At 41.3% G+C, this 144179-nt stretch overlaps 2 protein-coding genes across 2 annotated transcripts; one reads left to right on the top strand and one right to left on the bottom strand.

Moving 5' to 3' along the window:
• Positions 1–22631: 22631 nt before the first annotated feature.
• On the top strand, positions 22632–44390 carry GPR26 (G protein-coupled receptor 26). The gene is made up of 3 exons (XM_081863775.1): positions 22632–23734; positions 35617–35730; positions 41551–44390. The coding sequence occupies exons 1-3, from the start codon at positions 23016–23018 to the stop codon at positions 41780–41782; spliced, it is 1065 nt and encodes a 354-aa protein (XP_081719901.1). The 5' UTR covers positions 22632–23015; the 3' UTR covers positions 41783–44390.
• A 29475-nt stretch (positions 44391–73865) lies between these two features.
• Positions 73866–140861, bottom strand: CPXM2 (carboxypeptidase X, M14 family member 2). Its single transcript, XM_081863675.1, has 14 exons — positions 140216–140861; positions 131177–131278; positions 116016–116125; positions 111613–111752; positions 99117–99201; positions 97956–98106; positions 96113–96201; positions 91762–91885; positions 89259–89455; positions 87892–88071; positions 87267–87564; positions 82661–82800; positions 80554–80653; positions 73866–75965 (listed from the first exon to the last, which is right to left on the bottom strand). The coding sequence occupies exons 1-14, from the start codon at positions 140538–140540 to the stop codon at positions 75694–75696; spliced, it is 2313 nt and encodes a 770-aa protein (XP_081719801.1). The 5' UTR covers positions 140541–140861; the 3' UTR covers positions 73866–75693.
• Between the last annotated feature and the right edge of the window lie 3318 nt (positions 140862–144179).

Raw genomic sequence — 144179 nt, 5'->3', positions numbered from 1 at the left:
TTTTAAAATTGAGTTGAGTTTTTTTAAATCACCCCAGTCACCCAAGAAGTGGAATACCACACACAGTCTCTTCCAACAACCCTGTTAAGTAGATTAGGCTGAGAAGCCCAAGGTCACCCAGTGAGATTTATAGCCAAATTAACATTTGAACCCAGGTCTTGTCCAGTATCAATGCACCATGCTGTTGAGAAAGATCGTGAAGCTGAGGCTCCAATACTTTGGCCACCTCATGAGAAGAGAAGACTCCCTGGAAAAGGCCCTGATGTTGGGAAAGATTGAGGGCACAAGGAGAAGGGGACGACAGAGGATGAGATGGTTGGACAGTGTTCTCGAAGCTACGAACATGAGTTTGACCAAACAGTGGGAGGCAGTGGAAAACAGAAGTGCCTGGCGTGCTCTGGTCCACGGGGTCACGAAGAGTTGGACACGACTAAATGACTAAACAACAACAAATTGAGAAATATAGCAATCTGGAAATATACCAAGTCTTTTGAGGAACAGTTGAAAATCCTGCGGGAAGATAACAGGGAAAGCAGCCTCGAAATAATATCAGAAGAGCTGTCATGTGGAAGATGGTGCAGGCTTGTTTCTGTAGAAGGGAGATGTAAAGAGTAGACATTTCAAGGAAGCAGATTGCAGCTAAACATTAGCAGAACTTTCCTGGACAGCCATCTGCCAGAACTTGCTTTACTTGCAATATTCCTGCGTTGAGAAGCTAGTTGGACTAGGGTGACCTTCAAGATTCTTCCCAGCTCTAAGATTCTATGATTTTACCTATATGTAAAATATGATATCCAATGCAAAGACATAAAGGATGCCAGAAGTACCAGTATGATGTGTGTGTTTAGGGAGAGGGTGTTGTCCTTTAAAAGGTGGTTCCTATTACAAAGTACAAGCAACCTCAGACATTGCCTTGCTAAGGAATTCTAAGAAACCCAAAAAGTCAGAGCAGTTTTGAAAGCTTTGGTCTTGATTCAAAATGGTGTCCAGTTGAATCCAAACATAGATGAAAATCTGATCTTTGATCTCAGGACCCATCATGCAAAATTTGGTTATGATATCTGAAGCATAGGGGGCAGACAGTCCAAATGCATAGAGAACAGGCAAATGAACAACTTTCCAAAAAATATAGTGGAATATATCCTTACTTAACATTCTCTTTGGAATAGAGTTCCTATGAAAGATTAATAAACAGCATACACCTACACAACACACACACACACACGTTACCTTGAGTCCATGACATCCTAACACTGGCAGAAACAAAATAATCTGGATAATAAAATGTTAATGTATTATTATTAGGTTATTTAGCTCTGAACTCAGAACTTGCTGCAGATAGTAAACAAGCCTTTTTATTCAATTAGTAAGTATAAAGCACACAAAACAGATGTGATAATTCAGATAAATAAAACACTTTTGATTAACCCACCCACATACATAATTACACTTTAGGAAGTTAGTTCATGTTAATGAATAGCAAAGCCCTTTGTTTCTTCAATGACTGCAGTTCAGACGCTTTGTTTTTTATTTATATTATTGTATCCTGCCCTGGGAATACTCTGCAACGAAGGTTGAGTTAAAAATATATCAAAGAAATGAAATGCACAAATAAAATAAATTCTTTACAAAAGGATATACACAAAGAACAATGCAAATGCTAACCATAATCTCAAATAGAACCAGTCATTGACATGGAAAATGCATAAAAGGTGACCTTTACCATTAGATTATGTGAAGGTGTGAAATACATTCCAGAGATACGTTGATTATGAATATGCTAATAGTATTCAGAAGTAAATGCTCTGACTAGTTTTTTTCAGCCCTGGGTAATGACTTAAGCATAGGACAGCAAAAGACAAGCATGCACAAGTCGTACCCAAAAATTGCTGCATTGAGGATTGCTGGTGTTTATGGTTTCAGCAGCTGTTTCGCGTGGTGGGACAAGAGATGAAGAACCTCCCTTCCAGCACTGACATCACTGCTGTTTACCCGGACAGGGCTGGAATGGGGAAACAGCCGGGTCAGATGGACTGGTTGGACTGCCATCACTAATAAACCACCTCCACCAGTGCACCCACGCAGTCCTAACCTCTTATCCTGTTTGGGTAAGCAGCACCAGTGCTGGTGTCAGGTGCAGGGGTTCCATAGCTCCATACCACTATTGACCACTGAGAACATACAAGGTCCTTCCCTCCTTCCTTCCTTCCTTCCTTCCTTCCTTCCTGGTTTCCAGAACCACATGTATCTCAGCGCCTGGCACCACCAGTGTAGAAGAGTGAGCCATGGGTGGGAGGCAGGGAGCAGAACTCTAGCTGCCCTGTCCAATATGTCTGTGGTTTTTCTGCTTGTGGTCTATTACTGTGCAGACACTAAGAAATTACTGAGGGGCCCAGGGTGTGTGTGCTCAGCTTCTAGTGTTCACTATGGGTAAAAGAGAAAGGTACCCTTTATTGGGAGATGGGGAAAGCGCACATTCCACCCAAAGGAATATGTCATTCTACAAGGCATTCTACAGGAGCTCAGAGATGTTCGGTCCGGTGTGGCAGAAGCTTCAAAACAAAAACACGTCCTCTAAATACAGCATCTCATTGAAATGGAAGCATGGCAGTGAACCATGCCATCCGAGCATTGCAGCAAAAATGAAGAAATGGCATTTATGTGACAGAATAAATGGATGATTTCCCAAATGCCAGCTGCACAATGGGGACAGCGACAGCTCCTTCTGTATGACACACAATTCGAAAGCACAAGTGGTAATACTCAGTTTGTCTCCAATTCCTTCCTAAGCTCCTAGAGCAATATTTTCTTAAGGATTAACTGTTCCTGAAAGAGTTGCTCTGGTACACTCTTAATCAGCATCAAGCTGTCATGCTTATTTTTCACCTCTGTGCTTTCTCCTGAAATGGGCATTGTTGCAGCCCCCCCCCCAATAAATAGCATATACCATGTTCACCATCTCTTCCCATGATGAAGATTCACAGATAAGGAGGGATGAAATGCTAGTGCAAATTAACATTGAAAAAGGAACCTGCTTTGCTCAGCTCAGTGGAGTGCCATGCAGACAGAGTGTGATACAGCACACTATAGGTGGAAATTGTTTTCAGAGTGGGAAGAAAATGAATTTGGAGCCTGAAATTCTGCATACCAAATGACAGGAGAAACACCATCTGCGAGGGAGGCTGGTACTAGTGCCTTTCAAATGAGAAGTGATATCCCTGAACCCTGAGTCTATAAACAGAGAAGACACTTCTTTTTTAAGTCTGTGTGTGTGTGTGTGTGTGTGTGTGTGTGCCCACACAGATCCTTCTGGCTCTCTTCCTTTTGAATCAATGCAAATCTTAAGCAAACAACCTTACAGTTTAACTTCTAACACACCTCCTCACAACTGTGGCAAAGGAGGAATATAAAATAAGGCATGTATTTCAGGGTGAGGAGTATGGGGCAATGGGGATAGGGAAAGGGATTGCAGGGAAACTGTGCTGTTAATGATGGTAATTAGTCTTAATCACTTTCTAGGTAAAAAATTAAGTGGGCTTATCACCATCAGACTCAAGCCAAGGTGTCTGTCCATATATCTGAGTAAGAATCCTCTTGCCTCTCTGTGCACACAGGTATATTATGTCCTGAATAAGATGTAATAGCAAGCCATTGTTTGTTGTTAAATGCATGAACTGGCCCAAGTCTTAGGCTTGCACCTAGCTGAGAAGGAGTGGATAATAATAATAATAATAATAATAATAATAATAATAATTTTTGTGCTTTGTAGTTGGGTCCAAATATGGAAAATGGTGGTTTGGACAAGTCATTAGCCAGGCTTAGACACAGCAACAAACCCTAGTATGTTAACAAGCCAGATTATCAATCAGGATCTGATATCCTGGTATGTTAAGAAACTTTTATTGTAAAGCAAGGGTGAGGAACCTTGTTGCCGGGGGCCAGTGTGGACCTCCAGACCTGTCTATCTGCTCCTTGGGACTTTCCCCAGGTTGCAGCCCATTGCCAGGCCTATACCAGTCTTGCTACTGTATATGACTTCCTTGAGTGCTTTTGTCTGGCTGAAGTGCATCTTTGTGCTGTGTTAATGCCTCTTGCTGGTCTGGATGCAGAGTTGGGGATTGTGTGTCAAGCCCCCCCCCCCCATTTGATGAATAAGACACGTGGCCACCAGTATTTTAGGTTAATGGGCTAATAAAGACCACAACTTTATTGGTTACAGACTGTGAGTGGTATTGGCTTAGGCATTGGACCCGAACTGACTATATTTGACTCCTGCCTGCCATGCAGGGAGTCTCATAAGGGTTAATCACCAGTAGGGGGAGCCCTGTTGATGTACATCAACTTGGCTCTCCCCTCAGGGTCACAGGTGAGGTCGTGCCATGGCCCTAGCTTCTACCTGGGCTTCAGACAGGAACCATGACTCCTGGATTCCTTTAACGGAACACCCTTAAAGGGGAGGGGCAGGTGATGGCCACAACCTCCCCTTCCATCAACCAAGCTTTTCCAATGCCTAACCGCCACATGAGCCAAATGGCTCACCACCAACTACCCTCACAACTGCAAGCAACACCTAATGCCCTCAATAACATCGGCCAGCCAAACATCATCTCCATGATCGGAAAGATGAACACCATAACCATGGTACAAATTCTCTGTACAAAATGTGATGTCAGGGTGTGCAATCACATGGCCATTTAGCATTAGCACTTTCTGTGCCACCGCTCGATTCATAAGCTTCCTGGCCTTGTTAATGGCAGCTGGGCGGAGACTGCCATACACGCCTCTCCAGCAGAGACGACCAAATCAAAGTCATGTTAGGGTATGAGGTCACCAACTTATCCAAGTCCTTATTTATATTCCATGTCAAGTCCAAGCCTTTCCCAAAGGCCAAGTCATTCTCCCCCAGCTGCATGATCAGAGGGTTGGGAGGGCTAAGCAAAGCTGCTCTAACTCTCACTGCTGGCAAAAATTCTTCCCATCGCATTCCACGCCTAGAGATCCAGGAAACTCTGATGTCTTCAGGCAATCCTAGCCTACCTCCCAAACCGCTGATAATGGCGTGTGCACAAGCCCAGTGGACAATGCTGTGACCACAGATCCAAAGGCAAACCTCAAAAGTGCCTAAAAGTAAATAAGTAACGAGTGGTTAGAAGGCAACAATGGCCAATTACATATTCTTGCGTAAAATAGAGACACTTGGAGGTTCTGGAATCACAGAATTGTTGAGTTGGAAGGGACCTTGAGTCCATCTACTCCAGCCCCCTACAATGCATGGATATGCAGCTGTCCCAAACGGGGATTGAACCTGCAGCCTTGGCGTTATCAGCACCATGGCAGAGTGCAAGGCTGGCCCGCAATCCTTCCCTCCTGTGAAGGAGACCAGCTTTGCAGAAACTTCTGGCTCCAACCTGTCTTCCACTACTGTGACCCACATTGGGGAAATTTTGTTTCTTTATGCAACTCATATTTTGCTGGTTAAGTTCCAAACATATTTCAAGAATTCATTCATTACAGAAGGGCAAAAGTCATTGGATCCTTTACAGAAATTTCAAACCATGTTGGCTGTAGCAACTGTTTGCAAAGCAGTTCTGTTGGCCTTCAAAGCACCTCCTGTGGCAGCTGGTCTCTTTCTGTCCCTTGAGTGATTGTTTAGGATAGTAAATGCCAACTGTATTAAAAGCCGAAGTTGTGATATATCACTTTTCTCCACTTCATGTTTTCATTTGCCTTCAGTATTTCTGTCAATTAATACAATACAATCCTGGGGGAAAGTTATTTTCTAGAGTTTCTGTTCCTTATCTCTATCTTCAAAGCACAATTCTGTCAGGAGAAGAAGAAAATAACAATGAGTGAATTTAAAAAAAAAACAGAGAGCACTGACATTTGTCAAGATAGCTAGGGAAAGTTTTCTTAGACCACTGTAAAGTTTGGGCACGCTAAAGGAACAGGCTGTCTGCTGTGAATAATGGTACTAGCAGACCATAGTTAATCATTCTTTCAGAGAAGTAGATGTTTTAGAATATGTGCAGAAACTAATGTCTGTCTTTTTGAAACTGTGAAATACAGATTCCTAGTCCCAGTCCTAAGCAAACTGACTGAAATTCAGACCTAAAACAAGCCCTCAAGGTGGTAGCTTGGTTCTTTGAATTGAAACTTGATGGACTGAAAGTGTCTTCACACTCTGAAAGTCAAGTAATGTTTTCCCTGTACAGCCCATCTTTATAGCTACATTTCCATATGTTCTCAACATTTGGTATCCATCTTGCAACTCCAGCATAATTTTTGCCAATTGTCAATTTTGTCACCTAACTAGAGAAACAATATGGTATGTGTCATATGGCTAATCATTTTTGTGGTAAGAGTCAATGAACTAGTTCAGATGTAACAAGCCATGGTTTGCTCGACCAGAAGTAAGCTATTTTTCTGCATGCTTCTTCCTTCCCCATCTTTGGAATGATTTTCCCTCCCCCCCCCTTTTCTAATTCATTTTCTCATATGCCTTAATACAATACTTCCAGGTTTGTTAAACCACCGTGTTCTGGCACATCAGGCAGCTGTGATTTGAACAATTCCTACAAATCAAGGTATCAAATCATGGTTTGATCCTGGTTTGATATCCTAGTTAGTAGGGTGCTCTCTAAACATAGGGTGGGATTCAACTCATCAGCCCCATCAGCAAAAACTCTGCACAAGGATTTCTGCTTGTGCAACAGGACCTTCCTCTCTCTTAACCCTCTTCCCTCGAACTCCCAAAAAATGACTGGGAGGGGTGTCAGGATAACCCCTAGAACAGTGCACAGGGGAAGGAGAGGAGAGCTCTTCCATTTGGCAAGCTGAATTGAACTAGGCTGCTATTTGGTGAATTGTCCTCACAATATTCAAGTGGCAAAATGTTATTCTTGTAAAAGAAATCCAGAGTATTGCCACAGTCTAAAAAACCCTTCCAATTTAGTTCCAGTCTCCTACCAATTTCCTCGGGACCGTAGCTTAGTGGGAGAAGAATGGGTATTGAAAGGCTGTTGTGCAGTGACAGAGCATCTGTTTTGCCTGCAGAAGGCTCCAAGTTCAACATTTCCAGGTAGGGCTGGAAGAGACCCTGGAGATTTGTTGCCAGTGCCAATAATACTAGCTAGATGCACCTTTGGTATAAGGCAGCTACTCATGTTCCAGTGCAGTATACCACTGTGATTCTCTAATTTAATCCCACTCCAGTCCAACTCCTGACTCTTCCTAATTGTGCATATCTAAGAGGAGAATCTTCTTGAAGGAGCATCTCCACCCCCATCATTCAGCCCGGACACTAAGGTTCAGCTCTGAGGGCCTTCTGGAGGTTCCCTCATTGCAAGAAGCGAAGTTACAGGGAACCAGGCAGAGGGCCTTCTCGGTAGTGGCGCCCGCCCTGTGGAACGCCCACCCATCAGGTGTCAAAGCGATAAACAACTATCTGACTTTTTGAAGACATCTGAAGGCAGCCCTGTTTAGGGAAGTTTTTAATGTTTGATGTTTTATTGTATTCTTAGTATCTTGTTGGAAGCTGCCCAGAGTGGCTGGGGAGACCCAGCCAGATGGGTGGGGTATAAATAATAAATTATTATTATTATCATTATTATTATTATTATTATTATTATTATTATTATTATTATTATTATTAATTATAATTTCATTTTAACAACTCTCTGAGGACTCAGCTATACAGCTGCAAATAAAACATTTTAAGTGTGTTTTATGTGCCACATACAATTTGACACTAGGGGGCGATGGTGAGCCTTATGGAAAATTCAATATATTTTTAAAAATGCTTTAAAAAAAGCAGTTTCAGAATTTTTTTGATATGGGTGTAGATTCCACCTGAGAAGACATGACAATTGTAGTAAATGTTCTTAAGAAGGTATTAAAAGCTCAATTTAGCTAATTTCAAGATATGCACTCTTCTGTTCATCTAAACAATATCCAACACAGCTTCCAGCAGTGAAAGCCATTGACATGACACTCAGGAAAGTCTCACAGCAAGTAATCTTATTCATTAATGGATAAAATGATAAAGGTATGATCCATAGAATTGTCAAGTAGACAAAAGAGAAGGCTTTGCTGAGAAGGACTATATATATATTTTTTTATTATTTTTATTTTTATAAATATTTATTAAGATTTTAAAATATAAATGCACACATAATAAACAATCTTATTTCTGTCATAACAATTTCATCACTTCTTTGGACTCCCTCACGTGTCCCGCTCCCATTTGCATTGTTAAAAATTTTTCCACACAAATTATCAACTTGTTTTCAATCTCATGTCCATTCATTCAAATATAATCTAGCACTTCTTCCCAAAAAATTTTATATTTTCTTTAGTCTCACTTATCATCAAATTTAGATCTAATTTAGTGGTGAGCAGTTTTTTATAATCCAGCATCCTTCTTAAGATTCAACCAAATTACAATGTTTTTGTAAATACATTTTGAATTTCTCCCAGTCTTCCTCCATCTTCTCTTCTCCCAGATCACGGATTCTGCCGGTCATCTCGGCCAGTTGCATATAGTCCATCAGCTGCATCTGCCACTCTTCCAGTGTGGGTAGATCTTGAGTTTTCCAGTTTTTTGCGATAAGAATCCTTGCTGCCGTTGTTGCATACATGAAAAATGTTCGATCCTTCTTTAACACCTTCTGGCCGACAATACCCAGGAGGAAGGCCTCTGGTTTCTTTGTGAAGGTATACCTAAATACCTTTTTCAGTTCATTATATATCATTTCCCAGAAGACCTTCACCTTAGGGCATGTCCACCAGAGGTGAAAGAATGTTCCTTCATTTTCTTTACATTTCCAACATTTATTATCAGACGAATGGTATATTTTAGCAAGTTTAACTGGGGTCATGTACCATCTATATATCATTTTCATAACATTTTCCTTCAGAGCATTACATGCGGTGAAATTCAGCCCAGTGGTCCACAACCTTTCCCAGTCCTCAAACATAATGTTATGCCCAATGTCCTGTGCCCATTTTATCATAGCCGATTTAACCATTTCGTCTTGTGTATTCCATTTTAACAGCAAGTTATACATTCTAGATAGAACCTTAATCTTTGGTTCTAACAATTCAGTTTCTAACTTCGATTTCTCCACCTGGAACCCTAACTTTTTATCATTTTTAAAAACTTCTTTAATCTGAGAGAAGGACTATATAAGGAAGGGATACATCATTATGTTCCAGAGGCAGGTACATGTTTGTATCAAAATAAAAATGTGTGAGAAACATATAGGAGCTTCTGTTGTTCTGCTCATCCTTTCAGTTGATGCCTAGGCGATACCCATGTTTGTCTACAGAGAACCCACATCTGTAGGTCATTGGTACATAGTCTCTGCATTTGGTGGTCTTTTGACAATATTTATCACAATACAGTCTTCCTAATGATTCCTGTCACATCTGCCCATCAAGTAAGGTAAAGGTAAAGGTAAAGGTAAAGGTAAAGGTAAAGGTAAAGGTAAAGGTAAAGGTAAAGGTAAAGGTAAAGGTAAAGGTAAAGGTAAAGGTAAAGGTAAAGGGACCCCTGACCATTAGGTCCAGTCACGGACGACTCTGGGTTTGCGTGCTCATCTTGCTCTATAGGCCGAGGGAGCTGACGTACAGCTTCCGGGTCATGTGGCCAGCATGACGAAGCTGCTTCTGGCGAACCAGAGCAGCACACAGAAACGCCATTTACCTTCCCGCTGGAGTGGTACCTATTTATCTACTTGCACTTTGATTTGCTTTCGAACTGCTAGGTTGGCAGGAGCAGGGACCTAGCAATGGGAGCTCACCCCATCATGGGGATTTGAACCGCCGACCTTCTGATCGGCAAGCCCTAGGCTCTGTGGTTTAGACCACAGTGCCACCCGTGTCCCTCAAGTAAGGTAGAAGGTCGGGAGGGGGAAGGTCACTGAAAAGCAGTTACCCCAGTGCAATTATTTGGTTATACCAGAACAATAGTAAGCCCAAGTGAAAGCTTCATCAAGAACATCATGGTAACTGGTGGTCCAGGTGGCCTTGGTGGCTAGCAGTGTCTATTTCCAGCTTCAGCTGGTTTGCCAGCTCTAGTCCCTTTTGGACAGAGGTGACTGAACCACTGTATTCCATGCTCTACTAAACTCCAGATTGGATTATTGCAATGCACTTGGAAACTTCCAACAGATACAAAATGCAGCAGCCAGATTTCTGGCTGGAGTTCCATTTAGAACCCACATAACTCTGATTGAAAACAGCTGTCTTGGTCGCCAGTTTGTTTCAAGGTGCTCACATTAGCTTCTAAAGTCCTAAAAGACATAGGTGCTGAATATCTGAAAGACTGTATCCTTCCCCACAGACACTCCGGGGAGTTAATATCAGCAGAGGGGAGACCTCTTCTTAGTTCTTAGTTCAATCACCCTCATACGTCTGGTGGGGGTGGGGAGGGGTGGAGCAGCTCTGGAGAGGGTATTTTCTGTGGCAGCCCCTAATTTGTGCAATTCCCTCTCCACAGAGGTGATTCTGCCACCTTCATTATGTAGTTTTCATCCCTGGCATCCAACACCTGAGATAAATATATTTAGGACTCGCCCTATTCTCTTGATTGTAATATATTTTAATTGATTTTAATACTGTGTTTTAAAACTGTTGTAATCTGTCCTGATGAATGGCAGATGAGAAATTTAAATCATCACCATCACTCTTGGGGGGTGATTCCCCCTCCTTTTTAATAGGCTGACATTCAAGCCATGTTACAACGTGAAGGAATTCATCAAGAACCTAGTGGGATTTAAAATATAGCATGGGACACTATATGTTCCCTCCTAATTACAGGGGTCTGTATGTTATGCAGATCTGCTCTAAAGTAAATAACGCAGAATCCGCTTTGTTTCAGTGATCTTCTCTCCTGTATTTTTCAATCAGACGGTGCTTACAGAATTATCGGGCTATAAAACTGGATGGGCACCTCTTTTTGATGATGCATGCCTTGTTTAAAAACATTATTTTTTCAGGCTGAAACGTGGGACATTGCTTTTTTCAGTCCGTGGAGCGTTTGTGCTCTGTAAAATGTCATTCAAATCAAAACACTGGTTTCAGATGCCTCATAACTCAGTGGAAAAATGTGAACGCAGCCAGGATTCTGAGTTTCTGAAAAATGTTTGCCTTGGATCTGCTTACTGCTAATGGAAGGAGGCTACTTCTAGAATTACACGCTCTATAAGTCGCTACAGACAGATTCTAGTTTAAATACGGGCAAACTACAGACTCATTTAATCACCACATTTAATCATAATAACATTCTGACGGGCTGATCTGTCCCTCCTCTTTGGATATGGCTTCTGTAACATTTGCAAGGCTAAGTAAACAGATTTCTAAATTCTGTTCTAATGTTCCACGGTCCAACGCCTAGCTACTGCATACACACACACACACACACACACACACACACACACACACACCAGTTCAAGAATTTAAACTTTGCTACTTGCCTAAAAAAGCAGCAAAACCACAAATATTTTTTTTTCCTCCTGGAACAAAGGGTTCTTGAGCTTCCACACAGGACTTTAAAATCATGTCAGCTGTAATTCTCAAGGCCACAGAAACAATATAGGATTTTTAGCATTAATTGCTTGGACAGCCATAGATCAAGCCTGGCAGTAAAGGAATGGATAGATTGGTGGTAGTATCTGGAAGTAGCAATGCAATCCAAAGGCATGGCAAAAAAAGGAAAATTGATTGGCAGGAAGGAGGAAAGAATCAATTACAGATAATAGTTCTTTGTTACAAACTTCTTAAAACGACCAGCTAGAATGGAAAGCAGTCATGAAGAGGAGAAGCCAAAAGTTGTTGGTCTTCCTGGTGGGTCTGTAATGAGCCTCCTTTCCTTCTGTTCCTGATCTATGGCTTTTGCTAGAGAACAGCTGATCAAGAGAGGTCCCTGATGCAACTGAGGGGGGTAGTGGTCTTCCTTAGCTCTTCTCCCAATGGAATGACTGATCCTTCAGGTTTAAGTTAAAAGTTGTGTACATCGCTCCCAAGAATTTTGGCAAATGCTCTAGAGTTTGGTGACGACTCTATAACAGGTGGGTCCTTTTCCATTTCCTTTAAAGTCTGTGGAACCACCCACTACAAAATGTGCTCTCACAAAACCATGCAATTTACCTCTCCTGCCTCGGTCAACTCTGTCCCTGTGCCACACACAAACTGATAGGCTACTGATGGGAACTGTAGTCTGAAAACATCTGGAAAGCTCCAGGTTGGCTATCTCTATATTTCATCGTACTAAAGCTCTGGAGTGAACTATAGAATCTGGAACGGATTCCTCAACGCTCTCTGGGAATGCACAGGCCTCATTTAGGACAGTGAGCATATTAACTAATAGTGCCTCATCTCCCATGGACATTGTTGATGGAATGATAGAACAGAGCATGGCTTTTGCCAGCACACTCTTGTGTAACACTGATAGGAAACTACTAGGGAAAGACCTTCTCAGTGGTAGAACCCCAGCTATGGAATGTCCACTCCACTGAGGCTCACCTGACACCTTCCCTGTGGTCTGTTTGATGCTAAGGAATGAACAGGGTGTTTCTCCAGACCTTGGATAGTGCTAAAGGAGAATTAAACAAATTCATGGAGGACAAGGCTACCAATGGCTACTAACCAGGATCACTATGTTCTTCCTCCACTGTCTGAATACCAGTTGCTGGGGAATACAAGTAGGGAGCCTGGAATGTCATAATGGAAGATATGACAAATTTCTCATGCAAAAGCAAAAGGCAAAATTAGTACATGAGACTGGTATGGCAGAAATGACACTTATGGGACCAAACGTAAAGGCGTATTAATTGATCTAAAACTCTGCTGGTCATTTCAGAGGTGAAGCTGAGTCAATGATCTCCCCTCCTGCAATGTTCAGACTGTGGGTTCCTATGTTTATATGGAGCTAGAAGAGGGAGGTTTATCAGCATCCCAAGAATTTCAGAAGTACAACAAATACTTACAAATATATAGAAAGGGGGAGACCCCCACCCCACCCCAAAAAATAGGGCAACAAAATTTAACGTACTCAGTGGAAACTGAATGCTGACTAACTGGAGGAAGAGGAGAAAAACAGGTAATGGGTTGTAGGTGGAATGAAGTGGCTGGAACCCTGAGCAGGCAGACTCTATGCTGCAACATTTTGTTGCAGGTGCCCCTTGTAGTGGTCTAAACTGAATCACTGCAAGATACATTTAATATTACACGTGTCTTATGCAATGTGTATGTGCTGTTTATTACTGCCACTGCTTTTATCCTCCTCCCTCTCTCTTTCCCTCTTAGTCACAAAGGAAGTCACCGTGTAATGCAAATGATAAATATAGCAACACATAGAAAAGAAGGAGCACAACACAGATTAGTCATTTCCCCCCATTGTGGCTATTTTAAGAATGACTGCGTGGATTGCCTCCCCCATTTTTGTTTTGTTTTGAAATGTATTGCTCTAATCCTGCCCACATTTGTGCCTGCATCAGCTCCATTTCTTTTTGTGGGCTTTATCCATCCATAGCTCTGGGGTGGGAACTGTAGCCTTGGCATGGTCATTTGTGGAGATTTTCAGGCACAATTAAAGTGTTTAGAAGAGCAAAGTTCTCCCTTAGGAGCCCAACAGTTCCACATTTCTACTGTGAACTGTGACTCTTTGAAGTGCTCTAAGGCTGACCTATTTGTCCAATTGGCATTTCCTCTTGATCTTTCTATTGCTTTGAAGTAACACACACACACACACACACACACACACACACACACACACACACACCCCACCTCAGTTGTCATTTGGTCTTAATAGAAAAGGACCTAGAGCCAAACCCATTTCTGTCTCACTGCGTATTCTGTAATATATGTACAGGCACCAAGCGTTTTAACCATATTCATGTAGAGCATTCCTCTCCTCCTTTCACTCGTTAATGGGTTTTTTTAAAAAAAGAAAATAATTATTTTAAATGATCTCTATACTTTGGGAAAACAAAAAAATACAGAAAACAACAATGGCACAGAATTCCAAAATAAATGTGATGGATAGAATATCTCTTCGGTGGCTTTCTGACATCTTGGCTCATAGCCAAGCTCACATGACAGTTTTCATTTCCCATCTAGGCATGTGAAATGGAAAAGATTTAAATTGTTTTCCAGGTGGTGGCTGCAGCTAAGAGTCCAGAATAAATAAAACATGGATGTTAAAATAGGCTGTTTCCAATATAACACTGGATTCACTATTTTACCTGAATTTAAACAAGGTATAATGGTGGTTGTGTCGCAGGTCGGAACAGCCAAAGGCTGTACATAACACTCAAATGCAGGGGTAGGGAATCTTCAGCCCACAGGCCAAATTTGGCTTGAAATGGGTTCCAATTCAGCCCATGAAATCATTACCTGCAAACTATGGCTACCTGTCCCACAGCTGATGTCAGGTGCAGGGCAGAGAGATATGCCTGGATCGGCTGCATGACAGAGTTTCCTGTGGGGAACCAATCCCATCCTTCCATCCCTGATGGGCATGACTTCAAGCCTGCTGGATTGGCTGCGCGACTGAGTGGGGAAACTTGATTGTGCAGCCGATGCCTGCAAAAAAGAACTTCGTCAGCCCCCATGGTTAGAAGGCAAAGCTCTTCTGCTGCAGTTCTCAAGCACCTGGCAACCAGCTGGCTTTGTGGCATTTTGGAAGTGCTGCACAAGGGACTTTGACCTGTTTAGGTAGGGTTAAGGGTGGGTGAAGACATATAGGGACCTGGTCCACAGAGCCAAAACATTTCCCCACCCTTGCTTTAATTGTAGATATTCATTTCTGGAATAGTGGGAAGAGTAAAATGAAACACTGTAGCTTCTAGGAAGGAGAGCTGATATATCCTAGTGCAGGGTGGTGAGGAGGCAAAGATCAAGTATGTGGGGGCATATAGTATTTTTCACAGACACCCCCCCCCAAGGCCTCATCTCAACTAAATACAGGTACAACATAATTCTCAGGCAGGTCATTGTGAAGTAGGCCTAAGGAACAGAGAACTCATCCCAGACATTTGTTTTCAGTGCCAGAATGGACCTTGCAGCCAGCAGTGCCCCATAAGGTGTCATGAATGGGGCACCACTGCTCACAGCTTCCCAACAACGTAGGTGGCTGGCACTTACTGAGCGGTAGAAGGGAGAGTCATGGCACACAGAGCTTGGTGTGATGCAAGCTCCCTTTACCACACCAAGCTCACCATTTCTGGCCCCCGCTCCTTTCCCCTGGAATAAATCCCATTGAACACAGTGGGATTTACTTCTGAGTCAACATACATAGGATTGCATTACACATGACTCTATGGGGATAATAATTCTGGCCTAACTCACAGAGCTGTTAGCTAAGGATTACTGTGATAATCTTTTGGAAGCTCCGTGAAGACTCAAGAAGGGCTAAATCTTATTATTGCTGTATGATCCTGTCCATTGCAAGCTCTTTTGTGGATTGCAGTGTGCTTAGAATGCTGCATCTTAAAAGTCATCCATGTCCTACCTGCTCGCATATCCACAGAGTGTGCCACCTTGAAGAGTCGGTTGGATCCTGCGGTGGTGTGTAAATGCACTTGAAGAAATGGTGCTGCTCACCCTTCCTATATCACTATCCTGACCTCTTGGCTCTTGGATCATGCATTTGCATAGTGGCTGTTAAACTCCACTCTATTCATTTGCACAGCTGCTTTATCTGCACTGCTTCTTTGTGACCTTCTTCGCATGCAACATTAACCAAAGCTTAGTGCAACCATGCAGGCTTGCAGAAAGGAAACCATGACCCTTTGCTCTTCCTGTGGTTATTCTGTTGCTGTATTATCCTGAGCCAAGCCATGGTTTGGCTTAACATGTCATCTGACCTCAGGCTAGTGGTTCAGCTCTCCCAGACATACCATGAGCTGTGAACCATAGGGCTAATTTTTGCTGATGACAGATTTTAAACCCTGGGCCTATGTTTTGGGTATTCCCATTTGGAGATGACCAAAATGTTGAGGAAATCCAACAACATTTGTGACTCACAAATTATTATTTTTTATTTTGACCCCAGTGTTTGAAATGTGGACTTAGAAACTGGACGTCTCCTTTAAACTGTGAAGGCTATGTGTTTGTCATTGCTGAGGGTGGGTGGGTTTCCTAATAAGCTGAATGAATAACTGAAATAAGTACATACACAAAAAGGATTTACTGAATAATGAATAAGTTGAATGAATAACTGAAATAAGTACCGTACATACACAAAAAGGATTTACTGAAAGTCGTTGCAAGGCAGTTGGCAGGTACTCTGAAATACTGAGTCATGTTGCATGCCAACTCTGTCCACACAAATGCAAATATCTACAATATCTACAATCACTCATATTGTCAGAAAATTCCCATCTTCTGCCCTACCCTTTCCACCTCCATTTTCTTCCCTAAGATTAGAGAGAGCATGCCTTGTGGTTGCCTTTGTGTAGAGGGCGCATGATTTGCTCCTACACCTGGGAAGAGGGGAACTGACATCCTGCTGTCTCTGTGACATTCTTGTCTCTTAGTTCCTGTCCCTTTCCTTATAAGGAGAGTTGGGTTTTACAAGTGCTATCTCCCTGTGGGCTCAAAATTCCTCTCTTGGGAACTGACTGTATCCAGACAATCATACTGACATTTATTTAGCACAAAAGCAAGAACTTTTTATCATAACCTTGCGCTGCAATTTAAATTCACTTATCTCTATAGTTATAAGGAATATACAGTGTCAGATAACAACTACCCCCATGATCGTCTGGAATGGGAGGGGGATGAGTAAAGGTTAGAAGAGGTAAAATTATAGCACTTTCCAGATACAATGTGTTCAAAAACTCAGATAATTTAGGTGTCAATTTTAAAGGCTCCTTGTCAAAAGCTTCTCTTGTACTTTTCTCTGATTAGAATCATGATTGGTGAGTTTCCCTTGGTTCAGTCTGGAATATGAGCTTCATTTGGATCAGACCTAAATTGTTTCATTTTAAGCTCCCTCCCACTCCAATCTCCATGTCATGTAGACTTCCTGATCAACGCTATTTTTCTAGAAAAAGAGGTGCTGGAACCATGAATGCCTCCCTTGTTGTCTTATAATGGCAATGGTGCCCAGCTGAGAAGTGCTGGATATGAGTTCTGGCAGAAAACCCCCCCTGCTCTGGATATTATCAGAATTAAGAGGAAAGACAGAGGCTTATCCTGCCTAATCCCCTCATTTGCCCTGGCTGAGTGGGAGCACTCAGGGTCTTTGCAAAAGTGCAGTTGATTAATTAGTAAGAGCAATCAATCAAAGAAACCATTTCATTGACTAAAATCTCAAGGTACGTTGACTAAAAACTTGTGGCATGTTACAAATTTAGTCATAGACTAAAATTTCAAGTTACAAGAAAGGAGATTCCAACTAAGCATCGTGACAAACTTTCTGATGGTAAGAGGTGGAATGAACTCATTCGAAAAGTGGTGGACTCTCCTTGATTGGAGGTTTTTAAGCACCTGTCATGAATGCTTTAGTTAAGATTCCTGCATTGCAGGGGTTGGAATATATGACCCCCAGGGTCCTTTCCAACTCTACAATTCCATAAAACAATGCTCCCAATTGATCTGGTATCCATATATTTTTTGGGGGGTGTAATCAATTATTTCTAATGTGTTGACATAAAGGGTTAATTCCAGTTTTGTTGGCAGGCTGCTGACAGAGATAATTACATGGTGATTGATGATAGCTAGATGATAGCTAGTCTGGGTTCAAGTCACTCTGGAAAAAAGAGCAAACACAGGATTAACCTCTGGTGGTCTGAAAAGGCTGTTTTCTGTGTCAAGAGACCAAGAAGCTCTCAGCTCCTAGGAATTCTGATGGGGTTAAGGGACTTGTGAATTGAGGAATTAACATCACTCCCAAATACCACATAAGAGCCCTGATGGGCATGGTATCTCCAAAAGCCCGCTTTTTAAAATTATTTCTGAGACAGTTATAATTTATAACTGGGAGAGATTTATCTGTCAGCCGGTGGAAATTTACATTCAGGGCAGGAGCTGATTTCTGGCTTCAAGAAGAAGGGAGTGGAAGTTGATCATTAAAGGGTTGAAGGCAGAACAAGAAGCATCCTTTAATGGTTTCAGTCAAGAAAGTTTTATATCAACATGGGAGTTCTGTGTATTAAGAAAATTTATTTTATTTTTGTTTTGTTTGCTTGATGAAAGTGTTGTTTAAAAATCAAAAGTAACTCTGCCACTTACAATGAGAACGGAATGTGTTTATTTTTAAAAGATATAATGCTGTGACAATCTAAAGGCGGTGATGGGAGATGTAATGAGACTGAATTGTTAATAAGATCGAAAACATTCTATAGGGCAAGTATATCTTTGGACATTCCACTCTCTGTTGGCATCCTTCAGCAAATGTTTGATGAGCAAATAAAATGGATTGAATCAAAGTTAGATCTAATGGAGAATGAAAGTAAACCAGAGACAAATGAACTGAAAAGTGGAATCAAAGATTATACAGAGGCTCTGGAGAATAATATGGATAAAGGACGGGCAGAACCAGAAAGTGAAAAGTGCAGAGTTGGAAGGAACAGATGGTGAAATGGAAAAGTCATTCACACAGATGTTTGGAAAAATGAAACAGCCAAATGGTGGGGTTGTGATTCTGGAGGAGTGGATTGAATTGGGGAGATGACACCGATAGCACTGAGAGAGAAAGGGCGCTGTATGCAACTTGGAGTGAATTCAGAGGAAAAAGCTATTAAATCTCTGGCTCTTTTCTTGGAAAAAGAATGGAAGAAGTGTAAATGGAAGAGATAATTTATTAGAGAAGGAGAGAAAACCATGGCAAGCACAACAGCAAATAGGAATGGAAGATACAGAACTGGGTGAGAAGTAATGGATACATAATAAGAGAATAACCAAAGAATACTATCTCAATATAAGATCACAGTGGAGAGACTCTTATATGGATGAAAATGGAAGAATTGATTATTTTTTAATATGGAGGAATGGCTGCTGGAGTTATGGGAGGCAAAGTTGATATGTTTGATTAGAGGAAAAACCATTGCTGACATTTATGAATAACAATCATTAGAGAACACCTTTTGGACTTTTTTTTGTGAAGAGGGAAATGAACAAATTTGAGACTTCTGGATCTGAAGATTGGGAAAATGTTCTACGTTCTGTTAAGCAATATTTGGATGTCACCCTAGAGTGATTTTTTTTGAATAATTATTTAAATGTAACAGAGATGGAAAACCGGCAGTCCATATCCCCTCCTCTTATCTTCTCCCCTCTTCTCTTCTCCCCTCTTCTCTTCTCTTCTCTTCTCTTCTCTTTCCTTCTTCTTTTTTCTTCTCTTTCTTTTTTCTTTGGTGTCCTCTGCTCTGGGCCTTTATTTGGGTCCAAGGATTACATGCACAAGAAGGTGGTGGGTGGAAGGACCCTGAGTGAGAGGCAGGGAAGGGAAGGGAAGATCTCCCGGGTGAGACTGGAAGGGTCCACCACTTTCTGTGTGTGACAGGGGTTAAGCTTTAATAAAATCTTATGGGGGAAAACATACAGATGATTGAGATTTTGCACGTGCACACACACACAACTAATGACAGTCTGCAGCTATGTAATTCACATTCAGAAAAAATAGACTTATTTCTACATTGTGGAAATCCCTATATTTCCATTACTAACTCTATAAATATTGGGCACTTAAGAGAAATCTTGATAGCTGCATTGTGTGGAGAGAAATTGTGTGCGTGTGTATACCATTGAAAGAATGTGCCTGAAGTGGCTGTGTATGCACATAATGCAACTGAAAATGAACACAGTTCAACACCTAATTGGTCATATGGAATAAAGCTCAGAAAGTGTTCAGAAAAACTGTCCAAAGGAAAGAGCAGTGCCTTCCGCCCCCACAGATCCACCCACAGACAATTTCCTAGTCAAAGATTTGTGTGGGCTGCTGCTGCTGGATGGATTTGATTTTCAAGTCTACTCTAAAAGCTATATTAAAAAAGGGGGGGGACCCAGAAAGGGCAGAGCATCTAGAGACAGCAACTGTATATACTGAAAAAGCTGGAGTTCCTATAATTCATGAAACAAAGCAAGACTTACTTAACTTAACCTGGGTATTAGTATACTTATTTGGGAGAATGAATAATAAGGTCAATACTAGCTATTGCATTACTGTCCTTTCTGCCTTGGGGGCAGGTGGGCTGAGGGTTTTTTGGCTCTTTGTGTGAGGAGAGCCATCACTGCTCTCATTCTTAAGACAAGGACAGAAGCTTCAAGAGAGTCGTGCATTTTATTATTTTTGAAACAATGGTTGCATCCAGCCTTCGGCTAAAGCTTTCCGTGGTCATCTAGAAACGTGTGTTTCATATAGCCCACCTTCCACCAGCTCCTTTTTTCTGCTACTCTGCTCAAACGTACAAAAACCTTCACCCAATCCACAGATTTCACTATCCAGGCTTGCTACTTCTCTTTTTTCACTAGTCTGTAATCAAATGCATGGAAGCCAGAGCAGGTTTGTGCATACTGTTGCTACCCACAACCTTGCCCCTCCATCAGCTCTGTGTGCCCAAAAGTTCTATATGTGTGTATATAAATGATGCTTATAAGCCGAGTATGTTTTCACTCATTCGCTGCATATGGTTTCAGAATGTGTGAAGGGGATTTCTCACACCTACATACAACTTCCTGCTCCCTCACCACAGAAACCCCTCTCCCCACTCTCTCACACAAAATACAATATTTCACACAAGGGCTATTATACTCCCATTTACTCTGCATCCAGTGCATGCCCACCACTGGTTCGGAAAGTGGTGTGCACACAACATTAGGCAAAATCTGCATCCTCCACACAGCATTGCTTCCTATTAAATACTGCATTATGATGCATTATCCACCCCCCCCAAAAAACGAGCTTTAATCTGAATTGAAAAAAGAATGACCTTGCTGCATTTTAACCCAGTGCACAGCCATATAATGACAACAAGCACTCCCATGGCACCACCATGGCTTTCTTTGTGGTAATTGAGGATAGTTATTACATATTGATGGTTCAGCTGATAGAGCATGAGGTGCTCAGGGTCATAGTTTGGAGTCCCACACTGGGCAAAAAGATTCCTGTATTGCGAGGGGTTGGACTAGATGAACCTTGTGGTCCCTTACAACTCTATAGTTTGGTGATTCTGTGAAGATTCCATTCTCTGTCAGCTTCTGCCCTTTCCCCCATCTCACAGACATTTTTGCCTGGATGTGCTCTCATTAGCCTATCAATATATCAAAAGCAGAATTCCCTATTATTTCTCCTAAACATTCCTGATATTGCTGGCCTATCTCTCCACACCTGTCTCTGCACAACCGTGGAAAACAGGGAGGATATTTAGATTCAGGTGGATCTGGAGAATTTACTGCTCTGATTTGCTCAAAAACAAAGCTCTGCTGCACAATGCGATATGAGACAAACCTGAATACGATTCAGGGATAGTTAATTGGCAGGCACCTGTTTGAAGTAGAGAGCTCCAACTTTCAGAGTAAATGTAGGCTGGTGATTTTGGGAGAAGAAACTAGACAATGTACACATAATTTACTCCTTTGAAATTCTGAATGTTTAAAACCATTATGAACTGGAGGAGGCATCCAGCATTTTCACCCCCAAACCAGTTCATTAATAGGAGCTGAAGTCTTGCCCAATAGCACAGATACCTGAAGAAGCTGTGAAAGTTGCAAAATCTGGAGTCTACAAGTTTTTAAAAATCAAGATGATAGTTCCTTGTGGCTGCAAAAAATGTTATGGACCACAAAGTATTTACTAGAGTGTGAGTCAACAGGAGGCTTTCAACAGGACTTCCAGAAGTGTGGATGGTGGAGGCTAGAAAGCAACCCTATATCCTCTTTCCTTCCCCAGTGTTTTTGATGTTCCCCTCACCTTATGCACTTGTATCTCCCTTTTCTTCTCTTCCCTCGAACATGATGTTCTTTTATCTCCTCCATAACCACAGTCCTTCACAAAAGATGCTGATTTCTGTGAAACCATTCATACGTGCAAATAAAGCAAATACATATTAATCTGCATGTATATAAGAGGACTGTAAATGGATTCTCTTTATTTCAGACTTTGGGCTGGGCTGGGGAGTTACAAAGAAAGTATATTTATTCTCTGAATATTTGTGTTTTCTTTCTTTCATTCTCTAAAGGAGTCTGAGAAAACTTTCAAATTCACATAATAGAAATCCTGTAAACATAAATGAATAAGATAAAATAACACCATCCTCCGGAGCCAAGCTAGTCAACATAAATAAAAGAAGAATCATTCCTGTTAAGGATGCACTGAAATATATTTTTAAAAATATAAAAAAGGCTGAAAGATGGGGCTTTAGCATCTGTTGTTTGAAAAGTAACTGCTAAAGATATCAAATGGATGGGTGGGATTTTTTTCAGACTTCCAAGATCCCCAGATATCAGGGGGATATCATCTGAGGGATGCAAAGGGGGAAAGGGAAAGGAAGCTGGTATGTCAATCACACCAGCAAATCACCAGCAGTGTGCATGCTTTAATCCATTAATGGGGGATTTATCTGTGATCATAAAAGCAGGTTAGTCAGCCTGGAAGTGTGTAGGTGGGAGGGGGAGAGGGAGAGCGTGGAGAGAGCAAGATAGAGACAGAGGAAAAGAGGTAAAGAGAATAAATACACTGGTTGAATTGCTGGGAAGCTTTAGGACCAATAATCAGGGATCTCGGATGAAACTGCTCCTGTGAACATCCTGCTTTCTTTAGAAGGAGACCGTGGCTTGGTGCTGCTGAGATACATATTTTTTAAAACCCTCCTCATAGTTTGATAGGCATTCCCAATGCTTTTTGTGCATGTCTCTAAAAAGCGTTGACGTGGAAAGAAGCAGCAGCAGTAGCAGCAGCAGCAGCAGAGAGGAAAAAACTGCAGCTCTTCTAAAAATACTGAGGGCATGCAGGAGTGTGAGCAGGCTGAGGAGGAGGAGGGTGTGAGAGTGCCTCACACCATGTTTTCTGGATGCCAGCTGGGTGCAGTTTTGGAAATGTTCCTCCTGTGAATGGAGGCACCATGAACATTTGGGAAGTGATCCTGGCTTTCTTGATTGTGGTACTCATCCTTGTCTCACTGCTGTCCAACGTGCTGGTGCTGATCTGCTTTCTGTACAGCGCAGATATCCGCAAGCAAGTCCCAGGATTGTTTATCCTCAACCTGACCTTCTGCAACTTGTTGATGACTGTTTTGAACATGCCCCTGACCCTGGCTGGGATCATTTACAAGAAGCCGCCTGGAGGAGACCAGCTCTGCCACATCGTGGGTTTTTTAGAGACTTTCTTGACCACCAGCTCCATGCTGAGCATGGCAGCTCTAAGCATAGACAGGTGGATAGCAGTGGTGTTTCCTCTCAACTACCATTCCAAGATGCGTTACAAAGATGCTGCTCTTATACTGAGCTATACATGGTTGCATTCAGTGTCTTTTCCTATAGTGGCAACTTCTCTTTCTTGGGTGGGTTTCCATCACCTTTATGCCTCCTGCACCCTCTACAACAAGAAACTGGAGGACAGGACAGAGTTTGTGGTTTTCACAGGGGTCTTTCATTCTCTCAGCTTCCTCCTCTCCCTCGTAGTCTTGTGTTTCACATATCTAAAAGTGCTGAAGGTGGCACGCTTTCACTGTAAAAGGATTGACGTGATCACTATGCAGACCCTCGTGCTGCTGGTGGACATCCATCCCAGGTAAGGAGATACCTGTGTCCTTGACTGCCAAGGGCACACACTTCTGAGGATACCTGCAGAGAGGCAAGATTATGTTTATTATCAGACTCAATTGCCATCCATCTGTAATTTTTTTTTTAATGTAGCACTTGCCTAATTCTAATCTGCATGCTTATATTCTCAGGTCTCCTTGTAGCTACAAAATTAATTGCCAATTATATCCTGCAAAGAGCAAAATATGTCATCTAGGAATCCTTGGCTGGGTTTGAGGGCTATAGTGGAATCAAAAGGTTTGCATGTGCATACATGTCCTTTCAGGTAGTGTTCTTGAATCTTTGCTGTTTTCACTTACCATGAACAGATTCATCATGCCTGTTCATTAAAGTTAATCAGTAACGTCCATGGGTGTTTGATGAACTGGTTCAGGCTGAAATTCCTTGTGTTCCTTAAAACTGCAGTGGGGAGATAGCACACTGAATACCATTCTGCTTTCTGTGACTTTGTGAATGTCACTTTGGAGTCAATAACTTTATTTTCCTTGAAGGAAGGATGCCCAGAGAAATAATATTTCCAAAAGAAGCATGAGCAACCAACTAGGTACAAATACATCCAAAATAGCATTGAGATTCAAATTAGTACTGACAAGCAAAGGAGACTTGAGACTTGTTCGAGAGACCTTAAATCAACCCATATTTTCTAGGTATGGGAGTCTCAAGACAAGGGAGGGGAGAGGAAGCAAGCAATGGCTAGGATGGGGAGGGATAACTAGGGGGAGGTACAAAAGGGAATGTCACAGAGAATGAAGAAGAAATATAACCAGGGGATCTTTGTAGTGGAGGTTTAGATATCAGATGTGAGAAGATTTGACAGGTGGAATGTCATCTGACTGACTTTGCTAGAGTAGATTTTGCTTGTGGGAGATGAAGGTACAATGAGTTTGTTGAGATTTTCAGTTGGGGGAGAAAAAAGAAGGGAGAAGTGTAACCAAGTATGTGACAGGGAGAAAAAAGGATTCTGGTGTGAGTGGGAATGCATGGATGTGGGGGGTTCTGGTGTGAGTGGGAATGCATGGATGTGGGGGGTGGGGGGGGAAACCTCACTGGAAGAATATAGGAAAGAGAGATGGGTTTAATGAAGGTCCCAGCTATGCAGCTACTCATAATTTTTCTCTCTGTCTCCCCCACCCCTCCTCTCTGTATCTATACATTGATGAGGCAATAGCAATGCAGTGTGGTGGCTTCCTAAAAAGGATGAGTTAAATTTCGATCATTTAGAACCTGTGGAAGACAGGAACAAAGTAATGTAGCTGCCTATCTTTTCCCTTCACTGTGAGTAATAGCAGCTGGTCAAGGGAGAGGAGGCGGGGAGGCAAAGACTTGATGGGAATATATATAATTTTGCATGCTATTTTCTTTTCTTTTTATTTCATAAAATTTACATACCACTTGATTGTACAAAAAAAACCCCTCAAAGCAGTGCGCAATAAGTTGAAACAATAAAACTATCACCAAAAAAGAATACAGCCATAATTTGAAGCATACAGAAAGTTGAAACCAGAATACAGTAGTCTATTTTTTTAAAATAAGCTCATACAAACTTTTGAAACATCTGAATAAGCTTGCCTAAATAAGAATTTCTTCAGCAGGCATTGAAAAGTATACAGTGAAGGTATAGAAAAAGTGAATAGAGATAAGTATTTATCCTTATTTCATAATACTAGAACCCAGAGTCATCCACTGAACAAGAATTATGGGAGATTTGGCATGGACAGATGGAAGTACTTCTTCAACTAGCACATGGTTAAACTATCACATGAAGTAGGCAAGTCCACTAACTTAGATTTGCTTTAAAGGGAGATTCAGCAAATTGTTGGAGGATAAAGCTACCAAGGGCTACTAGTCGTAATGGCTATATTATCATGTCTCTGGATACCAGGAGCTGGTAATCAGGAGTGCGCAGAGAGCAACTGTGCTCATTTTCAACTTTGGGCTACTGAAGGGCATCTGGTTGGCATCTGTAAGAAACAGAATGCTGAACCAGAGAGGCTTTTGATCTGATCTAGCAGGATTCTTCATGTTCATATATAAAAATAATATTAATAATGGAATCAGTGTGGTCTCAAGAAAGGGAAAAAAAGGAAAAAAGTGCACAGTCAGATGAAAGAAATAGAAGGTAATTGTATTCACATAACACTTTAGAGCTCAAAAGTCTTCAAAACATTACTTCATAACCTTAATATCAGCCTAGTAAGGCAGACCAGCATAATCACCCCTATATCCCCTGGTTGCGTGGCAGTGGTTTACCTAAGTCTGTGTACAGTGGTACCTCTGTTAAGAACTTAATTTGTTCTGGAGGTCTGTTCTTAACCTGAAACCATTCTTAAACTGAGGTACCACTTTAGCTAATGGGGCCTCCCGCTGCCGTTGCGCCACCGCCGCACGATTTCTGTTCTCATCCTGAGGTAAAGTTCTCAACCCGAGGTACTACTTCCGGGTTAGCATAGTCTGTAACCTGAAGCGTCTGTAACCCGAGCTGTCTGTAACCCGAGGTACCACTGTAGTGAGTTTGTGACAGAGATGAGATGCAAACTGGGAGTTGCTTTATCCATATCCCAATATCTTATGGCCCATCTATGCATGGCATTGCAGACCAGTGAATGGATTCAAATTTACTTGGAAATAGCTGTGGGGGCTTAAAAGGGCAGAGGTGAGATACAAACGCTGTAGCACAGCAGGGGGTAGTTGTATCCATCCCTTCAGGGTCATTTCTCCAGTTTAAATCACTATTAGCCTCACTGAGGGAGAGGGAATGAAAGCTACAAATTAATATGAGCACCTGTCTTCACTGTGGCTAAAAGCAGTTGCCAATTTAAATCAGGACAATAGCATGTTTCAACTAACCATAGGACAAACTCCAATTTGCCTGGATTCAGAAATAGCACATAGGTGCAGCTAGTCTAAAGTAGAAGTGTAAGCTTCTAAATCCGCCCCTCTGGCTGCACTAGAGGGAGAGAGGAGCTTATTTTTTAGTAAATGCATATCCGATTGTACTTTTTAAAGAGCTGATATCGAATATTTATCAAATACATTCACTGATATTTGACATATATTTCATTTAGCTTGAAAATAAAACTGGGTGTTCTGTGACCAGTCAGTATCAAAACAGCAAATGGATAGAGCAAAGTGATAAATAATCAAGTCTCTGAAAAACCAGATCATTCCTTATGCTAATTTCCTAGTGGATCTTATTTTTACATGGATAATGGGAGTTTATTTTTGAAGTGTAGCATTCAGCTCAAAGTGTGATTTCTGGTAACCATGGTTAATTCCAGGTGTTATAAATTTTATATTCCTTCTCTTGTTAATATGGGAGGCTAATATGCACTATATCACCGTAAAAGTCCTTAATTATAGTCTTTCTGTAATACCAGACTCCCTGCATACCACCTAAGGTAAGTTGTAAATCCTTCCCAAAAGTTGTTTTTATAAAGGAAACATTGACCAAATTTGTGCAGCCAGAATGAATGATGTTATGCCAGATGTCAGGATATGTCTCCCCCTGCCCCGCCTCCAGAATTGGTTGTACATCATGGTGCAAAGTCATTTACAAGCCTTTTGTTTAGGGCTATGCAGCAACCGGCAGTTGAGCAATGTTAAGTAGGAAGATGCCTTATGGTGCCTTAAATTGGAATGGTCAAAGGAGTTCCGCTCAGTATCACTGGGAGGCATATGGAAGGACTCAGGCAGATCTAGGTTCACTCAACACTTCTGTCTCCCACTCTTTGGTTTATGATCAGAGGGAAATGGAAGAAAACTGATCCTTCTGACTTTCCAAACTCAGATCTCTCTCACTTGTAGCTTTGCAGCTAAGCTCGATGGCATCACCTTATCAAAAACTCCTATATCAACCCTTTCCAGCCTAGTGCCCATCAGACATTAGGGACTACAACTCCCATCATCCCTGCCCAGTGGCCATGCTGGTTGGGGCTGATGGGTGTTGGAGCCCAAAACATATAGAAGGCACCAGATGAGTGAAGCCTTATTTATGGTCTTCCTCAGCCATAGCATGGGGTCTTTAGTGATCACATTAAGGATAAGCAGGTTAGTTGTCCTCTGAATGCATGACTCCATAGCCCACGCTGCATAAAAGTCAACAAAGCCACACTGCTCATCAGTGTGTATGGGCCCACGTACACAAGTCTTAGATGATTATGCCCTTATTTTTGCTTTCCAATACTCACTTCATCAAGCTAGCAAGTTTGGACAGGTGGGGTTTAAATGGACTTGGGTTGTCTCCAGTGCTTTCTTTTTTCTTTTTTTAAAAAAGTTTAGGGTTACTCTCATTTTCCTACTCATATTGAAATACTGCTCCTCAATGAGGCCAAACTTAGATTCACAAAATGTTTAGGGGTATGTGTACCCCCAGAAAAAAGCACTAGTTGTCTCCACCTTCTGTACCCCCTCCACATTATGAAGCTTAAATCAAAGCTGATCAGTAGGACTAACCTTCTTTGTTATGTGGTGGCATAAATGCCACTGAAATCCATGTTTTTCATAACCAATCATATTTCACAGCATTTCTGTGCCTCTTAGGCACATTTTCAGTCCACACCTAGAAGGGAAGTGAGAACAAAGTATATAAATGAGATAACTGAGAAATTTAAAAAAACCCTTATGGATTTAGGTTTTGCAAAGGTTGGATTGGATCATTGACATTTTGCAGTATAATGCAGACTTCCTTCTCCATATGATTTGGGAGGCGTTCAATAACACTATCTAAAGTTTGTTCAAACGGGAGCTTTGATTTCACAGGAACATGCAGACACAGAACTGTATAGACAGCTAATTATAAGGGTTATACATAAGGAACACCATGAATTCAGATAAACATGGTTTTGAACAGTAGAAGTTCTGCGGTATTTAAATAAAGCAATAGTTTGAATCTATTAGATTTGCATCTGAGCAAAATCTGACGGTGTGGGGAAGACCACTTGTGAGGGTCCTCCATGAGTGGTGGGCATCTACTTCCCCTGGAATTTGTTTCCATCTGGTCTTTTACACACACACACACACACACACACACACACAATATCTTATGGAGTAACTCAATTTGGCTAATCTGTTAGATTTTGCATTTTCTTTCTTCTTTTTTCAAAGAAATCTAAGCGGGAGAACCTGTTTGAGCTAGACTTTACCTACCCTCTTATTTTGCCCCTGTAGATGCTTTGTACCCCAACGCTAAGGGGTACAAACTTAGGGGTGGGTAGAAAGAATGGAAGAAAGCAGGAGATAGCCTTTCCAAGCCTTCAGAATGGTTCAAGGATAAAAGATCCTGGGCTCTTCCAATTTGTCTGGAAAAGAACTTGGGTAATGTTGAAAAGCAGCAAGCTTCAGAGAAGGGCTGTGGCTCAATAGTAGAGGACATGTTTTGCTTATGAATAGATCCTAGGTTCAATTTCGTGATGTGTCTGTATAGGGTTGGGAAAGTCTGTTACCTGAAAGCTTCTTCCGATGGTTGGGGAAACTTCTTCCCATCTTGGTTGGCCACTGTAAGAAGAGAGTGCTGGACTAAATGGGTCTTTGGACTCATGCAGCAGGTTCTTGTTATGTTCCTATGTTCTTATTTATCTATTTATCTATTTATTTTATTTCTTACCACCCTTATTTTATTTCTTACCTCCCAGAGCAGGTTACAAAAATAAAATATATCATTATAAAAGAAATAAGGAAATAAAACTGTTACAAAACAAGAAAAGTATAGAAACAATTAAAAACAGTTCCATACAAAAATAAATAAAAAAATAATCTATATGTAAGAATAATAATAAATAATAAGCAAACACACAAACAAACAAACAAAATAACCCATATGTATAAACAAGCAAAAATAGTTCCAATGTAGCTGTAAAGATTACTTTATAAAACTTCATTAGGTGCCCAGAGAATTTATGCTGGAGATGTAATGCTAGAGCTGCGTATGAAACTCAGAATTTTCTTGATAGAAGTAGTTCATGAAACAGAAGCAATTACTCGTTATCTCCTGCGAATGAACTTTCTAGCTGGCCAAATGAGAAGTTGAGGATTTAGTTTTACCAGAAGACAGAGAACTAAATTCATTCATGATATGAAACAGAGAACTAACAGTTGATCTGAACGCTGTGAAAATGCTTTTTTAAAAAAAGTTTTGAAAAATACATTGAATTTTCCATAGCTCACTTTCACCATCTAGTGTCACATTTGTACACTGCACTTTACAACACATCTAAGACGTTGTATTTGCTGCTGTGTAGCTGAGTCTTGGGTCTGAGGCACTTGCCCAGAGGCACCAATGAAAGCCTTCATGGGTGTGGTTCCTGTGTTAAACAATCTCTCATACATAAAAGCTAGCTGAAGACACCGCAGCCACATGCAGACTTTACCATGTATACACTCACTTTTGTTCAACGAGGCACTTTCATTACACCTGATGAAATTCTTTGTGCTACGCAACTATGAAAGGCACAGGAGCCTTGTCTTGCTTTCCACCAGCAGTTTATAAGCTGTCTTAAAGGGCAGGCCCACAGAGAGCACATTACAGTAGTTCTAACTGGGTGTTGAAGCCAATTGCACAATATTTAAACATGTTATGCCCGGCCACTAAGAGTTCTTGCGAGGAAAACACCTGCAAAGACTTGGCTATCCAATTAACACTTGTGTGGTTTTCTTTTTCTTTTTCTAGTTATGTTTACAGCACTGCCAAAATACAGGCATTTTGTGCAGCTTGAGCAGAGCAAAAGGAAAGAAATGTCACATATTAACAAGATTATGTTCTCTAGCCAGTCTAAGGAGCAAAACATGGATGCTAATTGCCATGATCTTGTAACCTCCTTCTTGAACTAACTTCATTTATCGGAGTTTTCAGTGTGCTCCGGCTAGCCAAGTGACCTCAGCTGCCACAACAGCTCTTCTGCATTTTGTACTTCCTATTTTAGACAGAAAAAAAGAAATCTGTGGCCATCTCAAAGGTTCGTTTTATTTTTGTTACACAAACCTATTGGTCCAAGAGATGATAGCATCTTAAACTATTCCAGGCCTAAAAAGAAAAGTCTATGAACCTTACCCCCCTTTGCACATTTACGCAGCATAGATTTCAAGGAGATGCAGGAAAAAATGAAAATGGTTGCATTGCTCTTTAGAGAGGTGCAGAACAACCCTAACCCCTGATCTGTGCGGCTGCTTGGAGTTAGTTGAGGGCACCTTCACAGCGTTCTACTGGTGTAGGGATGGGAGCTGCTGCACTCACTAAAAGTGCATTGGATATCATGCAATCTCTGATCTTTCTCATAAGAAGTCATAAGCCTGCTGGATCAGGCATAGGTTGGCATGGCATTGAGGCCAGGATTGGTTCATCATTCCACAAAACCCACATTGATGGGTCTGCTAGGCTTGCACCACCCCAAACCCGTTCCATTGGAGTTGGCCAGTGCTGAACCTTGCCAAAGGTAAAGGTAAAGGGACCCCCGACCATTAGGTCCAGTCGTGACCGACTCTGGGGTTGTGGTGCTCATCTCGCTTTATTGGCCGAGGGAGCCGGTGTACTGCTTTAGGGTCATGTGGCCAGCATGACTAAGCCGCTTCTGGAGAACCAGAGCAGTGCACGGAAACGCCATTTACCTTCCCGCCAGAGACCAATTTATTTACTTGTACTTTGACGTGCTTTTGAACTGCTGGGTTGGCAGAAGCAGGGACCGAGCAATGGGAGCTCACCCCGTCGTGGGGATTCGAACCGCCGACCTTCTGATCGGCAAGTCCTAGACTCTGTGGTTTAACCCACAGCGCCACCCACGTTCCATTGGAGTTGGCCAGTGCTGAACCTTGCCAAAACGTACGCCAAAAAAGCAAGGTCTCACTGGGTGACCAAGGTGCAGATTCCAACCAGGTAGATACCCCAAACCAAGCATGGAGGTGCAAATCAGGTTGAGAGGGAAAACAAATCCTTTCTGGCGCTGACAACCGGCAACCCAAAATTGTTCTGGGAAGGCTCTAGCTCGAGGGGAGGTGGGCGGGAAGCTCTCAAGGCAACATGGCCCTGAGCACCAGAGGAAGCAGGCTTATATAGTCTTTCCCTTCCTTTTGCAAGGGCTCATGGGACAGCTATTTTTCCCATGAGTCCATTGCACGGGCAAGATACGCGCAAATAAGGCAGCTTGGCAAGATCTATGCTTAGATTCCTCAGAATATGAACCACTATATCCTATATGAACCGCCCAGTCAATATTGCAGGCTCACATTTGCTTTGAACAAATATTTTTGCTATGGACAAAATAGTAAATAGCAAACCAAATCATCTATGCAGGCATGTCCCTTTCAGGAGCAATATATACATGTTTACAGGAGTCATATTCTGAAACAGGTAACACCTGGGTCATCTGCTCTTAAACCTGGCCCAAGCATTCATAATTTACCCAAAATTAACAAGTCTGTTCCAGCTCATTCCAAGAAAAGCTACGTCAATCAGGCAAAATGTGATCTGTTAAATTATCTATTGCGTGGAGACTGGCTTGGGAATAATAAGCATAGCATATATATTTTTCTACCTCTTTCCATCAATGTGCATCATCAATGTGCATCATCAGTCATGTAGACATTTCTTGATTTAATCAGCGGAGTAAGATTTTGGCCCTACACATTGCCCGGACATATGTTGCAAGTGTCCACAGTCTTCCTACAAACCTACTCAAAATGTACTGAGATCCAATTCTGAAAGGAGCAGCTCGGGGGCAGCAATCTATTATGACATCACACCTAAAGAAATGACTAATGTAATACGTGTGACTGATTTAAAGAGTTGCATTTAACCCTATTTAAATGTCAAAGGCAACCTGAACTAAGAGGCTTGTTTCTCTTCAGCTACCTTTCTACTCTGCGTACAGAAATAGCACTGATTTCAGCCAAGTGTTTTTATCAGGACATCGTGGCTATTTTAAGACCCTAATAGCTTTTCACATGGCTGAAAACAGCCCAGAATTGGCTCAACTCTGGACCACCTCAGGCCAATTGCATGCCATGTATATTCAATATTCCTGCACCAAATGTAGCAACATAGAAATCATATACACTATTCAATCTCCAAGCTGTTTTTGCCCCTCATGGCTCTTCAAATAACATCCCAAAGAAAGAAGTCAGACATGGTAGTGTTCATTTAGCAATTATTAACAGAAATATTAAATGAAAGCATTAAAAAACCCAGTTCATTTGGACAGCACAATAATATATGATCATTTATTATTTAAGTATTCAAAATCCACAGCTCACAGCCAAGTCTCTTCTTTTGTCAGGCCTGTGTAATTTCTAACCTATCAACCTGGCCACGGCCTTCAAGCTATGTATGACAGCCTGAGGAGAGCTGGATAAATGTTCAGATTTTGCAGACTGCAAAGCAAGCATGTAGGCAAGAACAGCACAAAATACAGCTGGTTGGGGTTATGGTCTCCACATCTTTAACCCCTAAACCTCATTCAATACTTTGCGTTAACGTCAAAATTCATGTGACGTTAAATGTGTGTGAGTTTTTAAAGTGCATGTTTTTATTCTTTAAATAGCAGTCATGAGATGAGGGGAGGAGAACCACAGTATGTAGGCCAGGTCGATTTATCCCTTTCCCTCGATGCAAAGGTACCGTCATTGCATACCCTCCAACATTCCTCAGATGAAAATAGGGACATTTCTCCCTCATTCCTGCAACTGACCCTCCTCAACCCCCCATTTTTTCTCTCCCCCACCTTACAGAGCATTTCCACCACCACCACACCAATGGGAAACAACACACCACCCCGAAAAAAACCCCTTAATCCCGTTTTATTATTATTATTTTATCCTATGGTAGATTTACAAAAAGAAAAACACATACCAATAAATAAATTTTAGAAAGGGGAAAGTTTACAAAGGATTTTTTTAAAAATAAATAGATGAATAAATAAAGACTCCTTGTGCTACACTTCCCTTTCTTCCTGCCCAGGGCAACCCTGCTCTCTGCCTGTACCTCAGAACTGGCCAGCGGCGGAGCAAGATGATCGGGCGCCTGAGGCGGCATGCGTGCCCTGCACCCAGGGGTGGGGCCAGCTGGGACAGGACACCCTGCAGGGCCTCCGAGGAGTCTGCCTGCCTCCTCCTGGCTACCCTACAGCTGACGAGGAGGCAGCAGGCGGACCGTTTGGGGCAGCATGGAGCCTGCAGGTGCCCAAGCCACTGCATCACTCCCAGGAGAGACGTGTGGCTTGGGTGCGCTGCAGGCCCCATGGTGAGTGCTGCCTGGCATTTTGTCACCCCCCTCAGTGGTGACACCTGGGGTGACCCGCCCCCACTGCACCCCATTCCTATGGTCCTATGAGCTGTCCAAGAGAGAAGGTGGGCAGCTTGTAGCCGCCACTTCTGCTGCCACTGGCTCATCCTTCTCTTTGAGCTTGGAGGTGGCACTGGGAGGGGGAATAGGGACATTCCATGGTCAAATCAGAAGCCAGGATGCCTTTCATGCTTCCGGGATTGTCCCTGGAAAATAAGGACACATGGAAGGTATGCCAATTCCCCCTCATACCAATTAAAGAAGTTACTAGCCCTGGGAAGGAAGCATCTCTTGTCACCAGTACCGAATTTAGCTACATTTTCTGTTGGATTAAGCCAAGTTAATTTTGAAAGTCCACTATGCAATGCCCAGTGCCAAACTTCTTGTGGCATCCTTCTATCTGGATCTTGAGCTCCCTGGCTGAAATTCTTTGAGTTACATCAGATTCAGATTTCAAAACTCTTTCACCTATGTTGTTAATTGAATTACAAGTATAAGAATGTATTAATAATTTTCCAAAATATGATCTTTTCCTTAGTATGTCAAATGTTCAGTTTACTTACCAGAAGCCTGCTTATTGAAAAGGTATAGTTTGACAGCATTGCTTTATATTAAGAGATGAATATGTTACTGCTCAAAAGATTCTCCTATCTGAGTTAGGTGAAAATTTACCCCAAACTACCGAAATCTACAGAAGGGCTTGTATCAATGCATTTTCTATGTCCCAGCTGAGTGTCACATTTTAAAAGAGCATTGAATTCCTCTAATCTAAAGCAAATAATCATTTCACTACAAATCCATGAGGCTACTTGCCATAGTAGTTGGCAAAATTAGGCCCCAATCCATCACAAAGGCAGATTGCCTAGGCAGGCACAATCTGTGGCCCAGTGAAATAAATAAGGTGGGATGCAGGGTTGGGTAAAAATCAGGCCAAATCTTTATGACTATGGTAGAAACCAGAGTTGGCATGGCAGTAGGGCGAGGATCCTGTTCCTCATTCCACCAGCCATTGCTAATGGAATGACACTCTGTCAGGGAGGTACCTAGCCCCCCTCCATGTGAATAACCCAGCACTGACCCCCGGCGTGGTGCAAGGCAAGCATCCAGGGTCTCACTGGGCAACCAGGGTGGGGCATGCTATAGCTAATCCTCCCCCTGGGCTGCTTGTGGAGGAGCCCTCTACTATGCTTACAGGCATGTCTTCTACACACACCTGCACACCCCAACCTTTCCCCCATGCAGGCCAGCAAGAGGCATTATCAGAGTTCAAGGACACATTCCAGAAAGGCAAACACATTTGGGGCACCAAACAGGGCCAATGAATGGTGTAGCTTGGGAAGAATTCCAAGGATGAGACAGAGAATTCTGGAGGGTCATAGTCAGCTTTCAGGTTTGGTTTTCCCCACCCCTGACTCAGCAAGGCCATGCGAGCTACTTTGCTCCCCCTCAGCCCCTTTTACTGTGTCAGCGCTCTTTGTTTTTGTGCATCTTCAGGCAAACGCCTGAGCATGGCTTCTAAGTCAAGGTGATGAAATGCTGTTTGAAATGATAATTTGCATTCATGTTTTTATGTCAAAAAACAGTGTGAGAGAGCGATGCCTAGAAGAACAGAAGAGGCGGAGACAACGAGCAACCAAGAAGATCAGTACATTTATTGGCACTTTTATACTCTGTTTTGCACCATATGTAATCACAAGGTAGGTTTAAGCTAGTCTTTTCTCATTTCCATCTGCAGCGCACTCCTGTTATTTGTATCAGCAGACAATTAAACTTCTGCTTGTCAAAATTATGCTAAGCATTTTTCACTGTGCTGAGAAGCGTTGCCATCTTAGGTGCCTGCATTTTATGGTCCCAACTGTGGCCAAAGATTTGTTAGTGGAAGGGATCAAATCCAGCATCCCAATGGGAAAGTCTTTGATATGGATTAAGGAGAATACAGTTAGACTCTCATCAAAGAAGATCACATAGAATTCAGAATGTTGTCCGCACATTTCAGTGGGTATGTTGTGCTGTGTGATGCAGAGCAGATGTTCTGGGACACATGGTGGCTACTTTAAATTAATGTACACAGATGTGCCAAGTTTACAGCAAGCATTTGAATGAAGGGACTGCCAGCATTTTCTGAGTCCTGGTCCTTATTATCAAAATGGCATCCTCCATGCATAAGGGGGAGATATCATCAGTTTTAAAGAAACTCCAAGTTTTGCCAAAGTACAAAAACAGCCCAAAATGCACTTAATAGTGACAGAATACTAATGACTTGTTCCACGGTGTATGATGGATGGATGGACAGAAAGCTCAATGGGAGTGGTAACGCAAGAGAATATACTGAACAGGAGAAGAGCTTACTGCATGGGTTTTCATTCAGGATCCACGGTATCTGATTACTATGAGGTAGAAAAATGTAATCCCAACACATTTTTCTTTAAAAAAACACCCATGAACAGAAAAGACTGTTTGGGCAATTTAATTCTGATAATATCCAAGAGCCCTTTGAATTTTGTCATTTACTGTATCTACTCTCTTCCACAATGTTTGTTGTCCCCCTTCAGCTATAACTGGTGATACCCCTTTTTTTGCACACCACCCCAACATTTAGAAGCCATTGTGGAATAACATTTGAGGTTGCCTCTCCATATTCTTAAGATGCATCAGTCATGAGAAAGGTTCATCACAAACAGGTCATATCACAGTTTTTCAGACCTGGAGCTACAAAACCAGTATTGCTGTTCACAGCTTATTCCTGATTAATAAGTGCTAGAAGATGCACAACAATGTTAATTTTGAATGACAATTGTAAAATAAATAAATAATAGATATTATGACATTCCTTGTTGAATTATGAACATTTTTGCATCCAGTATCAGAGAGGTTCACAGAAACCCCTGCTTTGTTGCTATGTTGCAGGCAAGAAGCAAAAAGAAAAAGAAAAAAAAACAACCTCTGCATTTATAAACCTCACTCAAAACTGGCCTGGTGGAAATGAATTATTGAAATCTGGATTACTGTGCTTCAGAAGCAACATAAGAGGGAATGAGCTAAAAGGCTATGTTAGCTTCTCTGAACATTTGGAATGTGTTGATTTATTTTTGACCAAGCGCTTCCTGGAAAAAATGATAATATCTTGGCACCCATTAAACTTGGAGTGGGATTAACAGCAATGTTCAGTGCCCTGATAAAAGTCAAGACTGTAGGAAGCTTGTAACTCACCTTTCTTCCACTTCCTTTTTTTATTTTATTTTTTTTAGTAGATGGATACTCAGAAGTGCTTATTAAATAAAAACCAAATACTTGGAGGGGGGATGTAGTTCAGCAATACAGCATGTGCTTGTCTGGTTGAAAGCGCTTTGGGTTGCCTTGGGCAAGATAAGGCAGCTAACATTTTTAATAAACAATTTAATAAATAATAATGCTTTGTACCCAAGAGGACCTAGATTCAGTCCTTGGTATCTTCAGGTTGGGCTAAGAAAGAAACCTGTCTGAGACCCTAAACAGCCACTGACAGTCAGTGTAGGCAGTATAGACAATGCTGAGTTAGATGAACTCACAGTCTGACTCAATATATGTTTAATATGTCCACATTCAAGGTCCATTGATTCTAGCATGAAAGACTTCCCGCCCGCCCCCGTGCAATCCATTGTTAAATGTCAGTGTTAGAAGTGCTTATTAAATAAGTGTTTATTAAATGTCAGCTACCTTTAAGTTTACGTGTAAGTTGCTACTGATTTTACAAACTAGGTAGTGTTACTGTTAGTGAAATCCAATACATATATGCAGTGCCATTTTTCTAGAAAAAGAGGTACCGGAACTCACCAACAATGCTTCCCTTGTTCTCTTATAATGGAAATGGTGGTCACCTGAGAGGTGCCAGAACTGAGGACTCAGCTATACAGCTGCAAATAAAACGTTTTAAGTGTGTTGTAAACTGCAGCATACAAATGTGACACTAGATGGCGATGGTGAGTTATGGCAATTTCAATGTATTTTTCCAAATATTTTTTTTAAAAAGCATTTTTAAAAGCCCTACCTGGAGATGCCAGGGACTAAACTTTAAACCTTCTGCATGCTAGGCAAATTCTCTGCCATTGAGCAATGAACCTTCCCCAAAACTACTATTAGCTGAAAAACTGCTTTAAAAACTGTTTGTATGGATGTATGGGGAAAATAGGGATATTTCACAATTCAACTGGAGTCATTCAGCTGGAGTCATACAGGATCAACTGCATCAGAATATGGATGGAAATGTGCATTTTGATGTGCATCTGAACATACACCCGACTGAAAACAATGTAGGATGAATAAAGCCTGCTTACCAATTCCAACGTGTGTGTGTGGCAGTTGTGGCCCAGTGTGGCCGCAGGTATGTCAGAGCGGCATCTGCTTGCCCTCACAAGACCTGACAGCCCACGAAACTCCTCCACTGGTTGCATGGGAGGGCAGGCCCCACCGTGAAACTTTAAAATTTTAATTGCCCAACTGCACGCAAGTTTAGGGGTGGGAAGGTCAGGGCGGACCTGGGAGAAGCCTCCCCAAACCTGGCTTCATTCAGCCCCATTTCATTAACCCCCGTTTCATTGGTCAAAGTTTCAGGATACCCGGTTAAAAGAGTCCAGGGGGATGGATTCTGTCCAAATGCCCAGACAAGGGCTAATGGGCCATAGAACTCCCCAAATTTGCATTCCAGAGGGATTACCCAGAATTGATTAGCACCATAGGGATTGACCCTGAAGGAAAATCACCCAATGTGGGTTAGCTGGTTCAGGATATACACCCAATGCTTATGCCAAAACCTACTGGTATCTGTAATCAACAATGTTGGGGCCATTTTGATCCCATGCTTGTGATCCCTTGTCATTATTTCTCCTTATTTCTCATTCCCTCTCCCCATCCTGATGGCCTGGGCACATTGTGCCTGGTTCCGTAAATGACACCTCCATTTGGATAAGCATCTAATAAAAGTCCATGAGCATGTGCTTTTGCACGTAGAACTAATTATCTCAATTAGAGTGCAATTATATAAATTATATCCAGTGGGATATAAGACACAGACACAATTTAAAAATAAAAACATTATCAGTTGTTTTTCCAAGTGTTGTATGGTATGAAAATTTGAGGGGAAAGGAAGGGCACTCAAGGAAATGTAGTAATAAGTGTCTAAACTCCCCCTCGCCTTTGAAGGCCATTTCTTCTCGATGTTCTTTTATAAAAGGTTAGTTGGAATTCATAACGTTGATTGATAGCAAGTAAGATATAAACCACTTTGCATCTTAGTGTTTCAGGGTATTCACAGAGCTTTCATCAGCTTCCATCAGAATATCAATAACTCTACCTTTCGAGCGGGGAAAGTATTCAGATAGCAATGAGAGTATGAATTATGCTTTTTCCTATATTGTGACTTCCTTAACCTATTCAGTGAAAGCCTTTCTAGATAAAAACCACAGAATGGCCTGCATAAATTGAAATGCTTCTTAATGGAGATCTTACACACAAGAGTGGCACTCATAGCATGTGACAGAAAAATCACATCTGGAATCTGACAGAAAGTAATTATAAGAAAGTGGAACTAATTGTTCACTTTAAAATCAATAGTATACCATTACCTTCAAATGTTCCCCTTGGGTAACAGTGCCTATAAATAAGCTCAGCTCCTGCATCCATTCTGATTTACCTCTGCACTAGCAGTAATGGTGTGCAAGGGGACTAGTGTTCACCTAGGGCATGACTCTTCCCTACACAGGTGCAACATCTATGTGGGGGAAGGATCCACAAGGGTTCAAAAGTGTCCTGTTTTCATCTCTCCTCCCCACTCTCAGTTTATATTAAGATGACAAGATAGGGGGGAAAGCATCAGGCTCCCACCCCTTAAATGCTTGTGAAGAAGAAAGAATTTAACAGGCGTACCTTGCCATACAAACTATAAAAACAGCAGAACCCTGTCCTTGTTTGTATCTGGCCACTGTAGTTTATGTAGGCAAGTGCACACTCCAGCAATTCACTAGGTTAGCCCAGGATAGAGAACATTGTCCAGTTCAGAGGGTCCTCAGAATTATTCCTGACATATATATGTTCACAGAGACAACATTGCTATGGGGACTTTTCAGGAACTATTAGGAGGTGGGGGGTTTCAAATACCTGCTTCCCCACAGGTCCTGAAGCCAATCCTGAAAATTGCATATGAATAACCAGTTTCAAAATGCCATTTCTGAAATTCACTGCTCTTCGTGCTAGCTTGCCTTTTCAGAGACAAGCAAAACCACACCCCCCCACCTCCAGCAAAAATTGTTTTGTTTTAGTCTCATTTTTCTTATATGTCTTTGGTATCTTGTATAGTGTTTTAATTAACTGAAGCTGTCTTGGTTTTACAAAGATAAGCAGCATATTTTAAATGAATAATAAATGTGCTCCTTCACGTGGGAATTATTTCAAATGCAATTGAGTCAGCTATACCCATTTCTCTGGATAATCTTTTTTTCTTGAAATAAGGAAAGGTACATTTATAGAGATGGCTGCAACTATCTCCCTTAAAATGGCCAGGCCCCAGTATGGTTTTCCTCTGCAATTGTGTACTTGAGTAGATACAGAGACAATAAGCACAATTTGTTTGTATGTGCTAACTATATCATGTTGGTGATATAGGTATTCAGATATAAAAGTATGGGTGGTTTTTTTGTTTTTTGTATCTGTACATATACAGTCAAGTTAACTAAATGGAAACCTCTATGTCAGCTTTCCACAACCTCATGTCCTCCAGTTGTTGAGTCCCATCAAAACCTAGACAGTATGGCAAATAGTCAGCGATTAAGGGAATTGTAGTCCAAAGCATCCAGAGGGCACCATGTTGGGGGTGTCTCCTGTATTTTCAGAAGCAATTTAGCTAGACTGGTGACTGGGAGTGGCCGCCGAGACCATATAACACCAGTCCTGAAAGACCTACATTGGCTCCCAGTACGTTTCCAAGCACAATTCAAAGTGTTGGTGCTGACCCTTAAACCCTAAAATAACCTTGGCCCAGTATACCTGAAGGAGCATCTCCACCCCATCATTCAACCCGGACATCGAGGTCCAGCTCCGAGGGCCTTCTGGTGGTTCCCTCCCTGAAGGAAGTGAGGTTACAGGGAACCAGGCAAAGGGCTTTCTTGGTATCGGCACCCTCCCTGTGGAACACCCTGCCATCAGATGTCAAGGAAATAAACCACTATCTGACTTATAGAAGACATATGAAGGCAGCCTTGTTTAGGGAAATTTTTAATGTTTGATTTTTTATTGTGCTTTTCATATAGTTTTGGAAGCCGCCCAGAGTGGCTGGAGAGGCCCAGCCAGACGAGCGGGGTATAAGTAGTATATTATTATTATTATTATTAACCAGATGCTGTGGACAAGCAATAACTATGGACAATTGTAGTATTCTCAGAGGCTTTAATGCTAGTGGGAATAGAATGTTTCAATTTTGGTCTAATTAGGAGGTTCTAGTCCTTGATATGTTTATCTGACAATCATATTTACTCTTTTCTTGACAGACTGGTAGAATTATCATCCATAGTCCCCATCAACGCACACTGGGGAGTTATTTCCAAGTGTCTGGCTTATAGCAAAGCTGTTTCAGATCCCTTTGTGTACTCTTTGTTACGACACCAGTACAAGAAGACATGGAAGGACATAATAAACAAGATGCTGAAAAGGAGCTCAATAAATTCATCAGCCCTCACAAGTGAATCACAGAGTCGAAACATTTTGCAAGCAACTGATTGAAGAGCTGAGGTTAAACTATTTATTCAATGTAGCCTAATACTGGAACAGTCGAGGAACAATAGCTGGTGCCATTAGGATGATCAGCTGACAATATTTTGGAAAGCCTGCCTTTTAAGTCTTCAGCAACTTAGGTAACGAATTTCATAGCAAAGTTGGCTGCCTTTTAGTACTGATATCTTTAGTACTGATAGTATCCTGTTTGCAAAGATCCTCACCAATTTCACAAAATGTGTGGGAAAAGCAACATTCTAACCTCAAGGGGGTTTAGATATGGATAATGATAAGAGATTGTGTTTACATATTTCCCCACCACCACCCAAACAAACAAAAAACTGGATAATATTTGTGCCAGTTTTGATGTGTGGCAGCAAATTGACATCTGTGAGCATGCCAACTATATGATCAGGTGAAGACAATCACTCCTAGTTTTTCCTGAGATTGCCCCTACTTAATCACACATACCTAATTACACATAAACCTGTTAAGATAAAACTCTTAGGCTGCAATCCTATACACACTTACCTGGGAGTAAGTCCCACTGAACATAATAGGATTGATTTCCGAGTAGTGATACATAGGATTGCAATGTTGGTGTTTCATCCACACCCTCTAGGTTTGCACTGGTTTTCTATGTGCAGAAGGAAACTACTATTGAGCCATGGCTGCGTTTACATTTGTCAAATGACGCTCTTGCCTGTGGTAGGCTGCAGAACAATTGCTTTCATACATCAAAAGAGACACAGCTTTGTGACTCTTAATTTCAGCTACTGATTGCACTGCTTCCAGTCTGCAGACTTATGGGTCTTGGTGACCCACCATTCAAATGGTTGACCACCAATAGATTAGACGATATAGTCCATAGTCTGCATCTGTTTGGGGAGAAATGGGATATACTTGCAGAAGGAGTACAAGTCTTTTCACAAGACACTTCTGATGCTCCTCAGTTATGTGTTAACAAAACTATAACAAAACAGTAGGAAGCTGTGTCTCATTTTGCCCAAAATGTTTCCATGTTGTAATGGTTTTCTGACTGTGAAAATACCTAAAGTGTTGTTGCATTTAAAGTGTCAGTGTCTAATGTCCGCAGTGCTCTGGCTTGTGTAGGCTGCTGGCAGTCTAGAATGTAATGCTCTTCACAATGCAATAGCTAACTTTTTTTCCTGTCGGATCGTGACGCCCTGGTTGGTTGCTTCAAGAACGTGTACAGAAATGTTGCATAGGTTTCCTTAATCAATGCTCAGAACTAGATATAAGTGTTTGCACAGATGCCATAAGGATAGGATTAGCTAAATCTATTTTTTTTAAAGGAAGAAAGACTTACGTAAGAAGTTTGTTTGTTTGTTTTTTTAAAAAAAATGCTTGTTATAAAAATAATAAGTATGACACTTATAGCCAAATTTATTTTTTTGAAACATCTCTGGAAATATTTTGTTTCCAGTGAATGCAGTACTCCAAAACTAAAGAATGCTGGGAATTACTTTTCTAAAAGTTAGTTTCTAAAATAGAAACTCAGTTTCGAGAAATGCAGAAGGAAAAGGGATAATTCAGGCATCAGCCCCATCTTCTCTTTCCTCTTGTGCATAGTTTGCTTTTAGTGTGAGAATCCCCTTAATTCCTGATCCCACTCCTGTACACATATTGCTGTGTGTACCCAGTGGTGTGTATAAAGAAGGGACTGGGTCAGGCCTCAGATGAAATAAAAACACTACGCCTAAAAAAAGCCTCTGTTTACCTTCTATGCCTTCTGTAACCATGATGGGCAATTTAATTTAAAGCAAGCAAATAACACCCACCCTACAAAAATGCTATAGGATTTGTAAGAGAGTTTCCCTTCCATTTTCTAGTTCTGTTGTTTTTGTTTAGTACCCATATTTCCTACTGATTTTTTCAAGCATTAGAGTACAAGGGACATCTCTGTCAAAGATGCATAGGCTATTTGCCTTTATGCTTTGTGCTGAGTTGGAAGAAAGAAAATCATTTTCTCTTTGAATTAGACAAACGGCAATTGTGTGGGCTATTTTTTCTTAATCCATAATTGATTTCAAGGGAGATGCTAAGTATATTCTTCAGTGGCATTGTGGGTGTGGGTGCGCGCGCACACACACACACACAAACTGTACATATGAATGTCCTGATCTGAACTGATGCACCTACATAATTTCCATGAACGTTTATGAATTTCTTTTCTCCAAAATGCATCGGTCAACTGCTGAAGTCTGATCTGAAAAATGTTGCCTCAATCCACAACTCCTACAAACTGCAGTGCTCAAAGAAGCGTTTGCAAACATGAATTGCCCCGTTTAATGGCATAATGATCTTCTTCTTCCTTTGAAATGAATTGTGAGAACAATGGCAGTGCTGTGGATGGAAGTGTTTTCTTGTGGTCACTTTCAAAGCTGTTCAATTAATTACCAACTGTAAGCTGAATTCATATCTCTGAGCCTGTCATGGGAATATCTCCAGCTTCAATGAAAGTAAGTAAGAGGATGGTTGTAAATGAATAATTGATTTCATTGGTGTTATAAGTTGCTTCTAATGCTAAACTGCTAAAGATACTAGTAACAAGATTTCTTAAATTTTCTCTTGCAACCAACTTAGTATTTAATCAAAACAAGTACTGCCTACTGTTCATTTAATATTCCACCATGTAAATCCCGTTTTTCTTTCAGTATTTGTTTGGCATACTTACCACTTCATAATTAAATGGTTTTATATATTTGACCTACAAGGCCATCTTCCAGTGATTCATACAAAAGTAGCTTCACTGATTATTTTGACGCTGTAGCTTATTAATAGCACTCAGTACAAGCCAAAAAGTCATATAGAAGTAGGGGAAAGCCCAAGGATAGTACTTTTGAGCAAATCATTTTTGCTGTGGTCAGTTCCAGATAATAATCGAAGAATCCAGTCCTGTATTTACTTCTCTGTAGACATACATAGGATTACACTGCAAAACCTATTTGGTTCCAACAATCTGCCACACTACAATTTCTTGAGAGACATACTTCCTCCTCCTCTTCCTCCTTCTTCGTCTCCTCCTCCTCGAATTTACCCTTTGTGCCACTCACCCAAATTGTCTGCTACCAAGATCAAAGGATAATAACATTAAATAGGCCAATCATTTCCCCAGGCTTTGCCTGTTATAACATTAGGATCTGGTTTACAAATCTTCAAATCTGGCATAGTGAAAAACTTAAAAGTGAATAAAGATATGAGATTCAAGAAATAATATTGGGAATTTTTGATCCAGCTAAAGTGAAGCCCTTTCAGGGCCCATTTAATGATATCCCAGAGAAATCAAAATGACATTAGAAGTGTATCACTTAGGCTGGATCCTGGTTTGTGTACTTTCTGTATTCCAGAAAACTAACATTTTGCTTTGGTTTTAGTATTTTTGATGAATTGCATGTATACCTAAGAAAAGATAGCATGTGGCAAACAAAACACTGCTGAAACACTGCCCCTAAACTATTTTTCAAGCTCACAACACTGAAAATGTTTATTCTGGTTGGGGTCTACAGATAAATATAAAGGAAGAATAGGGTTTTGTCAGCCAGACCCTCAGCACTGAAAAAATGAGACCTACACTGGAAGGAGATGTATGATTTGTTAAGCTTATTGGGATAGAATTGTTGCTTATTAATGCCTCAGTTCAGAATCCTGTATGTATACCACTGTACATATAAAGCTGTTAAATGTGCCCCTTTAATTTCGTGGGGTGGGGACTAAATTCATGGGTTCAAAGAAGGGCCTATTCAGAGCCGTTTCTTCTACTGAAACAGAAAGTCAGCCTTTGGAGTAAAACGAAAAGCATCTTAGCACATAAGAAAACACTTGATTTTAGCACATGGTTTTGGTCCATGTGTAAAGCTTGGTAGCAGGACCTAGAAGGAGTGGCTTTTATGTTTACCCATGAACAAATGCCAATGAGTTAAAATAGCTTATGGAGAGAAAGTCCCACATACGATTGTTTTCTGAGCTGTGGCATTCACAGCTAAGTACAGGATCTCAAGCCAAGCCAAAACTAACTTTGGCTGAACTGTAAGACGTTGATTTAGAAATCAAGAGGACTAGACAGTCCTTAAACCCTAATTTTGAACTAGGCGGTATAAAAATGCTTCCTCAATTGTGCAAAGTCAAATGGTTGTTTCCAACTAAGTTCTACTCTGAGTACATGCACGGAAATTAATGGGCGTAAGTTACTTATATCAATTAACTTCTATGGGTATACTCTGAGCCTAGCTTAGTTGAATACAATCCCCAAACATTCCCTTAATGTTTTAACCATGTTATTTGTTTGTGATCAGCTGAGTATTCCAAAATGTTTGTTGCTACTGCTAACACTGACCTCAGAGAAACCGGATCCAAAAATTGATTGCAGTTAATTTAATCAATGATTTTTGAATCATATCCAGAATATATATATATTAGCTGGGTTTCATTTTTGTTAAAGTCCTGGTGGCCAAAGAAAACAAGGGGAAGAATCACAAAAACTGGGCCTTCATGGATAATGGCATGCCGATGGAACTCCTGGTTCATGTACAGCATTATAGCCATGTAAGGGAGTGGTGAACTTCATCCTCTGCTATGGGATGACATCACCCTCTTCAATTGCATTGCCCAGGATCTGTCATTTGGAGTTCTGCATTCTGGCGAACCATCATGCTCTGATTCTTTACTGGAGGACCTTCTATCTGAGGTGAGATGATTTACAAATAATTGAAAGACTTATCAGAGAATGGAAAAGAACCTATGGGTGTGTTTACACTCAGACTTAATAACACGATGTCATACCCTCCATAATGATAATTTTACTATTTATACCCCACACACCTTACTGGGTTGACTCAGCCACTCTAGGCAACTTCCAACATATATATAAAAAAAATTAATCTTTTTTTTAAAAAAACTTTCCTATACAGGACTGCTTGGGGTTCAGATAACTTCATACCCTCCAATATTTCTTCAATGAAAATAGGGACATCCTAATAAAAAGTGGGGCATTCCTCGATCAAACCAAAAACCGGGATGGCTTCTCTCAATCAAGGACATTCCTGGAAAACAGGGACACTTGGAGGGCCTGTGATGTTTTCTTGCATCTGTGTGGCCACTTTGAAGTCGCACAAATGTGCTCTAGTGTCCTGCCAGTGGCTCGTGCTTGTAGGAGTTCAACATGCACTTATATCTGCCTGTCCTCATAGGAGGTGACTATGTCTATAAGACAAATCCAAGCATGCCATTGGCATGGCAAAAGCTATTCTCTGAGCCCACAATACTCATATGTATATATAGGAGAGAGGGGGGGGGAGAGAGAGAGAGAGAGAGATATTAAAATATATATATAAGACACATAAGCAAACTCTCAAAAACAAAAAACAGAAAATTAAAGAGCCCTATCTCAAGGAACTTTGAAACTAAGCATAAATTAAATTTTTACTGTAGTGGACACGCACCAGGCATAGGATGCAGGAAGTTCCTAACAGAGTGATCCTTTGGCATGGATTCACCTTAAGAGTGATAAAAGGTAGAAGGAATAGAAACATTTTTCTATTCAATCATATGTTGGTTGAATGTGTTATTTTGAGCAGTATATCTCCCTTGTAGCTTGGGAGCTCTTTCAGGGTACATGTCTCTGTCAATTACCCCTGTAGGTAATGTCCCCCCATTTCTCCTCCCAAAATGTATTGGTCGAAATGCACATCCCTGGCTTCTGCTTACAGTCTGTATTTCCACATTGTGGAAGACCATTATGATTTTGAGGAGATAGTGCCCAGCAATAGCCCCTCTCATGAGCAGCTAATGCCTCAAGATCTTGTGGGACTGGGATCTTTAAGAAGCTAATTCTGTTTGTTTCCTGTTATTCTATATAATAGTAGTTTCTTACAGCTGGCTATGTTGAGATGGCACCATGAGGATATTTTAGTCTTTCAGATAGGTTTCATACAGTATTAGATGTTGTTTACGTTATCTGTCTCCCAAGAACGAAGTAGCTTTTATCTTGGGTGAGAACAGAGGTGTCACCCAAACCCCACATGTGAATGTTAGCTGTGGCTTACATAACCCCAATAATATATAAGTCCCAAGAGAACACCAGTTGGTTGATTTCCTATGCGAGGCTATCTGGATACTGGCCACCAGCTCAGCCTCAAGAGTCGTGTCCATTGCTGACTGACATCCCAAACCACCAGAGGGCCTTAAGATAATGGCAACTCTTTGTAGATTTATTTGGGCTGTTTAATAAAATATTTAACCTTCACCCCATTTGTGTGTTGATTCTGTTCTGAATCCCCAAAGAGCCTCTGCCTCTTTGGCCGAATATAGTCAAACAGAGAAAACATTGGAGACAAGTATACTAAGGTCCATTAAATGAGTAAATTAGCCATTAGGGCATCAGACATACCAGCCTCTATGTGGTTTGTCTTCATGACACATAATACTGCATGCATGCGGTTGACACTGTGGTCTAAATCACCGAGCCTCTTGGACTTGCTGATCAGAAGGTTGGTGGTTTGAATCCGCACAATGGGGTGAGCTCCTGTTGCTCTGTCCCAGCTCCTGCCTAGCAGTTCAAAAGCACGCCAGTGCAAGTAGATAAATAGGTACCGCTGTGATGGGAAAGTAAACAGCGTTTCTGTGCGCTCTGGTTTCCGTCACTGTGTTCCATTGCACCAGAAGCAGTTTAGTCATGCTGGCCACATGACCCGGAAAGCTGTCTGTGGACAAATGCCGGCTCCCTCAGCCTGAAAGCAAGATGAGCGCTGCAAGCCCATAGTCGCCTTTGACTGGACTTAACTGTCCAGGGGTCCTTTACCTTTACCTTACCTTAGACTTCCCTGCACCATGTGAACTAAATGCCAGGACCTGTAAGTTCATGAACTGATACATAAAGATATGTGCACATTTTATGAAAATTTTGTACATTGTATGTAAATTGATTTATTGTTATATTAATGCCAGTTACATCGATTAGTTAGACTGAACTATTTTAATAATGCACAACACATGACACAAAGTAGATAACAGCCTGTAATATGTAATCTTGTTATCTGTTACCACATTGTGGAGTTAACACATTTTGGGCATCCATTGCTGCATCTTGCATGCAATGTGTAAATAGATCTGGATATTAGCCCCTAGCAACCTTGCAGCTTTAAGAAAAACACACTGATGAGATATTTGAATATTCATGTCTTAATTCTATAGTCAAACTCAATTAGGTGTGTACTTTCCTAGTTGGGTTTTTCAAATTAAGCTGTGGGTGAATATTGTGCATTAATATGTTAAAAAAACAGAATCAGATATATCTTCTAACTCCAGTAGATTTCTAGCTGAGCTATGTAAGCATACCATTTCAGGCTGGGGTGGGTGGTTAAGTATTTAAATGCTCCCCTTTTAAAACAACAGGACCCATTTCCTGTGAATGGATAGGAATTTTCTTAATGAGTTCGCACATGCGAGTAGGTGCTTGCAGCCAAGGTTTTGACTCATAACACCTTTGTACACAACATTTCCCAAATTCATCAGCAACTCATGGGAGAATAGCCTTCTTCTATCTGCTGGTCTCATTTTTAAGAATTCACTTTCCTCCAGTACTGACTCCCCAATCAACACCCTTCATATTTCCCCTCAACCATAGAGCCCACTTTCCACCCAAAGATTTTAATCACAAATCCCACTCTTTTATTTCCTCTTCTATCCCAGCTCTCTCCATCTCTTCCATCTTACCTTTCCACATGGTATCTCTTTGTCTTTCTGTTTGTTTCTCCCTCCTTCCTTCCATGTCCTATCTGATGTGTACACCACTGATGGCAAAGCTTTTCAGGAGCAATGTGTTATAAGATGTCTCTGTCCATGTTTCTTGTAGCGTGGCCCATTGGCTTATTAACACAAGTTAAAGTTACTTAAGAAAATATATGGTTTTATTATTTATACCTATATCCAGAGCTTGAATCATATAAGTTTGGTGTGTTGTCTTGGCTTTTCTATTCAAGTGGTCACTGGGTAATTTCTAGTGAGCACATCATGAGCTCTGCAAGTACATTGGAATTTCCAACCAACACAAAATACCCTGGATAAAGTAATCATGCTGCTGTTCCATGCCTACAATGTTTTGTAGGGTCTAAAAATTCTTCTAGTGATACAGGACCAAGGTGTTTTTGCTCTTGCTTCCTGGATGGTGCAGATCACAAATGGTGATTAAGCATTTAAGTTTTCATTTTTTGAAAATACTTTGGCTTTCCCTGATAGTTACTAGAAAAATAGGAGGACAATAACCTCGGCCAAATATTCAGAAACTAGTGGGATTTTAGTCAACTTTGCTTATGCAATATTTAGTATTGTATTGACAGTCAAACAGAAGACATAGAAGATGAAATATAAAAAAATCTCTTTTCAGTGCTGTAAGTCAGTGACACTGATTCTCTGATCAACTGTAGCTGAGCTTTAATAAGATTACCCATAATATTTAGAGTACTTGTAAGCAATGTGTTTGGAGGATCAGGAGATAATTCCTTTGGGATAACTGAATATTTAAGCCCATATGAGTGGGCTAAACAGAATAATAATTCAGCCTTAACTGTCCCTTGTTCAATATATGATTAATATAATTTGTGTTAGTCTCAATATTTTTTATGTTATATGTTCATTGATGGACGGGTGTGTGGAAGGAAAGAGCAGGGTGAAGGTTTTTTAGCCGCTCTAGACTTTTTAAAAGATATATATAAGTGTGATTTTCTGTTCACCATAATAATTGTTGAGTACATGTAAATTCTTGTTTATGGATTTTGTATGTTATAAAATTATTTTTAAAGACAGAGAGAAAGGCTAATGAGCTATAATATTTGTGACCATTTGTCATGAGTGTGTCTATATTTATGCAGCAGGTTGTCATCCTAACGGGCCATGGTTGTATTGTATTGAAAAGCAGATACACAGGTGATATTATAACATGAGTCTGATGCCATGCATGCCAGTGCAAGTAACTCTGTGTAGTAAAACAGACATGTTATTGCACATAGCTACTGTATACCCAAAGGCTCGAGTCAATATGTTGACGTACTGACAAAAAAATTATGTGAAAAAGTTTGTTTTGTCAATGTTCTTGTTGGGGTGCTAGAAAAATATTGTCTTTCTTCATAGAGTTTAAAGCTATCTGTGTTTGAAGGGAAGGGGATTCATCCCCCAAATGTGCAAACATTAAAAGCATAAAAACCTTTCTGGTTTCACTGGAACATTTCAGTAATGAAAAAAACTAAAAAAAGAGAATGACCAATTAAGTGGAATTACTATATTCACTTTGCTAAATGTACTAGCATCTATTATATTTTCTGCCGTTGATAGATTTATTGATTCTGGTTCACAGCTTCCTGAAATCAGCAGAAAGCCTCCTGTTAATATGTTTGCCAAGCACATTTATTTGGAGCATTTGCAGCCAAAATCTTGGCATTGTACCTTGGTAAATATAAACGCTAGGACCTAGTTTTGGAGAAAACATAGAAAGGCAAAAGCAATTTCTTAGAGCAGGCATGGGGAACCTGGGTCCCTCCAGATGTTGCTGGACTCCCTGTCCCATCATCCCTGACCATTAGACACGCTGGCTGAGGCTGATGAGAGTTGGAGTCCAACAGCACCTGTAGGGCCACAGGCTTGCTAAGCTTGTACTAGAACTTCAGTCATGCCAGGTAGGTAGTATTCCTCCATGTAGTGCCCTCTAAATGTTTTGGACTCTCTCATTGGCACCAGCTAGCAGGGCAAATGGCTAGGAATGATATGAGTTGTGGTCGAAAACATCTGGAGGGCTCCAGGTTAAGTAAGAGCTGTAATAATAATAATAATAATAAATTTTATTTATATCCCGCCCTCCCCAGCCGAAGCCGGGCTCAGGGCGGCTAACAACACTAAAACAATACAACATTATAAAACATTATAAAAATGAGTTAAAAACAAAATTAATGGCAACCATAAGCTAAAGTCTTGAAAAGATTGCCAAAGGAGGGAGTCAGGCTGCGCCCTAACAAAAGGCCAGGTGGAACAGCTCTGTCTTGCAGGCCCTGCGGAAAGATGTCAAGTCCTGCAGGGCCCTTGTCTCTTGTGACAGAGCGTTCCACCAGGTTGGAGCCGCAGCCGAAAAAGCCCTGGCTCTGGTTGAGGCCAGCCTAACCTCTCTGTGGCTTGGGACCTTCAAGGTGTTTTTATTTGAAGACCGTAAGTTCCTCTGTGGGGCATACCAGGAGAGGCGGTCCCGTAGGTACGAGGGCCCTAGGCCGTATAGGGCTTTGAAGGTTAAAACCAGCACCTTAAACCTGATCCTGTACTCCACCGGGAGCCAGTGCAGCTTGTATAGCACCGGATGAATGTGATCTCTAAGCGAAGACCCCGTAAGGAGTCTCGCTGCGGCATTCTGCACCCGTTGGAGTTTCTGGGTCAGTCTCAAGGGCAGCCCCACGTAGAGCGAGTTACAATAATCCAGTCTGGAGGTGACCGTCGCGTGGATCACAGTGGCTAGGTCAGGGCGAGAGAGGTAAGGAGCCAACTGCTTAGCTTGGCGGAGATGAAAAAATGCCGCCTTTGTTATAGCTGCAATCTGCGCCTCCATAGAGAGGGAGGTATCGAAGATTACACCCAAACTCTTAACGGACGGTGCTGGCACTAATTGCACCCCCGCAAGAGATGGGAGTTGCCCCCTCAGTCCCAAGTCGTCCCGTCCCAGCCAGAGGACCTCTGTCTTCGAAGGATTTAACTTCAACCGGCTCCCACGAAACCATCCAGCCACAGCCTCCAAGCATCTGATCAGTGTGTCTGGGGCCGAGTCCGGGTGGCCGTCCATCAACAGATAGAGTTGGGTGTCATCAGCATACTGATGGCAGCCCAGCCCAAAACTCCGGACAAGCTGGGCGAGGGGGCGCATAAAGATGTTAAAAAGCATCGGGGAGAGTATTGCACCCTGGGGCACACCACACACCAAGGAGTGGCGGGATGACAATTCCCCCTCAAGCGCCACCCTCTGTCCCCGACCAGAGAGAAACGAGCGCAGCCATTGAAGGACTGTGCCCTGGATCCCCACGTCGGCAAGGCGGTGGTCTAGGAGTTCGTGATCGACCATGTCGAAGGCTGCTGACAGGTCTAGAAGAATCAGCAGCCCCGACCCGCCTCGATCCAGCTGCCTGTGGAGATCATCTGTTAGGGCGACCAGAGCCGTCTCGGTCCCATGACCAGCGCGGAAGCCGGACTGGAATGGATCCAGAGCTGATGTTTCATCCAGAAACCTACCAAGCTGTTCAGCAACCGCTCTCTCAATCACCTTACCCAGGAATGGAAGATTCGAAACCGGGCGGTAATTGGATAGATCTAAAGGATCTAATGATGTTTTCTTTAAGAGCGGCTGTGTGAGCCATTTCTGGGGTAGTAGTGGATCTCTCGATTCCCAGACCACACTCCCTGCTCCATAAGCTGTTGGATGCTCCAGTTTGGGAATGACAGGTAAAAATTAAAGATGCAAGCCCTCATCAGACTACTGCCTGCCTCACAGGTCCAGTGAGCACACCTGCTGACCCCCACAGGGCTTCTACTTGCCTAGAAGAGCCCTTTTCAGAGACTCTTTGCACCTAGACCCCCCTTTCACACTCCCGTCAGACACACAGCTCCTGGGGGCATGGATAGTGCACATGAGTAGCAAGCCCAAACCCAGCTAGGGAAGGGTGATAGCTCCGTGAAGAGCATCTGCTTTGCATGCAGAAGGGAATGTCTCTGGTCTAAAACCCTGGAGAGCCACTGCCAGTCAGCATACCTAACACTAATCTAGTTGAACTAACAGGCTGGCTGAGTATAAGGCTGTTTCCTATGTTCCATTCCCCCGTCTTGTGTTAAGTGAATGCATGGAAGAGATTTTATGGAAAGGGCTATAGTGAATTGGCTCTTGTGGTTCTGGCATATGCTACACATCATCATGATAGCATAATGTCACGTAGATGGCATGACTGTGGACTCAAAAAATTGAATAAAACCCAAGCCTATCCCTCTTTAAGTGGACTTCATTGTGTAAGCTCTGGGGTACAAATATTGCAAGGATTGGAATTTGGATTCCAACTCACGTCCAACCCCAGCATGGCAAATGGGTACTGAAAGGGAGATGGAATCCAAAAACATCTATAGGGCCTGCTCTATAAGCTTCAATGGCTAGGAAAGACTATAGGAGTTTGATTCTGTTTAGGAGGTAACTGGCTTCAGAATGGCACATTTTTCTGTATCACGTCAGTGGTAGACATAAAGAGATCTTAAGTGGTCAGACCTTAATGAAATCATTGTACTGTTATGAAGTTGTCCTTCATAATAACCACAAAGTAAATTGGTGCACAACTGCTAGAGCAGAACAAAGTGAGCTTCCCTGTAGGAAAACGTTAATTGATCACAAATTGCCTTGAAAGTAAAGGGGGTGGGGATAATGGATCGGTGCCTTGATTTGCAAACTGTATTTATAAACCTAAGGCATTTTCTTCTATGGCTATTTTTGTAAAGACCATTTCAGGGTGAAATACTCATATCCTTGTGAGTTACATATCACTCTTAGAATTCTCAAAGGAATGTACATTTAATATTTATTCTAGTGATATTTGATATATATTGTCCCAGACAAATATAATTCTATTTCACTGAAGGCTTTCATGCCTAGGATTTAAGATCCCACTTTATGTGTTACTAATACCCTGGTACTCATTCATTTATTCATTCATTCATTCATTCAGCCTTTATTGGCATAATTAATACTCTAGTACAGGCATGGCCAAACTTGGCCCTCCAGCTGTTTTGGGACTACAATTCCCATCATCCCTGACCACTGGTCCTTTTAGATAGGGATGAAGGGAGTTGTAGTCCCAAAACAGCTGGAGGGCCAAGTTTGGCCATGCCTGCTCTAGTATTTTCTTCTTTTTCTGCAAGTGTGAGTGTCAATGGTATAAATGGTATAAGGAATCTTGAAGCTAATTTACATGCCATTTTCATGGGGTGAGGTGTTGGCTCCTAGGCAAGTGGTGAGCAGCAGCATATCCTCCAGGAAGTTGTTGCAGAGCAAAAGGCAGGACAAGGCTCTGAAAGAAGTGTCCAAACATTAGAGATCCATCAGTGGAATGTGGCCTTTATTTGGACTTCCTCTGTCAATCACTCAACTAGACCAATAATACCTTTTATGACAACCTAGCATTTATCACAGCTTGTCAATAATGAAATTAAGTGATCAATTTCTCAGTGGTTTGGAAATGAAAATGAGTTCAGAAACTATTGGGAACCAAGGGGAGGATGCAACTTTGAGGTCCACTCCCCCCCCCCCGCCCACTTCACTGCTGTATCTTTCAAATCCCATGAGATTACATTTCTCAGTTCCATTCTTACATTTAAACCTATAAACCTATAAAGTTTGAGAAACCATAACTATTTGGCATAGTTCTGCATATCAAGGGAACAGCATTTATGGGAGCCTACCTCACATGATAAAAAAATTCCGGTTGCAAAACTAAAGTTATGGGTTGGAATCAGACTTCACCTTCTTCAGGCAGAAAGATTCCTTCCATCAATGAAACAGTTTATGAGCCAGCAGGACCAATGGTCTGGAACTGTGCGGGAGGTAGCAGTGTGGACTGTAGTAGAGTTTCTCTCACCACCCTGCACCAGTTGAAGAGTCTGTCTGAGTTGAATTCTGCTCTGGAGATGCTGCTCTTGGAGGAAGAAAAGTCTAGATGCAACTCATTTTCAGGTATTGGCCAAACAGCTTATGCCAACATTATTTCTCCTATTCTTCTGTATTTCAGATATATAGAATCTTCTGCATAAATAGATTTCCATTATCATCCTTATTTTGATTTCCAGTCATTCTTGGATTCCACAATGATAAGAAGTGATTGTTTTGTACATTTACCTGATTATGTATTTTTTAAAAAATAAATCAATAAGGGGCCTGTGTTGCCTGTTTTGTTTACAATAGCTTGTGTTGTGTGAAGGCATATCAACTGTTGTATGATATTTTTCTTATGTAAAATTCATGCTGAAAAGACCATATAAATGTATGTGTGTGTATGTGTGTGTATTGGGATTTTGTTAAACTCTACTGGTATAAAAATGTGGTTCTAACTACATGAACTTCTGTGATAAATTTTTATCATAAAAGTTTACATTAAAAATCAACAACCATGCTGGCTCAGTTTATATCATTATTAATTAACCATTAGAACACAATTGCAAATATGAAATGATTGATAGATCAGACCTGTCTGATGACTGACAATCATCACCGATGTCATATTAAGGGCCAGACTCAATGTGAGATCAAGCACATAATTACCCCTTGGCATTTGTTTTTATGCAGCCACTATGCTTAAAACTGGCCTCTTTTGTTTTGAATAAATAAATACAGACTCGGGGGGGGGGGCAATGTGGCACTGTTTACTACAGACAAAACCTTCATGAGCAAAGAACAGCTCAGCGGGAGGCTGGGGTTGATTCTGGGCTGGAAACTAGTGGTAGACCAAAATCCCACCTTCATTTTCATGTGAACATTTGCTCTCCTGTAATCCCACTATCTAAGGTGCCTTCAGTGGTTTTCAAAGTGGTGGAGGAATACATTTATAATCATTTTTCATGGGTGAATTTTTCTGGGGGTGGATGGAGTAAAATACTGAAAAAGGGGGAAAGTTAATTTCTCACTCAAAACGAGAGGGATAGTGCCTGTTCATTTTAGCTCTTATCTCAGGTTCTACTAACACCGCTTGTGTTGAAACTGTGAACTATGATTTATTTCTCCACCCTATAGAGAACCACATCTTCCTGAGTATCTCTTGCTGTGTGAGATCTGGCACAGGAAGTGGAACTATTTTATTTTTTTACTCCCCCTTTGGTATAAAAAATGCAATACTAAACTGGGGGAACCTAATTCAAATTGGGATGACAGCAGAAGGGAGGGCATGGTTAATATTTTCTCCAGCTACTATTTGAGGTAGATGAAATGACTAATTGCAAAATGACTAATTGGTAGCTGGCACCTTGGGAACCATCAGCATCTATGGGAGAAGATCGTTAACAAGCATCTTTCCACACTTTGTTTATTTTCTCATTTCACTGTAGTAAGCAAACAAAACAGCTTCCAATTACTGTGGGCAGAACACTAAACAGCTGGCTTTCACCAAATATCTCCCAAATGTCACAACTCTAAAAGCAAAGTGGCTGGCATATGAAGCTCTCTGATACTGTGTAAACTGAAGAAGGTTTTTTCCCCACCAGAGTTCACTACCAGCAGCTGGGAGAGAGTGGTTGAATTCACATCAGATTGCTCACCATGGGGACCAGTGTCTCCTTCTCCTGCTTCTGCTTGCCATGTCATTTAGATAAGGGATGGTGTCAGAGCTTGGCATCACTGGGCACCTCTTAAGTTCCACCTCTCTGCATGGGGCCCACAACAGATCACACACACCCCACATACACACCTAGGCCCCTAATGCTCCTCCTGTTTGTTATTGCTACCTGTTTATATGTCTACATCTCTTGCCAAAGCTTTCAATTTATGCATCCAGTATGTCTATCAAGGAATCCATTCATCATGATGTTTCTCCCATCCCTATCCAGGTAGCCCAGGCAGCTGCTCATTCTCGAAAGCAGCCAACTTTCCCCCAAATTTTGCTTAGCAGCATCTAAACCACTGTTCTCCAAACTTGGGTCTCCAGATGTTATTGGACTATAAATCTCATACACTCTAGCCATTTTAGCCAATGCTTGGGGGTGATGGGAGTTATAGTCCAACAACATCTTGAGCAAGCAAGGTTGAAGAACACTGATATAGCTGTCCTATGAATATTTCAGAGTCTTTAAAAATCCAAAGCTCGCAATGTCAAGAATAGTGCAATAAGTTAAGAAAGAAACTCAGGCACGACAATCAGATTTATGCGCAACTTGAGTGGAAATCAGTCTGAAGGGAAGGAGAGATTAACCACCACCCCAAACACACACTCTCTCACACAGTTCTGCATCCCCCCACCCCAGTTCAAAACCATTTGTATTTCTTTTCATTTATTCATATTTTCTTGGCAGCCAAGCTGTAACGACAGAGAATATTAGAGGAAGGAAATCAAAATTAATTATGTGGCAGTAAACAAAAGCTTATTCATGTTTAGCACTTTGTCAGCAGACAGAAATGATGCTTGAGAGGAAAATGGGATTAAAATATATTAACCATTCTGCTTGTCACAAAATATAAGTGCCTTTGACAAGTGAGAGACATTCAGGAGGTGTTTCCTAACGAAATATGATAAAAGAATGGCCGCACTGGAAGACAGAGGAGGCCTTTGAAGAGGCAAATAAATCCTCACATGGCCCACAACCATGCTGATTCAGTGTTAATAGGTGAAGGGAGCTACCCTATGCTCCTTGGAAGGGTGGTTGCCAAAATATACATTTTTTGTTTATTTCATAAAAAAATTATATACGCCTTGATTGTGAGAAAACCTCAAAGAAGTGTACAAAAGGTAAAACAATAAAAATTTCAATAAGAAGAATTAACACCAATAAGACTTCAAAAAGTTAAAATAATGATAAATTCAATATAGATTGAAACTTTCCTAAACTTTCTAAATATCTGGATAGGCTTGTCTGAACAAAGGCAGGGAAGTTCAGGGAAGTTTTTAATGTATGACATATTAGTGTATTTTTGGTTTTGTGGAAGCCGCCCAGAGTGGCTGGGGAAACCCAGCCAGATGGGTGGGGTACAAATAATAAATTATTATTATTATTATTATTATTATTATTATTATTATTATTATTTCTAGCAGGTGCCCAAAAGAGTACAGCGAATGTGCCAGCCCAATATCAATGAGCAAGTATTTCCATTGTTTCTGTTCTTGAACTACCACTCTCATCATCCCTGATGGGAGATGTGGTCCAACAAAGCCTCTCCTCCTACAAGAGGGGAGGTGTTGTGGGCAGGACACGATTTCTGTGTCGCACAGGGGGCGTCACCTGGCTGGCGCACGACGCCCACAGGTAAGCGCCCAACTGGGCGGCTTGGAGAGGGCATGGTTTGCAGTTTAACTTACTGCTGCGCCAGCCATTCCGCCTCATTTTCCGCCTTCTCATCGTGAGTCAATACCTTCTCACTTGCTGTAATCAATAAAGTTGTGGCCTTTTCTTGCCCATTAACTTTATACTCTGTGTCTGTGTGTCTTCATTCCACAAAGCGGGGATCGGGTCCTCGAACCACAACATCTGGGGACCCAGCATTGAAAAACTGTGCTCGAGAGTGGCTGTTACTGGAGTGCTGGTTCTGGATGTGGGGAGGAAAGGTCCAAATTCCAGCTTTGTTATGAAGTCTGACATCCGATTTGACCAATCTTGAACAATTTAATTGGAAGACTTCCAAGCTGTTCATTTTCAATATATTTTACCTAATTGAATCTTCTTTAATTCTCAGTCTGTCACTTGATAGAGATAACATCTCCCCTTTTCATTTCATTTTGCCTTTTGTATCTTCCTGGTAAAACATTACTGTCACTGAACCTGCCATCGCTTATGTAAATTTCAATACTGACAAAGGATTTCCTGGTGAATATTCATATAGATGCCATCATTAAAGCGTACTTAAGCTTTTGCAAATTAATTCTGCAGAGGGTTTTGGTTTTTCCCCCATTTGCATTTGCATGTAATGCATTTAGTTATGATGGATCCCATTCCTTCCTAATTAAAGCTGCTATTCCAAAGTATTCTTCAGTTTCTGCCTTGGGGTGATATTTTTCTTTTCTGTATTATATCTAATTTCTATTCAGTACTAAAGATTACATCTTCTGGCTTTCATAGCAGATCACACTATCATCTGGCTGTAATCCAATCTCTAATGAAAGCAATGGCAAATCTGCAGGGACTTTAGCTAAGCTTTGATTTTACTCTACAGAGAGCCATGTTTAATAAGGCTCTTTAAATTTTTCTCTTTGCCAGTGAGAGCTAGATCTTTTAAACTTTTCACTTTTCCCAGACTGGAAAGGAAAGGAGATGTAGCCAATCAAGTTAGGTAAACAGGCTCGCAGCCATGAACATCTGCAATCATTAACAGTGCGAACATTTTCATTGCCATGCTTGGGGATGTGTATTAACCACATCCATGGCTTTGAATAAAACCAACTTTGAATGGAAGCAAGCCACTTCATGTATGGCCATGATCATGATCAAACAGCAAAGCCTTGAAATTTCAGATGGTGCGACTTTCAAGGGACCTAAAGAATGTACTCTCAAAACTGCAGGCCTTTTATTTAAACATTATGTTGAACCCTAGTATGGTGGGGCACAAGATCTTATCCACATGTGACCACCTCCATCCTCTTTGTGCAGTCATCAGGATGCTTGGAATACTGTGCACATGTAAGGACAGTGCATACACTCCTGAAGTTCTGCTAGGCATATGACTGTGCTGAGCAAGGGCTTATGTGAGCATGGCAGAGGAAGTGAACAGCATCATAACTTGAACAACAACAAAAATGACATCTTTGGCATCAAAAAGATAAGAAAGATGGTGTGAGGACAATAATATCTGAAGCATCATGGCAGAGCAAGCCCTGTCTCTAGGTACTACCCATCTCTCACATAGGCAGTTGGAGGGAGAAGGCTTTCACCCTATCTTAATTTTCAATATTCATTAATAAAATTTGTAGGTTGTCCTGGACTTCCATTAAAAGAGCAGCATCCAAATGTGATTGATAAATTGTGAGAATTATGATAACCTGAGATCTAAGGAAGGAAAAATACATTTATTGAAGCTCTTTGGTTTCCCATTTCATTCTGAAATGTTGTGAATGTTAATTAAAGTATTTATGTGGTTAACCTGGAAATTACGCCACATGCTGCACATGCATTCAGCAGGCACTCTGAACAGTCCTTGTGTGTATTTCTGGGACATTATATTGCTTTGTTTTATTTTTAAAAGGTGCAATTATGCTCTTTAGGGCATCATTTGTCATTTTGCTATGGCTACTGGTGAGTCACTTTCTCTTTAGACACCTGCCTCCTAGGTGTGTGATTATAATAATCTGAAGCTCGAAAACTTGTTGAGCATAATCACTTTGTTAGGTTCTATTCAGTCAAAATCACAGTCTTGCTTTTGTGTCATGTAGCTTTTGCATAACCATTTTCTGCCACTGAAAATGTTAACACCAATCACAACCTGGACTTTCCAGACAAACACAATCTTTGCCTTCTTTTTTTTACTGTTCCTTTCAAAAATAATGGGGGGCACCTTACTGAGGCAGGCACGTTGTGCATGGAAATATCCTCTAAGACTCAATAGAGCCTTGTTTCTTTTTCTTCCTAACTCAGCATCTGCACATGGGTACTTCAAATCATCCTGGTACATTTCTGATCTCATCAGTGGTCCGTGATAAGACCTGGCTTTCTTTCAGGTGACGGTAATGTTACACAGTTGCAATGCGTTGTTGGTTTTGTAATGTTGGGGCTACAAAAATCACAAGCTGTTAATATTTCTCATCAATGTATCCTTATAGGAAGTGGTCTCTTTGGGATATGTAGGGGTTGACATATCAGGAGAATAAAGGTATCACAGGAATGAGTTGGTACCAATAACAGAATACTGCTGAAAATGCAGCACACAGTCCAAAATAACACCGATTTGGGTAAGACAACCTCTGGTAAGTCATTTTTCTGTTTTGTTGTATCCTAAATTTTGAACTGCACACTGTTTTGGATAGAATACACTAGCAAGAACCTCGAGTTTTTTATTCTGCAGTTTTCACATCTTTGTAAAGCAGTGAATTCCACCCACCACAGATAAAAGCCCTGTTCACATCTACATGATTACTTACTTCAGTAAAGCTAAGTCAAGAGCCCTTGATCTGCCAGCAGTTGTTGATGGTCTTTCAACATATTTAATTTCAACCTCTGATTCACCTCTTGAAAGTTTAAACAAATCAGAAGGTAATTGAAAGTGTAGCCCTCAGCATCCCAAGTGTTTTAAAAAGTTTCCCAATTGGGGGGGACGGGGTTTGCTGTCAACATGGCTCAGCATGCAATGTTTCTTTAAAAAAATAAAAAATCCCAGGCAAGGTCACAATCTAAATATCCATCTACATAGGCATATACTCTTTAGAGATAAGGCTTCCATTAGGGCTGAGCAGACTGAAGACAGGATGCTTTCTGAAACATTTGCACCACCTTTGAAAGCCACCCCTTTCTACAATTCATTTGGGAGGCCTTTTTCTACTAGGGTTGGGAAAGCAGAGCTCTGACTGACTCCAGCTGCAAAAACTGAGGCTTTGGGACTAGGGTTTTGTTTAGAGGGTTTTGTATGCGGGGGGGGGGGACTGTTGTTATAATTTTTAATATATTTTAGATTTTATAATGAAATATGTGGAAATTGTTTGATTTGGTTGTGTACTTTTTGATGTTTTATTGTTTATTACTATTGGTTATGCAGTTCGAAAGCACGTCAAAGTGCAAGTAGATAAATAGGTACCACTCCGGCAGGAAGGTAAACGGCATTTCCGTGTGAAATGAGCGCCGCAACCCCAGAGTTGGTCACGACTGGTCCCTTTACCTTTACCTTTAAATATGTATTTTGTCATATGGTAAGCTGCCTTGAGCAAGGCTGTATAACGATGGAAAGGCAGTGTACAGATAAAATTATGTAGGCACGTTAAAAGGAAGGGTAAAAGTCTTCGTAACATGGTTCCCTTCAAATAGCTTCTGAGAGTGAGAAGAACAACACCTTCTATTTCTGAACTGGCTTTGTGATATAATGTAGCAAAAAATGACTGGTAATATAGTGTTACCACAAAGCCAGTTCAGAATGAGAGCTGGAAGCCTTGCTCCCACTTTGAACTGACTTTGTGTTTTTGTCATATACCCATATCTGATTGGCTTTTTGATGATAGTGATATCATCTCCTGTAGTGGTGTGTGTGGTGAGGTGGAGTCTCCATTCCAGCAGAGGTGTCACTGTTGCTCGCCTGGATGGGCCAAGGCTAGGCAGTGATAAGGTTGGGGCAGCACAGGTACACTCTTGGCACCAATCCAGCACTCACTCCAACTGTGCAGCTGCAACCTGTCATCACCCCACTGCATCCAGGTAGGAAGTATGCTGTGAGTTTCCTGTTTGACTATTGTGCATGGCTCTGACACTATAATTTGTCATGAAAGTGCAAAAGAAGAGGCCAGGCATAGGGTAGAGGCAGCTTATAAAGTTGACGGTGTGCCCCAATGCCAATGTAGGCCTCTTGTGAAAGAGCAAAGGGGGTTGTAATGTTCATCCATGAAGGCTTATACAGAAGAACGATCCCTGCCAAAATGCAGCACCAAAATTGCCACCAAGAGAGATGGAGAGCTTCATAAACAATGGCAATCAAGAAAAAAAAAGGGAGTCTGGAATGCACATTTCAGTTCCTTCAAACCCATCTTTCATGCCACAGATATTGGATGCTTAAACGTTTGTCATGGCCCCAACTTTTGCTTTTTCAATGGACTGAAAATCTGTGTCCTGAGCAGCTGCGTAATAGACAAAAATTCACAATTGAAGCTTTTCGTAACTTACATATATAAAGACTGCCTGTTGCTTTATGCTGGTGTCAAAAACTGCCAAACTCTTGACATTATATGGTGTGGTGCAAGTGGTCCTAATTGGCAAAGGCAGTTTTAGAAATATATTCCAAAGGGATTCCCAGAAATAAATGCACTTTTCAGATTTCCAGGTCATCCTACAATACCATATTACAGAAAGCAGAAAAGTCACTGGATTGCACTGCACAATCTGCAGAAAGCCACCCCCTTGCTTGTGACCTTCTAAAAATAGAGCTGTATGTTTCAATTAGAAGCTAGTGATAAAACACGACAGCATTCTGCACCTCATCGTGTGGTGTGAGCTTGCTTTGAATGTAGGGCAGGGAAGCAGAAAACCAACACTGAAATCACCTGTAATCACCACTTGAAAATCGACACAGGATCTTTAACAATTAAAGTTTGAAAGCGACAAATAAAAATAGCCTGTTTAAACCCCTTGGAAGGAGTAGACTGCATAATAATTGATTGCATGTTCATTTTTAGAAGATTGACCTTTCCTTCCAGTTGTGTGATGTGGAGATTTGCTTTCAGTACTTTAGCTATCATTTGCCTTTGTTTATTCCATTAAAGAAAAAAAGGGGGGGAAGGGCGGGGGGGGGGAGCCTCTTCTCTGCCCAGCATGGAATATCAGTGCTGATCTCATTTGGTGTCTTCTAATAATTGCAGGTTTTAAGCAAGCTGTAGACATCAACTTTCGCAAGAATTAAGCATGCAGTGAAAAGGAACAAGGGGGGGAAATGAGTGGGAGTATGGTAATTGCTTCTCTCTAAAGGCAGGCAAAGTGAAACAGAGCAGCAGATGGTGTCGACATCTAAAAGAAAATACAACATGGACAAATGTAGACAATAGAAAAGGAAATTACGAGATTTTTTAAAAAACAAAAAAATCCCCACAAGCCATGGCTCTACAGGGCAACAAAGGCTTTCTAAAGGGCACTAAGAGGTGGAAATGATTACATACACAAGATCATTGCACTGGCATCGTTGTAGAAGTTAGGGTAGTGAATGGAGGGGAGGAGTCTGCTCTGACTCCACAAACATTTTTGCAGGTTTGTAAGAAGCGCTCCTGCAAACTGCGGGAGGCAGTGGAAGACAAGAGTTCCTGGCATGCTCTGCTCCATGGGGTCACGAAGAGTCGGACACGACTAAATGACTAAACAACAACAAGAAGAAGCACTGTGACAGAGGATTTTTTTAAAAATCCAGTAAATTCCCTTTGCTCTGTCTTCTCTATTTAATAGGTTACAAACCTGCTCTTGCTTCCAGTCCTATTCAGCAGAGGATAAACGTCTGAACCTGAACTAGGCAGACAGTGGATAATTGGGTAAATTGTGTACCTGGACTTTGCCAATTCATGCTGCAAGAGGAGAACTGTATCATCTGAACAGTTTCCCGGTATAGCTAGCTAGGTAGATGCTATATCTATATAAAGCCTCTGCTGTCGTCAGGCAAAAACCTTGGAAGAGAGTGTAGGAAATGGCAGTGGTCTGGGCAGTGTCCAGAGAGGGGCAGAGAGAGCTCTATGGAAGCCACATTCAGTTGGCAGGCCAGAGATTCTCCTCCGACCTCCCCAGAATTAGCAGATTCAAGGAGTGGGACCTTCTGATTTCCAGTGCTGCAGTTAAGGAATTCCCTGCTTTTGGTCAGGTTTTGAAACTTTTTATTGCCATAGGTATTTGGCGTTGGAGATTTCTCTCGTGGTTAAAATAGTTTGGCACTAGTTTTAATGCCTCTCTCTGGGCTTATCCATACTTTCTTTTGTTTCATGTTTCTATATTGCAGCTTAAAGCAACTGGAGGCATAAAAGCTGACTCCTTCTGGAATAAAGCATTGTTCAGACCCATAGATTGTTATTCAAAACTTTACTTGCAGAACTTCCTTCAAAACAGAACAAAAACATCAACGATACATCCAAATAATTCCATGCAATATATTGTGCATGTCCAGCACAAGCTCAGCATCTTATAAGAAATAAAATATAATTTTGAACAGACCTAGAAGCAAAGGTCTGTCTCTCTTTACAGCCTCCATTTTGCCTGGAGCTGTATTCACTCTCTGGACAGGGTCTTACTCTCACAGTGTAAAGACAGCTCCCTTTCGAAATGGAGATTTGCAACCAAATACCCACATCACATGTTCAAAGGTAAACATTCAGTTTTAGAGCAGATAACATTTACAGTTCATTATCAACCAATTAAAGCTCAGAACCCTTTAGTATGCTGCCATGGAAACCCCCCCCCCCATGTTAGCAATACGCGTTTAGCCATTCTCCATTTCAGTGTCAATTAAACAATTATACTTAATATTCTAGGCACAGGTCAGCACTTTAAAGCTCTGTATCTGAGCCCATCACCTTTTTTGGGTGCTTTTCCTATGAAAACCCGCTATCACAGAATTGGAGTAAACGGCAAACCACATAAAACTTGAATTGCTGTTTCTTCCGATTCAGTGTTAAAGAGTGGGTTTTCTTGGGGGAAAGTGGTGTGGCCAAAAGGGGGGGGGGGGCTCAGACACAGAGCTGACTTGTACCTAGGCAAAGCATAGGCAAAAGGAAAGTGTGAAAGAGCCTCCTCCCGCTATATATATTTCTAGTTTGATTTGTACTGTTCTTGTATATTAATATATTAGTGTTGTTTATATTGCATTCTGGTTTGGTTAGATTTGTAGAAAATGGGGTAGAAATTAATGAATAAATAAAGTTCCTTAATGGGGCAATTCTATAACATTCCACTGAAGATGGTTTATTCCTGACACAGGTGCACATCTCTGAGGGTTTTTTCTTCACTGCTCTGCTTAAGCACCCCAGCACAACATACCCCAGCTTCTCTGTAAAGGAATGGCTTTCAAGGGAGCTGATCAAATTTACAGCCCAGATTTAAAATATTTCATGTTAGACTTCATCTAGAACATAGCATAGGGCACCAACTGTATTTTCAATGAACTTTTCAGGTATCATCAATAATAAAGACTACATTTCTTCAGGCTGAAAGTGTACTTCTGAATACAACATTAAATATGAAGAAGCAGATGCTGTACTTGAGATTTGCCAACAGTTACACCACACATTTCCTGTTGCTGTTGCTGCTGTTGTCATCATTATTAATTTCATGTATGAATTACTTTCCATGAAGTATCCCACAATATACAAAGGACTGTTATTTACCAATGGCAATCATTTCACAATGCTGTAATGATTAGTTGCGTTCTGATCATCCTGGCCAATGCAATTTCATTTAAGCCCAATATAGGCTTGAGTTTATTTTCAGTAATCATGATTTAGAGACAGCTATGCAAACAGGTCATTCCAGGGTGTTTTGGTTATAACCTCTTAGCAGTTATCTGCTGTGTTTCTCAATCAACAATAGTCCACAAATCAGAGATAGCAACGCTGCTGTCGAAGCCATACTTTTCACCTCCCAATGATGGCAGAGGTGAGGGAAGAGCCTTGCTTTTGCCAAGTCGCTAATATCCGCAACATCTTCTGTTTCCCCTCTTTGAATGGAGAGTTGTTATCTGCGAATTACTAGCAGAGTACATTAGCCTTGCATGTTGCTTCACTGCGCACAGTGCGCATGGAGGGGAAGGAAGACTGCACCTTCTGGCCACACCTCCAACTTTGCCTACCAGCTTCACCCACATCTGAAAAGGAGAGACTATGCATGGGCACATATTATTATCACACTAGAGGCTGCTGCCCCTGTTCACTTGCCAACCCCATCTACCCACCAACCCCTTGCCTGCCTACCTCCCTTTATGCCTGACCAAACCTCCCTCCCTTGATACCTCACCCAAAAGAACCTGTCTTATCACCTCACCCAAAACATTTACCACCTTGCTGAAAATCCTCTCTTCTTCCTTTGCACCTCACTCCCCAAAACCCAGCCCGTCACATGATCTCATCCCTGCCCCATTTTCTTAGCTGATGCAGATTCCCCAGCCTTGCAGTAAAGTGAGGTTGCCATGATGAAATCCAAGAAGCAATACATCAAGGTTTATTGAGAAAATAATGTTTAAAGTTATATTTCTCCAGTGTAACTGTTGTCTGTTTTATATATATATAAAATACAGCCCTGACATTTGTTTGCAACATCTTTATTCCACATGCCACTGAAAAAAAAATCCTTGTTTAATATATGGAATAAGCAATATCTACTCTAGTTGTGCAGTCATTTTGACTTCCCAGATAATAGCTCTCCTCATACAATCAACAGTTTTGTCCCTGATTACATTTTTATTCTGTGGAAAAGTAAGTGTTGGGAGTTTATATTTAGGCATGGATGAAGAAGGATTTTTTTCATAATCTATTTCATATTTCACACAGCACATTAATTATTTTAGCTACTGACTTAATTAACAGTGGCAATTTCCACCCGTATCTCATAGTTGGATAGTTTCTTTACCACATCTAACAGGAAGTTTCAGATAACCAGGTGTCAAGTAAGATGTAAGTCACCATCAGACTGCCTAGATGTTCTGCAACATTCAGCATAAGTAATAACTGAGAGAAAAAAATACCCATTACCCACTTGTCATTTTTGAGAAACAAAGATTCAGGTTATTATCATCCCATTGTCCTTTACAGCACTGAACATGAAATATCACTGTTGCTTTATGAATATACTGCTTGTTGGCCAAACCACAAACACTATTTGCTTTTAATTAAATTTCATCTGCTTGTGATAATTTAATGGGCCCAAGAGCACTGCCCCTATTCCACTTACTCTGCACTCGGCTCCCACCTGTGGCTCCTAGAAGCTGTTACCATGCAACAGCGGCCACACCCAGAAACTGCTTCGATTGAACGACTAAACCAGGTGAGGAGAGCTGATGGGTGTCAAGCCCTCGTTGAGTTAAGGACCTACCCTGCATGCAAAGATATGCTCTGGCAGATTGAGCAGACGAAACCAATAGTAGGTCCAATGGTCAAGAAGGTGGTTTCTGCATGTGCTGTAGAGGTAAGTGACTGGCAGATGGGGCTTAGCGACCAGGGAAGGTAGCCCATCTAGGCCATGCCTCTAAACTTCAATGGGCCTACTCTGAGTAAAACCATCATTGGCCACAAGTCAATGTATCTCACCGTGAACAAAGGGTGAGGGGTCATGAAAGCCAGCCCTACCCCAAATATCCCCAGGGGCTCTATCACTGCCTGTTCCACCCCCAACTAGAAAGCTCTGAAGGGGTGCATTTGAGTGAACGTACTTTCAGGACTCCCACAAGTAAACCTGATAATGCAGGATTTCCAATTGTGGGGAGGCTTGTATATGTGTTCCCACAAACTGTTAGAATCTTCCTTCATATCTTTCCACACAATATGAAATCATAGAATTGTAGAGTTGGAAGGGACCTCCAGGGCTACCTCAACTGCCTGCAATGCAGGAATCACAGCGAAGGGGAAGGCTGGATAAAGATAAGGAAATGGGGGGGGGGCAGAGCTTAAATTTTCTGTTCCATAAACACTTGGTATGCTCTCTTCAGGATCAGTCCTTCCTAGTGCAAAACATGTTTACTAGGAAGTAAGTGTCACTGTTTCCAAATGCCTAGGGTTCAGGTGGGTTCAAATATGCAAATTTCTCCACAAAAGACTTACTGTGCTTCTCATTAAATCTGAGTTGATTAGTTCTGATCCTGATGCAATTATATAAAAAATGTTTTCCCAGGACTGTATTAGAAGTACAAATATTGTTTATTCTCAGCAAAAAAATTCAATTAAGAGAAGAACACAGCACATTCCAATTATATAATACCTCAGGCTTCCTATGACTCACTCAAACCTATTGGCTCCAAGTATACTGATGGGTTTAATGAAGCATAACAACGTAAGCAAGAGTAGACGAGATGCCACAGCGGTCACATCTAAATGCTTTGTGGATTCCCTATAGTCTTTACACTGGCAGTTCACATTAACTGATTCTCAAACCATAGTCTAGAATCTAGATTACCTGCAAATATAGCAGATCTGTTTTGAATCAGAGCTTAATGTATGCAGTCAAAGTGCAGGAATAAAATGCAGGCAATTCATCCACAGAAAAAGATTCTGGAAATTACTGGCAATTTGAAAGGAATATTCCACTTTAAAAATTGGAATGTTAAGTACTTTACAGATAATTTGACTTTAATGCCTGGGGTTTAAGCATATTCACAAACTGAACTTCTTGACTTACATCAAACCATTGGTCCTGGCTTTCCATGGGTTCCTTATTGTGTTCACCATGGGAGGCAGTTGAGGAAAAGAGCGAGGAGATAATCCTGTCCCTGGTGCTGCTGGTGATGAACTAGGGTAACTGTTGCCAAGGGTATGTGTTGCCCCGCTGCTGCTCCTTGTTCGCCGGCTCCTCCCCCGCCGCCTTCGCTGCACTCGCTGCCGTCGGGGGGATGTGTGTGAAGAGAGTGGGCGAGCAGGCGGGAGACTCGGGGCCAGGCGCAGGTGGATCCGCCCGTGGCTGCCGAGGGATGGAGCGGGCCGGTCTCGTCGAGCCCCGCCGCTGAGCTCGACTTTCTCCTCCAGAGTAAATTGGCTGTGCCGGAAGGCCTCTAGGGGTAAGACATTGGAGTGGATGCAACTTCTTCCTTAAGATTCACTCCCAGGCTATCACCGAGGCCTTACCTAGTAGCAGATGGTGTGATGGGGCTGCCCTCACCTGACCTTCAGGGCACAGAATTGCTGCCGCTTACTGAGAAGAAGCAGAGGACCAAGTTGGTAGGGAGGTCAGTGCAGTGCACCAACACAAGTGGAGCCCAACCAGTGTTTCTGCTGCTATGTTTGCACTGTGCTAACCTTGCCAATGCCCACCCCCTTGCCTCTCTTTCCTGATAAGCAGCAGAAATTCAGCCACCTGGAGGTCAGGTAAGTCCCACCTCCCCACCATGCTGTCCACTACTGGCCTTATCTAGAATTCTAGCATTGGAGTAATTGACTTCTCCGCCCAACCATGTTTGTCATTTCTATGGACAAAGGTTAGCACCACTGGTTGGTGGGACTTTGGTTGCCATTCATCAGTTTTGGGAGACAATGGCAAAGTGCTACTTCAGGGCTGAAGTCAAACTGTTGAAGAGCTACAGTACCTGCTGTGGCTGTAGAGACCGATATGTGAGAGACATGTTTTGCTGCAGTTGTGGTAGATGAAGGCATCCAGTTGTGCTCTCTGCACCCCTCCCAGCACTCAGTGATCCTCTAGACACTGCTGTGGCTGCACGACTTGGCTGATGGGGCTAGAAAGGAATTTTATGTGCACTCATGAGCCAGCTTCTAAAGATTTTTTTTACCATAGATCACTTGAAAATTGTTGTAGAAATTGTTGTGCATTGGGCTGGATGGTTTTTAATTGTATTTGCATTGCTTCTTATAATAGAATCATAGAATTGTATGGTTGGAAAGGGACCAAAGGGTCATCTAGTCCAACCCCCTGCAATTCAGGAATCACAGCTAAATAATCCCTGACAGGTGGTCATTCAACCTCTGTTTAAAAAGCTCCAGTGAATGAAAGTCCCACTACCTTCCAAAGTAGTCTGTTCCACTGTCAAACAACTCTTACCATCAGAAAGTTGTTCCTAAAGTACTCCACAAAGTGGTACTAGGCAGAGAGAGCAAATATAGACTTATTTTGTATATAGGAGTAAGGAAAGGAGGAAAAGGCCCCTTTTGTGAGGTGAAAAATTGAAAGAGCGTCTGAGGTTTGGCCTACGTAGCAAAAGGGATGCCACTTTCCGTAAAAATAATAATTGAAAGTTCACCCATTAGTGTAAATAGGGTGTCATCCTCTAGAGTCCCAGTTTTCAATTCCCCCTGCTTATCTTGAGTCAGCAGATGAGGTAAAACTGAAAACAGTCTTAGATTTACAGAACGCAAACATACCTTTCCTTCAGCAAGAGCCGTCAACAGATTCACAGTAGATCTAGCCATTCTAGCAGATCAGAGCAACAAGCAGAAGTGGATTAAGCAGCCGCTTGTAGATAAATCAAAATTCGCACACCACACTATTCTATAAATATCTAATTCAAAACCTAGAGTGACGTCAAGCAATAATACATCCTGACAAATGCTAGTCAATTCAGGTGACGAAGTATATGCCTGAATGAGAGCAAGTCTTTGGACATTTTGAATTTTTGACTCATAGCTGAACCGCCACAAGATTGCATTAAACGTGATGGATTCACTGCCTCTGGGCACAGTTTTATTGCTCAGAAACTCTCTTGCTGTGTCAAAGCAAAGTGGAACAATCCTATTCCAGATTCCAGCCTTTTCATGAAATATCAATACAATAATTTACATTATGTACAGAACAAAACTGTGCCTTAAGTCCCTAATCCTGAGAACTGAGATCCAGTTAACAAAAGCATTGTCTTATTCTGCCAGGGCTTCAGAATGATTCATATATGACAAAAACTACACAAAAAGCACCTACCCACATGGGTACTTCATGAGACAGTATTGTACTTAAAAGATTTAAACTCCATGCTTTGGTCTACATTAGGGTTGCCATATCCCAAGAAACAAAAATCCAGACACTGATGTTGTTGAGCTTTCTTGGCAAAATTACAAAAAAAATATGTTTTTCAGCTATTGGGGGTGGGGGACAGCCAAAGTGACATTACCGACATGGGTTGCCATATATCTGGATTTTCCAAAACATTTTGCCGATTTCCAACAGGACACTGCTTCCAACTGCAGTATTCTGGGTATGTCTAGGAAATTCTGGAAATTCTGGCACCTTCATTACATATCTTTAGGTGCCAGGAGAAAATGTTTCTCTATAACCAGGCCTTTGGCTGATTATCATTCCATGTCCTTTTAAATATGCTTGTGGGAATGGGTTTATCGGTTTGTTTTTATTTTATTATGTATTTTGTATTCCCATTTTGTTTGTTTTTTCAGTTGTGAACTGTGCTGTGATCTTCGGATGAAGGGCAATATACAAATTTAATAAATAATAATGGTGATGCAGGAGAGATCCAAGACCCAAACAAATTTGAGGGATTTGCACAGTCATGCAGTCAAATTGGGCGGCGGGGGGGGGGGGGAGATGTACTTCCCACTTCTGACCACATGTTTAATTACCACAACAACAGTGCCAAATCTCTTCTGGTTCACAGGACATGCCACTTGCTACTTGGTTGTTAGAGGAGAGATTAAAATTAAACCATCATGAACAGTCTTCTGGGAGAGCATGCTGGCTGTTCCTTAGCAACCCACCATTTTTTCTGTCCTGCTGCCTCCTTAGAAGGTGGCAGTTCTGCTCTGTGTCAGTCATGTGAGCATGCTTTCTCGGACAAGCAGAGAGAGATATGGGGTGTTGGGAACATTTTCACTATATGCACTACTGGAAGTTAGGATTGACAACTGACCAGGAGGTAGGAGCAGTGCTTGATAGTACCCTGATGTGGCCAGGGGATTATGTTACACTCTCATTAAAGGCACAGCTATGGATGCCAGTTGAAAAGCCGGCAACCCCAGTGAGAAGTCAGTGGGACTAGGGGAAGTTTCATGCATATAATGAGTTGTTGAGAAGGCTGGGGGAGAAGATCTCCCCAGGTGGACCTGCTGTGATCCAAGGCTGTCTCAACCTGCTCCAGCCAACCCATGGATTGACCCAAACCTGTCTGATTTCATTTGGGATCTGGGATCCCAATTCACAGCCCTAATAGTTGCCATCCATTATGGAGAGCACAGTTATTTTGTATAAAGATAACCCTTTTGGGATGGCATCGTCACTCAGTGGTCCAGCACATACACAAGGTCCCAGCAGGGGTGTAGTTTGGTAACCTTTGGTAATATGGTGCCCTGAGCAAAGCTAAAATTTGGCAACCCAAATGGATTTTCTCCATTATGGATCTTCTCAATTTTGTACCCCCTTCCCCACACAACCCTATATCCAGCACTGGTTCTAGATTCAATCCCTGGTATCTTCAGTTAAAAGGAGTAGGTAGCTGGTGATGTGAAGTCCTGCAAAGCCACAACTAGTCAGCAGCAGACAACATTGGTGTTGATTGACAAAAATACTCACCTGGTATAAGGTATGTTCACCATGCAGTAATATATGAAAGGGAAGACAATCCTTTTTTAAGCTTCCCGTTTCCTTGTAATCTAAAGGGAAAGAAATGGAATTTGTATATATGTGCCCTTCATAATCAATGCTTTGTGCTGGTATCATGATGCACACATACACACAGCAGAGGTTGGATGCTCATCTGTCATAGATGCTTTCGTTGAGATTCCTGCACGGTGAGGGGTTGGAATAGATGCCCCTTAGGATCCCTTCCACCTCTACAATTTTGTGATCCTATGACATACATGCACACATTCTTCAGCCTCATTACCTGTAAGCAAGCACTATCATCAGTTGGTTGCAGCGTGAAGATTTGCAGTGGTTGGAATGTACGTGCTGCTTGCTTTTAATGAGACTTAGTCACTCTGCACATTTTGTGGCTTCTGTTCATCACAGAGGATATGTTGGTTAGTGTTAATAAATTGAATATAACAAGTATGTTGCACATCCACTGTCAATTTCCTACTTGCAGCAGTTTTATTTTCTTTAGTTCTGAATGTGACTGAGACAATCATTATTATTTTTTTACACGTCTCACAAGTATATACTGAGTAAGACAACCACTGCAATTAAAAATCATAACGGTTAACAAACAGTGTACAGTAGTACCTCGGGTTACAGACGCTTCAGGTTACAGACGCTTCAGGTTACAGATTCCGCTAACCCAGAAATAGTACCTCGGGTTAAGAACTTGGCTTCAGGATGAGAACAGAAATCACACGGAGGGGGTGCAGCGGCAGCGGGAGGCCCCATTAGCTAAAGTGGTACCTCAGGTTAAGAACAGTTTCAGGTTAAGAATGAACCTCCAGAATGAATTAAGTTCTTAACCCGAGGTACCACTGTACTTAGGAGGGCTCAGTAAATTCTTGTTGCCATGCATGATTCTTATATGTGACACAACTGGCTTATTTTCAGACATAAGAGAAGAGTTGAGGTTCTGCCATTGAATGGCATAATAATGTTCAAACCCTATATAACTGATACAAGCTTACATCAAGTTACACAAGTTGAAGAAAATGTCCAGTACTGACTGGTTGGTTGTTTTACAAGCTGATCTCATTCATTTATAAAGACAGCAGCAACACACCGTTTTCACATACATTATCCTTATATCTCTGCAAGGCAGGTAAATACTGTTATTTCTGTGTTGCAGGTGTGACACAGAGATGAAAAAGAATCAATTTTCTAAGCTCACCTGTTGAGTTCATGGCAGCGATGTCTTGATTCAGGGCCCAGTTGCCGTGCTCCAAACCTCCTCATCTTTCTGGCCCATCACAATCGAACTATAAAGAAGCCTGCTTTTCAATCATTTTAACTAGTTTATGTCCTGCAAATCACTAGGAGGATACTCAAGCTACTATTAATGTTAGAGAATGGAAGTTTCCCTGGTATTCTATCTGCTAAAGATTTCTCCCTCTCACTTGTCCAGTGAACCTGGAAGTAGCAAGAATATGGAACAATAGTTTAAAGATGATGTTAACTTTATAGTGAGACCAAATATTGAGGTCCCTTTTAACACATTTGCAAGGGTGGTGCATTTGTTAAATATTCAACAACAATATGGTGACTGGTGATGGGTAAGAGGTGAAGCTCAGTGGTCACTTTTGCAGAGCTATTTGCCCACCAAGCTGTTGCCTTCATGACATCATGCTGAAATCTGTTCCAACATGGCCCCAAGTTGGACTGATCTGGCACCACAAAGGTGGTATCTGAAATAACTCTTGAAAGAACCCACCCCGATCTAATGTTTCATTCCTCCATGAAAAATGGGCACCATTTTAATTGCTTTTGCTTTAGACATCTTTGTTCACTTTTGCATTTTGTTTGTTGGATTAATGACAGAACAGGTGCCACAGATAGTATCTTGGACAGAATCTGAATTCTGTCTCCCAGCTTAAAAGTATTTCAGTGCTGAATCTTGAAGTCTCATTTCCAACCCCAAACCCAATCCTTGCATTCACAGAATCTTTAGTTCAATGGTTTCAAGGAAGTACATGGTCTGAGGTTGTGTATGTATGGAATTTCTTCTGGTTATAAAGCCTCTCCTCTGGGTCAGAGAATACCGGTGCCACATGCAATTGTTACGCATCAGATCTTTTTAGAAGACAATATTTTATTCCACATTTTTCAGATGAGAATATAAATCTAACATTAAGTAGTGGAATCCCAAGATATTCTATAATAAAAGATCCCTAATTAGAATACTGTCAGACAGGGTTGATATTACATTCTACTACGGGAGTAGGTCTCAGTTTAGATGCAGAGCATGATAGCATAATTTGTTACACTGTAGAAAGTTGTCTATACTGCTGGCGCCTCTGCCTTGCTCGCTGTCTATTCCGCCGAAGTGACAGACTAATGGGCTGTTTCCCAAATTTCTCCATGATCTCTTTGATTCGGGCCAAGTTGGTTTTGCTGATGGTAAAGTCACACCGGGTCGCACCCATGTCATAACCCACAGCACAGTTTTTGGTGGCAGCAGTATAGCCCTCCGCTTTTGCAGTGACGACGTATTCTCCAGGGTTTAGAAGGCGCCAATAGTCTCCATCGCTTGCTGTTGAAGAAGGAAAGAATAAATATTGTGATACATTTTTGTTTAGCCTTAACTTCCATCTTTCTATTTAGTATCAAGGAGCTTATCCATCCTTGCACGTGAAATTATTGCTCTAGGATGGGGATTTGGGGATTGGTATAGGAAAAAAACTTAATTATCTCCAAGACTGGTCGCTTGTAACCTTGGGGATTTAGCTACCATTTTCATGTTCTAGTTATATAGGCTTGAGATATTCAATTTATTGTTTCCAATTTGTAATGCTGGGGAGTCCAGTCTATATTTTGTACCAGTCCACCTAGGTTTGCAACAGTTCCAGTCAAAGTTTCACCCAAACTTGACATGAGTTTGACCACAAACTTGACATGAGCCAACAGTGTGACGCGGCAGCTAAAAAAGCCAATGCAATTCTGGGCTGCATCAATAGGAGTATAGCATCTAGATCAAGGGAAGTAATAGTGCCACTGTATTCTGCTCTGGTCAGACCTCACCTGGAGTACTGTGTCCAGTTCTGGGCACCACAGTTCAAGAAGGGCACTGACAAACTGGAATGTGTCCAGAGGAGGGCAACCAAAATGGTCAAAGGCCTGGAAACGATGCCTTATGAGGAACGGCTAAGGGAGCTGGGCATGTTTAGCCTGGAGAAGAGGAGGTTAAGGGGTGATATGATAGCCATGTTCAAATATATAAAAGGATGTCACATAGAGGAGGGAGAAAGGTTGTTTTCTGCTGCTCCAGAGAAGCGGACACGGAGCAATGGTTCCAAACTACAAGAAAAAAGATTCCACCTAAACATTAGGAAGAACTTCCTGACAGTAAGAGCTGTTCGACAGTGGAATTTGCTGCCAAGGAGTGTGGTGGAGTCTCCTTCTTTGGAGGTCTTTAAGCAGAGGCTTGACAACCATATGTCAGGAGTGCTCTGATGGTGTTTCCTGCTTGGCAGGGGGTTGGACTCGATGGCCCTTGTGGTCTCTTCCAACTCTATGATTCTATGGTTCTATGAATAGCTTTAGAACCAAGACTGGGGCAGCTGGGGACATGGATCTCTGGTGTGGTTTTCCTCATGTTTGTTTGAGTTTGTTTTAAATAAATAATTTTGGTCACCATCCTTTGTGCCAAGACTACATCTTCCAATAGTTTTCCTTCCGCAAACCTTCCCCAAGGAAGTTCTAACCAGCCTTTAGGAGCCATTTTCATCTGATGGAAAGAACACTGGAGACTTATGGCATCTTTCTAATAACCTGAAAATATACAGGTTGAAGAATAACTTAAGGCTTGCAGATCCTAACACACAGGTAGTGTGAGCAAAACAGCAACATCATTCCCTCAAAATCAACCTCCACAATGCAACAGAAAGGATGAAGAGCAGTATACAAGTTATATTAAAAAAAATAAAAAAAAATAAAAACCATTTCCTACTCCACCGTTAGCAATGGAGGAGTAGGTAGATAGAACTGGATGTCACTGATCAGTAGTTCTGGAGATTCATTTTTCCAAAAGTCAAGAAAAACTGGGTTCTGTTTGAAGAATCCGAAGAAACAAAGGAAAGATTCAATGCTCTGCACTGCATTTCGTTTGATAATAGATTCTTGCATCCTTCAATAGGGAAATGTAGAAGAAGACTCTGTATGATTAGTAAAAATGTGAATTGCCATCATGTAATACTGGGTGTGTTCGCATTACCACTTATTCCAGTGCACTCCCACTGCTAGTTTTTAAAGCTGCATTCACACAACTTTAGCCACAATCATATAGACCCTGTAGTTTATCAACAACAACTGCTGTCTGATGCACTTTTCCTCTCAAACCAGATTCAATCTGACTAGAAAACCTAAGCTGCATTCGCTTTGTATTGACAGCTGCTACACATGCGCAAACAGCAGCTTCACAAATAGGAGTTCCAGGGGGGTTGCAGGGGCAGGGAAGCCAAAAAGGTCAGGTGCATCAGGAGAAGACTTCCCTGCCCCCTCTTTGATGTAAACAACGCCATGCAAATGCAGCTTGAAATTCAGCGGGGGGGGGAGGACTTTGCTGTGTTATAAGCCACTGATGTGAACATAGCCACCATTACAGTGTTTATGTCTCATTCTAACCTTCCACAATAGTGATTCTGCTGCCTGGGAAACTAAAGCGTATGATTAAACTTTGTTTCAAACCCATTGATTCCAATGAGACTCAATTGGCTGAAATCTAAATATTGTGAATTGGGCTGCTAATTAGCATGCTGGGAATCTGTTGTGGATCACAGCAACACACATACACACACGGGGGTTCTTTTGGGGTGGAGTTAGTACAGTATGTGCATGATTTAACTACTATGAGTTTTGCGGTATAAGAGAATGTTAACTGTTAGAAAATAAGATAAATTATTGCATATGAGGACCTTATCTGTGCATCCTGCAGAGTCTCCTTTATTTTTCTGAGCACATAATAGGGACACAGGAAGTTACCTTATACTGGGTCTGACTGTGGGTTCAGCTATCTCAGTATTGTCTACAGTCTGGCAGTGGCTTTCCAGGGTTTTAGGCCACAACATTTTCTCCAGTCCCTATCTGAAGACGCCTGGGATCAAACCTTTGACATTCTGCATTCTACTGAGCTGCCTTTTCTCCCAATACTTAATACAAGCTGCACTTCTTCTGGAGGGGTTGCCATGAAAATACTAGCTTACAAGGGAAAGAGGTAGGCAAATATTTGAACATATTTTCAAGTTTCCTATAAACAATTCCTATGAAGAATGTAGAAAGTCTGTTGCAGTTGACATTTTTTGCACGATGCAGGGCATTTCGAAAGGTAAATTGCCTGCACTTTGTTTTGAAGTATTGTCAGCATGCTGAATCTGGGTTATTCCCTGTGAAGCCAGTGACTTCTCCCGCAGATTACCTGTAGCCCGCTGAGAGCCTTTCTCCATGTTTCTGAGCATGTAATGCTACATAAAAACATAAATACACAAAACAGCTCCCTGTTTTCACACTAATGCAAAATGACACCATTACTATTATTTGTCTTGCCCGTGGGTAACTTACAATGCCCTGAAAACTATACTAAAAAGACAAGTTACATTAATGGAATGCATGTTGATCATTGTTGGGCTGGTACTGCTCATATTTAAGAGGATATGAATTGTGCCCCAGAAGATAAGTGGGTCATGAGTAGCACAAACAAACAAAAAAGCTTAAGCCTAACCTAACCAGCAAATATCCAAGGTAACTTCTCTACCACTTCCTGTGAGCAGCTGAGAGTTGAGACTAAACCATCTATACTATAGCAGTGAACCTGAAAGACCTTGGCAAATTATACTAAATTGTTGAAATGTGATAGAACACACAGAGCAGGCTGATTGGTATTCAGCTCACCTGACTTTTCATACTGACCCTCAAAACCTATTTGCTTAAGAATGGCACACAGCAAGCAGGTAAACATTCCAAACAAAGCTTGCCCAAATATTTCATACCTGAAGCACAGGGGTTTTGTTTCCAGATTAAAACTGGAGGCACATGTCAGTCTTCCACTTGGAAAATATTCTAGGTATTTTTTTGATCTGCAACAACTGGCAAACGTTCTGCCTCCACCCCCAATTTCTCTCAGTAGGTTAGTTATCCTGACCTCTGTTATTTTTCTAGTCTGGGCTTGAGGAGGAGACTTTGCTTTCTGGGCAACAGTGATGCTTCTGAGATAGTGATATACATAGCAACTGTAAATATAGGCTGCCTCAGGGAATGCTCGACTTCTTCCCTTGCTATGGTATCACAAGCTATACACTGTCCAAAGTAGGGTGTCAAGAAAGCCTGGTTTTGCTGTTCACTGAATTCAATGGGTTCTACTTCTGAGTAGACATGCATAGGATTGCACTGTAAAGATATGCTTCATTTTTTAAAACAACAACAACAAACAAGCAAAACCTGATTTTTCAAGACAGTAGATAACTGACATGCATACTTAGACAAGTGTCTCCACCCACATCACTCTGCCCAGACACTGAGGTCAAGCTCCAAGGGTATTCAGGTGGTTCTCTCACTGGAAGAAGTGAAGTTACAGGGAACCAGACAGAGGGCCTTCTCAGCACTGGCACCCACCAGCTTCCCAGTCAGATGTAAAAGAGATTAACAAATATACCACTTTCTGAACACATCTGCAGGAATCCCTGTTCTTTGATGTTTGATGTTTTGCTGTGCTTTTATTATGTTGGAAGCTGCCCGGAGTGGTTGGGGCAACCCAGTCAAATGGGCAAGGTAATAATAATAATAATAATAATAATAATAATAATAATAATAATAATTGTATACCACCCTTCATCCATAGTTCTCAGGGTGGTTCCCAACATAAAAATACAAGATAAAAACAAAACAAAATCCATAACAAAAATAGGAACTAGAATAAACCAATACGTCCCCCCATTTTGATGTTAAGTGGGCAGCTCCACCAACATGACAAATTTAGACCACAATAATGCTGTGCAGATGTTGTACCAAAGCCCATGCTCAACTCAACAAAGTGCCTCATTAATAAAGTTGCCAGCTAATTAACTTGGCATTGTGTGTTCCAGCCCTCCTTCCAGCCCTTCTCTTCCGACACAGAGGCATGTAATTACCTGTGCGAATGTCGTGGTTAACGCCTTCTACAGAAATAATAGCATTTGGAATCCCCTTGCCATGTAGATCCCTCACCATGCCTTTAATGCCTCGGTGCACCTGTCAGTAGAAGCAAGTACATGGAAGTGAAAAATTAGGCATTGACAGAAAAAGAGAAGACATGCCAGTCATGATGAACCAAATGATGTCAGCTAAATCATAGAGAATGGTATTTTTGCATGATATATATGCTGTTCCAAAACTATGTAATTCACGTCAGGCCAAAAGCCTGAAAAGAAACATATGCTCTTAGAAACAAGAAACAAGTAAAGTGATGAATGTCAGAGGTGCCCATGAATGATATTTTACTGTAAGTTTATGAATGAGATAATTTTCTATCAGTATTGGGTGGTGCCATATTTCCAGCATCAAACATGACATGGATCTTGTGGGATATATTCAGTTGGTATTTATTGACTGCGTGTGTTTATGCTTTTTTCTCCTTCAAAATATGACACCTTAAACCCTACAAATGTTATTAAAATGATATCTACTAAAGCACATAAAAATCATTCCCAAAAGTGTATTTAGCACAAACACACACAAACTTGAAAAAAGACCATAGCTCAGAAGCAGAGCAATTGCTTTGCATGCAGAAGCTCTCAGATACAATCCATGGCATCTCCCAGTAGGGCTGGGAAGGCCCATCCCCAACCGAAATCCCAAAGAGCTGCTGCCAATGGAATGACTTGATGTAAGCCAAGTTCCTATGTTCCTAAACTCCTCCCATAGCAAGGAATTACCTCACCTTGAATGCCCATAAAAGCTTTGTTTTAAAACCTTCAGCGAAGGGCTCAGATGGAACGTGATAGGCAAGTTGTTCCACGGCCTTGTTACCATGACCCAAAAGACAGTGTGTCCTTCTTTCACACAGTCCTCCTCCCCTGGAGATCTCACATGGCATGACACAACCACTCTTTATGGCAGGTGAAATGCCACAAAGCATTTAGCACCTGCACACAGCGACTTGGTTTGCATGATACGCATATCGTTCAAGATCCTTCCCATGGCCTCTTGAGCATGCTGTCGGATGGATAGGAGATGGCTCTAGCAAGATTGCATTAAATAATCCAAGCACACAACATGACCTGTGCACCTGGTGGCCATGGGTATTTGTATCATTTATATAAGAAAGGTGAGGGTTACGTGTAGATGGGCAAAAAGATAAAAGCAGTGCAGATACGTCAAGTGGGGGAAAGAGTTGCTGATGTGTAGGAAAAGAGGAAGGCAAAGTCAATGCCAAGGACACATGCATAGGTGCGTAGAGTCTCACAGAATTTTCAGCAGTCATTGCTTATCCAAATGTACTTTGCATCTCATCCAAATCCACATTTAATAGCATAAGGAGAAAATCAAAGACCCTGTATTTTGTTTACATTTAGAAACATGTTCCGGTGGCATGAGATTCATAGAGATGGCAACATGTACGTATGTCTATTTCTGACATGTACGTATGTCTCTGTCTACTTCTCTCAGAAAGAGACATATACATTACCAATACTATATTGCAGTTATATCTGTTCTAAGATAGGGAAATGGTGGCGCATGTTTTTCAAAAGCAACGTTGAAAGCTCTAAGTCTTGGATCCAGTGCTGCCATCTTGCTCACGTATCAGACTTCTGCTTGTGCAATGTAACTTTCTCCTCAACCCTGCAGCCTCCGAACACCTTCTAAATATGCTCTGAAGCTGATTCTGGGGACACACCGGGGGTGGAGAGGAAGTGGAATTCCCATTGCATGAGTGGAGCTCCATTTGCACATCACTGGACACAACCTCAAGTTTCATGGGGCAGGCCCCACGGAAGTAATTTGTTTTGACTTTTCGGAACGTGATGTGCCAGATGTATACCTTTCTGTTCTGAGTTACTGGAGCATGACCCAGATTTTGACTCAACTGCCAGTGTCTTTGGAAAGACTTTGCATTCTGCTCTCCCCCTTGATAAACTCATAGGCAAGTAATGGAAAACAGTGTTGTGGTAACCAGATGTAAAACACCCCAATTAAAGAAAAGGAATTCACTTGGAACAAAACCAGTTTTGAATCAGCCCAAGTGTTCTTATTTCATACCTGCTCCATGAAAACAATAAGGGACTCCCTGTTATTTTCCCACTCTTCAGGTAATTCACTTTCGTGGGGATATTTATCACAGCCAACATATATGGATAATTCAAAACAATTTGTATGTAGGTAGCTGAAGTCATTTATACCTGTCAATGCAATGAAAAGAATAAATAAAAATAATGTAATAAAAAAATAAAATACAGCTTTTATTTAATCTAGGAACTAGACACAATCATTTTAAATAATTAAATTTTCCTAATAGTTGTGTTAAAATAGATTCGATAAAAAAGCTTTTATGGAAATGCATGCATTTTGTAATGATATCAATAATTTAATTAAAATGAACTCATAAAACATTCTGCCAGTAAAATGTGGAGATTTATATTCATTTTTAAAAATATAACAGACATCTTGAAATTTAGCCTGGCCTTGTATTCTGTCAGGGTTTCAGAATCTGGATGGACTTCCAGGAACTTTTTAGAAAGTCATGAATTTTAAGATGGCAATGTTACAAAAGTCATTAGTTTCAAAAGTCTTGACATGCATGTGATTAAATTGTAAATATTATTACTTTCTCATCCAAAGAGGATAATGTCAGGCCACCACAACTTAGTCTGCAGGTCATCAGGATAATGTTAAATGGTTGGTAAAAAAAAAGTGCATTGTTCCAGAAACACTTGCTACTGTCAAACTGAAATTAATTTATAAATATTATTCACAAAAATGCAACTAAATTGCTGATGCCAAAGGTATGTGTACTATTCCTTAAACAGTTGTTACTGTATCTGGGAAATTCATTTTTTTATTATTATTATTTTGCATGCATACATATATATGTAGTTTTGTCTCTTTATTTCTCTTAGTGGGAATAGGAATACTTTGTTCGTGAGCAAACTGAATTTCAAATTATATGGCAAGTTTTAAGCTTATAGATGAATTTAAATTGTTTTAATTCATTTACTTTATAATGACCAAATATAGAAGAACATGGATGGAACTAAGTGAAAAGAGGGTGGGGGGCAGGAATCTATTACTATACAGCTGCCACCGAACACTTAATGAGCCTGAAAACACCTTCTGGTTTCTCTGTAGGAGGATTATGTAATGCAGATGTTAAGCTTGTCGATAGGGAAAGATTAAAATATCACAGTGTCGGGTTCTGCTGGTATGCTAAAGCTTTTCTCCTTCCCAATTAAGAGTAAGAAACATTTTTACTCAGTCTGAATTAATATTTTTCCAAAGATGCTTTATCTACAAAGTTTCATTCAGTTTTTTAGACTGTCCTAACCCAGAGATAGGTGCACGGGTGGCGCTGTGGGTTAAATCACAGAGCCTAGGACTTGCCGATCAGAAGGTCGGCGGTTCGAATCCCCACGACGGGGTGAGCTCCCGTTGCTCGGTCCCAGCTCCTGCCAACATAGTAGTTCAAAAGCATGTCAAAGTGCAAGTAGATAAATAGATACCGCTCCGGCGGGAAGGTAAACAGTGTTTCCATGTACTGCTCTGGTTTGCCAGAAGTGGCTTAGTCATGCTGTCCACATGACCCGAAAGCTGTACAGCAGCTCCCTCGGCCAATAAACCGAGATGAGCGCTGCAACCCCACAGTCGGCCACAACTGGACCTAATGGTCAGGGGTCCCTTTACCTTTCTTTAACCCAGAGATGGGGCACCTCTGACCCTCCAAGTGTTGTTGGACTACATCCCCTATCATCCCGGACCATCCTAGATCAACCTGATGGGAGTTGAAGTCTACCAACATCTAGAGCAGGGTTCCCCAAAACCTCAGTTTTCAGCTGTTTTGGAATACAACTCCCATCATCCCTACCTAGCAGGACCAGTGGTCAGGGATGATGGGAACTGTAGTCCAAAACAGAGGGAGACCCAAGTTTGGGAAACCTGATCCAGTGGCAGAGCAAGCTGCATGGGCAGCTTGGATAAACATTACTGCTAAGAAGATCATAATTAAAATGTAGCAGGAATTCTGCGAAGTACTGTAATAGAGTCAGATATTTATTGAACACATGCTGTGTAAAAGCTGCTCTCATTCAATTAACACCTTTTAGCTAATTCCACTTTATGTTCATTAATCTGAGACAATTCCTCTTGTATGTCAAGAGTAAGTAGATGGAATTTTAAGTCAATATTTGAGAATCATCATCACACAATGATCCAAAACTTATCATTGCATTAGGATGCATATTATTATTATTATTATTATTATTATTATTATTCAAAAAACATCAGAGTATAATATAGCTGTAAAAAATGAATTTGATGAACTAAATCCAAAGCAATAATTGCTGCTAAGAAACCAGGTAGTACTTATTTTTGTGGTTAAAGCCCTAGCATTCTGGATCAATTCATTATCAAGTTTGCACAGCACTTAAAAAAATGAAAGTCATCAATTAATGAAGCAGTCAATTCTGAATTTAAAATGCATATTGTATGGGGGGGAAAAGGACATGTATTAGGCCAACTTATTCAAATGTTTTTGGTTTTTTTTATGCTGTACCACAAACATATGAAACTATCTCCATTTCCTGAGTTCAAAGAGTTTTTGCAGACAGCAAAAGAAATATTCTGCATGCTGGCATGTGAATCATTATGTCCAGGCCAAAATTAACTTCATGTGGTCCAATGCAAATATTATAAAATTAGCTTCCAAGTTGTGCACTGTTTGTTCAGTGAAAGCGCAGCTTGTAGCAACGAAACAGGCCAACAAAAGGACTGCAGGAACTGTTATCCAGACAATGCTATGGAGCCATTCATTACTCTGTGCCCAACACACACAATTCGCTTGAGGTGTTTTTAGCTTATTTTTACCAAGGTTCATATTGATGAGATTCATGCCAAGCAAATGTTCAAGCAGGAGCTTTGAAAGCAACTGAGATCTTGCCCACCCTGAATCCTCTACTTTGCACACAATATCCATGGAAGCCAGTTAGTAGTCTCATGTGCTTCTAATTGGGTACCCAACTGATCTGTAGGCAAAGGCATAACAGAACGTCTCTTCTCTCTTTCGCTGTTAGGCGGAAACAAGAGAGTTGGATGTGACTGATCATTTCTGGTCTCTGAGTACATCACAAGGACACTCCAGGAGAGCACAAGGGATGGAAAGGCCTTTATACCCAACACAGAAGCATTCTTCTCCCGCTCATATCCCAAAATATATTAAATGCCTTCCAGAATGATGATGCTGTTAGAATTCATCAATATATTATTCTTTTCTTAACATAAGATAACTGAATATTTATTTACCGATAGCAAAAGCAGGTACATATGTGCAGCTAGTTGTTGGGTGCATGATTTTCAATGTATTGTCAGGTTTCAAGAAGAGAGTTTTCTTCCCAGATTTGTATGTGTTAATTATATCATTTAATGCTTTAAACACCAAATTCCTCCACTGCAAGGCGAGATTATATTGGGCAAAAGATTCCTGCATTGCAGGGTTTAGATTGGTGACCCTCGGGGTCCCTTCCAACTCTACAGTTCTATGATTCTATAATACACATGTACCCTGGAACTCGGACGTTTTGGCTCCCGAATGGCCCAAACCTGGAAGTGATTGTTCCAGTTTGTGAACATTCTTTTGAAACCCGAACATCTGACGGGGTTTCTGCAGCTTCTGAATAGCTGCAGGAGCTTCCTGCAGCCAATCAGAAACTGCAATTTGGTTTTCAAACATTTTGGAAGTCGAAACAGACTTCCAGAACGGATTCCGTTCAACTTCCAAGGTATGGCTGTAATTAGAGAAGAAATAAACTGCAGTAGTGTACACCTAAAGCAAATAGCTTCTGATCCCTGAATATATGGCTTATCAACTAGGTACTTTAGGGCTTAGCTATATATTACATTAATTGCAAGGTTTGCAGCCATATGTAGGAACCTTTTTTAAAATAATAATCATGATCATCCTAGGTGCATCCTCCTCCTTGATTTCTATCAGGACAGGAGCAAGTAATGATGGGAGATTTGACTCTTCCATCTTCTACAATGATCCAGTTGGAAATTAGTCCCACACCATAAGTAGTGGTTGAGAAAGATCAACAACTTCCCATTGTCGCAAATGGGACCTTTTTTTATAGATAATTGCAGCATTTGCCATTGCAAATGGGGGAAAGATTCCATTGGGATTGTGGTTAAGGAGAAAAGGATTAAACATCACCCTCTCTACATGGCAGTTGTGATGGAAAATGAGCCCCCACACCTTGAATGAACCTTGCGACTTGGTTGCAAGTCACACAGTTAACATGTAGCCAAGCCCTTAGTTTCATATCAATTGCCGGTTGCTTAAACAGATGCGTAGTCCCTACGCTATTAAATCGCTTTGACAGGTACCATTTAAATTCGTTGCACTATAAAGGCAGAGTAGTATGCACAGCTGTTGAGATAAGCAACAGAAACCAAAACCTCCGTGGTGAAAATCTGACAGCTCTGCATCAATCCAGGATGCATTGTAATACATAAAGAGGAAAAGTTAGTAAAGTATTGTTTCTGCGCTGCGTAGGTGGGTGACAGCCATTCAATTTAAGTTAAGGTGCTAGAACAAATAGTACAGGCGGCCTTCTTTATTTTTTAAAGTTTAGGGGTGTTCTGCTTTACAGACACTTACTTCCTGCAACAGTATGCCATGAAGCTCCATTTACAGTCCCGTCTTCCTTCTGGAAGTCCTCCGTATGGCACACTCTCCGGCGAGCGTCTGTCATCAGCCGATGGGTGGAGGCATAAGAATATGCCAGCCACCTAAAAACATGGTCATCTGGGGTAGGCGTGTGCTCCTGGGTTTTCCACGTCGACCGGACCATATCATAGGGGTAGGCAACAACAAGTTCTCCACCTTGTAAGTTGCCACCAAGCACAAAAGGGTTTTTCTCCATCCAGGCAATCACTGCTCGTGTTTCAACTGCTACCTGGGAAGTGAAGGAAGAAAAATAAAATCAGTTCAAGAGGTATGAGAAACTCATCTTGGAACAATTGCCACATTTATTTATTTTTTAAACCAAAGGCATTTTTAAACAAATGGCAGCCATTTCTAGCACATCTACAGAAGAAGAAAGTAGTCCCAGTTTAAACACTGTAGTTTCTTGGCCCATTGAGGGGTGTAAATGGGAGAGGTATGGATGGGAGAGAGTCCCAAGGGCCAGATAGGGAAACATGGATGGCCGCATTTGACCTGCTTTAAACCATTTCAAACACAGAAGGTCAGTTTCCTTCCCAGTAGCACTGATCCTACTCACTGTAGCGTTTTCAGACAGGTACCATTCTGGTATTGGTATGTGATGATTTGGGACCTTTCTCATAACCCTTTTACGATCTTCAGATTCCCAAAGCAGAGTATTTAAGTCAGGGAAGTTATTGTTGATGTCAATGCCATCTTGAGTCCATCTTCCTAAAGACCAGCCTCCTAATTCTGAACCCTGTAACAAATTAGGTTAGGTTGTATTATAGTGACAAAGTCTGTGTGCCTTTCTTATAGTAATAACACAAGTCTCCTGAATGCCTACGATTATGGCAGAGCTGCAGCGTTTTCAGGACCTTGGTGTATTCCCCTTTTCTAGAAAGCTCACATTCCTCTAAAAAATTTTTTTATGGCACTCCAGTTTCCTTTGTAAAATGTATCCCACTGCATGGCTTATGGCCAAAGATTGTGGTTTGCTGAGTGGAGATTTATAAAAGCTGAAAGTGAATAATATTCAGAGAAAACGCTAATTAATTTGTATAAAGAATCAGTGCTGAGCCATAATTTTTTAAAAAATTACTCTGGTGCAACAAAGCATTGTTTATATACAGCTTCAGTTATTAACTTAATTGCAAGCAGGAGAAGAAATAAATTCAATATCACTTAACTGCAAAAATCTATCTAAAGACTCTTTATTGCTTCTCCTGACCACTCTTTTAAATTGCACAATATGCCACCAAGGCACTTTTAGGTCTTAAGAAATGTTGGTGTTTTGATCAAGATGTCACGTTAAGTGAATTACTGGAAGAAAGGCAAGTCAAGGAGGTAATATCAAATCAGAGCCGAAACAAAATCTCTCAAAGTTTCAGGGTGTTCGTATTTTGAAAACTGAATTTTGGTGTAGACATTCTGCCTTAAAATATAACGCTGGAAATTCAGGTTCTAAATCTGGCACCAGAAATCACACATTCTGCTTATTTAAATAAAGTCATAATATAACATTAACCAAGTTCTGTTGCATGCCACCTATCATATACTGTAAAGTGCTGCTGCCAGTATTTTTGCTTGCATTGCACTCCCTTAAAATGTTATCAGAATGGCATTGAATTTGACTGCCCATGAACAGGATGAAGAAAGGTGAGGGTGGAGAACATTTCAACTCAACCCAGTTTATGACCACTATTGTGTATTCTTGTAGTATCTATACTCTCATACTTCTTGAAACTGTATCAACATGAATTACATATTATTCTAATATCTTCCATTTAATTTTTTTCATGTAATCCTACCAAATACCAGGAAACAATCTTCTGACTCAAAACTCCAACTGCAACTTCTGCAATGCCCATGTTTATATGCCTCAAAAGGCAGCATATGTCTTTTCTATTAATCGATCAGCTGCATCCCAGCGCAGTTCTTCCTTACCACTTCGTAGGCCTTTTCGTATCCATCTGGGTTGATTGAAGGTAGAAGGTGGATTCTGGTATCCTTAATGAGGCGTACAATACGTGGGTTCCCAGCCAGATATTCCTGGCACATAAACTGCATTAACAAAAGGAGTAACTCGCGTCCAAGCACCTCATTCCCATGAGCCCCTGCCATGTACCGAAATTCTGGCTCACCTGTTCAAAAAACAAAGGAAGATGTGAGCACACCAAAAAACAGAATCCAACTAAGGTAATGGGATTTGGAGGGTCTGGCACAGAAGGAAGACACAACAAAACTTGGTATATCCCAGTATATCATTCATGCCTCTTCAATACCATATGATAGGGACAGGAAACTTCATGGCCAAGAAACAAATCCAGTCCCTAATAGTTTTATAACCAGCAAAGCTATGTTTCCAAGGAAACTTCGTCTCCCAAGCGTATCTTGGTGACTTTTCTCTAAATGTGCAATGGAGGCAAAGGGGTCTCTTTAATTTCCTCTCCTGCGCTTTGGACAGTAGGAGAGAAGCTTTAGCAGAGTCATCCCTTATTACATATATCAGCTGCTCTTTCCAATGCACAAAGAGAGATCTGTAAATTTTGATTTCCCTCAGCTTCACATTTTCTCAATCTTAAACTCAGTTCTCCATATTTCCCTCTCAGTTTGCGATTATTATTGCAAATTTCAGCGCAAATTAGCAAAAATTTCTTCTAGGGTAATTGTCTCTGTATACATTTGTCCCCAATATGCAATTTTTTTGCAAAACAATTTCTCCCAATATAATGTTTTTTGTGTTATTTTCCTAAATATATGCATTTTTATGCACACTTTTAGTTTATGCACTTTTGTACAGATTACTTGGCTAGAGAACTGAACTGCAAAATTCAGAGAATCGCAAATTTCAAAGGCTGGCTGTGTTTTGGTTGGCATATTGTTTCACAAAGGGCAAAGTGGGTGGGTGGGTTCACCTTTAAATGCAAACTGAATCAGGTTTCTCACCCACCCCTATGCACAAGGCAGGGAAATTTCTGTATGGTAAAAATTGAGCCCACTAAAGCCTCTGCTGCTCTTCACATGGAGGAACAGGCTAAAGAGCTGTTTGTTGGTAAGTCAATTGGCAGACAGTGTTGCTGCCTTGCACAGTCAAAATCATTGCTGACTAGGACTACAAACTCTTTCTCTCCACATTTATGTATTCCCCCTACATGATTATGCAATTTGAACCACCACAAAGCACACAAATACTGGGGCAAATGTTTTCTTCTTACATCACTGTAACAATTTGGTTACTAATAACTACCTCATTATCATCAATAGTTTTTTAATTATAGTACAATATGACCAGCAAACATTCATAATCTAGATTTTATTTATTAGTCTACAAAACTGCCAAGTTACCTTATACAGTGTGTGTGTGTGTGTGTGTGTGTGTGTGTGTCTGCATATATGCACAGAAAATTCATTAAAATATGTGATCATCTCAAACCATGAAGTCAAATACATCCATATTCATGAATATATGTATGTGCATATATAATAGAATTTCTCAGTTCAGAGCGCTAAACTTGAAAAAATCACATTAAGCAACCATCTCTCTCTTTTCTCTCTCTCTCTCTGATGATACAAGTTCTCTATGAAAAATATTGGGAGGGGCGAGGAAAGGCTAGGATACTTTAATCAGTTGGTGTAGCCATATTTGAAATATCAATCCTGTCAATGGTAATTCTGTTTTGGCTAGGCTGGGAGAAAGAACACAGGTAAATGCTTTTGCTTCCAAGAGTGGAACCACAAGTCATTTCCTTGTTACAGGACTGACTTACATTTGTTGTCTACACAGGAGACAAATACACCAACATTACTACTTTTCACATATTTGATATACCTTTGTTCAAAGGCAGAACGAAACATGATGTTATTCAAAAAAATAGCCCTTCTATGCTGATCTGTTTTCAATCAAAAGCAGAAATTGGGGTGGGGTGGCTCAGAACCATAAACTGGTAGGGTGGTGTTTAACACCATGATTCTGATCAAAATCTGGTAGCCTCATATTTGCTATATGCAATTAGAGGGAAGCTCCCATTGGGACCATGCAGCATAAACGTGTAACATTAAGAAGGCCCTCGGATACACAGAAATTGTTAACCAGATTGTCTTCTAGCTCTTGCTGTCTATTCTGACAATGACTGCCAGTGCATACTTTTCATCATTAAAGTTGGCTCCATTTTTTTATTATTGCAAAAGAAGAATATATGATTAGCATAAAGAAGTTTGATCCCACTCTTTGGATGGCTTCTATTTATATTCCTCTTCTTCTCTAATTAGAAGAAGTATAATCAAAATTCCTCCCACGTGTACTCAACACCATGACTGTTTGTAGGCACATGCCTCCACTGCGAAGTGCTGCAGACATGTGGAATGTTAAAAATTTAAACATTCTAAACCACTTCATCCACCAGTCCGCCAGCCGGGATTTTATCTGGTCAGAATATATCGTCCTAACCAACTTCGTGTTCTCCTGGGTTGTCTGAGATTTCAACAGCATACAGCTTTAGCCCTTGGTGGCTTTTCCCAATATTGTAAATTCTTGTGATATTTGGACACATCTCATTCACCACTTTCATCAGCTGTAAAATAATCAAAGAAAGAAAGACATTTGTACAAATTAACGAGAGGTGTGATATAGATAAAAGTGTGTACCTCACCCCATGATTGTTTCCATGTTGTAAGACGTGGGGACAATGAGTATCACAGATAGCACTCGACAGGGATGGGAAACTAGTAGCCCTACAGGTGCTGAGAGACTCTGTTGCCCAACATCCTTGACTATAAGCCATGTTGGCTGAGGCTGATGGGAGCTGGAATTCAACTTAATCTGAGAGGGGTGCAGGTTCCCCAGAGCTTGAGGCAGTATGCAATTTAAAAAATCACCCTCTGGTGTAGGATTGTGTTTAATGTCTATGAAAATGAAATAATTATGTAAAAGGGAGGAATAGTCTAATAAGAAGGATGCAGGGTTTTTAACGTTATTCAAGAAACTTTGTGCTTCGTTGATTAATCATACAGGTGCTGCTTTGGGGCTTCCCATAAGCATCTGGTTGGCCACTATGATAACAGAATTCTGGACTAGATGGGCTATTGGCCTGATCCAGCCAGCTCTTCTCGTGTTCTCTTGCCACTTTTTCTGGGTTGATTCTTAGCTAATAGACTAAATATGTGGTTGGTTGGGCTGTGTGTATAGTATATACAACAGTCTCCACCATGTGTGTACTCCATAGAACAATTTCTCCAGTTTGAAAATGTACCCACAGGGCCAAAATGTGGGTGGCATTTTGACATGGGATATATATAGATATATGATGTTTAAATTAGCTGACAATAGCAATTGTTTGGTCTTATGGTAAAATGACTTTTCCTTCCCCCCCCCCCCCCCAGAAATGCAGTAAATAAGAGAAAGCATTTCTTTGCCCTATTTCCCTCTCGTTTCCAAAGCTGTGCAGTACAAATTGCATATTTGGCAATGTGATATGTTAATGCCTGCCTCCCCCCTCCACCTTTTGCTTGTGTTTGCAGAAACAGAGAAGCCTCTGATAATATGCAGTCAAAGCTATTAACAACCAGAAGACTATAAATCATGCCCAGAGTAAATTTGCTAATAGACAATTATTATGAGTTGTATGCAGCAATTATTTCTTCTATTAACTTTCTGGCAAAAAAGCTGCATAAATTCCCTCAGAGAACCCATTAGTTTCAATCTCAGCTCATGCAGTGCCCAAGGCTGCAGAAGGATTTTGAGAGCAAATCTAAGCCAGTTGTCGCAACCTTTGAGGAGAATGGAGTGCTGTGGGGCCAATTTATGACAAATTCTCTTTCAGGTTGTTGACTAGGTCCTTAGCCAGACTCATTCCATATATTTATCTCTTTCTCTTTCAAGAAGCCCAACATTATCTGTTACAAACCATATGAGACTAATGCAGAGATCATTTCAATATCTCTTCCCTGCAACATGCAGCTCATGCTGACATTCAATTGTGGTCGCAAAACACAGCACGGCTTCTCTTGGCTCAGGGTTTCTTTTTCATTTCTGTTATGACAATTTATTTAGATATACAGTGGGAAACTGTTTGGTGGCCACCCCCCACATTGCATTGCTTCCTGGAACCTGCACACAGACTATAACAAGTCTATGAAACAGACCTACCAAACCTATATTCACAATTGCCTGGAAGTAAGTAGCTGTGGGTTAAACCACAGAGCCTAGGACTTGCCGATCAGAAGGTAATCCCCACAACGGGGTGAGCTCCCGTTGCTCAGTCCCTGCTCCTGCCAACCTAGCAGTTCAAAAGCACCTCAAAGTGCAAGTAGATAAATAGGTACCACTCCGGCGGGAAGGTAAACGGTGTTTCCGTGCGCTGCTCTGGTTCGCCAGAAGCGGCTTAGTCATGCTGGCCACATGACCCGGAAGCTGTACGCCGGCTCCCTCGGCCGATAAAGCGAGAAGAGCACCACAACCCCAGAGTCGGTCACGACTGGACCTAATGGTCAGGGGTCCCTTTACCTTTACTAAGTACATTGAACAATAGCAAACTATTGAGTTTGCTTCCGAGCTCACATTTGAAGAAATCTTTGGCCCTCCAAATGTTGTTGGACTCCCACATCCATCAACCCCAGCCAGCATGGTCAGGGATGATGGCAGCTGTGGTCCGACAACATCTGGTCCTAGAATGGCTGGTATCACCCATGTGATCAAAGAAGGAAGAAAAGGACCCAATTATTTTCTTTCTTTTTTGAGAGGTGGCAGTGGGAATGGCACCTAGACATCAGCAAAAGGAAAATCAATGCTAGCAAGCGACAAAGGTCAACATTAAGTCAATTGTGGGACATATTTTAGCCCCTTTGAGAGATCTAGTTCTGCCCTAAAAATCAAAACAAGCAAATATTACCTCTAAACACACACACTTCTTAGAATTAGCGAATCATTTTTTGATTACACTGTAGCTAATATTTGGATTGTGCAGAATCAATATCAGTGAAAAGAGACAACTAAATGCTGCTTAATGGCCCAATTATAATAATACTCTCCAAAGGCTCAGTGATCAGAGAAGCAGAGAATGTGGAAGGCTCTGATGAAGGATTTTGCTCTCCACTGACCAGTTAAGCTGCTGCTACCATTTAATCACATATCTTTTTGCTCATTATATAAGACCAGAGGAAATAATTTTCTCCTGCTTTAAGCTATTAGTTTTCCCCAAATATATTTCAAACCTGACCAACCTGTCTTTGCACAATTAGGATCTAAAATGCATTTAACTTTATTGTTCTTGACACTAATTATGCCAATTGCATTTCTACTCATCTAATCTGTCTGCTGAAAATATAGGCCATGAAATCTCTTGTGAGCACAGTATGTGACTCAGTACACAATTGCTCAATAAAAAATGAATGATGACTCATTCAGTATAAATACGCTGAAGATTCAGCACACTAAAAATGATTCACATACTTCTTGTCCAAACATATTACCTTTATATATTTGAAGAAAAAGATAGGAAGAAATATCTTTAACACATTCTACACCTACATCTGTGGTGATATAAATCTGTCCACAGTGCCATGTGCTTGAAGCTAAAGGAGCATAATTATAGCTGGTAGGTCTAAACTTAGACTGGCAGGGATTAATGCCTATGTGAATCTTGGTCATTTGTGTGGCACAAGCCTTCTGTTGCCAGTCACAGTACCTGTCAACTCTGGATGAAATACTGTTCACGTCTACAGTGGTATAAAATTATAGCTATAGAATTGTAAGGCTGGGACCTTCCTGAAGTACATTTGCCTAAGATGCTCCACACATTAACCCAAATCCATGCCACGAATTCACATAAATGGTCAACATTGTGTTGTATTACAAGGAGAGAAGAGATGGATGAATCAGTCCTTTTCTGATCTATTTCATGTGTTCATCCAAAGTATGTTCCATCATGTTTCTGCATTAATTTGCTACTTAAAAGAACTACATGAAAATACAGGTGTTAATGTATATATTTCTCTCATACGTTGATTTTTATTTATTTGTTTGTTTATTTATTTTTTGGAGCCAATAACTACATCAGAACATTTGGGTAGTGTGAAGTCCTTGGGGTGTGGGACATACAGGAAGTCCCATCCACTCCAAAATAATACTTCTGATTGTAGGCCCTTCTCTTCTTTAATACTCATCAGTGGAGCAAATCTTCTTAATGGGCTTGTGTGGAGCACAAGGGTCTACATCTAAGTGGTTTTGGCGCCAGCAGACTTTCCTTTTATCTCATACAAGTGGGATGAATATCCCCCATTCACATGTGCAGAACCAACCTGACAAAAGTCTTTCAGATAGAACAGTTTCAAAAATTTTGTGAGGCCCAGTTCAATCTCTGCCTTTCTCTCTCGTTCACATACACTAAGACGCATGGCATTCTGGAGGGTCCTTTAACCCACATTCTGCTCACGGAAGTCTAGATCCATGCATAGGTATCCAACCCAAAGTTCACAACTGAGGAATCTGCAAGCACGCATAGCTTTTTTCTTCTTAAACAAGAAATTACCTCACACTCCAGCCATAATGCAAAAAATTAAATTATTTGGACACACGCAGTATGAATCTTTATATGAATATAAGTAAATTTCAGTGGGATAAGATTCAGCAGAAATAGTTTTTATGTAGCGTGCTCTGAAACCCACATATTGTTTCAGAACATGCTGAATTTGAAAAGTGATTCAGGTGGTGATGGCCTATTATTGCAGTGCTAATGATCCAGTCTTTTAAAGGTCGCCACACAAAGACATTTGCACCAGAACCTCTATTTGTTGTGTCCTACCTGCCTCATTTCTTTGTAGTTGTGGTGCTTAAAATCAAGGTTGTCTGTTGTTGTCATTTCGTTTCTTCTGTGGTAATAATTATTTGGGTCTATGATAAAAAACAAACAAACCAGGAGGATACAATGAAGAACCACAAAACAATTTAAAAGTAAAATACTTTTAATCTAAAATTGGGGTCCCCGATGCGACTCTCAGACACCCACATTGCCACCCCCTCTAAAACTGAACTCTACCATGGTACCCTTGAAACCCACTAAAACCCCCTCCCTTTCCATTTCTTTGTTTTTTAAAAAATATCCAGACATTTTAGCTTGAGGAGATGTTAGTTGATGGCAGATACCAGTGGGGATATCAGAGAAGGGTTGCCTACTTTATTGTCTGTGGTGTACTTATTTTGATGGGGATATAAGTGTTTTGCCTGCTTTTTTTGGGAGGGAAGGGTATATAAGCATCATCAGTTTCTCTTCTGTGAAATGGGTACCTGAATCCAAATGTGTACCAGGCCCAAAAAGGTTGAGGGTTTTTTTAAAACAAAAAACAAACAAAACAAAAAACAAAAATGGAGAACCTGTAGCCCACAGGCCCCTTGGAGCAAGCAATTTGACCTGCAGGGCCTTTTCCTCCAGAATAGGCTCACCTGTTAATCAGCTGGTATTACTTACGATAACTGCTGATTTGGGGGCAGGGGGGAGGTTGAATTCTGCATTGACTTTCCAAGAGTGAATAGGCACCTTCAGCCAATGCAACAGTCAAGACATGCACTGGAGAATTCCCCAAGTACCATTTCAGAAGAAGTGCCAACTTGGCCCTGCAACCGTGAGTGCCTGACCCCTTCATGGGGAATTTTGTGGGTGCTTGGGCACCCAGGGCCCCAGGGAGTTGGCACTTATGCACTTCAATGTGGTTACGGAGGAGGAACAGATGCTAGTAGTCATCTTCTGATCTTCTGATTCAGACAAGTAGCAGGCTGTGTGACTATATTGTTATGGAGACCACAGCTTGCCCAAGACCACCCAGTGAGTCCTGAGCTAAAGTACGATCTGGATTTATGTTGCTATCTGCTACATTACTAAGTGCCTACAGGTGCATAATGATTCTCATTCTGCAAAAAATGTCATCCTGCCTTGAAGCTACCAATTCTATGACATACTCATAAATAAATAAATGTGTGTGCTCAAAGACATTTCCTTCTCTGCTTATATCAAGATACTTTCTTTTTTGAAAGTAATTTCCGGGTGGTTCCCTCCCCCCTCTTTTTTTTCTTTGTGTTCAATTTGTGAGAGAACTAGAAATAAAAGTACATTGATCCCTTTCAGGCAATTGCAAATCTCTGTATGTCATTCTGTATCCATCTGCACAGCAATATTCTGGAAACCAGAGAAGAATCTGAAGAGCTTTATCTTCCTCCTCTGAGCCTTCATTACCTTCCTCTTCAGTCTGTGCCTGTCATATTTCCTCTTTCCTTTTTGAAGACCATTTTGCTGATTCTCCACTGCAGGGACTATGAACTGGTTGAAGCACATCCAGCCCCCCAAGAAACCTCAAACATTAATTGCCTGCTTTTAACTAGCTCGGTGATTCACTGAGGAATTCCAGAAAACTTTCTGGGGATTCTGGGGGTATTCAATAAGGATGTTTCATTAACCTTATCCCAGAGTAATACAGAAGAATTATTATGTGCTCTGAAAAAACATATCCAGCACATCCCCTGAACCAAGGGAGACAGGCAGGATGCTTGCCATCAGGCACAGTTGTTTTAATAAATAATTCAGACAATTCCCACTGGAACTGGTCCAGGAACTTTGCTATTATGCCAAGCCTGGTCTTAAGCTTGTCACTTACCTGGGAGAGGGCAGCCTAGGATTTCCAGCCTCATGCAGATGCTTCCATCTTCATACCACGTCCTAGGATTTATCCGAATGTAACGTGCAACAAGAGGTACTGGCAGCTCATTGAGGACTGGGATCTCCTTTTCACTGTTGCCTTCAAAAATCTATTTCAGCATACAAGTAAGTGAGCATCGTTAGTCACAACACCAGGAATAAGTCAAAAGGTTTTCTCCCTCTTTCATAACACCGGGACTTCTGGACATCCAATGAAGCTGCGTGTTGGAATTTTCAGGACGGATACATAGTTAAACTATAGAACTGTCTCCCATGGCAGACAGTGATGACCATCAATTTGGATGGCTTTAAAGTAAGGTAAAGGTAAAGGGACCCCTGACCATTAGGTTCAGTTGTGGCCGACTCTGGGGTTGCAGCACTCATCTCGCTTTATTGGCCGAGGGAGCTGGCATACAGCTTCCGGGTCATGTGGCCAGCATGACTAAGCCGCTTCTGGTGAACCAGAGCAGTGCACGGAAACACCATTTACCTTCCCGCCAGAGCAGTACCTATTTATCTACTTGCACTTTGACATGCTTCTGAACTGCTAGGTTGGCAGGAGCAGGGACCGAGCAACGGGAGCTCACCCCATCGCGGGGATTCAAACCGCCGACCTTCTGATCGGCAAGTCCTAGGCTCTGTGGTTTAACCCACTGCGCCACCCGAGAAGGCAGCTATTGATGGCTACTAACCACAATGGCTATGTTCTGCTTCCACAGATGGAGGCAGTAATGCTTCTCAATGTCGGCTGGTGGAAATCACAGCAGGGGAGAGTGTTCTTGTGCTCAAATCCTGCTTGCTGGTTTCCCACAGGCCACTGTTAGAACAGGATGCTGGACTTAGATGGGCCATTGGCATGATCCAGCAGACTCATCTTACGTTCTTATCATTAAATCTGGCCAAACAGAATGAAGAAACCAGAAGCACAGGATATGTAACTGGAATCCAGTATCAACTATCAGATATGCCTTTTGCCAATTTCAGTTATTCTGCTCATGAGAACTTGACAAGAAAAGCCTCCACTGAAATTGAGGGAGTGTTACCCTTGAGACATTTTATCAAAATGGAGCTGTGATAAACAAGTGTGATGGAAAAAAATATTATGTTTTGCAATACTAACCATGTCTCCAGAACCATTTTTGACAGTGATCCATGCATGGCTGTCATTGCTCACCATGACTTTGTAAGACGTTACCCAGTCACTCCTAGAAAGAATCAAAATATTTTCTTTGTTAAAAAATGAATATTGATTTTCTGACTCACACAATATTCTAGTAAAATAAATCCAAACAAGGGAAGTTATAGAAATGTAAATTTAGCAGATAATGCAAGAAAACCTAAGCTTATGAGAAGCATGGAGTAAGAAAAGTAAATGTGAACAAATTCCTCAAGGAAGTTCTCATGATGAAGCACCTTCAACATAAATGGGAGCTATACAAGAGTGCTTGCAGAGTTTAAATTCATTTCAGTGGGAGAACTCCCTGGAGAAATTTTGCCCATTCTTGTTTCTCATCTTTTCCTTTATCTTTACTGCAATAAAAATTATGCATGTCAACATAAAGTATATAACTCTGCTTACTTATATAGTAATGGCTTGCAGATGAAGTGTTGATGTGTTCAATGAGTTGTTCATTGGAACATGGTCTTGCTTGAACACTATTTGAATTGAATGGTGCTAAACTTTAAATGAACTACATTTAAAGATCCACAGGATCAAAATTGCTTTTCCAAATCAGATAAAAATGCATCAAGTCCATCATTCTGTTTTCGAACGACACCCTGGTCCCAATCAAATGGAATGGGAAAGGTCCATGATTAGGTCTTCCAAAATCTTTTTCTTTAGATAAAAGCAACAGGGGTGGGGTGGGGTTTGAACTGAATCAATGTTCTTTCCTTCATCCACCATTTCCCTTATTTTAAAGCTCTATTCAGGCATTATGACCACAAATAAGTAGATTCCCCACATGGTGTAGAACACGCTTCAACTCATAGAGGGCAGCCGCCAATGCAATCATCCCCATTTACACATTTCCCCATACCCAATAAAGGCTCAGAGGCATATTTATATCCCGTCATTCCTTCCCAAGGAGCCCTGGGTAGTAAACAGATATGCCATTTACTTATATGTGCATCTGTCATCTACACTGCAAAAGTGAGATGGTCCTGGGCTACTAAGGTTTGGCTGCTATTTTACATTTGTATAGCACATAGCCATATCACCCCTTGCAGTTCCATGGGAAAGGAATCACTAACAAAAACAAATTCCGTACACTCGGAAATGAATGTGAACCTTTTTGCAATGCAATTTGCAGGCGGTAGAGCCCCTGATGCAAATTGGAACCATAGTAGGATGCAATGAGTTAAAGTCCCCTACCTATCGATTGTGTACCTGCCACCCACCCACACTGACAGTCTGTGGAAACAAAAGCAAAATATCTTGTTCACTCAAGGACAGAACTATGCCATCTAATTTGTCTCTCATTATACTATGACCCTTAGGTTCTTGAGGGGCAGGTAGTAAGGATAAATGATATAAAATTAATCTAAGTTTTGAACGTAAATATGTTCTCCGTTTTCTATTGTGTGACAGAGTTTGGTCTCTTTCTGGACGATCACATTGGACTAACGTAGCAAGATTGATCCCACTTAAATGAATAGGTAACTTCACCATTATTTCAACAATCTGGTATTTAAAAAAGAAATCTGCTGAAGATACTCAGGGGGAAACAGATTTGTGGATTATGTTTGTATTTAAAAGCTGGAATCCAAGGGTTTTTTATACACTGGTTTAATGCTTGTCACACAATCTTTTGACATCAATAGCCCCAAAGCCCTTTAAACAGTTTCCTAATCTTCTATCTGTTTAGAAATCTCTAAGGGTAGAACTTTGATAGGGTATTACCTCGGGGGGGGGGGACAGAGTGGCGTCTCAAGTCTTTCTAGATGTAAAGTGATACAAAACAATGCAAGTACGAGCAATTTCAAAGCTTCATACAAGTTCAGTAACTAATCTCACTTTGTGCCTCCTTCCCTGCTCCCCAACCACATTAATGAAAATTTTTGTCCTACCTGATCCTACTGCAAAGGTGAATATTGCTTTGGAGGCAATATTCCATCTAGCAGTGTTAGAGAAGAGGAACCCAAGCCAAATGCCAATTAAAGAGAAAACCAGTAGAAGAGTGCAAAGGAGAAAAGAAAAAGCAGACAAATCCCTTATCCTAAACATTCAAAATATCACCACTAATGCAGCACTACTGAATTTGTTAATGAATGAAATTCCCTAATTAGTTAAATGCAGGGCAACTGGAATTTTTAAAACTCTATAAGCAGTGGCCAGTCCAGATTTCTAGTTTGCCTTATATAAGAATTCATCACAATGGTATCAGTTCAGTGCAACTTAGAACTACCAGGAACATATAAAAAGCATCTGGCTATGTTGTTCATCAGTCTTAGGTATGTCTATTTTGGAGTCAGGCATCCTCAGAATAATAGTTCTGAAGGAAGTCCTGCTGAGTTTGATGGGACCTACTCCTAAATGGGACGCGGGCGGTGATGTGGGTGAAACCACAGAGCCTAGGACTTGCCGATCAGAAGGTCGGCGGTTCAAATCCATCTGAACTAGGATGAGGGACTTCAGGTGGTATAGCCTCAACTGAACCAAGCTTTGTCCACCTCAGCCTGAGATCTGCTTATTCCAAACTTGCCCATCCTGGTGGATCTTGGGTTTGGCTTATGGTTAAAAATGTAGTTTGTGAAGTACAATACATATACACACAGTGAAGTACATCAAACTGTGTACAGATTCCCCCCCCCCGCCCCCCAAATCTTCCTTTTTTGGGCAGAGAAATTGTGAGGACAATTTTACTGATTTTCTCAGGGGGGGGGGAGAGATAATTTCTCCAACAATTTATCAGGGGTGGGATTTACCATTAGGACAGATTTTTCCTCCTCGGTTTTTCATTTTCTGTTTATTTGTGTTGCATCTTCTGACAGTGGTAGCAAGAAGTACTGTGTTGGCATTCTCCATAATAAGCAACGTCTTGAATCTTCCACAATGCTCTAGGACCTAATGTCATCCATAGGCATTTGGGAGAGGTTGCAGAGAAACATGGTGGAGAATATTCAGAGAAAATTTTCTTTCTTTATTGAGGGGGATGGAGAAAAAGATAAATCATTTGAATGTTTTGGGGGGGTGTATTTTGAGAGGTTTTGACCCAGCTCTGATTGCAATAGTCTTCTATATCAAAAATAGCTCACCCATGTTTATGTAAATAAGCTGCAATAAATAAAATCTGAAAGAGATTTTTCATGTAATTTTCAAAAATGAAAGATGTTTTTTAATCACAGAAAATATGCTGAGGGGCTGAACTAAATTATTTCAAAACTACTATATGCCTTTAGCATGCAAAATTAGGGCTATGCATCCCATTTATGGCTATATAAAAATATAGGAGGGAAAATCAACCATCTGCATAAGAATAATGAATTCATTATCAAGGCTATTTTTGAACATAGAACAGACAGTTCAAATCTGAATTTTTAAAAGCTTAAAAAACAAATATATTTCGTGCAAGCATGAACTTTCATAATTCTGCACAAAAAGCTGAATCTAAAAAGAAAAAAATTATTTAAATATTTAGCTATTTGACCAATTGGGGTCATTTGGAATCCTGTTTGATTCAGATACTTGGTACGAATAATGTTCTATTTTCCGTTTGAGTCCCTTTTTTGTCAGTTGGCTTAGCTTCAGTACATAGGAACAAAAGGAGCTGTCTGACACTGTGTCATACCAATGGTCTCTCTACCTCAGTAATATCCACACAGACTGGCAGTGAGTTTCCACCCTACCAGGAGATCCCAGGGATTGAACCTGTGCTGTTGACATGATCATTCCCAAGAGTCCTCTCTGGTGTTGCAGAACCCACACTTCAGACAATGAAGCAAACTGGGAGACAACTGGAACTCAGGCGGTGGAAAATTCACATCAAAGCCGGCTGAACACTTGTTAGGCTACATAATTCTGCCTACCAAATGACAGGGAAGATGGCAAAGGAGAACTACTTTGCTATTGTTTTGCATCCTCAAAGAGTTGTTTTGGGCAGTCACGGTAGTAGATGGGCGTCTGGTGTACTCACAGGCATGCTGTGACCAGTTTGCATGGCACTTTGACAAGAAAGTCATTAAATTCCATGTTGCCTCAAGTGCTGTGGCTGTCAAATGCAGCAACTTCCTATACCTTCTGGAAAACAGCTCTGGTGGAGAGGGTTTTCAGAATCATAGGATATGCACAAGAGGAGGACTAATACCCTTCCCTGCATACTGCAGTTCCCATCAGAGTTGCCCCCTTTCCCCACAGCTGCTATTTTTAAAATAAGAAACAAACACATTAAATGCTGTCATGCACTTGATACAATATTCCGAACACAATCACATCCACTACTGGCCTACCCCCTAGAAAAGGCAGGGTTCCAGATCACATAGGCACAACACACACCTGTATAGTTTGTATGCCTTTAGACCTTATGATGAGCATGCATGGGGTCATGATCCTGCTTCTTCTTCCTCTGTGTGTGCTCACAATAACTTCTCAAGAGGGCCTTCATTTGAAAACATGGGAAGTTTCAATGTTGGAATTTCCAGAGATGAATACCCAAGCAAAGCTTCTGCCTTCATGAGTTTGTCAGACTAGCTCTAATCCCCAAAGTACTTAAAGGATTTGTCCCTATCACCACATAACCTCATACTTCAATGCAATTCAACATGATTGGCAGTTTCTCTTCAACAGAGGGTCAAGTCTCAAATAGCAATATTGGAGATTATTCATTGGGGAAGTTCAGGGAAACGCTCTTCGCAATATATGCAGCACCTGCAGATAGAATTCACCTTTCATCGCCACAGAAACCCAATTTAATTACATTACACAAAGCCATAAAGAATGAATGGAAATTCTAAATAGTCAAAAGAACAGGCTTTCACCTTAATCATAACCTTCCTAACATTTACAACTAGAATGCTTTGAAGCAAATCAAACTCAAAGACCAGGTTGAGATTTTCTCTCTCTAATACTTTAATTTGGTAGTTGTCTCCTGTGCACAGCCAAAAGACAAGAAAAAGGTATAAAGTTAAAGGTACCCCTGACCGTTAGGTCCAGTCACGGACGACTCCGGGGTTGCGGTGCTCATCTCGCTTTACTGGCCGAGGGAGCCGACGTTTGCCCACAGACAGTTTTTCCTGGTCATGTGGCCAGCATGACTAAGCCGCTTCTGGTGAAACCAGAGCAGCGCATGGAAACACTGTTTACCTTCCCGCCTGAGTGGTACCTGTTTATCTACTTGCACTTTGACATTCTTTTGAACTGCTAGGTTGGCAGGAGCTGGGACCGAACAATGGGAGCTCACCCCGTGTGGGGATTTGAACCGCCAACCTTCTGATCAGCAAGCCCTAGGTTTAAACCACAGCGCCACCCGCATCCCTATAGTATAAAGGTACAGGTAAAGGTAGCCCTGACTGTTAGGTCCAATCGCGGATGACTCTGGGGTTGCGCGCTCATCTTGCTCTGTAGGCCGAGGGATTTAAATAAATTTGTGCCTGAAATGAAGTTGGTCCTCTTGGGCAATTGTGTTTTGCTTTGTTGTTGTTGTTTTAAAAAGCAAAGGGGACACTCAACTTATTTTTCTAGTTGCACATAAAATTAAGAAAAAGGGCACATATGGTTAGAGTGCCAAGAAGGGAGCCTCAGGGCACTATGGTGCCCAAGGGCACCATGTTAGAGACCTGAGACTTAGTAAATCTTCAAGGCAGGGTTGGTAATCCCTTCCAAGTTTAAAATGCATTCATTTCTGGAAGCCAGGTTGCATGTCTGGTTCTCATTGGTGCCTTCTTTTTATTTTTCTATTTTTTTTTATAATATTTTTATTAAGTTTATGAAATACAGAAAAAAGAATAAAAGACAGATATAGAAAATAAAGTAGAGAAATTGCAAATTTCCATGATCCTTTTTTCCAGCACATCTAATGGACTTCCCCGCATCTTCCTAACTCTGCGTTCTCTGTGATACAAAACATCAGCAATTTGTTAACTTATTTCAAAACTTATTGTATCTTTCATTTTATCATGTTACCTAGTTTCCAAAGTGTTGTAACCCACATCTTATACGTTTTAGCTTAAACATAATAAAGTTATTTCATTATTCCACCTCTGACTTCTTGTACCTTAATTTCCAGTTCTTTTTATTTTTCTAGACAGCCTCCTCAGGTTTAACCTCCTGCTGGAAAGGCTTTTTGGCACGTGGCCAGTATTGATGTCTGTTAGCAGCTTTGTGGAGCCACCAGCAAGCATTGAGTATCTGACTGGGAAATGAATGCCTCTTATAAAAGAATGTAGCTATCCTTTGGCAAAGTGCCATTGCTGGAAAGACAATAGAAACTCTGTGTGTGTGTGTGAGTGCGCGCGCGTGCGCACACACACACATACACATAGAATTTCTTAAATGCACTTTCTTAAGTTTTCAAGTAAACACATTTATTTGAAGAAAGAAATAAAAGAAAGAAGAAGGGAAGGGAAGGGAGGAAGGAGAGAGAGAGAGAGAGAGAGAGAGAGAAGGAGGAAAGGAAAGGAAAGGAAAGGAAAGGAAAGGAAAGGAGGAAGAAAGAGCTGCATAATGTACAATATTTGGATGGCATCCAGTTTTCTTTCCAATGTTGCAGCATTGAATAACCTATAGAACAACCTCATCTCAAAGCCAACCAGGTAGTCAGTATTTAAACAATAAGTGTCCAATTATCTCTGAGGCTCAGGAGCGGCTGGCAATGGGAAGGGAGGGAAGGGTTGCACAAATGTCCTCCTGACAGCAGGATGGACAGGGCAGGACCAAGGGAGGGTCAAGGTTGGAGCTGTGCAGGCACACTGCCAGAGCCAGTCCAGTACTGCACAGTCCCATGCCTTGCCCATTCTTTGACCTGATCCTGCACCATCCCCATAAAGCAATGCTTTATGTCTTGTTGTTTAGTCATTTAGTCATGTCCAACTCTTCGTGACCCCATGGAGCACGCCAGGCACTCCTGTCTTCCACTGCCTCCCGCAGTTTGGTCAGACTCATGTTTGTAGCTTCGAGAACACTGTCCAACCATCTCGTCCTCTGTCGTCCCCTTCTCCTTGTGCCCTCCATCTTTCCCAACATCAGGGTCTTTTCCAGGGAGTCTTCTCTTCTCATGAGGTGGCCAAAGTACTGGAGTCTCAGCTTCACGATCTGTCCTTCCAGTGAGCACTCAGGGCTGATTTCCTTAAGAATGGATAGGTTTGATCTTCTTGCAGTCCATGGGACTCTCAAGAGTCTCCTCCAGAACCATAATTCAAAAACATCAATTCTTCAGCCATCAACCTTCTTTATGGTCTAGCTCTTACTTCCATACATCACTACTGGGAAAACCATAGCTTTAGCTATACGGACCTTTGTTGGCAAGGTGATGTCTCTGCTTTTTAAGATGCTGTCTAGGTTTGTCATTGCTTTTCTCCCAAGAAGCAGGCATCTTTTAATTTTGTGAGTGCTGTCACCATCTGCAGCGATCATGGAACCCAAGAAAGTAAAATCTCTCACTGCCTCCATTTTTTCCGCTTCTATATACCAGGAGGTGATGGGGCCAGTGGCCATGATCTTAGTTTTTTTGATATTGAGCTTCAGACCATATTTTGCACTCTCCTCTTTATGTCTACTGTTGCACAAATACATCCCTAAAGGGGAAAAGCAGACAAAATACATCCCTAAAGGGGAAAAGCACCACACAGACAAGGCCAGTAAAAGCTGTTCTTACTTAGGTAATAACCCCAGCATAGGTGGTGATGAGTAGTTTCAGCTCTTAATTAAAACTGTCAGCTGGTATGTGTGTTATGTCAATAGTTGTCCCCCCCCCCCCAACTCATAAACTGGTATTCAGAAGAATACTGCCTCTGACCATGGAGGCAGAACATAGCCTCTTAAATGGCTTATAGCTCCTTTAACAATTGGATGTCAGGCATGGTGTTTTAACAGGACATTTAACTACATCTCAGGGAAAATGTTTCCTGACATGTGGCTGTTGAAGGCAAGCCAGCATACAACATAATTCTCCAGGTCTAATCAGGAAGATTTCCCATTATTGTTCATTAGTCTGAATTAAATTAGCTTCATTTTAATCAGCACTCTATAGACCATAAGTGTTTTTGTTTAAGCATCTTAAATTAGTATTTTGATTGAGACTACAATGCTAAACATACTTACTTGGAATAAAACTGAAATCGGCAACTTGCATCTGAGAAAATATGTTTTGGGTGGGTGCAATAATAGGAAAGAAAGCTCTAATCTATGCTTGGAAAGTTATAATATGTGAAACAAAGCTGCTTTCCCCAGCCAAATATATAGTTTTGCTCCTCCCGGCCCAACACACACATTAGAGTGAAGACATGAGGCAGAGTTATGGTTATAAAGTGTCTTGACTGTGTGGTGGGCTGGATGAGGGCCAATAAACTGAAACCAAATCCTGTCAAGAAACAGGTCCTATAGGTGAGTGGTTCCACAGTCTAGTATATAAGCCGATTACCCATTCTGGAGGGGGGTTACACTCCCTCTGAAGGGATAAGTACATAGTTTGGGAGTAATCCACAACCCACTGTTTACCTTGTATGCTCAAGTGGCCTCAGGGGCTAGAGATGCTTTTTACCAGCTTCAGCTGATATGCAAGCGATGACCATTCCTGGAAACAGATAGGTAGCCGTGTTGGTCTGCCATGTTGGTCTGCCATGCTCAATGTGGTGCCTTCCATAGTTCCAGTTACAGATAGGTAGCCGTGTTGGTCTGCCAGGGTATCTGAAGAAGTGTGCATGCACACGAAAGCTCATACCAAGAACTGACTTAGTTGGTCTTTAAGGTGCTACTGGAAGGAATTTTTTTGTTTTGTCATTCCTGGAAAGAGATAGCTTGTCTAACAGTGGCCCATGCACAGGTGACCTTGACAATGGATTATTTCTATGTACTCTATGTTGGGCTACCTTTATGTCCAGAAGCTGCAGCTAGTGCAGAACTGGGCAATGCCACTTGTGGCTGATGCTGCCTTCTGTCAGCACGTGACACTGGTGCTGAGGAAACTGCACTGGCTGTCAATATGCCACCAGACCAAGTTCAGGATTCTGTTGTTGGTACACAGAACCCTAAAGTAATTAAGAGCAAGATTCTCTGTTTCCCTGCTCAATCACTATGGTCATCTCTGCAGGCCCTCCTTCTGGTACTGCATGTGGCAGAGATTTCCTCTGTGACTTTTTGCCCTAGAGCCTTAAGTGCAGTGGCACCTGAGCTGTTTAACATGCCTCCCCTGAAAAATAAGGCACCAATGACCAGGACTTTCCATTGTACGCTAAAATATTTTTCTTTCTTTCTGTCGCATTCCTAGAAAGAGAAGTCTATTCCCTGATAGGAATTTGTTGTCAGATTTTTTTAAAAAAGGAAAGAAAATGTTTTTTAATTTTAGTTTTATTTCTTGGTACACTTATATTCCAACTTCCTTCCAAGGGGCTCAAGGTGGGATACATCATTCTCCTTCTCCTTGTTTTATCCTCCGAAGAACCCTGTGAGGTAGGTTAGGCTGAGAGTTGGTGACCACAGCACCACATTTTCTGCATTTTGATGTAGGTTAATCTATTTTTTTTTTTGTGGTATGATAGCTCTAAATATTTCCTGGTTTGTACATATTTCAAATAAATCTAAAGGGGCCATGCACACTAACTTGGTGATCTGCACCAAACATTGACAAATGTAACTATCCTGAAAGAAGATATAGGAACAGCCTCTCTGCTTTCTGCCTGAACAATACCGCCCTGGCCCAGATTGAAGAGAGCCAATCCATGCCTTTCATCACTTACTCACCAAAAGGAGTCCCCCACTGGTTGAGGTGATCTGTATTTAGGGGCACAAGGGCTCCAGCACCCAAAGGGCACACTCTTCCCACATCCTCTTGCACCAGCTGGCAATGAGAAGTAGGTTAGGTGACTGCCCCTTCACCTTCCAGGTGCTTCAGGACAGCCATAGTCAATGCCAGGAATGATGGGAGTTGTGGTCTATCCCTGCACTAGAGAAACATTCATTCCCCACCTCTGCATAAGATGAATGTCTCTTTTAAAATGCCATTGGGCACAGAGAAAAAAATATAACCAATTCCCAGGAATGTTTGTGTTACCAAACCCTAACAAATTCTTGTGGAAGGATAACACAAACAACTTCTGAGCACTTAATATCATGGATGTCTTCGCTTTCTTGGTACTCATGCTCCAGAGCAGGAGTCATAATAAATAACCACTTGCACTGACATGACAGATCTTAACAGCTCTGCTTGACAGTAAGCAACAACATCTGCTCTGGGGAAACGGTTAGAATATATCATCCAGACCTTTCTCTTGACTTTGTTTTAGTTTCACTGGAGCAGGCTCACAAGATAAGGGTATAGTGCACGACTCTTCAACTCAACAGCAAAGGCAACTAGCTTTGAAAGTGCATTGACAGCATTAATAGTAATAACATTAGATGAAAATGGTAATCTGATTCTTGGCCTAGCAGAAAGTCAGGAAGATCTGTGTGATGCTTGCTAGCAAATGCTAACTAGATAGTGCTAAGCACTTGAGGGCTTATCCTAAAAGCCACAAGATTGTACACAAACACCACACTATGAAAATGTTTCTCAAAAAGAAGAAGAAGAAGAGTTTGGATTTGATATCCCGCCTTTCACTCCCTTTAAGGAGTCTCAAAGCGGCTAACATTCTCCTTTCCCTTCCTCCCCCACAACAAACACTCTGTGAGGTGAGTGGGGCTGAGAGACTTCAAAGAAGTGTGACTGGCCCAAGGTCACCCAGCAGCTGCATGTGGAGGAGCGGAGACGCGAACCCGGTTCCCCAGATTACGAGACTACCGCTCTTAACCACTACACCACATCCCAATTGCTACAAGTAGTGCAAAATGTCCCTGCCTTCTAAAACAGGAAAGCAAGCCATGATCATGCCTAGAGCAGGCTGGTAGAAGCAGTTTGGCTACAGACTCAGGATCTTTTGTTTACTGGGATTCCAGGCTTGTTCCATAAATACATGGCAGGTAGGAACTTCATTGTGTGGCCTGAATTATCCACATCCGAAAAGCAGTGAGATAAAAGTTTGCAGAAGAATAAGAGTTAAACATGAATTGAAATCCTTTTTTCTGTGTATACAAACTCGATTAACTAAGGGTGAAGTCAGCTGTATCATAAAAGGTAGGCTCAGTGAACTGTAAGCACAGTTTACCACTGAACAGATGGACAGACTCACCAGCCAATCGAACAGTGGTTCGGAGAAAGATCTTGCCCTTCCCTGCCCATCTTTCTACTTACTCTTTTGCTTACGAACGCTCCTGCTGCCTCCTCCTTCTCTTTCTACAGCAACAGGGAAAGGTTCAGCGCCCTGAAGTCAGATGCCTACAATGGAGCCAACACTGCCTTCCTCCCATTTGAAGCACCTGGCAGTGGTGCACTTCACTACAGGGGTCACCAATGTGAGGCCCATGGTTGCACATGCAGCCACAGACACCTTTCCTCTGCCCTTCACCAACTGAAATAAGACCTGGAAGAGGCATTCTGTTGTAGCCAGTAGCAAAAGAGGTGTGTGTGTGTGTGTGTGACTGAGTGAGTGAGTGAGTGAATGAGTGCAGGTGCTGTGTTTGTGTGGTGCCCATGAAAGTTTACTTACTGCAAATGCAGCCTAAAATCATGGTGACAACCACATTGCCAGAATATTAATTAATATTAATTAAATGTACTTTCCCAAAAAGACAGAGCAGTGGTGGGCAATCTCCAGCCAAGAGGCTAAATTAGCCCTGTCTGTCCTTCCTATTTCTCTCAAGTTAAGCTCCAGTCAACATGAGTGAAAGAGAATAATCAGTCCCAACTTAGCAACCTGCCAAGAGCATTTGCTAACAAATCCCAGAAGCCAGAGTTGGGGAACTTCTGTACATGATGGGAAGTAGTGTTGGTTGTTTTAAAATATTGTCTTTCCCTTGCACATTACGAACAAGGCTTATTTCTCTTGTGTTTAATTATGTTGGTATCATTATTATGCACGCTATTAACTTTTTATTAGGTTTGTGAATCTGTCAATTTCAGTTTCTCTCAGTTTATTGCTGCATCAGCTTGTGATTCCCACTCCCACCCCCATTTAAAAAGTCCTTGGGAATATTTACCAGCATTTTCATTTCTCCTAATATCCACATTTTTGTTTGCAATTTTGCCTAATACAGACATTTTTGCAAAGCCATTCTTTCTAAAGCAATGCATTTTCTGTGTTATTTTCACTTTATGCATTTTAATGCAAACCTTACCTTAATACAGTATAAGGATTTTTGTACACATTACTTGGTGAGAGAACTGCATTGCAACATTCAGAGAAGTGTGAATTTCGAATGATGGCAGTATTTCAATTTGCATCTTGCTCCAGAAAGTATGAATGTGGTAGATTTGCCTTTATAGGTTCTAAATCTAATTACTCCTCCAGCCCTGTTTTTATATAGCACAAAACTATCACCCAAATTTCTGGGTTTTCTGTAGAAAGTCAGAAAGAATCCATGCACTTACAGCCAGAGAGAATTCCTTCCTTGCGTGATAACTCCTGTGAACTTTGTTAGCCTCCGAGCATCGACTTCAATCCACTGGTATGGATCATTTCGTCCTGCACACCAAGCACCATCATAAAAATCATTTTCATTAACACCTGCCTGAAAAGAAGGCAAAGCTGTCTTTATAAATATGAATAGATACATTTCGAATTGTTGTTGTTTTTTTAAAAAATACACAAACAATGAGAACATGAAAATATTGTTTACTCTCACTTCATTTTTTGTCAAGACTGATAAGTCAAGGCTGGGAACATGGAGCCATGTTTAAGATAGTTGTCAAGACTGGAGAGTTAGAACTGCCCTTTTCTCACATTTTTCAAAGTTAAATTCAGTTTTCTGTATTTTCTCAGCAACTTGCTTTTTTAAAAAAAGGGGGGGGGGAGAAAAATCCTGATTAAAATCTGCCAGTGTTTTAGTGCTAATTTATCCCAATAAACACATTTTTATACACATTTTTGCAAGAATTCTCCTTTCCCTAGACACACATTTCTGCCTATCTTTTCCGGCTAATGAGTTAGGAGTAAAAGCCCCATGCTATACCCTTAGACTTAAAAGAATCAGAACAACAATAATAAATTTGTGGGATGCAAAACAGAAATGAGAACAGAATTATGTAAGCCGGTCAATACATTCTTCAGATGGCTTGGACTACAATTCCATCATCCCTGACCAATGGCCATACTGGCTGGGGCTGATGGAAGATATAGTTCAACAACACATAGTAAAGGGCACCAGGTTGAAGAAGGCTGAGGCACAGGCAGCTATCATGCACTATGGATGATGCATCTCTGTTTACCTGGAGCTCTTTAATCTAATGTTGTATTGGACAATTATGCAAAAAACTAGGCATCTTTGGAGTGCTCAGAGGATCCCTGCAAATCTAAAGCATGCAGAGCTATTGCTACCATGCATTGTGCAATATCCTGAGCTTTCTTAACAATAAACTAGAGTCTGCCCCCCCCCAAAAAAATACCTCTTCATTGACCCACAATCCCAGTCTAGCCATAGCTAGACTGGTGACTGGGAGAGGCCGCCAAGACCACATAACATCGGTCTTGAAAGACCTACATTGGCTTCCAGTACATTTTTGGGCACAATTCAAAGTGTTGGTGCTCACTTTTAAAGCCCTAAACGGCCTCGGTCCAGTATACCTGAAGGAGCGTCTTCACCCCCATCGTTCGGCCCGGACACTGAGGTCCAGCGCCGAGGGCCTTCTGGCAGTTCCCTCATTCCGAGAAGCCAAGTTACAGGGAACCAAGCAGAGGTCCTTCTCGGTAGTGGCACCCGCCCTGTGGAACACCCTCCCACCAAATGTCAAAGAGAAAAACAACTACCAGACTTTTAGAAGACATCTGAAGGCAGTGCTGTTTAGGGAAGCTTTTAATGTTTAATAGACTATTGTATTTTAATATTCTGTTGGAAGCCGCCCAGAGTGGCTGGGGAAACCCAGCCAGATGGGCAGGGTATAAATAATAAATTATCATCACCATCATCATCATCATCATCATCATCATCATCATCATCATCTCTGCATGGCTCAAGGTGTCATCAAAACCACAATCCTCCTCTAATAGGCAGGACAGTTCTAAAGGAAGCTTAAAGTGAGAAGTTTAAAGCATTGCACAGTCTCTGATGGCATGGAATTGTGATGATTGAAACAATCCCAATTAGCTCCTCAGATGATTTGATGCAGGGGTTTTCAGGTGCTACCAAGCTTCTAATCAAGCCAGATGTCTTTGCTCCACAAACACTCAGCAAAATTACACGTTTCTTGCTGTCATCGTCAATATAATTAGCAAAGAAGAACTAAGGATGTCTCTCAGCATACTGCAACTGGTCCTCCTAATCAGCCAACTCAGTGGCTCACTCTCCCTTCTTTGTACGTATATTGGGTATCTGGCATCTGGGGACAACACTCCATACATATGACTAAGTGGGCTCTGGGAGCACATGAAAGCTGGTGTCACAATACATTTGCTGGCCTTTAATGTGCTACCAGGCTCTTTGTTCTTTTTACAAATGCTGTGTATTTGATTTTAAATTTTGCTGACAATTGTACAGTGAAAGACTTAAAGATGGTTTCCTTTATGTACACAAGTTTACTGTACATTGTAATCATGTTTATGCGATGAGTTTGAGTGGTTTCTTCTTTGGGCAATATTATTACACTTTTCCTAAGCTTCTAAAATAGTAGCTATCATAAAGTGGCAAAACTGGCAAGGACAAACCTAAGGGAATGGAAAATCTAGAAATGTCGTGTCCCCCCCCCCCCAGTTTGAAGTGACTTGGAAATGATTGATTTGAGACCAGAATGATCTTAAATGGAAAGGATAAAGAAAAGAGTAGCAAAAAAACCTCCCATTGACACAAACTGTCAGTCATGGTGCACCACATGAATTATGAGATCAGAATTATGAGATTAGCACCTGGTTATCTGGCTGCCACATAGCAGGAAAAGTGGGACTCTAGCATTACCGGGCATGTCCATTGCAGATAAAGTTATATCACAGAAAATAGGCAATGTCTGAACAGGAAAAGCCAAACAGATAAACTCAAATGATTAAACACTGCCATGGATTAAACACTGCTCCTGAGTGATGGGATTTAATATATATATATATATAGAGAGAGAGAGAGAGAGAAACTGATAAAACTAGAAGTCAGAAGCAACAGAGACTGCTGAACAGAGACTGGATGAAATCTCTATCCTATGGGAAATGATAGTGTTGTGGCTAATGGCTTTCAAAAAGACACATGAATTTTGACCACACACAGGTCAAGTCTAGAATGTGAATGTTTCAGTAGGCTTTTATTTGAGGATCCTCATTCTAAAAAGTGACTTAAAACTGAGACGTCCACATGACGTGGAGTTAACCCACCTGTAGCTGATTACAGCATATGTGGGCTACATAGAGTCTCGAAGTTTTTATCAGTAGCTATATTGGTATTGCCATTATTATGGGAGTACACTTTGGAACCAGAAAACCTGTAAAACTTTAAATCTCATGCCAAGAGCAATTTAAAAAAATAATTCCCCAATATCATTCTAATAATAGCCTCATTATAACAGTACCATTTTTATCCAATTAGTATAATTATTAATGTCAATTATTCAAATGTCAAATTATACAATTTAATTAAACTGACCCCCTCACATACTAGAGTTGATGAGTTCATTCTTCTACATTTTTTCTGCATTCCAAAATTTTAATAATTCCATTCCATTCCATTCAGATGGGAACAGCTACAATCTTGTGATTTCAATTCATGTTGTTATAATAGGTAATTTATGAAGTTTCAAGTGAGGAACTTTAGCTGTAATCCTTATTCTTTCCTGTGTGTGACAATTTTTTTCATGATGTTTTCCCATCCATATATAATGTTGTATCCTTTACTCTCACAGCTGGTAGACTCCTTTCCTCCCTGCCGCTCATTTATGGCCATTTATCTCAAACACATTCCTTTGTGGATAATGGAGGTTAGGGATTTTGCTCCATATTTTCAAAGAATATCATTTCTTCCCCCCTTCCCTCTCAGTTCCTTTCGCTCTCACACACAGTTCCAGTTTTGTTAAAATCCATACAATATTCCAATTTTCTCCATCCTCACTTGTGCAGATATTATCTAATAAAACTTGCATTCTGGGGGGCATTCTGTCTTATCATAAATGTCAAGAAAAACCTTAAGTAAGCAAACCATGGGCTCCCCTCCCCGCATTGTCTCTTTCACCAAATGAAATCCGCTCTCAATCCAAACCTTTCATATCCTTGTAGCTGGGTTGTTTTTGCAGTTTCTTATCTCATTGTCTCATTGTCTCTGGCACGTGCCTGTAGTTTACTCCAATTAAAGTCCAATTAACAGGATGACCTGTGCTTCCAAGAACAGGAGCAGGCTGGGGGTGAGGGTCGTGGCAGCCAGAGTGCTCCTTGCACCCAGTGCCTTTGCCCGCCCTCACATTCCATGGGGAATTGAGTGCCAGACCACTAGGCAAACTGTGGGTGAGAGACTGGTTCCTCTTCCAACCCTATCATTATCTGATTATCTCCATCTGTCTCTCTCCCATGTTAGTAGGAGAAACTCTGTTCTTAGCACACCGGAAACAGGAAGCCAAGAGCAACTTGCTTAACTTTTGTAAACCTCCCTGCTGATAGTTCCCAAAGTCATTTTTTATCATCTGTGTTAAATTTTCTTTTGGACATTAATGCCAGAACATTCAGAGTAAAGAAACAAAATTAACTAGCATATATTCTTTAAAACAAACAAAACATGTTAGCCATCAGTATGGTCAAAATCTGTAAGTGTCCTTTGGGGGAAATTGCAGAGTAATCCCATCCTCTTGACCCGTTGGAAAGGTGAACTTACCTGAATATTTAGCCGTGCTCTGTGGGCCCCAAGGCCATATCGCTTTACAGTAGAAGCATGGAGCTGGAAGTCAGTAATTTTTAATGTTTCAAGACCAAGTGGAGGGCAACCTGGAAAGCAAGGATTTATATCTTAAGTTGAGAAAACAGTGTATGAACCACTATATTTGATTGTGTATATGCACAGGTTATATGTGTATAAATATAAACACATTTTCTGACAAATGCATCTCAGAGATAGATTAATTAGTTCTACAACTTCATATTGTTTTTTGATTTCAATTTAGCAAGCTGCCATACATCCCAGGTTACTGTTTTTAAATAAAACCAATTATCAAGTCCTTCATCCTTCTTTCCCTTTTCCTTTGAAATGAACTTAGTCATATCTATCCAGATTTAGACTGAAAAATGTTTTCCACAGCCCAAACATTTCAAGTTCTTCCACTCACAATCTCCCTTCCTGGGGCTTTTGGGCCAACTGAGGAAGTGAAAAGCAAGACTGCAAATCATAGTTCTTTAATCTTTGTTTCTAGTTCATCCACTTCCAACTACAGTATTAAGTTAGCATTTAGTCAACATACCAGTAGAATAATATCTGTGTTCAAAGTAACCACAGCATCCTGATTCCTCTAAGGTCAATCGCCAGGAGTTAGTAATGATTTAGAACTGTGTTGTCTTCAGTCTAAAAAGCTATTTAAAATCCATAGCAATGTCTTTATTAGTCCCATATGAGGATACGACCTCTCAGCAGTCCACTTGAAAAGCACAAAGTTTTCCAAAGAAAGGGTTGAGCCCTTGAGTAGATATAAACATGCTGGAGATACAAAGGACACAGTTTGAAACAGTTTTCAACAAAGTTGGTGTGATGATAACAGAGGTTTTCTCCCATTTTATTATCCGTAATTTATTCACAATTGTCTCATGGCACCACTGCAGCCACATTATTGCACCCTTCTGCAAATGAAACCACTTGCAGAATGATCTATATTAATTTGGCTGGATTTAGAAAACAACTCTCATCTGACCCATACACATGGAGGAGACAGAGGAGGCAGTGCCTTGCCTGCTCACCTGTCACACCTGTCCTACCTTCAGTGTTCTAGGATGTCCACACAGGGCACTAATGTCTGAATAGCTCTGGTGTAAGTAAAATCCAATATACAATGGATTGTGTGGTGGATCACCAGTTTTTTCTGAAATAACTGAACATGCGAAACCGAATGGAGGATTTTATGGTCCTTCATGCAGAGACGTCCTGGGATGTTGTCACTGCTGTCTCTACAGATTCAGGACAGGTGTCAACCAGCCCAGCACCATAGAGGTTGCTACATAAAGCATCCTGGGTGAAACAGTGGAAGGATGATCAATTGGTGTTTCCTAAGAAGTAACAAATGACTGGAGATGTTTTCTTGAATAGGCCATTTATCTGTATGGTAGTGTCTACTCTGTAAGTGGTGATGCAAGAGAAGAAAGAAAGCAGTTGGAACACTGACCCTAGCGCTGACCTCTGGACTCCTCACTGTTCAAAGAAGTGGGGAGCACTCAACTGTTATGTTGCTGAAGTAGAATCAGAGATGTTTCTCAGTGGTATGATCCTCCCATGTTATTTTGGTAGCATATGCATTGATGTTGGGCTATAACATGGCTCTTTCATATGTCAGCGTTGTCTGTAAGAAGAAAGCACATGGCTTCTGATTCTGAATGTTACCAGAGTGGTGTTGGACTGGACCTCCAAATGTACATAAGAGCATAAGGCCAAGGGACTATCCAATCCAGTACAGCATCTTGCTCCCCTCCTGGCCAACCAGATGCCTATGGGAAGCCCACAAGCAAGACCTGAGCACAAGACCATCTTCCCCATTTGCAATTCCCATATTGTCTCCAACAGTAGAGGGAGATTGTAGCCAGCACTGCAACTCTGGCAACATACTGATGGGGCTTCATATTCCTAAACCTACATTTCCAAAAATCTACTACTGACCCTCTCTTCTTTGAGGAAAAACTTGTTAACATAATCTCGTTAAAAACAAACTGCAGTATAAACCCAGGGTTATGATTATTTAAAGATTCCTACCCCTATCAGAGCAATATGATGGGGCTGAAGTGCCCCTCTCTGGGACAGCTCTCTGGGAATAAATCTGTTGCCAATGATATTCCCACATGAGGTAACGGCCAAAACAAGGCATTCCATGGCCATGCTGTTACCAGCCCTAGATCAAAAGTCCCCTGTGCTCACAGATTGGACCCTGCCGTCCCTCAGTAACCTAGCCTGCTGCTGGCAATACTTAGCTTCTCTCCCACTGGTGTTAATCGGATGGGAAACTATTGGGTTAAAAAAAAATACCTGCTAAAATAAATAAGCAGTAAAACCACCACCTCAACTCCCGCCCTGACCAGATTTAGATGGCATAACAGGGAATTTGTTTGTTTGTTTGTTTGTTTACTAGTCCGCCCTTCCTGCCCAAACAAAGACAAACAATATTTAAAAAAAACAAAAACAGTTAACTTATAATTGCTCTGTAAGCTCTTCAGATAAGAAAAACAGAATTGATTCAACTTGCTGAGTAAAAATGTGCAATGCCACACAAGGGATAGAAGCTGGATGGTGCCAGAAAAATGATCATGAGTATCTTTTTCTTTCTTTTTTTGCAGATTTCTGCTATTCAGTGTCTTTCACATGCATAAAGTGATAGAAATTCAAAAGTCACCTTTGCATTTCAGTGACATTTTTTACTCTCTGCAAGAACTCCATTATGATTATCTGACTAGGTCTGCCAATATTAAATCCAAAGTTAGTAAAGCTTTTATGCTGATGTAATTAACTACTTGATCTTTGATACTGGACAGAAGAAAATGCAATTGACATTAACAGCAATGAGTAAAGATGTGAACAAGTTACAGAGAGTGAGGAAAATCTAATATTGGCCATCTCTGCTAAGTACAGATGTGAAGTTTTAATAGTATGCATTGTGTTTGACAGGAGAGGTCTGAATGTTGTATCATATCTAGAAAAAAATACAACGCAGTGTTCAGCCTTCTGTTCTCAAGCATGAAGCCAAACTTTGGATTTGTAGATGTGCAGAAATGTGCCCATATTCATTGATCTAAATTTGATTGTTACCAAATTTACAAATAAAAAAGAGAGGGGGAACTGGATTTAGTTTTGGAGACATGGCTCTGATTCAGAGCAGAAAATATATAAACATACGAACACTGCAGATAGACCTGAATAATATCTGAGTTTTCAGGATTTTCTTCCAGCCTTATGCTAAAACATGGTCCAAAATTAGTTTCTGCAGGCATGGCTAAGCTGACATATTTTCATAGATATCAGGAAGGAAAACATGGACAAGATTTCTTGATAAAGTTAACAGAACATTATTGACTATACTAAAAGATAGGGTTCATTACCAGAATTGAGTTATGGATTAGAACTGTATTTGTGCTATTGTGAACTTCCCTGGAATCAGTGGTGAAGGGAAGAATAGAAATGTTTTAAGTAAATAAATAAACAAATAATATCAGCAGCATCACTTTTCTTGTAAAATACAAGAAGCTGTACATAAATGTACATGTCCCTGATTGCAAACCCTCATCCTACACCATTTCCTTCCTGCAGTCTATCCTTATCCATTTCCTTTGCCTTTCCTGAAACCTCTCACTCTATTCTCATCACTATCACACACACACAAAAGTGATGGACTCAAAAGGTTGACTTGCAATGCATCTGAATCTTGCCATGTGACCCACAGGATTTTATCAGTATTGAAAACAATAGATGCACCGTTTTCTGCCATGAAGCTTTTTTGAGTTGAAAATATGGTTTGATCACTTGGTGTTGTTAAACATTGCCGTGGACAGGCTTTGTGGAGGTTGGATGATACTGAACGACATACTTCATACAATTGAAATAATTCTGTTTTATTTATAGCTGCAGACAATTGATAGGAGGATAGGGCGGAGGATAAATTGCAGCTATATTCTGCCACCTTGAGGATGGATCCACTTATATGATATTTCCACATTTGTCCCTAATTTATACCAGATGCTTGGTATATTAATCTAGAGTTTTGAGGTCTTAAATTCCGAACATGGAAGTTTGGGCATCTTGAATACCCCTTACAAGTCACCAGCAAAGAATCAAGTTCTAACATTTTCACACTTAGCCATTGTCGACTTTTGGAATGGGCCAGAGTTAAAATCTTAATTTGTTTCTTATATTTTTAAAGCAACAGCCAAACATCAGCATTGGAAATAAAGAGAAATTGATCTCTGTGTGCAGTTTTATCTTTCTTAAGCCACAAGGAGACCCTGTTTAACATATCCTCATTAGAACACCTTCAATTTGGCCTAATCCTAACTTTTGCCTTTAAGTAAGGTGAGCGGACATGGCACACCAGGAAAAAAACACCCTCCTTCCCTACAGACCCTTCTTGGGTGAAGATTAGGTGAGGAGGCCCTCCTTTGCCATCAGAAGTATGGGAGAGAGGGCATTCTCTGTGAACGCCCCTAAACTGTCTTTTTTACATTGTTGTAATCTGTCCCGGGACCTTATGGTGATGAAATTTAAAACAACCGCAAAAGTGTGAGAAGTACTTGAGAAAATTGAAACCTCTGAGACTCTTGAGGTAATCAGGGCTGGCCTAAGACATTTGCTACCTGAGGCAGAACAACAAATGGCAGTCTTGCTGCCCACCATCACACGCAAGTCAAGGTCCATAATACCTAAGGCCAGCCAAATTATTTTGGTATCTAAGACAAGTGCCTCTCCCTGGGAGTAAAAAACTGTTTTTCTTTTTCCTGGAAGTAAAAATGCAACAACCATAAACCATTTGCTAGCCTTAATGACATCCACAATGAGCTGCCTGCAGTTTCTAAGAGTTGAATGAATGAATACATAATAATGAATAATGAATGAATACACATAAATAATTTTGTATGCCACCTTTCCACAGCTCAAATCATGCTCAAGGAGGGTTACAACATGAAAATAATATATAAATTGGCAACATAACAAAAATAGCCGTAAACAATCATTAGAAAATACACAACCAAACTGAACTACTTCCACATAAATCACAGCAAGATTTAAAATAAAAATACAAAGATGCCAAAAGAAAAAAAAACCCAACAGCAACAACCCCCGCCCAACAAAAAACAGCAACAATGCCAAACAATACCCCAGCCCAAGAGTGTGTTCAGCAGCAGCTTTTGTAGCTGTAGTCAGTCAGGGCCCTGCCCTCCTAAACCTGCAAGGTTTTCCAGGACTCATAGCCTTAAGTACTGCTTGATACCTTTTGTCCCTGCCTGATCACTGAGGGCCTTGGGTAGTTATTATTTGTGGATTCCTTTGGCTCAGGTTTATGGTAGAGCTGCCATACATCCGGATTGTCCCAGACATTGCTGGGATTTCAAAGGCGGAATTGAGGTATGAGGAGAATTTTTTGGGGGGGGGGTGGGGAGAAAAGCTCAATAACTTTGGTGGTGGTTTCATAAGAAAAAGCTCATCAGCTTTCAGTTTACGGCTCACATCAACCAGCAGCCATGTGTTTAGTGTTGTAGGCTAACTTCTTTGGAACTCCCAGCTGAGATCAGAAGGGCCCCCTCCCTGTTGAACTTCAGGTGCTTGATGAAGACCTTTTTATTATCGCAGACATTTTAGCTAAGCTTTCCTGATTTTATGGTTAGTTTAAACCAGGGGTCAGCAAACTTTCAGCAGGGGGCTGGTCCACTGTCCCTCAGACCTTATGGGGGGCTGGACTATATTTTGAAAAAAAATAATGAATTCCTATGCCCCACAAATAACCCAGAGATGCATTTTAAATAAAAGGGAACATTCTACTCATGTAAAAACACGCTGATTCCCGGACTGTCTGCAGGCCGGATTTAGAAGGCGATCAGGCTGGATCCTTAGTTTGCCCTAGTTCCTTAGTGGGCCTTAGTTTGCTCACCCATGGCTTAAATTGATTTTTTCCTTTGTATCTCTTTAGTGACCTCAGTGTACACTGCTTTGAAACAATGGTATAAGTGGCATGTATAAATTGCTGAAATAAATAAAATTAAATAAAAATATTTCTGAAACAGCCACACTCTGGAAGCCTTTCCCTAGAAAAGCACAAATGTGAATTTTCAAAAGCGGGATGGGGCCCCCTCAGCTGTCCATTGTCTTTGGAATTTCATAGGTCTTCACTTATGCCTTTTAAGAGCTTAATGATATCGTTCCCTTTTCTGAAACCAGCTGCATCATGTTGCTTTCACAGAGACAGATCAGAATGCTTCAGCTTGTTGGAAATATTTTTGGAGTTCAGTATCAGTATTGGGGGTAATGCCCTCTCCTCCCACTGAACATTTCGTCATTCTTTGCACGATAGCAAAAGAACAGGGAGATAATTATCAATGTGGTCCCTCTACTCCAAACATGGAATTGTTGAACCAAACATTTTGGATATTTAGAAAGGCTGAATTGTTTATTCATCAGTCTCCAAAGGAGTGCTCCTTTGCACTTCTGGGTTCCAGCTGGCTGTGTGGCTGCCAACTTTTTTTGTTTTTAAAAAGCACATTTAACGTTGAGCTTCTGTTATTTTGGCAGGGTTGAAAGTGGGAATTTCCAGTAAATCTGTTCTCATGAGATTTCCCCTCCAAGTTTTCAAACTGAAGAGGTTCAGTTAAGCTTTAGATAACATACAACAGGATATCTTTGAAACGGGTATGTTTGAAACTACTGCTGCTGCCTTATCTTGTCTTAAGCAATATAATTTTATGATGCTCATAAAATGAACGCTGTATATATATCAAAGACCCTGTGGACATCCTGTTTTCAAACTGTTGTAATGATTAAAAACATAGCTTGAAAAGAGGTTGCTTTCCTGTTTGCACGCACGGTAACCCAATACCAAAATGCAGGTAAATTATTATCATGTTCCTCCAAGTATATTGCTGTGATGTGTATCTCTAAAGCAGTAATGTAATGGAGCATAAATATATTTATTAAAAAAACAAGAATCAGAAGGGATTCTTTGAGCAGAGAAATTGCAGGTGGTAAGAAAGACACTGTGGGTAGATACAATGTGTGGCTGAGTAGTTACAGTGCTAGACTAGGAGCTGGGTGACCAGGGTTCAAATGCCCATCAACCATTAAACTCACTGGGAGACCTTGGGCCAGTCATGATCTCACACTAACCTACCTCACAGAATTGTTGTAAAGATAAAATGGGGAGAAGAAGAACCAGGTTACACCACTATGAGCTCCTTGGAGGAGCAGAACACCTTCAGTGGTGGCCAAACTCGGCCCTCCAGCTATGTTGGGACTACATTTCCCATCACCCTTGACCACTGGTCCTGTTAGCTAGGGATGATGGGAGTTGTAGTCCCAAAACAGCTGGAGGGCTGAGTTTGGCCACCACTGACTAAATGATAAATATGGAGTAGAGAAATGTTAGGAAAGGATGGGGTAAGCAGCCCCTTCCTTAATAACTTTTCTTGTTTAAAAAGAAGCCCCCTCTTGAAACTGTTTTGCTTTCAAAATAAAGCACAAGGACTCCACTACAAATCTTTTCATGTACTATTATTTAGAATTCTTTTCTGAAATCTCTATGCTTGAAGGAATCCTATCACCGAAGCCAGAATTCTGATATAAGAGCCCCTATGTCCTCCTCACTAGGAAGCCATTTGCTCTTAAGTCAACAGTAGGAAGTAAGTCTGATTTTGTTGTGGCTCACTCCCTAGTGCATGTATTTCAGGATTATAGCCTAAGCCTTGGAACAAATTGACAGCAATAGCTATGCCACTAACAAGGCCCTGGTTATAATAATGCAGTTGGAGCTCTTGAGACCTTCCTGGGTTGGGTCCTCGCAGCTGACCTAAATTTCCAACTTCCAGTTTTTGAAAAAAATCCAAGTCTCTAGCCCTTGTAGAACCAGAGATGGGAAATGCTTTAGATCAGAGTGAACTTGACAACATTTCCAGCACAATCATTTGGCGTTTCCATACTGGCATGCAACACAAAAAGACTACAGTGCAATCTGATCCTGTGGAACAGAGGACATCCCTAGGAACACCCTCATACAAAGAGAGTTCATATATGCAGCCTAACCTTAGGAGAACCCCTGGACATCTCAGAGATAAAACTGGAAAAGCAAGCATTTACCACTAGTGACCAAGGACAGGTTAAGGTTGTTAGAAGACTAAGAGCAGTTCCAAAATTAACAAACAAACAAAAATCCATATGTGCTTGTAGTGTGGTTCATCACCTTAGAAATTATCCTCACATAATCCATAGTAGTGATCTCTACTTTCTTGCCCACTGCTCAAATGATAAAGATTTTTTAAAAAATAAAATCCACTGGATGCATCCAACCATGCCTAAACCAGAACTTTGGATCCTTGCCAAGGAAAGACAAATATCAGATCAATCGTGGGTTAAGCCAGGGTTAACCAAAATGGTGCCCTCCAGACATTGCTGGACTACAATTCCCACAATCCCTTTCTATTGGCCATGCTTGCTGCTGCTGATTGGCACTGTGGTCCTGGCAACCACTAGCTGTGAGAGTGTATGACTTTGTTTTTAGACATTTTCAATATGTTATTTTATTTTAAAATGCATTGTTTTAACACAGATGTGTTTGCCACCATGGGTTCCCTTGGTATCAAAGAAAGATTATACATTGAATAAATAAATAACATTAGAGGACACCACATGGGCTATTCCAGGGACATAGGCACTGACTCCTAGGGGCTGAGGCAGTTTTGTCTACCCCCCCCAAAAAAAATTATAAGGGGGCCAGGCCCCCTCAATATTCAGGGGATGTCACATGACATTGTGCAACCTCATTCCCACCCCCTCCGCCTATCCTCTGGAGAAGCTGGCACCTCTGTCCGGGGGTAATAAGCTATGCAACTACTAGTATTAGGTAGGTACCATCATTGTATTGCTTTCACAATACAGATCTACTCAGGCATGCTATTTTTATTAGATGCATGTTTTTGCTTTTGTATTATTAAAAAATCTTCCAAAGTTATCTCTATTTTGATAATTTTATCACGTCAACTTTTTAAAAAAATATATATATATATATGTTTTTATTGCTTTTTAAATGTGTCACCATTCATGTAAACTAGTTAATGATTTATTTAGCGGTATATACATATTGCTAAATATATGGTTTTCTTTTCCTGCCAAGACACCCTGACTATAATAATCTTCATACAGCAATCCACCAAATATTCATTTTTCATAATGGAATGAATGATGGAATGGTTTACAAGTCAAGATCCTCTTGAAAAGAAATAAATATCAGTAGACGAAAGGAATCACACACATATAGGGAGAGCAAAATAAGCAGATTTTTACGCAGTCTGGTCTGCATGAGGAGGCAGAGCAAGAAAAAGATGGAAAGGGAAATTGCTTTTTTAAAGTAGGTAACCAATATACCAATCAGTTGAAAAACTGGATCGTTTCTCCTCTTCCAAAATATTTCCATTTGCTTTCTGCCAACAAATGCTTTCTTTTTTAGGTTGCTTTAACAAATCTTCAATTCTGCCAGGCGCAACAAGAAAAAAACCATTCTTGTTTTCCTACAGAACCCTCATGAATGATAGTGTCTCTCCTCCACATGAGTATAGGAAATGAGACTTATATAAGTTTTATTAAAATGCATAGGCCCATATCTATGCCAGCTCAAAGATTTTGGCTCATGTCTTCCCATGTATAGCATGGTCAGAATGGAGTCTATTATTTTCCAACACAGTTATTATAGCTAGTTAAATATGATTTACGTTCAGTAATCAAGTTCAATTAGAAAGCAATATGCAATTTGTATCTTAAGATTTAATTGTAAGTTCCTCTTCAAAGAAATGAGGGAAACTAAGAATGTCAGTTTGTCAAAGCCTGAACTTTAAGACAGAGGCAGTGCATCCTGTTTTGCCACCCGAGGCAAAGTGGGACTGTGCCGCCGCCCCACCAAAGCCTCCCTTACCTGGGTTGTGTGGCAACAACGGTGGGTTCTGGAAAAGATCCCACAAGTTCTTGAGGAGCTCTTGTGAGATCTCAAAGAGCGCACAAGATCTCATGAGATTTTGGCAAGATCTTATTGCCACTTTTCCACCAATGATGGAGGCTGCAGGGGTGACGCCTCTTGGGCTTCTGCAAGTTGGCTCTGCTTTAAGAACATAAGATGAGCCTGTGAATCGGGCCCATGGCCCATCTAGTCCAGCACCCTGCTCTCATGGTGGCCAACCAGAGGCCAGTGGAAAACCAGTGAGCAGTCCATGAGCGCATAAGCACTCTTCTCACCCATGATTCCTAGCTACCAGTATACGTGCCTCTCAGGATCTCATGAACTGCCAGGATGGCAGGGAAAAGGATCCCAGTGAGGGGGGCAGCCGACACTGGGACATTCCAGGGCAAACAGGGGGTGGAGAATGAAGTGCTCACAGCATGATGGAGGATGGCAAGGGGATGAGGATCAATGCACAGAATCCAGAGTAGCAGGACCCATCACCAGAGCCAGAGGGACTCCTGTCCCCACAAACAAGACAAGCTCTGAGGCACAGGGAACAGCAGTCAGGGTGCTCCAGGAGGCTGAGGCAGGCAAGGGCCCACTGCCCAGCTCTCTAGCTGGCCAGGTGGGGCTTGTTAGCTCTGGGATGAGATGTGTGATTCCTCAGCTGAAGTAGGCTCAGAACAGGTGAGGCCCACCTGCCTCATCAAGCCCAGATGCTGCAATCAGCCTGCAAAGTAAAAAAGGGAAGCAGAGCTGAGGTGCTGTGTCTGCACAACTGCTTGTGTTGTGGGGCCTTGACTTGGATCCTCCTGGACCTCTATTGGACTGTGTTTTGGGTTTGACTGGACTGTATCCTGACTGCTGGACTTCAGACTTGGCTACTTAGATTGACCCTGGACTGCATTTCCTGACCTTTGGATTTTGTGTGGCTTGACTCCTGCACTATGAACTTTGGACTTGGCTTACTGACTTGCTGCCAGGTAGGCCCAGGGGTTCAGGACACAGGATAAGTGAAGAATAGCTTAAGTGTTCTCTTTGCAATAGAGCTGAGCTTATGTTGTTGGACTCCCAGCCAACACAGCCAATGATTGTGAATTATGTGAGTGGTAGTACAATAGCAGTTGGAGAGCCACAGGTCAGCTAGCTGGGGGAATCTCATGATCTGCACCACACCTCTCACTCTGCGAGAGGTCTGCCACTTCAGTTAGGCAGGAACCTGACAAATTCCCTTGCCTCTGGAACAGCCAATCTCTAGCTAAGCCTTAAAGCTAGGTTATTTTTCTAGTGTTAGTACATGTAAATGAATCAACGTATCCAAAGACAATGGCCTTTTTTCTTTCTAGAGAGCAGAAGCTTTGAAATTCCTTTTTATACTGGGTGAGAGGTTTCTTTGGCAAAGATTTGTGATTCCCTAGAGGATGAAATTTGGAAAGCCAAAATGCTCCATAACAGTAGTTGTGCCAGTACATGACTATCAGGCCAAATTCTTTAAAGCTCCAGTCCAAACTATCAGTCATATATGGTTTGGCTTCTTCCATTATAAAACAAATGCTTTCTTTGAAAATACCTCTTCTGATCCTATTTCACATCTCATGGGGCAATGAACAGCCTTAACTCAAAATCTGCCAACGTTATTGAAACAGGAAGCTTAAAAACTTTGTAGAGGTATTAGTCAAACATTATTTCAGATGAAAGCTTTGTTTCCAGTTCACCTGATTCTACTTTATTTCCCTTCTCCATCATAAAGCAATACCCCGTCTCTTTTAAGGTACATGTCAGAGCCCACAACAACAAAGTATTCATTTTTCCTTTTCATTGTACTTGTTTAAACATGCCTTTCAATGCTTTTTTCCAGTCAACCCTTGATGGTTTATTCCTAATATATAATGTAGCTACTTTACAGTACTTCATTCCAAAGATCAGACTGTTTGATAATGATGTACCTGCTCTCTGTAGTGACAGATTTGCCTCCCCCTGCCCCCCCCATGAGAAAGACACTCAACTTAGTCTCTCCCAGAGGGAGGGGGTCATGAGTCACAAGATCCAATGGAGTGCCAGAATAGTAGACAAGTCTCTCCCTGCCCTAACTGGAGATGCATGGGATTGAGCCTGGGACCTTCAGGCTGATTGGTTTGACATGGCCAGAACAAAGCAGTGAGATGTAAACAAACTGGGACGAGCATAGTATTTTCTAGCTGGTGCTCTTGCTTAGTCAGGAGGGAATGTAACTGAACCCCAAAACCCCTGATTGTTCTGGCCAATGGTTGGGCCACAGCATGATTCCCTTCGACTTTGTTATCTCTGAGCAACTGACAGTTAGAACCAAATATAATTTCTGACAGGCAGAGGGAAAGGAAATCTGCCATGCCTGTTCCTGCTCTGGATGAGGGATGAAGCCAAGTTGCCTCCCCCCCCCCTTGTGTGGATATTCTTCCTAGAAGGCAAGAGATACCACTTTTCTGTGACCCTTGGTCCCCTAGGTGATGGATGGGGGCAGAGTGTCCTTCTCCCCACTCCATAGTCCCAGGAAGTGTGACAAATGGAAGCATGATTCAGAATTTGACGTCTGACTGTCAAAATGTGTTTGGCTATTTTTAAGACTATATTATTGATTGATTTATTGGTTTCCATGTGGATGCAATAATTTGAATCTCTTGCCAGATTTTTAAACATAAACAGTGAGGGTGTTTTGGCTAGAGTGGGACAAATGCAAACCATTCAGATTTGATTTCGCTTTCACTATTGCCAAACAAACGAGCCTTAACATCTGTTTCAAATGATCCTTCAAAATTGTCCTGGATACTAGAAGGAATATAACCAAGCAGCCATTCAAGCTCTAGGGAGCCATGCATCCCAAGTTAACCAAGGAAGCTCCTGAACAAAGGCGTTGAGAATCTTTGAGTTTGTATGACCTGACCTAAATTGAGGTAAGGATTAACCCAGGATTGGAAAACATGTGGGCTTCAGGTGTTGTTGGACTCCATTTCCCATCAGTCTTGGCCAGCATAGCCACTAGTCAGGGATGATAGAGTGGTAACCCAACACCTGTGCATGCTTATTCTCACCACAGGGTCATACTGTTCAACGTGCTGCCAGAAAACAGGCTTGCACAGCCTTCCCTAAGCCTGGGAAGCATTTACCCAGTTTTGGGAAGGAGGCACGATGCTCTGACAGGATCCAAATCCCCTCCCTCCTCCTTCCCCCCCACAAAAAAGGGGACAGAAAAAAGCACTGGCTGCTAGCCACAATTACTATATTCATGATGGTGCAAATGTTTAGGTTCAGCCTCCTAGCAATACTTTAATTCCTAATCATTTCCTGATGAGATTCAAAAGCATCAAAATACATAAGTGTAGGTCTAAGTATATTGATAATACAACTGAGACTGACCTATATTTAACATAATGGCTGCAATCCCACACATATACATGCAAGTAAGTCCCATGGAGTTCATTAGCCTTATTTCTGAATAAACCTACATAAGATTGCGTTGTACTAAGCATGCACTTAAATACTACGGCATATGGGGGGAGTTTTTTCATTCTATTTTTACTGCAGATGTACAATTGTGTAAAGATGAACTTTGCATAGCTCCCTAGAGGAAACCAACCAGGAAATGTTCAGAAGCCCACAAGTGTGTAGTGTTTGCTCAGTACGGTGTAAATCTCTGGAGAATAGTTTGAAATTGGTCTGGTGTGGCCTATCATTTCTTCATGATTCATTTTCATCTGTTCTATGGCACTTAAATAATATTTTTTTCTAGGGTTATACAACATCCATTGGAATTTACCTTTTGAGATAGTTCAACTATATATTGTGGGGTGAGCTAGTGGCATTTATTTTGAAGACTCTATAGATTTGATTGAACTACTTAATGCAAAAGTAAACTTTACTGCTGCAGAAGTGTTTCTGCAAATTTTCTACAGGAGTCTAAGGAGAATGTGAAAAAATACATGTCAAGTGTCATGTAAAGTACACCTCAATTTATTTATTTTTAAGTTTGGCTAGTTCCCGATTGCTATTCTGTGCATAATGCAGATTGAGGTGCTAGACGGAGGTAATTTTGAGCCTGACTCCTTCCTACAGCAAGAAGGACCATATTTTTGAATGCCCTCCCATCATAAAAAGAACCTCCCTGCCAATAATAAATAAGCGCTTTGGGAAGAAAGTTCTTCTCTGTTGTGTGGCAGTTCACTACCCACAGGGTGATTCTTTTAATCCAGTCAAAAATTCAAAAATATGATCTTCCCTTACAATTTGATTTCTGTCTCCCTGATATGCTGGATTATTACAAGCAGGTAATTTTTTCATTTAATCATTCAAAAATATTATGCCTTCCCTTTACTGAATGAAGTGGTTCAGTTCAGAAAGCTACCACCTACATCTGTCCCACACTGCCCAATGGAGACAACATTCAGTCCTGCTACTGTTTCAGAAACCCACCAATCAAGTACCTTTACAATATTCGTGGAAAACTAGTTTTGTTGAACAAAATCTCTCATAGGAATGAGGGCTGCTGCTAATAACTAGGCAGTTTATTCATCCACCCTTTCCCTTTTTGTGAGTTCAATGGGAAAAACTGTGGGGGAAATAGTTTCAAGGGTTAAATGTGGATCTCCACCCCTGTTTACCTGACCCATAGAACTCTCCCTAGACCACCTTCACCATTTCCCCAGGCCACAATGCTCACTAGCTCTCTCCCCCCCCCCCGTGTTTGTTTTTCCCCTGACTGGAATTTGTCCTTGAATTCTGATAATTCATGTTGCTTGTCTGGATGTGATGTGGAGAGGGCTGGGTGAGTACTCTCCCCCCCTCCACCCACTTTAGCATCTTAGCTCTGCCCACCACTTCCATGTGGCTCTTGGAAGGTTGCCAGAAGGGAATGTGGCTTTCAGGCTGAAAGAGGTTTCCCATCCCTCCCAAGACTGATCAGCGTGGCCTGAGGTGTAAATTAAAAGTAAACACAACAGCAAAAGCTGCAGGTTTCAAGCCTGTAGTTTTGGTCAGCAGCTAATGAGGTTCCAGAACACACATCTGGAACTGACGAGTGTTTTGTAATGAGCTAGGCTCTCTTGAGGAGGTACCATTTCACCTTGTTATTTCTCTCACAAAATTGTTCACTGAAAAAAGTAAGATGCCATCTGAGAGGATTCAAGCTTACTTTCCCAGCTCTCCTCATAAGTGCTTCGTCTTTCATAGTCGCCATCTGGTGTCCTTTCGTTGCTTTTCTTGTTTTTCTCACCTTTCTTGTTCCCATTTTTAACTGTAAGGAGAAAAGAAAAATATGGTGTATTGTTTCCCCCCAAATATAGACTATTGAAACATAAAAGACAAAATCCACTTAATGAAGGGGGGACCCCCATATTTTAATCCCTTCCTCTTTCTGCCAACAGCAAAAAATCATTCCGGGCCCCAAAAATCAGATGACTTGGCCATTGCTCAGTGCTACAGCACCTCCCTTGCATGTAGGGGTAAGATGGGCCTGTCAGTTACAGGCTTCTCACTTTCTCATTTTCCTACTCTTAAATTCAGTTCTCCACACTTATTTATTTATTTCGGCGGGAATATCCTCTTGAAAATTCATGCATATTTATTTACTGTTTCATAAAATTCATGTACTACTTGGTTGTAAGAGAAACCTTAAAGCAGTTCGCAAATTGTGGACGTTGTGGATTTCTCCTAACACATTTTTTTGCATGCAGATTTGCCTAATATACACATTTACTTCAAAGTACTTCCCCCTCATATAATTCGTATCTGTAGGTTATTTTTGCATTTTCGTACCCATTCCTTGGCTGTCAAACTGGGCTGCAAAATTCAGAGAAGTCTGAAGGGTGATTTGTATATTGTTTCTGAAAAGTGTGAATTTGGTGAGTTTGCCTTCTGAAGCAATCTTAATGTAATTTCTGCCCCCAATCCTATTGGAAACACTTGAGAGCCACTGCTGGTCAGTATAAAGTATACTCTGCTAGATGGACCAATGGTCTGACTCAGTTTAAGGCTGTTTGCTAAGTTCCTAATATTGGATACACTTCCGAAAAAAGTGAGATGTGTCTTATGAATTCCCATGGGGCATGCAGTGCAATCCTGTGTGTGTTTATTTGGAAGTGAATTTCACAGATTGCAACAGGGCTTGCTCCCTGGGAAGCATGCACAGTTTCTCCAACCAGCAGTCTAAACATCTACACAGACAGATTAATGGCACAGTACACAATCTAGCCCAAGTCAAGCATTTTAAGTCTACTTTCAGCTGAAGATTTAAGAAGCACACACTTAACTGTTTCTCCATGAAAATCAAAGTGGTGTGCAATTGCTTAACTTATGTGGCAGAGTTTTACCAACAGATGTCAGGACCTGGTTCCTGTATGAAATTGGGATTCTTAACAGTGACAATCTCAGTTTCCAGACTTCTAGTGTATCTGTATCAGTGAGGAAGCAAGGTTAAGAGCCCTACAGACCAATGGGTTGATTGTGACCTACAGTATGTTTTTGTAGGCATTGCCTTATATTTTGGTACTCATGACATGACTCATAGAGAGCAGACAATTTCCTGCAGAAGTTCATGACCCAAATTCTCATAAGTATGCTGTAAATCTTAATATGAAGGTACTGACTACTTGAGTCTCGGGGAGTAGCATTAATAAAGGCTGTAAGAGTGGAACAAGCTGTGAGCTGGAAACACTCTTCCATCACTGGCAAGTAAAGGAGCATGGCAGGCTTCCTATTTTATCTTCCAGACACAACCAGTGAATTGGTTTAAATTCCATCAGGGGCAGAAAACAAAGAGGCAGTGTCTTTCACATGTTATGCATTATCCATAGACAAATTAAGGTGCAAATTTAAATCCTGGCTTTCACCAAAGTATTGGAGCTTGACTATATTTGGGAGAGTGCAATTGTGCTCATGAGCTGCTTGTGAGTTTCCTATAAGCATTTGTTTGGAGACTGAGAACAAAATGTTAGATGAGATGAGCCCTTGGCCATATCTAGCCGGGTCCTTTTTAAGTTCTTATGACCTAATACAGAGTTTCAGAACAGGCATATGATTCACATCTAGTGATCTCAAGGAAGTTTTGGCTTGTAAACACTTAGCTGTGAGTAAATCCCGTTGATCTTGATATTTTTGTTTTTAAATTATGTTGCTTGTAGGGAGGAGGACTCCACCGTACTTGGATTCCAGAGCAGACTCATCAGATCCAGTCAAGATAGATCTTGACCCAGATGAGATCAGTGGTCAGCTTCAGAATCCACAGTTTGGTGTATTTTTATCAGTGATCAGAAGATAGCACACTGCCCCCCTGCCAATTCCCACCCCCTTTAAAACTTTTGAAATAGGTGCTCATAGAACATGATAGCATTCTATTGCTACAAGGGGCAATTGTATAGAAGAAAGCATGGCAGTCCCAGTGCAGAAGTGGCAGTCCCATGCTGGCTTCCCAGTTGCTATTTGCCCCATGCAAACTTCCCTGATGCCTTGTCTCTCTTCCTCCCAGTCCTTTTTTTTGAGGGGGGCACAGAGGTACGCATATCCCTAAACATCTTGTGAATTGAAGTTTGGCATCATTGAGGGGCAGTATTTCAATATGAGTAGAAAAATGAGAGCACCCCAAACATTTTTTTTTTTTAGGAAAAGGACGGCTTCCTCCTAATAAGCAAAACCAACCCATGTGTTTGATAGCTGGTGTAATGGCTCCACTCCACCAGGCAGGCTATGTCTGCTCCAGAAGCCAGCCATTTTTTCATATAATTCCCCTGGGGAGGGATAGAACATCTCCAAATCCCATCATTCTCATGGGATCTTTCTTCATGTATTTTTAATACATAAAGCGGCAAGTAGCGCTAGCCCCACAAGTTTGGGGCAATTGGATACACTATTTCAAATGTTTTAAAGGGGAAAACCTGAGAGTGAACAAAGGCAGCTCACAACCTTTGTACCACCTCTTAAGTACTTGTACTTGTGTTTTAAGTGTGTTTCTGGGCATTTTTAAAAGGATTTTTCATTAACAATCTGCATCAAAGCAGGTCAGAACAGACTTCTCTCTGTAACCAAGAAATAGGATGGGCCTGATTTTAATGGGTCTATCAATCCCAAGTTCTTAACCATATTAGGCATCCTGATGACAGGTTGGAACACCAGGATATAAATATTTTAAATGAATAAGAAACAAACATGGAGATTGAATCAAGTACCATTTCTCTGGATCCTCTTGACTATCCACTATTCGAATAATTTATACTGATTTCACACATGCCACTAGAATATGCAGCTGATAATAACAATGGCAAAAAAGAAGGGAAGACTGCAATATGCCATTTTGCCACTTGTCAGTCCATGCACCCTTAGTCTTATTTTGTGCTTCCTGAAACCGCCCCTCTTTTTGTCCCCCTTTCAAATTCTGAGTCAAAAATTTGAGGATGTGAACTTTTGTCACACCTCTCAGCCCAACTTTCAGTAGAGGCTCTTTGGAGCCTCTCACTTTCTGCTGCAGCTTGTGTATAAAACACTTAAAAATTATTATCATGCAGGGAGGCACATTTGCAATCAGTTTTTGAGTTTCCTGTGGCTTTTGTATCACATGTGAACCAATTGACATTCTTTTTGAAGAACATCGTCGGCTCCCCTTCCACCATTTCCCCCCACAGGGCTGGAATGAGCTTAAATGAGCGTAAATGAACTTATGTATACAGTAGTTTACGCTCTCTCCTCTGAATGGAGTCCCTCTCTTTAGTCATTTGTACCATATTAGGAAAGTTAGAAAGTCTTATTGCCTCCCTGCTAATACTTTCCACTGCAGCAATCCTAGATTGCCATCATGTAGGTTTGTAGTGCTGAGGTTTACTGCTCAAAAGCACTGCTGCTACCAACTGCACACACAACATGCAGCAGGGAGATAGCGAGAGACAAGAAAGGGAAAAGAGATCCCCACTTGCTGTATTGCTGCAGCTGTTCTCACTGAGCAAGCCTGAAAAAGAAGAAAGTGAGACGATGAAAAGATGCAGGAGGAAGCCCTGATTCAGAGCCAGACACTTTAGTTCAAAGCAAGATGGGGAAGAGAGAGGAAGTAAAAGAACACACTCATTCAGCAAAGCAAGAGAGTACCACAGCAGCAGAAAATACTGACAGTGTACACCGACCACAAGATTCAGTTCAGAACCTGACTCAGTGCTTCAGAAAACAGCCAAATTTGATCCAAAACTTTTTAGAGGGTATCATGCTTGGAGAAACATCCAGTTTTGTCAAAAGAAAAAAGTTATAGCTGTGCGAGCAGTGAGAGGTTAAATTGACAAAAATGCTTGCCTTGTATACAATGCTATCAAGGTCAGCCTTACCTTTAGGCATAAGGAGGTAGCTGCCTCAGACAGCAGATTTTGGGTGTCATGAAATCATTGTTATCAATGATAGGTTTTTCCTTTGAGGTGGTGGGGCGGGGGGAGGTGCTTGCAGGATTTCCTGCCTGAGGAAATAACATAAATTGACCAGCCTTGGATGCTACCCAACATGACTTGGACCAGGAAGGGGGCACCATTTGCTGCCCCCACTCAGCCAGCAAAATGTCCTGGGCCAGCCCTGAAAATAATTGCTTTGCATTGCTAAGACAGAGGAATGATTGAGCAGATAATGTGGCAACTCAATGTATTGTGGGTCTGTTTCAAAGTCTAGTTATAAAGCATTGCAGACCAGAATCCAAGATAGGTATGAGAAGGAGTATCTGCCCTAGCTGGAGGAGAGGTGACTGCATAACTTGTGTGTGGTGGTGGCAGTGCATTAGCTGCACGGCAGATTCCTATTCCAAGCAATCAATGAAATACTTTAAAATGTACATTTCATCCTCAGCATTCACAAGAAATTAACCAGAAATGGAGGCACGTGTTGACACTCATGGAAACGAGCACAAAACTAGGTACTGTAAGCACTTTCAGAACCATCTTAAAGATGAATACATTCCCAAGGAACTTTTCCTGATGTATATACAAAATGCAGAACAGTCAGGATTTGTTGGTTTGGCACATCAAGATTTCAGAAATTAGAAACATAATGCAGTTTGAAAGGCTTGTGTTTCGCAGGAATGCTATGGAGAAGAGACGTTTGGCATGGAGGCATTTCAGAATAAGGAATGTTCCCTTAAATAAATTACATCTGGCAACTCCAGCAAGATATTTTTATCCTAGACTTACTTAGATGGAAAACATAGTTCTCATCCTAAAAGCCTTTCTATGCAATCTTTCCCTGCCAATAAAATCTTTATATTAGGGGTGGAGGGAATACAATTTTGCTGGCTACTTCTCGTCTGGTGCAACAAGGATTTATTTATTTGAAAAATAATAATGCTTATCCTTTCTTTAATGTCTTGCATCAGGCTTCACCAACCTGGTGCCCTCCAGATGTTTTGGACTACAATTCCTAGCAGCCTCAGCTAGCCCAGATGTCCTGACTGCTGATGATGGGAGTTGTAGTCCAAAATTTCTGGGGGCCACCAGGTTGGCGAAGGCTGCTTCACATGTATTATCGCAGTCCTACTTGCAACTACCTGATTTATACAGGAAGCTTATCCTGTACACGTTTGCAAAAAGTATCATGCACCCACTGAAGCACATACATCACAAGCTCCTCATATTCACATCCTATATTGCACTGCCTATAGATTTATAATGCATGCAGCTATGGCAGGCTTCCTCAAACTCAGCCCTTCAGATATTATTGGCCTACAACACTCATGATCCCTAGCTAGCAGGACCCAGTGGTCAGGGATGATGGGAACTGTAGTCTCAAAACATCTGGAGGGCCGAGTTTGAGGAAGCCTGAGCTATGGTCTATAATGTGCACACACAGCTACTATGAACCAGAAAGTCTCCTTTCAGGATGCAGTGAAGAGAGTGGGCTGTGCACACCCTGACTCACCCCAATTCCCCTAGGGCTTCTCCCACCACAGTACTTGCCAGGGCCTCAGATCTGAAGGGAGCACCCAGGTTCCTCGTCCTCTGCCCCACATCATCCCAGAGTCTTGGGCAAAAATGCTATGTGAGCCCGCTCAGTGGCCCTATTCCCCCTGTAGGACATAGAATCCTAGAATTGTAGATAACCATGAGAATCATCTAGTTCAATCCCCTGCAAAGCAGGAATATGGGGATCAAGCCTGCAACCTTGGCATTATCAGCACCACACCTCTAACCAACTGAGCTAGCATGGACCACCAGTGGTCCTCGAGCTTCACTCAGGTTGTCCATAGCATGTGTGTGAAAAACAGTGGGAGCAGCAGGCATGTCAGCTGCTCCATTAGTCGAAGAACCCACAAAGTGAGCAGAATAGACCACTGATGGGTGGGAGGAGGCCAGAAATATAGAGCGGGGAGGGGGATCAAAATAAATAAAAGAAGAAAAAACAATTGCAAGTCAGACATCTAGCACAGTTGCTGCAATGAGCAGAAAAATAATTCAGTGCCCTTCCAGGACCCTCAACAATTTTCAGGTGGTCTATGGGGTTGGAGTTTGGGAACCACTGTTGCAGAGCATGTCACCAGAAGTCCTGTAGGCTCTCACAAGACATCCTGGCTTGGGAAGGTGGTTGTGGCAAACCTGTCAAAGCCATAGCAACATAGCATTTGTCATTCTCTTTAGTTACTGACCTCCTACCTGCTTTGATAGTAGCAACACTGGCTTGCCACCTGGGCACTGGCCTGCTTTGTTGTGGTTGAGAAAGATGTTGTCTGCCACTTGGGGACCTTTCTTGCTGCCAGTTGAGTTGTGGTCAGGGCCAGGGTTCCAGGCACCGCACACCCGTGGTAGATTTTTCATCTATCCTGAATTTAGTAGGTGACCTACAATCTTTCAACCTCTGCACTAAATATGCAATGTGGGGTTAAGAAGACCTGATATACAGACTACAGGTCTTGCCAATGTGTGTATTCCTTGTCTGTCTGGTCTCTCTCTCTCTCTCTCTCTCTCTCTCTCACACACACACACACCCCTACAGCTACCCCTACCCCTACCCCAACCCCATCCTCTACCCCAACCCTACCCCTACCTCTACCTACCTACACCTATCTGAAGCCATCAATTGCTGGTGCTGTAATAAGATTGGACCAAATGATTCTCCATGCATCCTGTATAAATCATGGAGTGTTGAAGCTGAAAGATACACAGTTAGTGAAGGACACCTACTTAGTTCATGGTAGCAGCAATATCTGAGCTGAAACTTCCCAGGTCAATCCGTTGGCTGCTATAGTATCTGCTTCTGTAGAATTCCCAGAAGTGAATTATAGGGTATAAATATGAGGAAGGCACTATAGGAAGTGTGTGAAGCAGGGGCTGTATGGCATTTATCACTTCAAATATGTGATCCACGATGTGTCATTGGTGAGAAGGTGAAGAATAGTTCTGTCAATTCATATTTATGCATTGTAATAAAGTGTAACTTTGAATTGGCCCAATGCAACTGATTTAAAACAATGGAAATGGAAGGCAAGCTATCTAGCACAGTGTTTGAAACAGCTGCATTGGAACTTTCTATCCCCATTAGTTTACAATAAGCAAACGTGTGTATAAGTGTTCGTAGCGTTAGACTGCAATGAATTTTAGCCCTACTCTGATTCAAAGGAACTACTGATTGGTACCAGCTGCTCAGCCAAAGGGCAGATCACATGTTCCTAATTCCTGTCCGTCAGCTTTGCTTCATTCCAGTGCAGACCCAGCTGATTGCTTGCTACAAACACCTAATTAATCCCACATGCCTTTAGTTCTGCCGAACTGAAGACAAAAGGTAGTTTTAACGCTAGACAGTTGAATTTTCATCTTCTGTACACAATCTGTTTTCTCAAATCCCATTTTACACAGGCAGGTTGTTGTTCGTGCAGGCAGATTCACAGCTGTAAATTAAGGTTCCTTATCACCTATTGGTACTGCCCTATGCTGTCCTGTCCTTAGGAAAATAGTTGTTTGTCTAGGCACGCTGTGTAATTAATCTGCATAGAAGAATCTCACAAAGGTCTATCTAAAAGTCCCATACATCAAAAGGCATGCAGAAAGGCAGTCGTCATGTTGCTACATTTCAGTGAAGTGAGACTGGTGCAAGCAGACACATCTTTAAGGTGCAAGGGTTCCCTAGCAGAGTATGCTGTATCAGCATATTCCTCCCAGAGCACATCCCTCTATCTCATAAAGCCATATCATAACTGCACATGTCCTTAATATGTTTCCTGTCCAACATTCAAACACTGTATGGTCCTAAAAAGAGGGGAGCAGATACCTGTGCTTATGTCATGAATGCAAATAAACAAAGGGCACAACTGATACAGTTCCCAAAATCTGTACCTTTAAAGCAACAAATCCAGGTGAAAATGCTCTCTCAGCCATGAAATACCTTGAGCAGTTCTGGACAAATATTTGGACCATATTTCAATATTCTGGGCCATATTTCAGCTGCCTTAGCTTACTACACTTAAAGTATTGATGCAGGAATAATAAGCAACTTATGTTACATAATGTGCTATAAAATAATTAAAGTAATAATATAATGATCATAGTAGTGTTTGCCGAGGTCAGATTTGCAATCATAACCATGTCTACTTAAAAGTAAGTCCTGTTGAATCCAGCATGGCTTACTCACAGGGAAGTGGAGTTAGGACTGCAGCCTCAGTGTCCTGACCCCAAGGCCCAGACTTTAATCACTGGGTTATGCTAAGTCCTGATTCACAATAAAAATCACAAATTGATTTTAGTTTATATCCACTGAGATCTGGCTTTTGCTGGGGAGGGCTTTGTTATGAAATCAGAAGTGCACACTTCCTAGAAGCAAATCCCAGAACCCCTATATGAACCTGGGCAACCTGCAAACAAAATTCAGCCCATCTCTACCCTTGTTGGTAACATGACCATTTTACTAAGCAAAAAAGAAAGATGCACACAGGATGTGTGACTTCAAGAAAACTTTTCCTGAAAACCTTTAGAGCAAGAGAGAAAATGAAGTGGAAGCAAATTTTAGTCTTCCCAAAAGAGTGAAGGCAGGGGTTAAAATTAGACTTTCAGACCAGCATGATCACTAATTCTGTTAGTATAACAGCTGTGATTAGTACAAGGGTGTTTAACGTCATTAGCAGCGCAGTTACTATTTCTGCTTTTCTGCTTCGGATATTAACTTATGGGGGCGAAATCCTTTGAGACCCATCTGGAATCTCTAAATTTCGGAAGTGAAAGAGGAAAGTTACCTGGCGGGGTCTCGAGAGTGAATTTATCTTTTTTGTTGGCTTTCTTCATTTTTAACTCCTTCTTGCCCAGCTTGAATCTTTGGGGTTCTTCTGTCTCCAAAGGGGGCTCGGTTTCTTCCTCCCTTGGCTGTTCTGTGAAAGGCGAATACTCCTCTTCAGGATCTGGAAAGGAATAATAATGATCCCTGTTGATGATTTCCTGCAGATAGTAATCCTGCTCTTCCATAGGTAGAGCCCAGGTTATATCCCCAAGCAGTGTCAGATCAAAAGCACACAACGCGAGGCAGAGCTGAGCAAAAGAAGCTTTCTCAACAAAGGAGGTCATTATTATTTTTTTGCTTTTTTGCAGTAGAAAGCTCCTCTGTGAATATCCAATGTAGGATCAGCAGAGAGGGGAAAACAGAGATCTTGGCAGTTAGCAAATCCCAGAGTCTGGGATAAGCACTTCTGCTTTGGAGTAGTTTGCAGAAGTTGCAAGTAATGAAGTGGGAGTGAGGACTGGAATCAGAGGGAGGGAGGTGGTTGCCTGAGGTCCATGTGATCGTCGGGGCTCACCAGCCAGTCAGCCAGCCAGACACACATGCAGACATACAGGAGAAGAGAGAGCTGGCATTTGGCAGGTGTTGGACTCTGTGAATCTTTTACAGATCTTTGCTCCTTTCTCTGCTTTCTCTTCCCTCCTGCTCCTCCCCGCTCCCCAGGCAATTAAAAACTTTAGTCCAACTCTTGGCACCTAAGATGCTGTGTTTTGAGAACTGATATTAACACAGAGTCTAAATACTGTATATTCAAAGAAATGAAAAACTGGCCATGAGCCTCGCTCTCAAAATCCCTGTACAAAAAAAAATGTATCTCTATTCTCTTGCCAGGACTATGTGCAGCGGGGTGTGTTTGGATGAAAACTTGGAAGAGGGAAATGTTTTCTCCTGTGGTTTAGGGGTTTCTGCTCCCCCCTTACAGAATATTAAGATTGCATTCAGATTCTATGGAACAGAAAGGAAAACATGATTGTGAAAATTCCTTCTACTCCTCCAGCTCTTGATAAAAAACAGGTGCAGACCGTCAACAGCATAGAAAGTTTACATTTTACATTGATAGACTAAAAGGTTAATAATCAGGATTCTTTCTTTTGCAGATTTTCAACTTTATTTTATTTCAGGCATTATTATTTTTCTGAACCCCCCTCCTCCCCTTAATCAGGTGGCCCTGGATAAAAGATCAGTTACCGAAAGCCTGAATCCTCTTCCAAGTATGTAAAACAGTGCCACTTGAAGGTTTTTCAAAACAGGAATGAGTTAAAAGCATCAGAAAGATACCTCACCTTCCAAAACACATTTCAACAGCAAATATAAAATGCTGACGTTTCTCTTTACTGGAGTTCTGTATCTGTACCAGTATAATAGAAAGGTACTACAAATCCCATGTAACTTTTTCCCATACACAAGTCAGTGTCATTGCTAATCCCGAGCCAAAATGACAAGCCCACTTTCACATTCATTTTCATCAATTGCAAAATAAAAAGAAATCAAGTACTATTCTCAGCTTTCACCCTGCCTCCCCACCTATGTCCAGATGGAATTTGTATAAATGGTCTTGCAAAGAAATTAAGTGACATCAGCTTTTAATTGCATAATCACAGACAACTTTCAACTTCCCAAATTTGCTCTTGCTTCTTACCAGATGTCAGTGATGGGAGTAGGCTGTGCTATGTCACACACAGCCTGGGAAAGAGTTTTAATGCAGGGGTGCTCCTGAATTTATCTAGAAATGTAAAATGGAACCAGTAATTCACCAATCAGCTGTCTTGTAGAACAGAATTTCATGGATATGCATTTTGGTATGAGTTAATATGATGCAGGTGTTGATGTACTTACTTTTAATTAAACCCTTTATTACTTGCTCTCCATTGCAGCAGAATAAATAAACAAACAAACAAACAATAGCGATTATAAATAGTATATCAATCGACTCTACAACTGGAAAACTAGCACAATGATAAAGCTACTGCTTAAAGGTACTTAAAGGTACAAAGATTCAGCAAACACCTTGCCAAAAGGGTGTGTCAGCAGCTGGAACCAGAAAATCATAAGAGGCGATAAAGTGCATATTTCTGTACATAGATTAATTCAATTTCTGGTCCATTGCCTTGATTCGAGTGCATTGTGAATATAACTTGCTTTCATAACAGAGCTCAGCTGTAGGCACAAAAAATGTCAGTGGTTGGCTCACCCTGCCTGTATCTGGACACACATACCTTCCTCCAGGCATGTTTAACCTCCACCTTGGACAGCAAATTCTTTACAGCAGTCATTAAAATAAGCACCAAATTGAATGCAACAGGGTTGGTCTGTCAGGTTCACGGTCTCTATCAATCTATATCAACAGCAGGTAAATCATACAAGAAGTTGCACAACTGTGAAAGCATACAGATATGAATCTAATGGGACCGAAAATGTTGTTGTTTTTTTTGCAGCTGATCTGTGAAAGATTGCATCTTGCAATGCCTTGTTACAAAATGCAACAAGGGAGACATGCATGCACCCATCCCTTATCTCTAACTAGCTATACAGTGGTACTACGGGTTAAGAACTTAATTCGTTCTTAACCTGAAACTGTTCTTAACCCGAGGTACCACTTTAGCTAATGGGGCCTCCTGCTGCCGCCGCCGCCCAATTTCTGTTCTCAGCCTGAAGCAAAGTTCTTAATCCGAGGTACTATTTCTGGGTTAGCGGAGTCTGTAACCTGAAGTGTCTGTAACCCGAGGTACCACTCTACTTCTAAATATAGCAGCTCTTTAGCAATCTTCTGGCACTAGAACACTTTATCATGGTACTGGTGCTACTAATAGCACCTTAATTGTCACAAAGACTTTGTGATGCTCCTACAGCTAGTAAGAGAAATGTTTGTCTGATATTGTGATTTTTATTGGAGTGAATTATGTTCTTGGATGATGCCAGAGGGGAGGGTGGTAGAGGTTTGGAGTGGTGGTAGCTTTGTTCCCCAATATGATGACCCCCCCCCCAAGAAACCTATGAAATCTGAAATTCCTGAATGCTATGGTGAGTTTCTGTTGGACAAAAGTGGCCATCCTGTTGGGGTGCTGGAGATCTCACGGTGGAACAATGCAATGAAAAGGGCACCAGCACAGTCACTCCTGAGTGCTCCCTCCCACATTGCCAAGCCCAGAATTCCAACTGGTTTTCTATGGAACTTTGGACAATGAAGCAACCTGGATAACGATCAGATCACTAATGGCAGATAACTCATCCATCAGATGATTGGACATGGGTTAGAACACTATCACATGGTGGTGAAGACAGCAAAGAGGTCTTCCTTTTCTGCTTCTACCCCACCCTCAAGTAGCTGACCCTTAGAACTGGTTCAAGCGGTGAAGGGCCTGTTGCTATCAGCCCCAGCCAATGGGAGGCTAGAACACTTAGACCCCTGCTATGACAAGTTTGCAAGGCACTTAAGTGTCTGTGCAGCTTTTCTTTTGGACTGATTGATAATCTGCTTTGAGTATAAATCAGATATACAGAAATTAAAGGTAAAGAGACCCCTCACCGTTTGGTCCAGTCGTGGCCGACTCTGGGGTTGCGGCACTCATCTCGCTTTTTTGGCCGAGGGAGCCGGCGTACAGCTTCCGGGTCATGTGGCCAGCATGACTAAGCCGCTTCTGGCGAACCAGAGCAGCGCATGGAAACGCCGTTTACCTTCCCGCCAAAGCGGTACCTATTTATCTACTTGCACTTTGACGTGCTTTCAAACTGCTAGGTGGGCAGGAGCAGGGACCATCAACGGGAGCTCACTGCGTTGCGGGGATTCGAACCGCCGACCTTCTGATCGGCAAGCCCTAGGCTCTGTGGTTTAATAGAAATTACATCCTCCCAAAACCTGTACGGTTATATGCAGCAGTAGCTCACCCAATGGGGTGGAGCTTCTCAACAGCAGTGTTGCTACTGTG

The sequence above is a fragment of the Podarcis erhardii genome (assembly GCF_964252035.2).
Source record: "Podarcis erhardii genome assembly, chromosome: 5".
NCBI lineage: Eukaryota > Metazoa > Chordata > Lepidosauria > Squamata > Lacertidae > Podarcis > Podarcis erhardii.
Note: the sequence above shows the minus strand (reverse complement) of the source record. Positions and strands in the feature narration are given on the sequence as shown.

What these genes read in the sequence shown, in the direction of transcription:
- GPR26 (XM_081863775.1), top strand. Translation starts at nt 23,016, where the DNA reads ATGCCAGCTGGGTGCAGTTTTGGAAATGTTCCTCCTGTGAATGGAGGC. An exon ending in CTGGTGGACATCCATCCCAG is followed by an intron (nt 23,735 to 35,616) that starts GTAAGGAGATAC and finishes GTCAAAAAACAG; the next exon opens with TGTGAGAGAGCGATGCCTAG. An exon ending in GCACCATATGTAATCACAAG is followed by an intron (nt 35,731 to 41,550) that starts GTAGGTTTAAGC and finishes TTTTCTTGACAG; the next exon opens with ACTGGTAGAATTATCATCCA.
- CPXM2 (XM_081863675.1), bottom strand. Translation starts at nt 140,540, where the DNA reads ATGACCTCCTTTGTTGAGAAAGCTTCTTTTGCTCAGCTCTGCCTCGCG. An exon ending in GAGCACGGCTAAATATTCAG is followed by an intron (nt 111,753 to 116,015) that starts GTAAGTTCACCT and finishes CCTTCTTTTCAG; the next exon opens with GCAGGTGTTAATGAAAATGA. An exon ending in CCTAGGCTGCCCTCTCCCAG is followed by an intron (nt 96,202 to 97,955) that starts GTAAGTGACAAG and finishes TTTTTATCATAG; the next exon opens with ACCCAAATAATTATTACCAC.